Raw genomic sequence first — 144,179 nt, 5'->3', positions numbered from 1 at the left:
CTTCCCTCCTCACCTGCGTGATCCGTTTGTTCCAACACCCTGATGCATGGGGAGAGGAGGAATGCCAAACCCTCAATAAATTATACCCCCCACTCAAATCAAAGGATCGTGTCAGACCTTCCACAGTCTTCCTGCAAAGAAGAAACCATACCGGATGCATACACCGAAACCTTGCAGACACAGAGGGGCGTATAGGGAACCTGACGAGTAAAGTAAGATGTGTTAATTCTACCCGCTTTAGGAATAATTCCCTTTCAATCCCACGAGCTGATCTCTGGTGGTATTGTGGTGGCCTAGAGTTGTATGAAGTATTGCCCTCCAATTGGTCCGGAGCTTGTGGGTTAGTTCAGTTGGCAGTCCCCTTTTCAATTGCATACCATCCAGCAGAGAAGACTGGCCAACCCCGGCAGAAACTATCAGTAACCCCTTTTGATGATCAAATATATATTGACTCCATAGGAGTACCAAGGGGAGTGCCAGATGAGTTCAAAGGAAGAAATCAAATTTCTGCAGGATTTGAATCTACCCTGTTTTGGTGGGTGACCATTAACAAAAATGTAGATTGGTTCATTTACGTTTATTATAATCAACAGAGGTTTATAAACTATACTCGAGATGCTGTAAAAGGATTGGCTGAGCAGCTAGATGCCACCAGCCAAATGGCTTGGGAAAATCGGCGTGTTCTTGATATGATGTTAGCAGAAAAAGGAGGGGTTTGTGTCATGCTAGGTGGACGGTGTTGCACCTTCATCCCTAACAACACTGCCCCAGATGGCACGGTAACAAGGGCTTTGCAGGGTCTCACCGCCTTGTCTGAAGAATTAGCCGAGAATTCAGGGATTAACAACCCCGTGACTGACTGGTTGGAGAGATGGTTTGGAAAATGGAAACACCTAGCAGCCTCAATCCTTATTTCGCTTGTAGTGATGATAGGAGTTTTAGTGTTATTTGGTTGTTGCATTATCCACTGCGCTAGAGGCTTATCCCAGCGGTTAATTGAAACTGCTCTGTCAAAACAGATGCTCTTGCTTTATTGTGCTGATAAAGAAACTCCGTTTTAAATGCTTTAAGACGTGAATAAAGACTTAAAGGAGGGAATTGTTAGAAAAAAAAGGAGACTCCATAACCATTGGCGTCTCAAGTTACGTAAGAGCCCGAGTGGCGGGAAAATATAGGCGGAGCAAAAAGGGAATCATACTGACGCACTCATGACTAACGGCTTGGTAAGCTGATAGTGACTGTTTATTGGATATTAACTTAGTGAGCCGATGTACTAACTGTTTCATTGGTTACTGGTAAGAACAATAGAAGCGATATGATATAAAGGGCTTTTGCACACGTGTCTCGGGGTCCAGACTGCTCTGCACCCGTTTTGCAAAACGTTCAATAAAATAGTGTTGGATCCACTGCTGCCTGCCTGGCATTCTTTTCTTCTAAACCGAAAGCAAGGACTTTTTATCTAACACCCTGGCCGAAAAAAGGCCCTCCAACTCCCAGCATGCCCTGGCTGAAAAAAGGCCCTCCAACTCCTGGCATGCCCCGGCCGAAAAAGGTCCTCCAACTCCCAGCATACCCCAGCCCAAAAAAGGCCCTCCAACTCCCGGCATGCCCCGGCCAGAAAAGGCCCTCCAACTCCCAGCATACCCCAGCCCAAAAAAGGCCCTCCAACTCCCGGCATGCCCCAGCCGAAAAAAGGCCCTCCAACTCCCAGAATTCCCATGCTGCCTGGGGAATCCAGTGAGTTGTAGGACTTTATTATGTTGAAACATGCATAGGATTGCACCCTAACTAATTATATTTACAAACCGCCTTTCTGCCAAAACACTTGGGGTGATTTCTATTTTATAATAATGGCATACAATCTAAGAGACATGATGCAAAAGGGGTGGGATGAATGGGAAAGGTAGAATGAAAAGAATTCAAACGTCCATGTTGTTATACGATGAAGTTACAAAATTACCAGGTGGTCTCTGCAGGAGGCATTTCTGGGACAGGACAGCTGGCGGAGGGGGCCTTGTTGTCTCACCTCTGTCTCTGCTGCAACCAGGTGGAGCAGCTGCTGATGGACACAAGTCTAGGAGGAGAGAAGCCAAATGGCAGTTTGTTGAAGGAGCTCATGTTTATGGGTGGAACGCATGTTTTGCACTCAGAAAGCATCAGGTTCAAGCCTGGATGTCTCCATTTAAAAGAAACTGGTAGCAGCAGGTATGGGAAAGTCTGAAATGTCTGAAACCCTGAGAGCCACTGCAAGTACACAATACTTGGTTAGATAGAGAAACAGTCTGACCCTGTTTAAGGACACTTCCTATGTTCCTATGCAGCTAGATCCATGCCAGACCCCCCACCCCCCACCCCCAATCTCATATACTGAAACAAGTCCTCAGACTCTGTTCCTTTTTGGGGTTGTGCAAATATTTAAGCAAAGTTCTAATTTTAACAAGGGTTGTTTAATCTTGTAAGAAGAACTGATTCATAAGGTCACCTTTTGGCAAGACTTCTTTTTCTTGTCCACTGTACAGCTGTTAAAAGCCAGCAACTGAATGTGGGCTGCAGAAATATATTTTAAACGGCTCATCTGTACTCTTTACTCTAGGGTGTGATTTGAAGGATACAAGCCTAGAGAAAGAGAACTCATTATGTTACACATTGGATGCATCAAAAAGCTCTGCATTTTTTTCACTCACCGTGAAGGGGAAAACCATGTGGGGCTGTTGTGAAGAACAGTTATTCTGTGCTATGAAAATTGTTGTAGAAATCATCAGTAATAACAATACTGAGTGCTAGACATTAAACAGAAGTAGAACTTACCCAGATAATTAATAATGAGATGTTTTACAGTAATATAAAATAAAATGATAGAGAGCAAATGGAACTGTATACTTCCTATAAGGATAGGAAAAAAAACTGCAATTGCATGAAGTGTGATGAAGAAAAATGGATACGCACATCTCACAATTTGAACAGCCTTGATCAGCCATCCCTGACCAGGTGCCCTGCAGATATGTTGGACTACCACTCCCATTATCTTGGTCATTAGTCATTGAAGCTGGTTGGGGATGATGGTAGTTACAAGCCAACACATCTACAGAGCACCAACAGCTTTTCTATGTGAAGCATTTATGGTGCACTCATCATTCCCTAGTCATGGTTGTTTATGGGTTCTTTAGACAATGTCATGTCCCTCCAGTTTTGCTTCTGTTTGTAAACAGCACTTTCTGCGAGCTTTTTTAGAGCAAGGAAAATGGGGTATTATTTCTGATGACGAAAGAAAGTGCAATTTCCTCATTTGAATTTGCACTATTCCGCTATACCACAGTGTCACCTAGAGGTTATGTAGCAGAAAAGCAGGAAAGGAAACGCTTCTCGTGTAGTGCTTGGCTCTCAATTCTGTGATGAAACCGAAAGTAGATGCTGAGGATTAACAGCCTCGTGTACAAAAACCCCAAGTTGGGGCAGGCTGGCATTGGTGTTTGATTCATTGGGCTGCTGCTTACATACCTTTTCACAACTCAGTAGCTGAAGTATGAAAACTTGTTCTCCTTTTGAACAGGATGCAATCAACCTATTAGTATTAAACTAGGCTGATGTCATGTCTTATCAGGCTGTTATCACTCAAACTGAGGTTGTGATCAAGATCACCGTGACGTGAAAGCATGTGGCGTTCACTGCCAGTCATGAAAATGGAGCTCCATAAGTACATGGCTTCCACAGTTAGCAATGGGGAGGCCCCATGTGCTCTTATAGGTCTGCACTGTTACAATGCAGCCCAGGAGTTATTACCATAGTTGTTAGCCTGCCCTAACCTGGTGTCCTTCAGATCTTTTGGACTTCAACTCCCATCAGCCCCAGCCAGCATGGCTAATGGTCAAGAATACTGAGAGCTGTAGTCCAAAACATCTGGAGGGCACCACATTGGGGAAGGCTTCCATATAGGCTAGAGAGATGAAGTAAATGTTAAAAATCAACATTATCCCAAAGGTGCATGTTCAGTGCTAACATGGCTTAAATCAGCCTTCCTCAACCTGGTGCCCTCCAGATGTGTTGGAATGCAACTCCCATAATTTTCAGCTAGCATGGCCATTGGCTTAAATTTACTGGGGAGGAACAGTTTATGGACTGATGATGCTTGAAATGGCAATTACCACTCTTTATGTTCAGATCAAGGACATGGTGAAGCAGAAAGAGGAATAGAAGGCAAATACTAGTGATTCTTCAGGGGTGGGGAGGGGGATATATTTGGAAGCTTGCTTTGTTCTTTAACGTCTTACCAGCTTGTTTAATACCTCTTCACCTTCTCTTCTTACAAATTACTGACAGAATTATTATTTTTTCATTCTGCCCTAGCATTTTGAAATGTGATTCCTCATTATAATTTTCTGGAGAACAAAAGCTCTCTATTAAAGCATCCTTTTGCAACTTTCTGTTCCATTATAGTGGAGGATTGCAAGTTAACTAAAGATAGACATTTGAGTAAAAACTGATAGGTAAAGTCAAGAACATTCATATATACAGCATCACATTTATGAAGTGCAAATGACGTATTTGCACACCTTTATTAACAACTAATTGATTGGGGGATATGACTGCACCTGGGAGTATGTGGATAACTGAAAGAGGACATAGTTACAAGAGCAAGACGGGCAATTTAAACTGATGTGGAGAAACTAGTACTGTTCCGAAAATTTCTCCCACATTTTTTTCGACCATTCTCATTCAGTTTGATAGAAAAGAAATTGCTTTCGAAAAGAAATTCAAAGGAGAAATTTCAAAGAAATTCTAATGGGTTGGGTTTGAGGTTCTTGTGCTCACCTTACTTATGAGGTGGCTGAGGAGTCTGCATGAGTGTCCTGTCTGTCATCGTACAGCAATCTCTGTGGCAGTCTGTAGCCTCCTCAGCTTCCCGCACTTCAGTTAAAGCCACCATGAGGAAGACATCATTCCTCTCATGGGGCTTTTTCAGTTCAGAAAGTGCTGGTGGCCTGGGAGGCTGCAGAGCAATGGAAAGATGTGTAATGGAGAGAGAAAACACACACAGCACCCTTGGCGACCTTGCAGTGATTAGGTAAGCTCAAAAACCAAAATAAATTAAAAATTCTGCCTCAGAAAAGTGGAAGCGTCAACACAATTGATGCTGTTGCCACCTACAGAAGCAGTGCAATAATCCAAAACCTCTTAGGAAAAAAGAAAGAGCCTGTGCTATGACCCCTGCCAATAGTAAGCTCTATCTGTGAGAAACTGTTGGAGAATTTCTCCTCCCCTTGCAGATATTCGGTGAAATTGTCCCCCCCCCCCCCGCAATTTCTCTGCCACAAATAGGACAGAGAATTTTGAGAGGCCATTTGCACACAGTTCTATGATAAACTACCCCTGCTCTGGGATCCCTAGAGTTGGAAGAGGGAACAAGGTACTTTAGGGGCACATATAGGACACTGAAGCACCATCACCTGACTGGGTGAAAAGACCCAGGAACATGATAGCTGGAGTTCTCCTAAACTTTTAAAAGAGCTGGGTGAGCTCAGGCAGTCTTTGTCCACTGGTGTCAGAGAAAGAAGCGGGTCTAAGAAAGGTGTGACTTTGAAGATACAAAGCAACAGAAATGCTTGGTTGTGTTATCAGACTAAGAGCCATTCACTTAGTTTGTATAGGAAAGTTTAGAGAAGGTAGATCCCTCGTCAGTATCAGAGAGTGAACGTGATGACATTCAGAGCCTTTCCAGATTCATGTGAGGTGTGCATTAACTCCCCTGGCCTTGCTGTTATCACTTTTCTTTGAGATACAGATGTGTTTCCAATCCTCTTTAAAAGGCATGCGAAATAAATTGTCTATCCTTCAGAGATAAATGGGTGTTCCAGAAGTGTTCTGTTTTATGTAAACAAGCACGGATGCCAGCAACAAGATGTTCCAAAGGGTGAAGGCAGCTCAAAAGGTGGATTAAGGAAAAACAGCGAAGAGAACGGTAGAGGGAGGGAGAGGGGGAGGGAGAAAGAGAAAACTCAGATTGAAAGAAGGAATTATTGCAAGGCTTTTCAGCTTCAAAGTGGAGGATGGGGAAAAAAGAACAGAGGGGAAAGGATTTTGAGGAAGTATTCTATATACTATAAATAACCAATATCCTTTGTATGCATTCATCTTCCAGGAGGTATTATACATATATATTGCCTTTTTTGAAGGGACACTGAGATCTCATACCATCTCCCATTGCCATTACTCCCCTGGGACTAGTTATAGGCCAACACCTGCCGATGGTTGTTGCCCATGGAGTGTTTTTAAAAACAAACAAATGGTCTCTCTCCAGGGTCTTGTCCGCCAGGCAGTTCCTGTTATGTAGCCAGTATTCGCCCCTGAGATTTGGTACTTAAAATCCAAACCCAAACAAGTTAGAGTGTCCGTTGTTTTTGGAAGGACTGTCAGTGTAGATTGTCTTTCTACACTTCTAATTATAAGTGTGTGGTGTGAATATGTATGCGTGGAAGGCTTCATAGACCTCAGAAACAAAGCAAAAAAGCTGAAGCTGAAGAACACACAATGTAAGGACCTTGCACTTGGAGACTAGCAGGACTTGTTCCATGCAGTGATAAATTATGTTATGGCAGATAGTGTTTTATATCTTTCCCAGAGTATGCCAAGCTCCAGAAACGAAATGCAGCACATCTAGTACTTGTTTTCCAGGTTGGTGATGCTGGGGGTTTGGTTTGGTGTTTGCTTACCTAATAAGGGAAACTTAACCATTCTTACTTCAAAGATCAAAGAGCCAAGCCTCAGATCACTTCCTGTTACTGCAGGGGGCCTCCAGATATTTTGGCCTATAACTTCCATCAGCCCTAGCCAGCATAGCCAATAGTGAGGGGTCATGGGAGTTGTAGGCCAAAAGTTCAGGAAGGCCACAATTTGCCCACCTTAATGGGACAATTTATTTGTGCATGGGACAAGTTAGTGGGAGAATTCATGCATGACTTTAATATGTTGAGTAGCTGTAATATATGCTGTGCAGTACTGTCATAGTCTGTCCTGACCTTCCATTAGGAAAGGCTAAGACTGCATTACTGTTTCAGTTCCACCCCACAGCAAGCTAAGTCCCTGTATTCTCTCCCACAGTCCACCAAATAAATACTAGTGTGTAGAATTTGTCTACATATTCCCATACACTGTATAGATAAGCAGCAACTTACATGAGGTTGTACCTAGCTTCTGCAATCAGCAAGTTCACACAAATCAGAGTAAAATGTACACATGTAGGAGTCTTTTCGGATACCTGCAAAAATAACATGCAAAGTAGCACCCTTTATTTCATTTTGCATCCCACATGAATCATGGGTTATGTGCCAAGTCTAATTTCCCTAGTATTAGAATGGTTCTTATCCTAATCTGCCTTAAAGACTCAGATGCTACAAGGAAGTGGAAGTCATTTTGGAAGTCATCTTGTCTAGACAAGGTCAATCTACAAGTGACGTTAATCATGTGGTTTACGGGACGGTGTAAAAACTGGAACTGAACAGACTGGAACAGCCCCTTTATTAAAAAAAAAACACCATGCCAAACACTATGGCATCTGTTAGAGATATCTGAGAACAATATTTTAGGACAGAAACCCTTAAAAAAAATTATATTAGTAACCCTTTAATGCCCAGAACGCATCTGGAACAGAACAGAATGGCCTGGAATAGAACAGAATGGCCTGGAATAGCCACTTCCAATCCAAATTATTCTTGAAAAATGGCCCAGAATGGCCACTTCCAAGTGAGCCAAATCAACCAAATTCACCAGTCACACATGACTGTATAGGAAGGATGCAATAGGCCACAAAATGCTCACAGAAACCATGTTCAGTTCCAGGTTCTGGGCAATAGTCAACATTCTCAAAAAATGTCCCGGGGCAGCAACTTCCACACGAGCCACTTCAACCAAATTCTCCGGTCACACATAACTACATAGGAGGCATGCAATAAGCCACAAAATATCAACAGAAACCATTTTTTCAGGTTTGGCTGGCACTTGATCTGCCCTTTGAAGCTCTGAGACCTTTACAGCATGGCTAGCTGGGGCATTCTGGGAGTCGCAGGCCTTTTTTTCTGTCTAAACTAGAGATGTGAAGGCCTGGAAAAAAAACAGAGACATTTGGAAACAAATGTGTGTTTTTTTAGTTTTTTTTTTCCTCCTGAGGATTGTTTTCCGAAAAATTGAACAGCTTTGGATTATGAAATATTTCTTTTAGAATTTAAGACAAAGAAGATGCTGATGCTAGGGAAAGTGGAAGGCAAAAGGAAGAGGGGCCGACCAAGGGCAAGGTGGATGGATGATATTCGGTAGTACATGCTCTGGTCTCCTCTCGTTTAGACTACTATAATGCGCTCTACGTGGGGTTACCCTTGAAGACGGTTCGGAAGCTGCAGCTGGTACAGAACGCGGTGGCTCGCCTGATTAAAGGCAGCCGCCGGCGAGATCACATCACTCCAGTGCTGAAGGAGTTGCACTGGTTACCAGTTATTTTCCGGGCCAAATTCAAGGTGTTGGTTTTGACCTTTAAAACCCTATATGGTTCCGGCCCAGCATATCTTAAGGAGCGCCTCCAGCAGCACCAGACAGGCCGCTTAACAAGATCAGCCTCGGATGGCCTTCTCTCTGTCCCATCAGCCAGGACAGCTAGACTGGTGGGGACGAGGGAGAGGGCCTTTTCTGTGGTGGCCCCCACTCTGTGGAACTCCCTCCCTAGGGAACTCCGTCATGCCCCCTCTTTAATGAGCTTCCGTCGTGCATTAAAAACGTGGTTGTTCAGGCAGGCATTTGGGGTGAGTTAGGGTATTTAAAAAAAAAAATTATGGTAGAATTTTATAGTTTTAAATTGTTTTATGGTGTGTTGTACATCGCCCAGAGTGGCTGGGTGACCAGCCAGATGGGCGATTAATACATTTAATAAATAATAATAATAATAATATTCTGGAGGTGACAGGCTCGACCTTGGGGGAGCTGGGGGTGGCGACGGCTGACAGGAAGCTCTGGCATGGGCTGGTCCATGAAGTCACAAAGAGTCGGAAGCAACTGACCAAATAAACAACAACAAATTGATATATTGTTATCCAGTCTTTACACCTCAAAAATGATTTCTAAAAACTGTAATAAGAACACTTTTATAGAAAGACTAGAGATGTAAAATGCCTGAAAATAATGAAGCCGTGGGGAAAATATATATATTTTAAATCCTCTCTGTAAGATTTCCAGCGTAGTTCTTTCATTCCATATTAAAATTATTGATCTAAGGTATATTTTACTGATAGACATTTATGCTCAAGTTTTCCAACACGCGAGCAGAGTCACCATTGTGCATTCTTGACAGCTTCGGTTTTGTTCTATAAAGTCCTGTGTTTCTGATGCTGTAGCAGTCATTTAATGTAGTTCTACTCTATTCAGAAAATAGTTAGAAATTTACTAACTGAATTTCCTTTAAAAGTTTTAAAATATAATTATAATTTTATGAGCAAACTAAGTTATACATAAAATAACTTTAGGAACAAAAAGGCTGCTTTATACAGTCAGGGCCAGAAATATTGGAACAAGGATAATTGTTTTGGCAGTTGGTCTCTGTACACCACCACATTGAAGTTGAAAGGAAACACACCCAGATGGGAGCGAAGTCAGGACCTGCAGCTGTAATTCAAGGGGTTGGACAAAAGTGGGGCACTAACCATTCAGGAAGGACAGCCAGTGGCATACACCTCCCCCATCGTTGGTGGCTCATAAGGAATGGAACAAACCAACATCATTTCAAACTTAAGGATCGCCTTTAATACCTGGATGAAAATCCTTTGCAGCCAATGACTGCCTGAAGTCTGGAACCCATGGGCATGACCCAATGCTGAGTTTCCTCCCTTGAGATGCTTTGCCAGGCCTTGACTGCAGCTGCCTTCAGCTGCTGCTTGTCTGTGGGTCTTCCTGCCTTCAGTCTTGTCTTCAGTAAGTGAAAAGCATGCTCTATTGGGTTGAGATCAGGTGACTGACTTGGCCATTGAAGAACAGCCCACTTCCTTGCCTTCAGAAAGTCTTGGGTAGGTTTTGCTGTATGTTTTGGGTCATGATCCATCTGCAATAGGAAGCAGCGCCCTATCAGTTTGGCAGCATTCGGCTGAATCTGAGCAGAAAGTATAGCCCTATACACTTCAGAATTCATCCTGCTGCCTTTATCAGCAGTCAGGTCATCAGTAAACACCAGTGACCTGGTTCCATTGGCAGCCATACATGCCCATGCCGTAACACTGCCTCCACCATGTTTGACAGATGATGTGGCATGCTTTGGATCATGAGCTGTTCCTTTCCTTCTCCATACTTTTCTCTTCCCATCATTCTGGTACAAGTTAATCTTGGTTTCAGCAGTCCAAAGAATCTTATTCCAGAACTGGGCAGGCTTTTTTAGGTGTTTGCTGGCAAAGACTAATCTGGCCTTTCTGTTCTTAAGCATTACCAGTGGTTTGCACCTTGTTATGAAGCCTCTGTATTTACATTCATAAAGCCGCCTCTTGACTGTAGATGTTGACAATGACATGCCTACCTCTGCAAGAGCGTTCTTGACCTGGCTAGCTGTTGTGAAAGGGTTCCTCTTCACCATGAGCAGAATTCTGCGGTCATCCACTTAAGTTGTCTTCCGTGGTCTTCCAGGCCTTTTGCGGTTGCTAAGCTTGCCAGTTAATTCCTTCTTTTTCAGGACGTTCCAAACGGTTGTATTGGCCACTCCCACTGTTTTTGCTATCTCTCTGGTGGGTTTGTTTCCTCAGCCTAATGAAGGCCTCCTTCACTCGCATGGACACCTCTTTGGACCTCATGTTGGGGGTTCCAGTGAACAGCTACCAAATGCAAATGCAACACTCAGAACCACCTCCAGGCCTTTTATCTGCTTGATTGGCCATGGGGTACCCAGGAAACAGGCCACACCTGGCCATGAAGCTGCTTGTCAGCCATTCGTTCCATTACTTATGAGCCACCAACAATGGGTGTGTGTATGCCACGGGCTGTCCTTCCTGAATGGTTAGTGCCCCACTTTTGTCCAACCCCTTGAATTACAGCTGCAGGTCCTGACTTCGCTCCCATCTGGGTGTGTTTCCTTTCAACTTCAATGTGGTGGTGTACAGAGACCAACTGCCAAAACAGTTATCCTTGTTCCAATATTTCTGGCCCTGACTGTATTCCTAAAGCAGCCCTCCCCAACCTGGTGCCTCCGGATGTTTTGGACTATAGTGCCCAGCATTCCTGACCATTGGCCATGCTGCCTGAGGCTGATGGGAGCTGAATTCCAAAATATCTTGAGGGTACCACATTGGGAAGGACTGCCTTAAAGCAACAAAGTGATATAAGATCTCTAAAGAGCACCAAAAAATAAGTATTGCATATTTTTCCATTTTTCCAAAATTTTCAATTTTTCTGCTCCCGCCCCCCCCCCCGGAAAAAAAACGTTTTTTTCCCATATTCTCAAAATTTCTGGGAATTTTACATCTCTAGTCTAAACACACATAGGATTATAGGATGTACTGTGTTTCTTTTTAAATGATAACAATTATTTCTAAATTTTCTGAAATATGCAAATGTTATGCAAATTGGCACCCTCCTTTTGGTGATGCATTTCCTCTTTTTTGGCCATTCATTTTTTAACCCCCCCTTTTTATCGTGAATTTTAACAAAACAAAACAGAAAACATAACAAAAGCAAAAAATGGCGAAGGTGGCCATTCATAAGTGGCCACCCTAAATTACAGCAGCCATCTTAACAAAACCCCATTAGAAGGTTCTTTCCCCACAATGTGCTATGATGCAGATGGCCATCCTCAAATATTTATTCTCTGTTCCCAATAAACTGTTGCATGCTCTTAGCACACACTGGAAGCAGACTCTGGGGCCTGTCCACATGGATGGTTTTTGGATCTGAGGCAGGGTATGTGGTTTTGCTTTCTGCTGTAGGAGCCTATTTGTCTCAAGTATGCTCTGCTTCTATATTTATAAAAGAAACATTATAAAAGAAATATTGTAAAGGCATCATACATCTTCAGTACTCTCTCATCCAAGGGAAACTAAATCCTGTAAATCTCTAGCTTGCAACTACTTGGGGAAGAGGAGAGTGTACAACATTAGGAAACACAAATGTTTTTATAATGTTCACATAAATGCATTACATGATGATTTCTGTTTATTTTTTCTTTGATACAAAATAGAGCCTGCACACTGATACATGCTAATGGATTGGAGTTGAATTTCACCTGATCTGTCCTTGGATTACACTTTCATAAATTATTGTCTAAGAAATGTTTTGATCGCATCTTTCAGCTTTGACCCTTGGCTAAACTTCAGAATGTGAAGATTATGAAAAACAACTCCTCCTCCTCCTCCTCCTCCTCCTCCTCCTTATAGAATCATAGAATCATAGAATAGTAGGGTTGGAAGGGGCCTACAAGGCCATCGAGTCCAACCCCCTGCTCAATGCAGGAATCCAAGTCAGAGCATCCCTGACAAATGGCTGTCCAGCCTCGTCTTGAAGGCCTCCAGTGTGGGAGAGCCCACCACCTCCCCAGGTAATTGGTTCCATTGCTGTATTGCTCTGACACTCAGGAAGTTTTTCCTGATGTTCAGTCGGAATCTGGCTTCCTGTAACTTGAGCCCATTATTCCGTGTCCTGCACTCTGGGATGATCAAGAAGAGATCCTGGCCTTCTTCTCTGTGACAACCTTTCAAGTACTTGAAGAGCGCTATCATATCTCCCCTCAGTCTTCTCTTCTCAAGGCTAAACATGCCCAGTTCTTTCAGTCTCTCTTCATAGGGCTTTGTTTCCAGTCCCCTGATCATCTTTGTTGCCCTCCTTTGAACCCTCTCCAGCTTGTCTGCATCCTTCTTAAAGTGTGGTGCCCAGAACTGGACACAGTACTCCAGATGAGGCCTAACCAGTGCTGAGTAGAGGGGAACTAGTACTTCCCGGGATTTGGAAGCGATGCTTCTATGAATGCAGCCCAAAATAGCATTTGCCTTTTTTGCAGCCACATCACATTGTTGGCTCATATTCAGCTTGTGATCGACGACAATTCCAAGATCCTTCTCGCTCGTAGTGTGGTTGAGCCACGTATCCCCCATCTTGTAACTGTGCATTTGGTTTCTTTTTCCTAGGTGCAGAACTTGGCATTTGTCCCTATTAAATGCCATTCTGTTGTTTTCTGCCCAGCACTCCAGTCTATCCAGATCACTTTGCATTTTGTTTCTGTCTTCCAAAGTATTAGCTATCCCTCCCAATTTTGTGTCATCTGCAAATTTGATCAGCATTCCCTGCACCTCCTCCTCCAAGTCATTAATAAAAATGTTGAAGAGCACTGGGCCCAGGACTGAGCCCTGCGGTACCCCACTCGTTACCTCTCCCCAGCTTGAGAAGGTCCCATTGATAAGCACTCTTTGAGTCCGATTCTGTAGCCAACTGTGGATCCACATGATCGTTGTTTCATCTAGCCCACTTCGAGCTAGTTTGCTCATCAGGATATCATGGGGCACTTTGTCGAAAGCTTTGCTGAAGTCGAGGTATATGATGTCTACAGCATTCCCACGGTCTACAAGGGAGGTGACTTGATCAAGGAAGGTGACTTGACCTTCTTCTTCTTCTTCTTCTGCTTCTCAGTATTAGTACAAAATTGGCCATGCTGGAATCTCAGAAGTATAAAGCAGGGCTGAAGAAGCTTTTTCTTTTTCTGTCAAAGACCACTGACTCACAGGAAAAAAAACCAAGGGGCACACACAAGTATCTATCAATCAATTGTATTATAGGTTCTTAAGGGAGCAATCCTATGTCCCCTAGACACTGCCTGGGAGGACATAGGATTTTTCAGTTTCCTGGCTCCAAGCTCATAGACAGGGCTCCGAACTGGGAGACAGGAAACCACCCTCCCCTCCTGCTCATAGCCGGCATGGAGGGAACTGCGCCAGCTGCCGCTCTGCACCTGCAAAACAGAGTGCAGAGATGGGGAAAAGGGGTGGGGATGTTCCCAGGGGTGGGGAGGGGAAGAGACTGGGGACGTGGGGCTATGAAATATCCCCAGCCGTCCCCAGCCTCCTTCCCTCCCCGAAGCCTCCACTAGATGAGCAAATTTATCCGTCTACCTAAAATGCAGAGCAGGGGGCACGAGGCACCTCCTGCTCTGCACTGGTTACACGTATGCCTCTGAGTTCGGAAGGTGACGAGTACCCAAGGTGCATCCTTAATTGCGCCCTAACTGTATTATCAATATCATGACTACATGAATAAATAAAAATACTGTAATACATAGGAAAATAGTGCTGGGAGCCTTCTCCTGAAGCTCTGGCTACTCAGGCTATGATCCACTGACTAACAGCATCAATGCAATGATGGATCTGGAGAGGCAGATCAGTACAGCTAGGGGTTGACAAAGCTGTCTATTTCGGTCTCTCTCAGTTTCTCTTTTTCCGAATCTCACATCTGGTTCATCTCAGACTTTGAGAATATTTCCAGTCTTAAGTTTGGTTCCTGTTGGACTCTGAGCATTTTTTTTTTTTTACTTTGCATAAAAATTCATAAGCATTTTTGTGCACATTTCTCCAGATACATGCATTTTTGTATGCATTTTTGCCAAATATATATATATATATATATATATATTTATTTACTTATGTAAAATATTTCTTGCCCACCTTTCAGGGCAGAAGCTCTCCCAAGGTGGCTTACAATAAAATACATAAAAACAGTTAAAATATTAAAAGTGATAAAAACATAGAAACAATAAAAAACAATAAAAACCAACAATAAAACCAGCAACAATGTTAACAGCAGTAACAGCAACTATAGCAGTCATATCAAGAGAAGACCAAGGTAAAATAATATGTTTTCAATGCCTTCTTAAAAGTCTGCAATGACAGCGCATGGCTGACCTCCGAAGGCAGCTTGTTCTAAAGGTGTGGGGCCATTGCAGAGAAGGCCCTCTCATGTGTGATCACCCACCTGACTGCTGTCATGGGTGGGGAAATGAGAAGGGCACATTTACACATTTGTAAATAAGGGCATAATATATACATTTTTGCAAGCTGTTTTCCTAATATAATGCATATTTGAATATTGTTTTATCTAATATACACATTTTTGTACACATTTTTTTAAATTGGAGATCTCTCCATTGCAAAATTTCAAAAATTGCAAAGGATAACTAAGATTCGGTTTGCATCATGGTTCTCAAGTCAAGTGTGAAACGAGGTAAGTTCACATTAAAATGAACTTACATTAAACATTAAAATGTGAACTGAACAAATTTCTCCCCCATCCCTCATGTAAACACACCTGATATTTCCTTCAGGGAAATTTTTTCCAGAACAGGAAAGGCAGGGCCCAACTGGCCATTTTCCTTGCTCTTCCTTCCTGGGAGGGGCAGGGAGGAGGAGCTGCCCGAAAAAGCCCAGGAGGTGGATTAAATCACGTGGGGGCTGCAGCTGTCCCCCTAGGACAGAGGATCCTCAGGCCTGGTATAAAGCCAAGGGGAAAATCAAGGTGATCTTTAAAACATAGCTTTAAAATGGAGTCTCTGTCTGAAAACCCCTTGAAACTGAGCTAGGGGTAAGGTGAGGAAGGCGGTTAATTTTGTAATTGAACTGACTTTAATATGTATGCTGTGAAGTTACCATTACCTAACAGGAGCCATTTGGCTCATTTACTTTTTTTGGTTTTTGACAGAGTTACTAGTTTAATAGATCATTGGAATGCAGTGGACATAGTTTATCTTGATTTCAGCAAAGCATGCAACAAAAGCCCTATGCAGGTATTCAGCCTGCACATGTACAAGTTAAATATATGTTGGGGTAAGAGTGTGCCTGCAAGCCCTGACCCAACATCCCTTTTCTCCAGGGATTTTGATCTTCGTGCACTGAGCACAAAGTTCTGCAGAGGGTTTGTAAGCATGTCCAGAACATGCTTACAAACTTTCCTGCAATCAGGAACCCTGATAAGGCAGGGATCCTGGATATAGGAAAGCTTGTAACTGCATTCAGTTAAATGTGCTTCCAACTCCCCTGTGAACCGTAGTGCTAAACATGCAAAGGCCTTTAGAGGTGCCTGCGTGCCCCGGAATGTGGGGCTGGAGCTTGCATGTGCATCCCCCCACACTTAAGCCTTCACATGTGCAGGCTAAATGCCTGCATGGAATCATGATACCCTTGTTGATAAGCTGATAAAAGGTAGGCTGAATGATGCTATTGTTAGGTGTATCCACAGCTAATTGAACATCTGGACCCTGCAGATGTGTATTCATAGTGATATGTCAACCTGGAGGAAGGTCTCAAGTGGAGTGTTACAGGACTCTCTGTTGCATGATCTTTAAGGTCCCTTCCAACTCTATGATTCTATGATAGTAAACACACACACACATACACACACATTTCACAATCATTACAACTTCTTTCATTGTGCACAAGATCACACTGGAGCATAAGGAGACAAACGGTGATCATCTGTTTTAATCCTATCTTTTTTTAAAAAATGTCTTATATATAGTTAAACACCTGATGTCCATTAATTTCAATGAGCTATTGGGCTTAAATGTGGTTAACGTCGTGATACCATGCTTATATGAGACACGTGTCAATATACATGTCTGAAACGTACTTTTCCATCTTAAGAGACTATGCTCTTCTGAAACACAAAAGGCTGGGAAAATTTAGCTCTAGTGCTAAGGGGGCCACTCCCCTCTGGATCAATACTACCTGTAGGAGAAGTAGGTAGCGGACTGCCCTCATAAAGTACTTCAGTAGGAGCAACAGAGATAAGATCAGAGTTTTTCCAGAAAAGGAGTTTTTATTGAGGAACTAAAGCAAAAGGCAATTCACACGTTTGAGGGGGATAAGAAGTGAGATGGTGGTGAACAAAAGGAGGCTTTCTGGCAATGCTTTGGCATTCAGGGGGAAAGGAGGGGTATTGAAGAGGTGGAAGCTGAGAAGGAGAAAAGTGTGTGTGTATGAGAAAACTCCCTGGAAAAGACCCTGATGCTGGGAAAGACTGAAGGCAAAAGGAGAAGGGGACGGCAGAGGATGAGATGGCTAGATAGCATCACGGATGCAATGAATATGAACTTGAGCACGCTCCGGGAGAGAGCGCAGGACAGGAAGGCCTGGCGTGCTATGGTCCATGGGGTCACGAAGAGTCGGACACGACTGAACGACTGAACAACAAAAATGAGACAGACAGAGTGAGAGACAGAGATTCTTTTTTATGATCTGTCCTAAACATGTCAAAGGGGAGAAAGGAATGAAAGTCTTCAGAATAGTATTAGGGTGGATCCAAACGAGTGACAAAGAAAGCAATGTTGCCCCAGCCAAGCTGCAGAACAGGAAGGAGGGAGTTACTAGAACTCATGCAATTACAACAACACATTCTTCATATTGCACTAACTCCCACACTACCATCTGCTGCTCCAGCAGTGTACCTCTCCAGAAGCAATGAACAATGATTTTCCCTCATTGCTCCTATGCATTCGGTATATAAAAGCATCATGAACCTGGCACCAGCAAAACCAAAAGTTCAGTGTAAAAGTAGGGACAGATGGATCAGTCTAATTGCACTTCATGACACCTTCACAATTCTCAGTATTAAGTCTATTCTGTCCCATTTCTGCAGATTTTTAAACAAAGTGGCACAAAATTCTGTCCTATCATGTGGCATACCACCAGATTGTACAGAAAAAATTATGGCTTCCTCCAAAGATACATGATGGCAGCCATCCTTTTTACTGTACAGCAGGGGTGAGGAACCTCTTTCAGCTTGAAGGCCAAATTCAATTTCAGAGACGTTCACAGGGCCACATTCCAGTTATAGGTGGGGCCAAAGGCAAAAGGGGTGTGGCCAAAATACAAAAACAAAACAAAACACCAGCATATTTTACCTTAAAGCTCTTAGTGTCAGTAACTAAGACTTAGGAGAGGCAATTCGGCATTTTAGAATGGGGGAAAACATGCAAAAGCTGGAAAACCACCAAAAGATCAGTCAGGGGAAAGGGGGTGTGGTGTGGCCATGAAGGCCATAATGTTTGTAAACTGCCCAGAAAGCTTTGGCTATGGAGCAGTATAGAAATGCAACAAATAAATAAGTAACCCCAGAAGGCAGGTTTTGGCCAGCAGGAGGGCCACATATGGCCCGCCCCTGGGTTTGTGGTTCCCCACCTCTGCTGTACAATATCACAGCATGTCATTTCCTCCCGCTATAACCCAGAGGCACTTGTTATTTGCTACAAGCAGCTATTGACTGCTAAAAAAAGAAAAGAAAGAAGATTTAAAAGGCAGCCCTTCGAGTACCTCATATAATTGGTTGGAGTGCAGATTCCTCAGGTGAACTGTGTTCTGATTTGCACATTAATCCGGGAGGTACCGATCAATTGAGTTTGCTTAGGAATTCAGACCCAATGAACTACTTGTCCATCCATAGGAAAAAAATCCTTAAGTAACATTCTTGAAAATATTTTTCCTTATTTCCTCCTACAGCACATTTTGTGCTTCTTTGGTTAAGTAGCTTAATCTTGGAAAGTGCCTTGGACTTATTTATGCCTGAGATGGAAAATGTGTCAAAATGGCTGAACATGGGAGTGGAAATGAGAGCACACGTAATTCCTTTTGGTTTTGTTCATACCAGCGGTCTCATTTTCAACGCGTTGAATGAATATATTTGAAAGTTATAACATATAATAAATATCAACATGGAATGAAACTGCTAAAAGAATTTGAAAACAAATATATTCAAGATCAAGAGCCCTTTAAAAAAGAAAATCCATGTACTTTAAAAGAAAGTGCCCCCAAAGTAAGAATAAATTGTGAATGGCTGTCTCTAGGCATTGGAGTGGATACATTTTAAAATTAAGAAATGGGGATCCACAAATGGGAGTGGTGAATGTAGTGTAATGAGAATATAAGAACATAAGAAGAGTCATGCTGGATCAGACCAAGGGTCCATCTAGTCCAGCATTCTGTGCACACAGTGGCCAGCCAGCTGCCCACGGGCAACCCACAAGCAGGACATGAGTGCAACAGCCCATATTCCCCTGCAACTGGTGTACATAAGAATACTTCATCTGATAGTGGAGGTAGCATATAGCCATCAGGACTAAGTCACTGATAGCCATCTCTTCCATGAATTTGTCTAATCTCCCACTTATTGCCTGCCTCCGCTTTCTTCTAACCTTCATCCACACCTTCTTTCCTTTCTCCTTCCCATTCCTTACCCTGAAACCCACAAACTTCTGCTCTCAGTCACCATCCCTTCCTCTCCTTCCTTCCTTCCTTCCTTCCTTCCTTCCTTCCTGTCAGTCTTGCCCTCAACTTCCTTCCCTCTTTCCTTAGACATGAATGAGCTCTCTGAAGCTAACTGTGGGTTAACTTGGAAATTAACTGAGATCTTCCAAAAAAGAGAGAAAGACTCCAGAAGATATCAGGACATTTTCCCAAGCCAATCTGAGTGTTGGGAAAAACGCCCCACACATTTGCTCCTTCCCTGCCCATATACAAGTGAAAAGAGCAACTTTGCTGCATTCCCTTGCATGGTGGTGGGCTCAGTAGCAGTAAAATCTGAGGGTGGGGAGGGGGCCAGCGCTTGGATTTTGCCTTCACAAGATTCCACCCCCACTGTGCAAGCTATCATAAGAAAGCCACTCTATTAGCTTATATGAGTCAGGGAACAGTCCTTCAGAGAACAATCCCTGCAGTAATTCCTCTCCAACTGTGATTTCAGTCTGAAGAATTTGGTGGCTTTCAAAGCTCACCTTTCCTTCGAGGCAGGCTTTACCAAGCACCTGAGCTTGGCTGGGGAAAACTTTGCTGGCATCTTCTCCTAACCATTTGCTGGACAGCTCTATTGAAATGGTAAGGAAGGAGCCTGGGGGAAGGAGGACCAGCCAGCAGCTGCACCAGGTGGATCCTGAGCCTGCTTCTGCCCCCGTCAACAGGTACTTAAGGCGGGGCTGCCAGAGGCAGCGCCTCGATGTCGTGCCAAGTGCGACGCTAAGTGCGCACTTAGCGTCACACTTGGAGTTGCGTAGAACAGGACCTGAAGACCCACCCACCTGCCTCTCCAGACACCAGTAGCCACAGGCACCAGCAGCAAATAGCAGCAGCAGAGGGGAGCAGCTTTAAAGACGAGGGAGAAAGGGGCAAATGTAGACTTTATCTGCTCCTTCTTAGCTGCTGTTCTCTTTTATCTCTTTTATATTCTTTTATACTGTTGAACATTTTATACCCTAACATTTTAATATGTGCCTGGGAGGACTATTGGGCAACTCAGGGGGTCGGGGAGGTACCACTATAACTGTGGTCATGGGCAGGGGGAGGTATGGCGTTGGGAGATTAACAGGCCAGCTGAAGAGAAGAGGGGCTAGACACCTTACAGCTGTCCCCTCTTCTGGTTCTTCCCCCAACCTGATGGGTCCTGGCAGCCTTACCAGTCTGCCCTCGGGTCTGGTGGTGCTGCTGCTGAATGCCAGGTCGGCCCAAAATAAAATCTCCCTCATCCATGATTTGATTGTGGATGAGGGGGCTGACCTGGTATGTATTACTGAGACCTGGGTGGGGGAACTGGGAGGGGTCACTCTCTCCCAGCTGTGCCCTCCTGGGTACTCGGTGCAGCACCAACACGTCTTGAGGGTCGGAGGGGGGAGGGTTGCCATGGTCTATAGGAATTCAATCTCCCTCTCCAGGCTTCCTTCTCATTCGAGTGCAGACCTTGAGTGTTTGTAACTTGTGTTGGGTACCCGGGACAGATTAGGGATTCTGTTGGTGTACCGCCCACCCCGCTGCCCATCAGACTCCCTGCCTGAGCTGACGGAGGTGGTCTTGGACTTGGTGTTGAGGACCCCTAGGATGATGGTCCTGGGGGATCTCAATTTCCATGCTGAGGCCACTGTATCCGGGGCGGCTCAGGACTTCATGGCCGCCATGACAACCATGGGGCTGTCCCAACATGTTATCGGCCCAACGCATATAAAAGGACACACGCTTGATCTGGTTTTCTCGACTGGGCAGGAGGATGGTGATCTGAAAGTGGAGGAATTAACATCTGTCCCTTTATCATGGACAGATCACTTCCTGCTGAGGTTTAGACTCCTGGCAGCCTTCCCCTCTGCAAGGGTGGGGGACCTATTAAAATGGTCCTCCCCTGGAGATTAATGGATTCTGATGGATTCCAGAGGGCTCTGGGGGATTTTCCTGCTGGTATGGCTGGTGCTCCTGTCAAAGTCCAAGTCGCTCTGTGGAATGCAGAGATGACTCGGGCGGTTGACACGATCGCGCCCAAGCGCCCTCTCCCTCTGAGCAGAGCCCGGCCAGCTCCTTGGTATACACCTGAGCTGAGGGCAATGAAACAAGAGGGGAGACGGCTAGAACTCAGGTAGAGGAAAACTCGTGCTGAGTCTGACCGAACACAGGTAAGAGCCCACTATCAAGCCTACTCTGTGGCGGTGAGGGTGGCAAAGAGACAGTTCTTTTCCACCAGCATTGCATCTTCTCAGTGTTGTCCAGCTGAGATTTTCCAAGTGGTTCGCGGCCTGTTACATTCTGGGCCAGGGAGAGAGACGGTGGAACCCTCGGTGGCACGATGTGACGAGTTTGCACGGCACTTTGAAGATAAAGTCGCTCAGATTCGTCATGAATTGGACACCACCATTAATGCAGTTCCATTGGTAGAGGCGTTCAGAGAACCATCTGGTCCAGTTTTATTGGATGAGTTTCAGTTACTGAAGCCTGAGGATGTGGACAAGGTGCTTGGCCAAGTCCGATCGACCACTTGTGTGCTTGACCCTTGCCCTTCATGGCTTATTAAATCAAACAAGGAAGGGATGTCTGGCTGAGTCCAGGAGGTTGTAAATTCCTCCTTGAGAGAGGGAGTGGTGCCTGCCACTTTAAAAGAGGCAGTAATTAGACCACTCCTGAAAAAGCCTAACCTGGACCCAGAGGATGTTAACAATTATAGGCCAGTGGCCAACATCCCCTTCCTGGGCAAGGTGCTTGAGTGGGTGGTTGCAAGACAGCTCCAGGCACTGTTGAATGAAACAGATTATCTAGATCCATTTCATTCGGGCTTCAGGCCTGGTTTTGGAACGGAAACTGCCTTGGTTGCCCTGTGGGATGACCTCTGCCAGGAGAGGGACAGGGGGAGTGCGACCCTGTTGATTCTCCTGGATCTCTCAGTGGCTTTCGATACCATCGACCATGGTATCCTTCTGGATAGGTTGTCTGGGTTGGGAGTTGGAGGCACTGCACTACAGTGGTTCCGCTCCTACTTGGATGGCCGATTCCAGAAGGTGGTGCTGGGGGATTATTGCTCTATGGCATGGCAATTGTGCCATGGGGTTCCACAGGGCTCTATTTTATCCCCCATGCTGTTTTACATCTACATGAAACCTCTGGGGGAGATTATCCGGAGGGGAGGGCTGAGGTGCCATCAATATGCAGATGACACCCAGCTCTACCTCTCTTTCTCATCAAAACCAAGTGAGGCAGTGGCTGTTCTGAATCAGTGCCTGGGCACGGTAATGGACTGGATGAGGGCCAATAAACTGAAACTCAATCCACACAAGACGGAGGTACTGTTAGTGGGTGGTTCATCTGCCCGGCTAGGTGATATTCAACCTGTTCTGGAGGGGGTTGCACTCCCCCTAAAGGATCAGGTTCGTAGTTTGGGGGTGCTCTTGGATCCAGAACTGTCACTTGAGGCACAGGTGAACTCAGTGGCACGGAGCACTTTTTATCAGCTTAGGCTGGTATACCAACTACGCTCTTATCTGGACGGAGATAGCCTAGCTACAGTTATCCATGCTCTGATAACTTCTCATCTGGATTACTGCAATGTGTTATACGTGAGGCTGCCTTTGAAAACTGTCCGGAAACTTCAGCTGGTCCAAAACAGGGCAGCAGGATTGTTTACAGGGACTGGCCTGCGAGCTCATATTATGCCAGTACTTTTCCAGCTGCACTGGCTGCCAGTCCATTTCCAGGCCCGATTCAAAGTGCTGGTCTTAACATTCAAAGCCCTTAACGGCTTGGGGCCAGGTTACTTGAAGGATCACCTCCTCCCATATGTGCCTGCCTGGACCTTAAGATCATCATCAGCGGCCCTTTTCCGTGAGCCCCTGCCAAAGCGGATGGCTACTAGGAGGAGGGCTTTTTCTGCTGTGGCACCCCGGCTGTGGAATGAGCTCCCTAGTGAGGTTCGCCTGGCACCTACATTGTATTCCTTTCGGCGCCAGGTGAAGACCTTTTTATTTTCCCAGGCATTTTAGCATTTTAGCTTTCTAAATTTTTAGCTTTGCTGTTTTAAATCTGTATTTTAAACTCCTGCACTGCTGCTAGGTTTTATTGTGGTTGTATTGTTATATCGTGGTTTTAGTGTTCTATATATTTTAAATTGTTTTATTGTGTGCTGTTTGGTTTTAATTTTTGTGAACCGCCCAGAGAGCTTCATCTATTGGGCGGTATAGAAATGAAACAAACAAACAAACAAATAAATAAATGGTAGACAAGAAGACTCAGGTAACAGCTGTGCTTCAAGGACTTGAGGTGTGGCACCCACTTGACAAGACTTCACTTGCCCCAGGGCTCCCTGGTGGGCAAATGGATCCAGTAATGACATTTTCTCACATGCCCAAGACAAGTTCTTATGCACAGCTCTCTGGGCAGTTTCTGGAGTTCGGAGGGTTGCTATTTTTCTGCAAACATAGGGGCATCTTCTCTTACCTTGCCCAGTCCTCCAGTTTGCAAATCTCCACATTCACACATGGACATGGAGTCTTGCAAGTTGCAAACAGAAGATGACTGGTGGCATAATCCAGTCAGAGTTAAACACTTCTAATTGCCATTGATTTTTCCACTGAAAGCAACGGGACTAGAAGTGTTTAACTTCATGTGGATTGTACCCTGTGGGGTGTATGGAAAAGGTGCTGAGGGTATCCATCTTGGTCAGGGGATTCTCCTGAGTGTTTCTGCAAGCATGTAATCTTCTTAATTAAGGTACATGAAGATGTCTTAATAGACATCCTCATGTACCTCTCATGAGCTGGTCAACATTTTTTTTTAATTTATTGTTGTAATTCATCATAGTTACCAATAATTTCTATAGCACAGTGTCCTCAGACACTTATCCATAACCATCATTTCAATCATGTGAGCAAAAAGTTGGCAAAAAAACACTTTCAGTCTTCCAAGGTTCAACTAAAACTATACTGCTTTCTGTTTTGTCAGTTATGTTTGCTGCTTTTACAGCAGGCTGGCCAGAGCCTCAGTGATTGGAAGCACTTATTGAGGCTGGTCAGGCAAAGACACCCATGACCCATCTCTATAAATTGGCGAATAAATATGATATACAGGGTTCTAAACAGGAATGGAATAGGGAATTGGATTGCCCCATTCTGCCTAATCAATGGATCGCTGCTTTGGTGTCTATGCCTATCATGTTTATGGATCTTAGGTTGCATCTTATTCAGCAAAAACGTTTGTTTCATGTCTATTGGACACCGCAACATCTCTTTAATAAGGGTTTGTCTAATTTGGCTAATTGCTGCCAGCCAGTGGAGGCTGGTGGCTTCGATGTCAATGGGCAGTGAATCCACTCTGGGTTTCAGTCAGAATGAGTCAAGCTTTGCACCTTTATAGCTCCTTTAGAGTTCTGACTGAAACCCAGAGTGGCTTCACCACCCCACTGAAATCAGAGCCACCAGCCTCCACTGGCTGGCAGTGCTGTGCAACTAATGCTTCTTTAAAGCATATGTTTTGGCAGTGTCCAGTAGTCGCTTCATTTATGGAGGTCATTATATGGATTAAGTTTGTTCTGGAACAGTCTTTAATATTCGCTGATGTGCGTGCTCTTTTAAAGTAAAAAAGGTAAAAGGTAAAGGTGTCCCCAGCCAGTCGTGTCCGACTCTAGGGGGTGGCGCTCATCTCCATTTCTAAGCCGAAGAGCCAGCACTGTCCGAAGACGCTTCCGTGGTCATGTGGCCGGCATGACTGAACACCGAGGTGCACGGAACGCTGTTACCTTTCCCGCCGAAGCGGCACCTATTCATCTACTTGCAATTTCTTGCTTTCGAACTGCTAGGTTGGCAGGAGCTGGGACTGACGATGGGAGCTCACTCCGTCACGCGGCACTCGGGTCTCGAACTGCTGTCCTGCTGAACCTTCCGATCTGCAGTTCAGCATCTTAACCACTAAGCCACCGCTGCCCCTTCCTTTAAAGTATCCACCTGCTTCTTGGAAATTAATGAATGATCAGTGTAAATGGATTCTCTCCAGCCATTTGACAGCCAAAAGACTGACATTACAACATTGGAAGAATAATTGCGCGCCTCCTATAATGCAATAAATCGAGGACCCTTATCACACTTTCAGTATTTGAACGGGTGACATATAGATGCAACCTTCAAATTGATACTGGTCTGCTTTTGTTGAAGCTTATGTACAATTGTTAGAAAGTTGTATTTCCACATGCATTTCATATGTGTTCATTGGTATGTATATAATTCATTTTTATTCTTCTTTCAGTTTTTTCCCTTTTGTTGTAATTCCACAATAAAAAATAGTCTAAAATGCCAGTCCTAAAAATACATGATTACAAGTTATCTATGCAAATTTTAACATGTCATTAAAATCTGGTTTTATATGGTACAAGAACATTAAAATTGTGATTATTGGGTTTTATTTAACAGTGCAAGAAACATTAAGGAATATTACATATAAATAAATGAAGACAGAACTCAAGATTCCAGCATTATGAGGAATGCTGCTACCCCTCCGGAATTTCAATTTTGAGGATTTTAAAATTTTGTTTGAGTGACCCCTAGTGGAGAATAGGTACCGGTACAGATCTGACATTGCTAGACTCTGTCCGGCTCAAAGACCAGTTATATTGAGACCTCTTCAAAACTCGAAGCTCAACGTATGAAACATGCACATGTGAATAATACATGTTTAAAAACGCTCACATTCACAGAACCATAAAGTCCAAGAGGCCTCGTAGATCTTCTAGTCCAACCGACTGCTCAATGAACACTGTCTTATGTGGATAAAAAAATGGGGACTGAAATTACGCATTTGGAACCATTTACTTGTGAACTTAAAAACCAAGGATGGGGAACCTTTTTCAACCCGGGGGCCAAATTGCCTCCAGGCAAACTTGCCTGGTGCCACAAACCATTTCTAATCGTTTTTTTCTCCACCAGGAGCAGGTCTTTTGTAAAGCTAATGGGTTGGGGAGAGCAATCCTATGGCCTCCAGACAGCATCGGGGGGTGGGGGCAGAATAGGATAGTTTGGATTCCTGGATCCGAAGTCAGAGACACAGTTCACACCTCAGGCCCAGGAGTCTGAGCTCCCTCCCCCTCCCAGCCGGCGCAGAGAGAACCGCGTCGGCTCCCTCTCTGAAGTTGCTTTTGCAGTGCAGTTCTCCAATTTTTTTAAAAAAAGTATTCAAACTGTGTATATCTGACTAGTGAAAATTACATGTATGTATCTACGTACGTACATATAAGGAGGGAAGAGGGCAATTGTGGGTGGGGAGAGGAGGGAACTGGAGAGTCCAGCTTGCTAAGAATCCCCCCGCCTCCCCAGCCTCCTTCCCTCCTGCTCTGCAGAGCCGCTGCCTGTCTATCACAAATGCAGAGCAGGAGGATGCGGAGGCAAAGATAATCTCGGCGTTCCCCCTGCTCTGCCCAGGATGCCCATCAGACTCCAAGTTTGGTATCCAGATAGGATTTCAGCCTTAACTGCCCATTCAAGAACGAGCCACCCCAAACTACTTTGCGTTACAACAGGGATGGCTCACTATATAATTCTTGCCGGGGAAATTCATTTCCGCCCAGCCACAGCGCGGATTGCAGCCAAGCGTGAAGGGAACAGGGTCATCTGGATATGCGTGCGTGGCAGATGATGTCAGCGCTCATGCTGATAGCAACCCGCCGGCACTGCCTCCCTGTGAGCTCTGGCTCCACCACACCACTGCTGCTTGGGAAAGGCAAGGGGTGAGCGAAGCCAACTGCGCTGCAGCCCTGAGGGGAGCTGGTTTCACTCTTCCCTTCCCTTGTTGTTGTTGTTGTTCAGTCGTTCAGTCGTGTCCGACTCTTCGTGACCCCATGGACCATAGCACGCCAGGCCTTCCTGTCCTGCGCTCTCTCCCGGAGCGTGCTCAAGTTCATATTCATTGCATCCGTGATGCCATCTAGCCATCTCATCCTCTGCCGTCCCCTTCTCCTTTTGCCTTCAGTCTTTCCCAGCATCAGGGTCTTTTCCAGGGAGTTTTCTCTTCGCATTAGGTGGCCAAAATATTGGAGCTTCAGCTTCATTATCTGTCCTTCCAATGAGCACTCAGGGTTGATTTCCTTTAGGATGGACTGATTTGACCTCCTTGCAGTCCAGGGGACTCGTAAGAGTCTTCTCCAGCACCACAGTTCGAAAGCATCAATTCTTCGGCGCTCAGCCTTCCTTATAGTCCAGCTCTCACAGCCATACATTACTACTGGGAAAACCATAGCTTTGATTAGACGGACCTTTGTCGGCAAGGTGATGTCTCTGCTTCTTACTATGCTGTCTAGGTTGACCATAGCTTTCCTCGCAAGGAGCAAGCGTCTTTTAATTTCATGGCTACAGTCACCGTCTGCGGTGATCTTGGAACCCAAGAAAGTAAAATCTGTCACTGCTTCCATTTCTTCCCCTTCCATATGCCAGGAAGTGATGGGGCCAGATGCCATGATCTTCGTTTTTTTAATGTTGAGTTTCAAACCAGCTTTTGCACTCTCTTCTTTCACCCTCAACAAGAGGCTCTTTAGATCCTCTTCGCTTTCTGCCATTAGGGTGGTATCGTCTGCATATCGGAGGTTGTTGATAATTCTCCCGGCAATCTTAATTCCGACCTCTGATTCATCCAACCCGGCATTTCTCATGATGTACTCTGCATATAAGTTAAATAAGCAGGGTGACAATATGCAGCCTTGTCGTACTCCTTTCCCAATTTTGAACCAATCGGTTGTTCCATGTCTGGTTCTTACTGTTGCTTCTTGACCCTCGTACAGGTTTCTCAGGAGACAGGTAAGGTGGTCTGGTACTCCCATCACTTTAAGAATTTGCCACAGTTTGTTGTGATCCACACAATCAAAGGCTTTAGCGTAGTCAATGAAGCAGAAATAGACGTTTTTCTGGAATTCTCTTGCTTTCTCCATGATGCAGCGAATGTTGGCGATTTGATCTCTAGTTCCTCTGCCTCTTCGAAACCCAGCTTGTACTTCCGGTAATTCTCGGTTCGCATACTGCTGAAGCCTAGCTTGTAGGATTTTGAGCATCACCTTGCTGGCATGTGAAATGAGCGCAATTGTGCGGTAGTTTGAACACTCTTTGGCGTTGCCCTTCTTTGGAATTGGAATGTAAACTGACCTTTTCCAGTCTTGTGGCCACTGTTGAGTGTTCCAGATTTGTTGGCATATTGAATGCAGCACTTTAACAGCATCATCTTTTAGGATTTTAAATAGCTCGGCTGGAATACTGTCATCTCCGCTAGCTTTGTTGTTACTAATGCTTCCTAAGGCCCACTTGACTTCACTCTCTAGGATGTCCGGCTCAAGTTCAATGACCGCACTATCATGGCTATCAGGGACATTCAGCTCTTTCCTGTATAGTTCTTCTGTGTATTCTTGCCACCTCTTCTTAATCTCATCTGCTTCTGTTAGGTCCCTGCCTTCTTTGTCCTTTATCATGCCCGTCTTTGCACAAAACGTTCCCTTGAGATCTCCAATTTTCTTGAAGAGATCTCTAGTCTTTCCCATTCTGTTGTTTTCCTCGATTTCTTTGCATTGTTCATTTAAGAAGGCCTTCTTGTCTCTCCTTGCTATTCTCTGGAACTCTGCATTCAGTTGGGTATATCTTCCCCTTTCTCCCTTGCTTTTCGCTTCCCTTCTTTCGTGAGCTACTTGTAAAGCCTCATCAGACAGCCACTTTGCTTTCTTGCATTTCTTTTTCTTTGGGATGGATTTCGTTGCTGCCTCCTGAACAATGTTACGGACCTCCGTCCATAGTTCCTCAGGCACTCTGTCTATCAGGTCTAATCCCTGAAATCTATTCCTCACCTCCACTGTATATTCATCAGGGATATGATTTAGGTCATACCTGAACGGTTTAGTGGTTTTCCCGACGTTCTTCAATTTAAGCTGAAATTTTGCAAGAAGCAGCTCATGATCTGAGCCACAGTCAGCTCCAGGTCTTGTTTTTACTGACTGTATGGAGCTTCTCCATCTTTGGCTGCAAAGGACATAATCAATCTGATTTCGATATTGACCATCTGGTGATGTCCATGTGTAGAGTCGCCTCTTGTGCTGTTGGAAAAGAGTGTTTGCTATGATCAGCATGTTCTCTTGGCAAAACTCTATTAGCTTTTGTCCTGCTTCATTTTGTACACCAAGGCCATGCTTGCCTGTTATCCCGGTGATTTCTTGACTTCCTACTTTAGCATTCCAATCCCCTATGATGAAGAGGACATCTTTTTTTGGTGTTAGTTCTAGAAGGCGTTGTAGGTCTTCATAGAACCGATCAACCTCAGCTTCTTCGGCCTCAGTGGTTGGGGCATAGACTTGAATTACTGTGATGTTGAATGGTTTGCCTTGGATTCGTACTGAGATCATTCTATCATTTTTAAGATTGTACCCCAGTACTGCTTTTCCCACCCTTTTGTTGACTATGAGTGCTACTCCATTTCTTCTAAGGGATTCTTGCCCACAATAGTAGATATGATAGTCACCTGAATTAAATTCGCCCATGCCTGTCCATTTGAGTTCGCTGATTCCCAAGATGTCGATGTTCAATCTTGCCATCTCATGTTTGACCACCTCCAGCTTACCTTGATTCATTGATCTGACATTCCAGGTTCCTAAACAATATTGTTCTTTACAGCATCGGATTTTCTTTTCACCACCAGACACATCCACAGCTGAGTGTCCTTTCGGGTTTGGCCCAGCCGCTTCACTCTTTCTGGAGCTACTTGGAAATACCCTCTGCTCTTCCCCAGTAGCATATTGGACACCTTCCGACCTGAGGGGCTCATCTTCCGGCGTCATCTCGTTTAGCCTTGTGATACATTCCATGGGGTTTTCTTGGCAGGAATACTGGAGTGGGTTGCCATTTCCTTCTCCAGTGGACCACATTTTGTCAGAACTCTCTGCCATGACCTGTCCGTCTTGGGTGGCCCTTCACGGCATAGCTTATGGCTTCATTGAGTTACGCAAGCCCCTTCGCCACAACAAGGCAGTGATCCATGAAGGGGCCCTTCCCTTACACCAGGGTAAAGAAGAAGCAAGATGTTGGCCTACAGTTGATATTACGAAGCCTCTGGTGGCCAAAATTCAAAATTGCAGATAAATTACCCACCGATTCCCTATCACTCTGAAGATACGCAAGTCTGCAACGGAAGGGCACTAATTTAGAAGCAGTGTGGCTTCTTCTACAGAGCCCCCAGTGGGCTGAACTGCCATCTTAAGTGAAAACAGCTCAGCCAATTGTCACCTTTGCAGGGTGTGTGTGTGTGTATTGCCTTTTAAGCTGGCACTTCAGGGTTATCTTTAGGCTCTGAGGTTCCAGCGATAGTAAAAAGGTAAAGGTGTCCCCAACCAGTCGTGTCCGACTCTAGGGTGCGGTGCTCATCCCCGTTTCTAAGCCGAAGAGCCAGCGCTGTCCGAAGACGCTTCCGTGGCCATGTGGCCGGCATGACTGAACACCGAGGTGCACGGAACGCTGTTACCTTTCCCGCCGAGGCAGTACCTATTTATCTACTTGCAATTTCTTGCTTTTGAACTGCTAGGTTGGCAGAAGCTGGGACTGAAGATACTATCTTCAGTATAGTACTGAAGTACTGAAGGTACTATCCAGTACTGAAGGTACTATCCAGCGATAGTACCAGTGCACTAAAAGAGTGCAAAAAAGAAAAAGATCTCGAAGAGTCTTTTTTGTTGCCTGAAAGGTGCAGCACTCGAACCTGCACTGTTGTTAGGTGCAGGCGTCTTGGACAAACCTCTTAGCTCTCGCCCTCACTGGTTTGCAGCCTGTAAAATGGATGTTGCAGCAGCAAATGTAGGGTGGAAGAAGCGGTTTGTTGCTTTTCAGTGCTCAGACCTTAATCCACCTCTGCCTCATACTGTTAGTGGTTTGGGGCAAGTCACTTGTCTCCTTGTAGGGATGGATAAATCTGTCGATTTTGCGTGTTTTCTCATTTTTTCCAATCTTCACTTCATTTCATCCTATTTCTGCATCAATTTGTGAATGTTGTTAAAGAGTCTGTATGAAAATCCATATTATTCTATGTGCATTTCTCCTAATATATGCATTATTTTCACTAGTACACACATTGCTGTGTGCACTTTCCCCAAATATACACATTTTGAATACATTTTTAATTGGAGAACTGCATTGCAAAAGTTGGAGAAGTATGAATACTGAAGGATAACTACATTTCAGTTTGGTTTAGGAAGTGTGAATTATATAGGTTTGCATTAAAATGTGAACTGACCAAATTTCTCCACCATCCCTATCTCATTGTACCATTTGTGGTTTAAGGCAAGTGACTTGCCCCAAACCCACAGTGGCCTGCCCAAAGCCTCGGGGAAGTTTACAAGCAAAGCATGAGGGCAATAGGTATTGTTTGCTCTGTTCTTTGTCCACAGCAGTTGCTGTCTAGAAAATACATTTAGTTTTCACAGGTGATATGACGGGCTTCCATGGGTGGAGCAGGTTGGAGGAGATATGGGAGGTAGAACTGAACTATAAGAGCCCCCTCCCCACAGAATACCTTTGACTTAATCAGGAGCTCTTTCCAAACTCATACAATTGTTACAAATAGAGTTTGTACGTTTGGAAAGAGTTAACAGGAGTTAATTGGGAGTCAATGTGGGTGTGCTCATTCTGACCAGGTGTGCATTTATGTGAAAGCCCAGATGTAGAAGGGAGAGAGGGAGGTGGCATTTGTCCAGCTGTCATGAGTTGAAAAAAGAAGATTCATGGACAGAGCAGGGGAGGCTTCGATAAGGAGTTTAAGACTGCCATTGTAAATCTGCCTGTTTTGGGGAGAAGAAGGATTGCTGGGCTGTTTTTGCTGAGGAGGGAAGCTGTGCACAACTGGAAGCTGAGAGTAGGTTTCCTTCATGTTGTGATGACTCAATCATTGCAAACTGGGGCCTGGTGGCTACTCCAGTGTTGGAGTCTGGAGGCTTGCCTGTTTTCTTCCAGAGCCAAGACAGAGAGTGACACACACACACACACACACACATCCTGTAGGATTGTTACGAGACCCTGGGTTTGTAACATTGGGATGAATCTGCCTACAGAGACAAGAGGACCTGGGCTATGCCTCATAGTTACGTGTTGCTCTCCTGTAAAGGGCTTATGGGAAGGTGCTTTGATGTCTGTTGGGAATGCAGTATTTGTCTAGAATGTACTAATAAATCCCTGTGTTAACCGATTTGCCCTGGTCTGGGTGTGTTGAGTGAGGCTGATTGCCTGGCGATAAATGCTAAGACTTGGGTTACAATATGTAATTCTGTAAACCAGGGGCACAGAACCTTGTTTAGTCTGAGGGCTGAATTCCATTTTGGAGAAGTGCTTGGGAGCTGCATACCAGTGGTGGGTTGAAGGCAAAAGGGGCAGGGGCAAAAATACTAGTATATTCCAGCTTAAAGCTCTTCCTGCCTGTAACCAAGTCTTAGGAGAGGCATTTCTACCTTTTAGAATGGGGAAAAAAACAGCACTGAAGCCAAAAAACCACCAAATGATCAGTAGTTGGGGGAAATGGAGCAGGACCTGGGCCAGGGGGCAGGGCCTTATGGGGAACCTTGGAGGGCTGGATTTGGCTCCTGGATCGGAGTTCCAGCACCCTGACCTAGTGTGCTCAACTACCCTTACAATTCCTGGTTTGTGTAGGTCAGTCTATGAATCTTGGTTGTGTAAGAAAGAGCTGCACCAATTCCCAATGCATTTTGACACTTGGTCTTGATCAAGGGAAAAACTCTTGGAGACTGATATGGAGGATTTCAAGAGTTTTTCCCTTGATCAAGATCAAGTGTCGAAACACGTGAATATCGGTGCAGCTGTTTCTTTTTTGAGGTTGGTTTCCAGCCTTACAACTGTTTTTTTCTGGACCCTATTGGCACTGTTGCTTGTGTAAGGAAGCCCTGTGTGTCAAATCTCATAAGAATATAAGCCCTGCTGGATCAGACCATCTAGTCCAGCATGCTGTTCACACAGTGGCCAGCCAGCTGTTGACCAGGAACCCACAAGCAGGGCATACGTGCAACAGCACCCTCCTGCCCATGTTCCCCACTAACTGGTGTATGTAGGCTCACTGCCTCTGGTACTGGAGGTAGCACATAGACTACAAGACTGGTAGCCATTGATAGCCTTCTCCTTCAGGAATTTGTCCAACCCCCTTTTAAAGCCATCCAAATTGGTGGCCATCACTACATCCTGTGGTCATGAATTCCATAGTTTAACTATGCGCTGTGTGAAGAAGTCCTTTTATCTGTCCTGAATCTCCCACCAATCAGCTTCATGGGATGACCCCAGGTTCTAGTATTTTGAGAGAGGGAGAAAAAAGTCACCCTATCCATGTTCTCCACACCATGCATAATTTTGTACACCTCTCTCATATCTCTCCTTGCCCTCCTTTTTTCCCATGCTAAACAATCTCAGTTGTTGTAACCTTCCCTTGTAGGGGAGATGCTCCAGTCGCTTGATCACTTTAGTTGCTCTCCTCTGCACTTTTTCCAGCTCTACAATATCCTTTTTTAGGTGTGGTGACCAGAACTGTACAGAGTATTCTTAAGTGTGGTTGCACCATAGATTTGTATAGGGCAATATGATTTTGGCAATTTATTGGCAATTTTATCCTCAGTTCCTTTTCTAATTATGTCTAACATGGAGTCTGCCTTTTTTTCTTTCTTTTTTACAGCAGCCACACACTGGATTGATATTTTCATTGAGTTGTCCACCACAACCCCAAGATCTTTTTTTTTTTTGGTTGGTCACCACTAGCTCAGATCCCATCAGGTTATACTTGAAGCTGGAATGTTTTGCCCCAACGTGCATCACTTTACACTTTTTTACATTGAACTGCATTTGCCATTTAGATGCCCATTCTCCGAGTCTGGAGAGATGCTTTTGGAGCTCCTCACAATCATTTTTTGTTTTAACCACCCTAAACAATTTGGTGTCATCAGCAAATTTGGCCATTTCACTGCTCATTTCTAATTCCAGATGATTTATGAACAGGTTGAAAAGCACTGGTCCTAATACAGATCCCTGTGGGACCTCACTATTTACATTCCTCCATTGGGATAATTTACCATTTATTCCTACTGTCTGCTTTCTGTTCTTTAACCAGTTACTGATCCATAAGAGAATCTCCATTATTCTGGATTAGTTATCTTTAATAAATTTTAATTACATTTCTCACAACTAGTGTGGTAAAAGGTAAGGATTTAAAGATATACTCAGGGTGCAATCCTATGCAAGTTTAGACAGAAAAAAGTCCTACAAAGCATAGCTGGCTGGGGCACGCTGGGAGTTGTAGGCTTTTTTTTCTGTCTAAACTTGCATAGGATTGCACCTTTAACTTAAAATATATTTAAAAATATATTTAGCCTAAGGGAAATATGTGGAGATGCTGAAAACATTATTAAATAATGTTAAGTATTTTTTGAAAGTTTGCTTTTCACTGCTATTGAGTTATTACGGATATAATGGGTTGAAAGACATTAGGAAATAACTTCCTATCCGTTGGAGAGTGGTTGCACAATGCCAGAGGTAATGCAGTGAAATGCTGAATGTCCTTCTTTAGAGGCTTTGAGAAGGCTGATCAGTGCAACCACCCTGAAAACGGCTGGTGAAACCTTAAGAAAAATCCCCCTTTCCATTCTGCTTCAGTGAAAACAGGTGAATAGATCTGATTTCATACAAATATGTGTTGTTGTTGTTAAGAAATCTTCTTGCTCTGCTTCTGAGAGGGGAGGTTGGTGGCTCCAACGGGTCCAGCACTTTGGATAGTTCCTTTGGACTTCTGTCTGGTTGTAACTAAAACCCAGAATGGACGCCCCGCCCCACCGAAATTGGAGCCACCCACCTCCCCTGGCTTCTGTGAAACAAAAATCTACTAGTAGGGTCAGTTTACTAAGAATTGTAATGCATTTAGATGCCATGGCCATCTTTGGAAATTTTCAGATTTCTGCCACAAGAACATATGCGACCTCTGAAGTACATATCGGGACATCATAAGTTGCCAAAGACCTGGAGGCTTAACTGACTTGCTCCCATGTCAGGTTGCTTGTGGGAGTAGACAAGCCTCGAGTGTCAAAACAGCATCCTCTCCAGGGCGGCCTGTCATCAGGGATCAGCCGCTGAAGGCCAACAGGCTCAGGAGATCCCATGCCTGCCACCCTCTTAAGACACTCTGCTCACCACTGCCACCACGCATGCCTTGGAAAGCCGAGTCAGGAGGAGAAAGTGGCTGGTCCATTTCTTCAGAGAGCCGGCCAGATGCGAATGCCTGGCTCTGGTGGGGTCCTTCCTCAGAGCCAGGCATTGTGGAAACCGGAGAGGAGTCCCAGGGGACCACCTGTGCTGTGGGTCGCCTCCCAGGATGCCTCTCCTCCAGAGCTACTGCCCATTCTCTGTTTAGCCAGAGCTAACAGAGAATGGTTGGTTGCTCCGGAAGAGAAGAGTCCCAGGATATCACCCACGCAGGATGAGGAATACTGGGAGTTATAGGACTTTTTTTCTGTCTCAATATGCATAAGCACAGCCAAGCTGGATCAGACCAAGGGTCCATCTAATTCAGCATTCTGTTGTCAATTGGGAAACCACAAGCAAGATTGCACTGTAAATCTGGGGTCTAACATTACCTAGCTGCACTACTGCTAGGAGTGGGGTGGGAAACTGCTGAGGGGTATGTGTGAAAAGGGCTATTGCTTTTTGCCCTGCTTTGGGGCATGGTTAACAAGCAGTGCCAAGGAAGCTATTAGAGAAAAGAAGGCTCCTGTCAGGTAATGGAAGTCTTGCCCAAATGAGGGGAAAAAGGGAGCACAAGCTTACACAAAGGCGATGCAGGCAGACAAGAAGAGACACAAAAAGAGTGTATCACTAACAACATCAAGGCCAACAATGAAGGATTCTTTAAATATATCAGGAGTAGAAAAGCAGCTAGGAAGGCAGTTGGACCATCGGATGACAATGGAGTGAAAGGAATACTAAAGGAGGACAAGGAGATTAAAGAGAAGCTGAATGAATTTTCAATGGTCTTCACTACAGAAGATATGGGACAAATATAGGTGCCTGAACTGATGTTTTTAGGAAGGGAGTCTGAGGAACTGAGGCAAATAGTGGTGGCAAAAGATGAAGTTCTCAACCTTTTTGACAAATTGAAAGTAAATAAATGACTGGGCCCATATGGTATCCATCCTTCAGTTCTTAAAGAACTCAAATATGAAACTGCTGATTGTCTAACCAAAATATGCAACATGTCCCTAAGATCAGCCTCTGTACCAGAGAACTGGAAGATGGCCAATTTAACACCAATTTTTAAAAAATGATCCGGGGGGGGGGGCGATCTGGGAAATTACAGGCTGGTTAGCTTAACATCTCTTCTGGGTAAGTTGGTTGAAAGCATTATTAAAGAAAAGATTAGTAAGCACACAGAAGGACAAACCCTGCTGAATAAGAATCAATATGGCTTCTGTAAAGGTAAGTCCTGTCTCACTAACTTTTTAGAATTATTTGAGCGTGTCAATAAACATATAGACGGGGTGATCTGGTAGACATTCTTTACTTCCAAAAGGCTTTTGATAAAGTCCCTCACCAAAGACTCCTGAGCAAACTTAGCAATCATGGAATAGGAGGAGAGGTCCTCCTATGGATCAGTAACTGGTCAAAGAACAGAAAGCAGAGAGTAGGAATAAATGGTAAATTCTCCCAATGGAGGGATGTAAACAGTGGGGTCCCATAGGGATCTCTATTAGGACCAATGCTGTTCAATTTATTCATAAATAATCGGGAGTTATGATTGAGCAGTGAAGTGGTCAAGTTTACCGATGACACCAAATTATTTAGGGTGGTTAAAACAAAAAGGGAATGTGAGGAGCTCAAAAAGGTTCTCTCCAAACTGGGAGAATGGACATCCAAAATACAGTTCAATGTAAGCAAGTGTAAAGTGATGCACATTGTGGCAAAAAATCCCAACTTCAAGTATAGCCTGATGGGATCTGAGCTAGTGGTGACTGACCAAGAAAGAGATCTGGGGGTTGTGGTGGACAGCTTGATGAAAATGTCGACCCAGTGTGCAGCCGCTGTAAAAAAAAAAAAGGCAAACTCCATGTTCCGCATAATTAGGAAGGGAATTGAGAATAAAACTGCCAATATCGTACTGCCCCTATACAAATCTATGGTGCAACCACACTTGGAATACCTTATACAGTTCTGGTCACCGCACCTAAAAAAAAAGGTTTTGTAGAGTTGGAAAAAGTGCAGAGTAGGGTAACTAAAATGATCAAGGGACTGGAGCAACTACCCTACGAGGGAAGGTTACAGCAGCTGGGATTGTTTAGCTTGGAAAAACAGTGAGTGAGGAGATGATGGAAGTGTACAAAATTATGCATGGTGTGGAGAATGTGGATAGGGAGATTTTTTTCTCCCTCTCTCAAAACACTAGAACCCAGGATCATCCCATGAAGCTGATTGGTGGGAGATTCCAGACAGATAATGGAAGTACTTCTTCACACAGCACATAGTTCAACTACCTAATTCGCTACCACAGGATGTAGTGATGGCCACCAATTTGGATGGCTTTAAAAGTGGGTTAGACAAGTTCATGGAGTGAACTATCAGTGGCTACCAGTCCTGATGGCTGTGCTACCTCCAGTATCAGAGGCAGTGAGCCTATGAGCACCAGGTGCTGGGGAACATGGGTGGGAGGGTGCTGATGCACTCATGTCCTGCTTCTGGGTTCTTGGTTGACAGCGTGTTGGCCACTGTGTGTGCAGAATGCTGTACTAGATGGACCCTTGGTCTGATCCAGCATGGCTCTTTTATGTTCTTATGGAAGCATCTGACTGGTCACTGTCAGATGCAGGAAACTGTACTGAATGGACCTTTTTGGCTTGATCCAGAAGGTCTCTTCGCATCTTCTTTCACCCCGTGGCATAGCCCACCAAGCTCTATGCATGTCCACTTAGAAATAAATCCCATTAAGTTTTAGTAGGATTTACTCCCAGTGAGTGTGGATTGCAGCCTTAATTATATACATCAGGTGCAGGCAGAGTTCAGGCCTGAGGAAGCTTTTTTTTTTTTTTTTTTACAAGAACCCAGAGTTCCACCAGTGGGAGCCACGTGCAAAATAGTAACTTGTTTTGTGCGTACGTGTGGAACCAACCCCCATAAGCTAGTGTGGTGTAGCGCTTGGACTGGGTGACTTTGGGCCAGTCACTGACTCTCAGCGTAACCTACCTCACAGGGTTGTTGTGAGGATAAAATGGTGCGGAGGAGGATTATGTGAGCTGCCCTGGGTTCTCTGCAATAGGAAAAAAAGGCGGGGTATAACTGCAATAAATAAATAAATGAGCATGGGATGACCTGCATATATACAACAAATCTACAGCTGAGTCGAGCAATCTGATTTAGGGCGCAATCCTAGGCGTATTTGGACAGAAAAAAATCCTACAACTCCCAGCACGCTGGGAATTGTAGGGCTTGTTTCTGTCTAGATATGCCTAGGATAGGATTGCGCCCTTAGAAGCGGGTTGTTGGTGGTGGTGGTGGTGAGAAAGCTGCTTTCTTATTGCTAAGACATCCTTGCCTATCTCCTGCAAAACCACGCAGAGACGTCTCGGAGTAGATGCTCATCTCCCACGTCCCCCCAGTCCTTTCTCCGGCTCTTCTCCAAAGCCTGATTGCACCCCCCGCCCCCCCTCCCGACAAAAGAGAGGAGCAGCTATGAGGCTAGAGCGGCAAACCCGGAAACACTGGCCGTCCCCTCTTTCTCCGAGCGCCGGAGCCGTTTTGACGCCGCCGCTTTGCCGCCCGCCGCCAGTGTGTGGCAAGGCGGAGGCGTGCGCGGAGGTACGGAGGGGGCGCGGCGTGTTGCGTGGCAGTAAAAGCCGCGCGCGCTCGCTGAGGGGAAGGGAGCGCGCAGCAGCAGCGCCTTCCCTCGCCGCTCCTCCTCCTTTTCGGCCCCTTGCTCGGCCCACCCTCTCCCCTCCTCTTCCCTTGACGAGCCGGGCTTGCGCGCAACCTAGTTAAGGACCCCCAGCGCCCAGCCGGCGTCTAAGCAAAACACGCGCGCAAAACCGCGTCCTTTCCCCCCTCTCTCCCCGCTCCTCCTCCCGCGCTGTGCCGACTCCTTCTGCCCGGCGCGCCTGCCCTCGGCTTCTCTTCTCTCCCTCCTCCGCGCCCGCCGCAAATGGATGTACCCGCTAGCCAGTGCAAAAAAGTCAAGCTGAGCAACAAAGTGCAGAGTTGGGTAAGTCCGAGCTTAGGGTGGAGGTGGGATTGGGCAGCTGTCGACTGCAATTTTTGCAAATGCAAACATGGCAGAGGGGGAGAGAGAGAGAGAGAGAGAGAGACCTTCCCGGCTTTTCTCGCCTGCCGGCGTGCAGCTTTGCTTCAGGAGCCTTTGCGCGACGGTTTGGGGGCTACTGAGGGGAAAAGCTCAGCTGGGACTCGCTTGCCTCTCTCTCGCACGAGATGTGCAGCCTTGGGAAGGGGCGGTGTCTGCGCGGAGGCGAATGATGCAAGCTGCTTGCGATGCCAGCGCTTGCTCCTTCAGTGGGAGAATTGCATTTCGGTGGCGTCCACTGACGTCTCTGCAGTTTCGCTTTGAAGGGGGAAAGAAAGTGTGCGTGGGAAGGGAATATCCCGAATGTTTCCCCGGCTTGTCTGTCGCGCGTGACTGTGTATGCGAGAGCCTGCCTTTATGAATGGGCTTAAGCACCGCCGCTCTACGTTGCCTCTAGTTGCTGTGGCCTTGATGAACGTTTGCCTTAAAAGTTGTGGGTGGCAGAAAGGCTGCGATGCAGAGGGACTAACGTGCTTACCTCCTCCTCCAGCATCATTTCCCTTCTCTTCTATTGGAGGCAGGAAAGGATGGGAATCTCAAGTGTACAATGTGACCATTCATGAATCTTGGGCAGCTCGAGAGACTGAGGTTCTTTGTGGGCTGCTGGTTGAATGGGAGCAGTGTCAAAGCAGGCATGAACAAACTTGGGGTTGTATTGCGAAGGTGCCGACGGATCAATTTGCAGTATAGGCCAAAGGCTAGGAAACTGCCAGGCACAGCCGTGGAAGTCAGAGGCCTTTGCTAGAAAAGAGCTTTGGTGATATGTAATAGCTGCGATGATCTGGAATCTGGATATTAGAATGTGCTGGTATCTAATATGTTTCTTTTCTAAAAGCCTTATCTTGAAGCAGCTCAAATAAAAGGTATATGGCTTACAGCTGGAAATGAAAGAGTCAATAGTCTGCTCTGAATTGCCCTTCAAGAAGCTTCTGCTTTCTGTTTGGAAAAAGGACAACACTACATGGCCCGACTTTTAGGCCTCACAATGAACATTTAAAACTGCCACAGCACAAGAAGTTAACGTGTCTGGGTCTGGTTACTCCCGGTTACTGTGTGTTTCTTGTCATCACCCTAAGGTAACATTTCCCCCCTTCTCTTTATATTTGGAGTGTGATGTGCGCACGCGCATGTGTACATAGGAACCTGCCTTAAACTGAGTCAGGTTGCTGAACCATCTAGCCTAGTATTGTCAGCACTGATTGGCAATGGCTCTCCAGGGTTTCAGGCAGGATTTTTTTCCAGCCCTACCTGGAGATGGCAGGGATTGAACCCGGGATCTTCTCCATGCAGAGCATGTGTTCTACCACTGAGCCATGCCCTCTTTCCATAATATATATGCACACCCACAGTGGTGGCTGGTCGGGGGGGGGGGGATGACAGGGCAGCTGACAGCAGGTGGAGCCAAGGGTTGGAATAGGTGGAGCCAATAGTAGGCGGAGTAAGGGGGTCACGGTAGATGAAGGTTTGGGAAGAATCTTATCCACATAAACACAGAAAAAGCACTCCTTCGAACCCACATATTTCTGCTCCAGCAGCAACCTGCTGCACACAAAAGGCAAGCGGAGTCCAATAAATAGACTGAGCTCCTGTGTGCAAAATAGAGAGGGGAAGCTATACCACAGAAAAGCACTCCTTTCAGAGTCACAACCTATGCATAGCATTCTTTCCAGCAGCGGTGTTCAACAATAGATATTCAAAGTTGAAAAATGATGCCTGTGTCTAGAAAAACTAAAGAAAATTACAGAAAAGAACAGGAGGTATCTTAAACCTTTCTTCAAAATGCCACACATCTTAATAACACCCATCTGTTTTAAATATCCATTTATACTAAAAGTAAGTGTAGAAAGATTTTTTTGGGAATAATGATAATATCGAACAAAAAAAGACTTTAAAAAACAGTACTAAAACCTGTCAAGGCCTGCCATTTTAGCCATGACTTTTTCACATTTCATAAAGCTCTAGATCAATAAATAAAGGAATGATAACATCATGGAAGTCTCAGATTTAATTAAGCTTCTTCCAGCCTTCACGGTCACTGAAAACATCTTTTTAACTATGCCATTATTAGAACAAAGGTGATGGAGAGAGTGAGTGCAAAAATTCATACATTTTAAGGACCCAGCCTGAATGGTGAAGATCCCCATTGGCCTCAACGTCAATCATGTTTACCTGGAACAAAAAGCCCCAGTGATTTGAACAGGACTTACTGTGAGCTCAGCTAGGAAAGAATGTAAGGATCTGGAGCATGTTTTAGTGTGGGCTGTGGACAAATATGTTCCCTCCCCACATCCTCCCGATGCATCTGTCCAGGAGAGGCAAAAGGAAGGCAAAACTGCAGATGCAAGAGACAAGACAACTTCATCCCCCATTGTGATAGTGTAGCTTTTCCTGTCTGGGCTGATTTGGAAATGGCAGGTTGAGTTGGGGCTCATCACCTGAGGGCTTTCCCCAAAGCAGCTGGATGTGTCATGCACCCTGAGCCAACTTTATTTGTTTATTTATAGCATCTTTATAAGCCAAGAAGGCTTCCAAGAAGAAATAAGATAAGAATAAGACATTCCCTACACACAGGCTTACAGTCTAAAAGATGCGACACAAAAGGAAAGGGGATTAGAAGGGAGGAGGAAAAAAGCTAATTCAGGCACTAGACTCTTAATTACAAAGTTCAGCAGGTCATGAGCACAGTGGAAAGGCTGCTGAATCCTGGTTTCTGCACTATGAGGAAGGGAGCCCAAACTTGCTGTGTGGAAATGCAGCAAGCTCCCTCTTCCCCGCTGCTCAGGAAACAGCTGGGCGGCAGCAAAGAGGAAGCTGCTATGTTAGGAGATCTCACCTCATGGCAGTGGCTCCAATGGCGCAAACTTCCCTCACCTTAACTCTTGGAAAAGGCAAAAGGCGAAAAATGTATTTGGGAACGCACAGCCTCAAAAGCACCAAGTCATCCACAGGACTGTCAGAGACATCCCACTAGCGAACAGCCCTATCCATGGTGGCTCAGGAACCAATGAGGCTGAAACTAAATTCCTCTCTGACACTCTGCCTGGCTTAAAGTTGATGATGGAGAATCTTGAGGGGACAAGTCGAGGGTAACAAGGCAAGCAAGCCACACTGCAGAGGAGGGGAGAGAGCAGCCAGGCATGTGTGTGCAGCAGAGTGGCTACTCAGCTTGCTTCAAACTGAAGGAGAAGCTGTGAAAGAGGCTTGAAGTGCAAGTTACTTGTTTGGGGTGTATGTGTCTGTGGACAGTTCTGGTGGCAGGATACCACCCCCAGCCCTTAATAAGAAATCATCCATGCTTCAACCACTTCATGCAGTGAGTGAAGTGGGTTTCTTGATCCAGTGTCCCCAATCCATTTGTTAGTTTTCAGTGTGCCTTTTTTGTCTTCTTTAATGTTACTTTTGGGCCAGCAAGGCCAATGGTTATGGGAGTTCAACGTCTTGCAGGGCCACAGCTTCTTCACCCCTGCTTTGGGAGACTCAGGTTAATACTGACATAATGCCTGTATAATAATGCAGATGTAAGAGATGACCTGGAGAGGAGACGCTCTTGAGCTCTGCCTACACAGGTCTTTGGTTTGATAAATATTGGTTTATTTTTACTGTGTTTACTGCATTTCTGTGAAAGGATTGAAGATGCGCACATTAACATTCTAGCATATCTTCATGCATGGGTTGATGCTTAAGAATCAGTGATCCTATTCTGCTTTTCAAAAATAACGGGCAAATAAATTCCTAGACATTTAGAGCTCACAGCTGAATGTCTGCAGCCTGTCCTACATCGGAACAATTTATTTTAAAATACAGGTAATGGATTTATCCTTGCTGGTATGTGTCTCACAGAAATAACATAGAGATTCCCTGCTGAGGGTATCTGTTAGAGTTCATTGACACAGGAAAACCTAACAACAACAAAAAAGAAGTTGGGGGAATGCTTGGATTCTGACTTTTCACAGATGCTTATTTCTTTACTTAAAATTGTTGTATTTTACAGGCACACCTAGAGAGCAATCCTATGGTCCCTGGGAGTGTCCCATGGAACATAGGATTGTTCAGAGTCCCCCTCCTGAGGCCATAGACACTGCTACAACCTCGGGAGGGGGACTCCCCCACCCCCTCACAGCTATGGTGGAAGGAACTTCACCAGCTGCTTCTGGAGGTCGCAAATGCAGCCTCGGGGGGAGGGGGGAGGGGAGGCTGGGATAAGCAAAATCCTATGGCCTCTCCAGCCCAGTCCCTAGCAGCGCACCTTCTCTAGAAGCCCTTCTAGAGGAAATTTTTGAGGACAGAGAGACAAAGTTGCTTCCGTCATTTCTTCCACCCTGTCGGCAGCACTTGGGAGGACACTGGAGGCTTCCTTTTAAGGGGAGCTCCTTGTATATGCACCGTTTTCAACCATCATATGCATTTATTCCCAGTATCCATCCATACTGGTCCCTAGTCTCTGCTGCCAGCATTAGGATGCAGCCAGGAGGACTGGCAGGAGTGATGTTGGTGTGACTTTTCTTGTGTCATGCTGATAATGAGGCTGTTTCTCCTGCTGTCATTCTAGTATTTAAAAAAAAACACACCTGTGGGATTTTGGTAAACAGCTTTCCCCAACCTGGTGCCCTCCAGGTGTGGGGCTGTAACTCCCTGAGTCCCCCAGCCAGACATGCACCAGGTTGGGGAACGCTTATAAAGATGTGCCAGAATTTTAACCTTTCCCAGCGCATTTCCAGACTCTGCATAAATGTTACAGCTTCACTTGCTTCATTGATCCTTCCATCTGTAGGGAATTAGTGTGGTTTCAAATGGGTATAATATCGTCCCAGGTGAGGGGCATCTCTTGAAATCAGGGGCAAAATGCCCCTGACTTGTGTGGTATTGCATTGCATCCTGTGTCTGTCTTAATTTCTTTGGAGCAGCAGGGCATTGCTTATGTTAGTTAGGGCACAATCATATGCATGTTTAGACAGAAAAAAGTCTTATACCTCCCAGTTTTCCCCAGCTAGGGCTGTTTTTCTGTCTAAACATCCATAGGATTGTGACCATAGGTTCTTCAGTGTTCATGTCTAGCATTGCTTTGGTCAGCAACTCACAATTTCTCTTTCCATCATGAGTGTTCTATTGTCCTCTGGCAAGAGGCGCCCTAGCCTTCCTCTCCAGTTTTCCAAGCTTCGAATAAGAAATCCTCTGATCTAAGGTCTTGTGTTATGCTCCGGGATGATCAGTACTTTGCCCCTGATTGCTGCAGAGCTTATGGCAAGGCACCCTCATTTTCACCATTTGCTAGTAACACCATCATGGTATAAAAGAGGCAAGTTGCCATCTACATGGTGACATTTTTGATCAAACAGTAGGTGGTCAATTGACGGTCTTTGACCAGGCAATTGACCAGTATGCCAACCTTTCACAAACATGATTATTGATAGGAGGAAACAGCAGACAGGCTTATTTCAGGATATTGGCTGACATTTCTTTGCTAAGCATGTACTATATTCCTGTTTCTCCTGAAACAGGATTGTGCGTGCGTGCGCACGTGTACTCTGCAAATGGTTCTTGTTTAAACTTGAAAAGTGGTGCAGGATAATTGCATGCTCTTACTGGCTCTGAGTGTTTCTCTTATGGAGTCAGTGCCTGCCCATATTTGTAGCCACCTTTAAGAGGCCGACAAAATGTCGGTGTAGTTTTCCACTCTAATGCTTGCCTGGGTGCAATTGTTCTTTACCCCCAGGCAAATGTCTAATTAGAAGTCTGTTTTTATCCTCAATGGAATATGTTATTACATCAATATTTTCCCTACAAGACTTTCTAAGGCTAGAACTACCTGCTAGATGTGTATGCACAACCTTGAAGGCTGCTGCTTGCAGGGGGGAAAAACACTTTTGCAAGGGGATAGTTTCGAGCAGAGAAGCAAATTGCTTTCCCTCCCCAGCCCCTGATTCCGGTCATGTGTTTGTGAGACTAAAAGTGTAGGTTTGCTCTAGGTTGTGCGTTTTGCTTCAGTACGCTCAACTCTTACCCTCACCTTGGATGTCTTCACTTGACGAACTTGTGCTTCTGGTTGTTTATACCTTCTAAACCCTCGGATGTGACTTGAATGTGAATGATTCCAGTTCTCTTTAGTTTCAATAAAACAAGGAGGGGGTGGGGGCTGTCCCAAATTGGCATGAAGTTGGAGCATGGTACAAAAGTTGGCAGTAGCATGGTCCAAATAGAACCTTGTAGTTGCTTAGAGATTTTGATCTCTTCTGCAAATATCTGGATGTGTGTTCTAATGTTTTATGGAAGTTCTGTCTGAACTAGAGATCTGAATGTGTAGGAACAAAGTCATGGTGGTGCTGGGGGAAGATATCCTTTTCCAGTCTTCCTTGAGTAGTTTTGCCCTCAAAATATCAGGACAAAATGCTGAGATTACTAATAGTTGGGGAAATAGGAGATAAGGAGCAGCTATCAGAGAAGGGCACCTACCACCAGTCTGGTTCTGTGTTGGATGCTTCTCTGCTTGTTCCCTTTTTTATTGTGAATAGTTGTCATTTATCTTGCTTTGTCATCACTTCCACCTCCAGACAGTGCTATACAGAGGAATATAAGCATCATGGTGAGATATTTGTGCTGTGTTTGAGAGCTGTAATTAACCACCACATGTTCCTTCTCATTTCAAGGTTTCCGATGCCTTGCATCTAAATTTGGAATGCATATAGGATATATCAGTGATCTCTCTTCAGCAGGATTTTAAAACTGACTCCAAACCTTCTATCATCAGAAAGTTTTAGAGAAACATTAACTGGAGTTTCCTTCAATATGATGTAACGTTTATAAATGTGGGAAGTTTTATTTATAAAAGCAATGGATTGAGAAAGTAGAGGAGAAAATACCAGGAACTTTGTATTTTGAACACTCACCTAAGCTGGCTTGTAGGGAACTGGTAATGTGCACTTGGTGTACATATTTAAAGTTTCTTTTGTGAAACTAAAGGGTGAGATCCTAGTATTGCAGTTAAAACCAACAGTAAAATTAATAATTTTTCCTTCAGTGTTTATTCAATGTTTAAAAATACTTTATGGTTTAACCCTATTGGGCAGACACTTCCTAGATGGAAACCTCTGATCTTGGAAGCTTCTGAGTATCCTATGTTCTGCCAGACTGCTGCCAGCAAGGTGGGAGGAGCGATGGAGGCAATTTTTGACACTCTGTCGTCCTTAAAAAAACAAAACAAAACAAAAAAACTTCTACAGGAGGTAGGCTGGAGGTGGTGGGAATGGGGCAGGGGCTGTAGAGGCCATAGGAATTTTCGTATCCAGGCCTTTCCTCTCCCCTCCCTGTTTTGCCCGCTGGAACATCCCCTTTTCAACCTCTATGAGATCCTCCGAGGCCAGTTTTGGGACATCAGAAAGCAGATGCCACGGTTCTTTCTACTGTGGCTGAAAGGGGGCAGGGGAGGGGCCAAGGGGGAGAGATGGGATTGTGTAGTCCCCCTCCTGAAGTTGTAGCAGTGTATACAGCTTTGGGAGGGGGAATCTGAGATATCCTATAGTCCCTGGGAGACTCGCCAGGGACCACGGGATTGCTCTGCTAATCCGCTAAAAAGCTGCGTCCAAATCTTATTGTGTGTGTGTTTGTGCATATGCATGCACATATATACTTACACACATGTGTGTGCAAGTGTGTGTGTGTGTGTGTGTGTGTATGTGTATATATATATATATATATATATATATTTAGAGAGAGAGGGGTAGGTGTAAAGTAGGTGACTACTCAAAAAACTGCAGTAGGTCACTTATAAAAACTGGTCACTTATAAAAACTGCAGTAAAGTAGGTGACTGGTCACTTATAAAAACTGTAGGTCACTTAAAAACTGCAGATGGCAAGCATCTTAAAAGAGGCATTTCCCCTTGTCTTTCACACAGGAGGAATGCCTCTTAGGCGATGTTTACTATGACCCATTGATACGTAATATAAAAACAGACCACCCTTTCCTATGTGAGCTTGCCCACTTATTAAGATTGTCAGTGGAGACCCATGTTTGGTTGGAGAAAGGAAGAGGGTGTTCTCTGTTGCCACATCTAGACTTGGAATTCCTACCTAGGGAGGTTTGTTTTGCCCACTCCTTGTTGGCCTTGGCATTTAAGAAGCCCTTTGGCCTTTAGAGGCTGCGTTTATTGCTGTTTCACATAATGATATGTAATCCTGGTTGGATTACATATTATATGTATTCCAGGTTTTTTTTTTACTCTGGCTCTTATGTTTCTTGATGCTCTTAACTGCAATTGCTTTTAAACTCTTTTATTGCTGTTGCTGCTTTTGTATATTGCTGTTTTTATTGTGTTGTATTTTACTACTTTCATAAGCCACCTTGAACTACATGAGGAAAGGTGGAGTATAAATATTTTAAATAAAGTATGCTTCTTGCTCCAGAACTATTTTGACCCATATGCAAATATAACTAGTCGGCTAAGATTTCTTTGATTGGATGATGGCCCAAATATTTCTTTTAGACTTCTGAGGCTTTTGATTGCACAGCCTAACCAAGGCGAGAAATGAACCATGGTGTATTTCAGACATCATTGGCTTGGGTATCCAACAGAAATGACATGTGAATGTGATACAGTGGCCTGGTTCACACGATCACCACAGCTTAAAGAAGCCATGGCGGCTTGTTTAAGCTGCAGCGTGTGCCAGCATGTGCTGGGTACTATTTGCCCCATTTCCTGCCTGGGAGTAGCTCGTTGTGTCATCCAGACCTGGGTGGCATGGCTTGTTTATGGGGGAAACAACTCTCAAATAATCCATGGCCTGTTGTTGGCGCCTTGTGGGCGGTAATTAGGTTGTGGGCGGGTAATTAGGCAAATGGTGCTCGGCATATGTTACGACTTAAACCATCCACCGTTGCATGTTCAGGTCATGGTGATTGTGCAGACCGGGTCAATGTGGAAAATAGATAACTTCATCTTGTAACTAGTGATATTTAAATTGGTTGCCTTTCTTAGTAAGTTTCTTGTTTCTGTATGGTTACCTGGGAATAAGTTCTGTTGAACTCAAATAATGAAGCATACTTCTGAGTAGACAACACTAGGATTGCACTATTAAAGCACTTTGGTAAACAGCCATTTGTAATCTGTCAATTTCAAAGAGAGAGAGGGGGAGGGAGAAGGCAACTGAGTGATTAGAATAGAGTTGTTTGTTCTTGCTGCTTGGCATCCAGGTAAATAGTCTCTGAAGTCGGGAGGCAGGCATAGCCAACTGGCTTTCTGGTCTTTCGCCAATTTCTGTATAAATGAACCATTCTGCCTCCTGAATGGTAACATCTTGGCTTGCAGTCATAATGGTTACTTTAGTCTAGGAAAGCTTGAAGATTGCCTGCTGCTCCTCTCGTTGCTGTATAGAACTCATGCTTCTTATGTCAATTAGTGTAGCAGGATTTCAGTTAAAGATGTTTTAATTTACTAAAGACTCCTAATCTGTTAACCTGCTGCTGATGCTTGTGGGTAAGTTTGCCTTCGTAGGTGTGAGGTGTCTGTATGTGAAGCCTGCGACAGCAGGGAACATAGAAGGTATAGCCTTATTTAGACCTGTTTTGCGCATAACAACCCATGGGCCGTCGTGCTCGAGTGGGAGAGAGCAAGCATGCTGCCTCCCATGTGCCCGCCACCTCCACTTCTGGTCAACAATCTGCAATTGGCCCATTCATAGTTTGTTGAGTATGATGTGCAGTCCTGAAGTGCTGGGTTGTTTAGGGGCTAAACAACTCAGTGGTTAACCTGTGGTTTATTCTTGGGTTAATGGCTCAGTTCTTTAGCTCCTAAACAACCCAGCACTCTGGGTTCACACATTATGCTGAACAACCTACAAACTAGCCAATCATAGATTGTTGATTAAAAGTGGAAGTGGGTGGTGTGCTGCTGGCAGTGAACCCACTCTTCCCCAACAACCCATGGGCTGTCATTACATGTGAATTGGATTACACATCATTATGGGAAACAGCAATATACCCAGCCTCTAAAGGCCAAAGGGCTCCTTAAATGGCAAGGCCAACAAGGAACATCTCCCCACCCCCACACACACTGCTTAGGGCAGTGTTGGTTTCCCACATCATAATTGTCAACTGCCCTTTACTAAGACAGGTCAGGCAATGTTGATGGGAGCTTGGAGACATTCTGGTCACCACGCCTCAGGGTTATTGTAGAGTTGGAGAAGGTGCAGAGAAGGGCAACCAAAATCATCGACGGGCTGGAGCAACTTCCCTATGAGGAAACGTTACAATGTTTGGGGCTTTTTAGCTTAGAAAAAAGGCAAGTAATGGGAGGATCACATGATAGAGGTGTATAAAATTATGCATGATGTGAAGAAAGTGGGTAGGAAGAGATTTTTCTCCCTCTCATACTGCTAGAACCCAGGGTCATTCCATGAAGTTGAGTGGTGGGGGATTCAGGACAGATAAAAGGAAGTAATTCTTCGCATAGCACATAGTTCAACTATGGAATTCACTACCATAAGATGTAGTGATGTCTAGGGACGGACAAATATGTCAATTTCAGATTCTCGCAGTTTCTCATTTTCCTAATCTTAAGTCTGTTCTGTCCCATTTCTGCATCAGACGAATGCATCACAAAATTCAGAGAACTGTGAATACTGAATGATAGCTGCATTTCAGTTCATATATCAGTTTGGGAAGTGCAAGTTATATAGCTTCACATTGCCTCCAGTACCTGAGGTGGTTTTGCCTCTCAATATCAGTTGCTAGGGAACCTGAGTGGGAGGATACTGTTGCACTCGTTTTCTTGTGGGCTTCCCAGAGTCATCTGGTTACTCACTGCGGGAACAGAATGCTGCACTGAACCAGTAGGGCTCTTCTTATCCAGATGTTGTGCTGTGAAATTAAGTTAAACTTCACAACCTTGCCTAATTGAAAAAAAAGCCTGGACTCTACAGGTAATTGTTGGTGTAGTAGTTTATGTGTCAGATTTGAACTTGGGAGGCCCAGCTTTAAATGTCTGTTCAGCCAGGAAGCTTGCTGGACGACCTAGCTCTGACTCTGTTAGAGAAGAGTGGGATAAAAATGCAATGAATAGGCTTCTCTTAGAAATTGCTGGGATTTTTCCTTTTACCTGAGAATAGAACACGATTGAACTCTTTGGATTTAGAAAGAGCAGATGAAATATGGGACTTGGATGCAATGTTTTCTACTTGAATTATTTTGAAAGATTTTTTTTATTTTTTAGAATTAATGTTCTAATGGTATTTTACCCTTTGAAACATTAGAAAAATGCAGGCAGACAGAATTTTGGGAGAAATCTTCCCATGAATATTTTTGCCGTTATAGAATTGCTTGGTGGTGGTTGTTGTTCTCATTTGTTGTCAGCAGCCAGAATCGATTCAGGTAGGAAATGCAAAAGTGTTGTGTTACATAATGAATGGTTAGTAACTGAAGGTCAGGAAAATGGCTGCTGTAGGTGGTGGTGGGGAACTACTCACCCATGACTCAGTGTTATGTGGGTGAATTTGCTTGACAGCTTTGTGTATAATGGTAAAGAATGAAGGAAATAACTGGTTTAGCTGTGATGACCTCCCACCTTTCTGCTTTCTTATCTTTAAGCATAGACTAAGGGCACAGTCTCATGAGTTGTGCCCACCATGATCATAAGCCCCTGAACCCGGAAGCTTATGTTCATCCTATACAGGGCGGGAGGAGCAGCAGAGGTGATCTTTGCCTCCCCGTCCTCCCACCCTGCAGTTTTTGCTAGATGGGCTTTTTTGCCTGTCTGGCTGGGGTGCTTCGGAGGGGTAGGGCAAGAGGCTGGAGGAGGCTCAGGATAACTCATATCCTGGCCTCTTCAGTCTCCTCCTCTTCCTGCCCACCAAAATGCCCCCTTCTCCAAGGTCGAGTTCCCAACCTCAGAGAGCTGCTGGCATGGTTCTTTCCACGCCTGCTGCAAGGAGGAGGGGGGATGGTTGGAGCTCTGATTACTCCCTCTGAGGTCGGAGTGCTGATTCTGACCTCAGATCGGGAAATCGGAAATATCCTATGACCCCTCAGATGCTGTCTAGGGGCCATAGGATTGCTCCCTAAAGCATAAGTTCATTTACATTGCTTGATGTTTGTACACTTTTTTTCTGTTGAAATACTGGTAGGATCCCATCAGCAGAAAAATCCTGAATATGTGTTGGGTAAAGCAGATTGTTGCTGTAGCTTTGGCAAGGTTCCTTTGGTAACCTAGGAAAAGAAATGTGGTAGAGGGATGGAGGGGCTTTGTAAAGAAACTAAACTTTTATCTCTAGCTCCTTCATATTTTGTCTTGTGCTTGTGGCTTCTGCCTAAAGCTATATTTCTATTTCAAGGCTCAACTGCTAGTGTGTGGAATATTGTAAACTGCAGCTACTAGTTAAATACCAACATTTTAAAAGCCCGAAACATCCCTTCAAAATAGTCTGATATGGGAACATAATTTAATTTGGGAGTTAAACTATGGATTTATGAGTGTGAAACTGGATAAGAGCCCCAAGACAGTCCAAGAAGGAATCCAGTGTAGCATGGTGGCTAAGCTACGAATCAGGAAGTCCTCTGTTTATATCTCATCTCAGACATGTTCTCACTAGATGGTCTTAGGCAAGCCAGTCTGTTAGCCTCACTTCTTTTATTTATCTGCAATATGGGAATAATAATACTTGCTTATCATACCAGCTTGTTGTAAGGCTTATAATGAGATAATACATGTGGGGTACTTTGAAATGTTATTCAAATGCTCTTTGTTAAACTTGGACTTATGATCTCAGGTTCCAGACTCCTTCCCACTCTGATCTCCTGGTTTCTCTCTGCCAGTTAAAGGGAGCCATGATAGTCCTTTTGTAGGCAGAAGTGTTGATGTTTGATATTCTTCTTGTGGGTGGGTAGAGGGAGGGAGGGAGGGAGGAAGGAAGGAAGGAGTAGTTAATTCTTGATCCTGTTGAGACTCTCCAGTAGGATTTGAGCTACTCATTTTCACTCCTCCTTTTTTACCCAGACAAGACTGTAGTGTGGTTTCCCATGCCTATCTGTTTCAGAAGAGGGGTTGTCTGTGTCCATCTCCCCCTCCCGGTCTAAGAGGTGCTTGTGCTACAAAGAGCTGTGCAAGGCATATATCTTACTGTGATATCAGTCCTACAACTACCGTTCGTTCTCCCTTCTTGAGTCTTAAACAGCTTTGTAAATAACCCCACAAAAGCTACTAACCTGCATACTTCTTTAGCTGCTGTGCTGGGACATGGCAGAGGAAGGATAGAGAGCTGCAAATCTGTCCCTGCTCGCCATCCAGCACAGAGTGTACCATCCCTCCTCCATCAGCCCAATCAATCACTTGAATGGAATTCCATGTACTTGCCTATATGTAGTTTCTGGTTGCCTGTGGCTACCAGGCTAGTGCTTAAATACAAGGCTGGTGTTAATGCATTTATGTCTTTTTTGGAGGCCCTGTTTGAGATGGCGAAGGAGTAATCAGTTTATCGCCAAATGTATAAATGTTGAACTGAGCTTAGAGTGTGTCACTGTCCAGGGCCCTAAACTGTTGCAGTAAGTGCCTTTTAACATTTATTTACAATATTTATATACTGCTCCACATCAGAAGATTTTGAAGTGGTGAATAACAAAGGTAAAAGAATAAAACACCAGGTTAAAACAGTTAAAACATTTTTTAAAAAGACAAATTCCAATAAGGTCGAGTTTAATAAATCTGGTGTTTATTAGTGGGTGAAATCAACAATAAGGACATAGATTGTAACAGAAAGTGCTTGAGTGTTTTGAAAATCCAATAACCTGAAGATAATTATCTTCTAGTTTGCATGTTGCTGTGTTATTTTACATACTTGATGCAAATGAGTTACTGTTGGTTTGTTGTTGTTTTGGGGTTCCATTGACTTTTCTAGCAGAGTGTTCTTTGTTTATGCCAGTTTGTTTCCTTATTTATTTTATATGTGATCAATTTTTGGTAATGGACTTTACCTGTTTATCTTTTTTCAGGGAATGCAGAGAGCTACCAATGTCACCTATCAAGCACACCATGTCAGTAGAAATAAGAGGGGTCAAGTGGTGGGGACCAGAAGTGGCTTTCGGGGCTGCACAGTCTGGCTAACAGGTACAGTATTGTTGCCTACAGGTTTGCTCCATGGAAGAAGCAATCCTGTGGCCTCTAGACAGTGGCTAGACAGCCATAGGATATCATGTTATCCAGGAACCGACCTCGGAGCCCGCGCTCCGAGGTCGGTTCCTGGAGAACCGAACTCCAGCCCTGTCCTCCGTGCTCACAAGAAGAGCGCAGAGCGGCCAAAAAGCATGGCTGGGGGCGTTCCAGGGCAGGGAGGGTGGAAATGTCTGTACAACACATCCTATGTGTCGTACAGCAGCTTCCTTCCCCGCTCCATCCTCCCACGGCTAGTCCGCAATTGGCTGTCTAGGCAAAAATGCAGGGCAGGAGAAATGCCGCAGGAATGATCCCCTCTGTGCTTCTGCTGCCCAGGTTTCTCTCAAATTGGCTCTCTCTCACAGATATTTCTTATTTCTGTCCCTACTGCTCATTTGTTCATGTAATGCTAACACAATCTTTAGAGAAGGCTACCATGCTCGCCTCTTTATTGTCAACTAGGCAAAGACTATGAACATACTGGAAAGAGATAATAAGAGCGGCTGAGGAGTTACTTTAAATGTTATGGCTTGGATCCTTCATTCATCTCACCATCTTGCGCACTATTCCCAGCGGTCACCAGCCCCCACAATCAGATATTCAGAGGGTCCAGGGAGAACTCTGTTCCGTTCCCAGGAAGAAAGTTAGAATCCAAATGCATGCTTTTCCCATATGAACAGCAATTTGGCTCAGGAAAAATGTGAAACTCTTAGCCTGTCATGTATAACTATCGCACTTGCATGGATTTCATTGCAATTCCACACACTGGGAAACTTCAAATTTTAAGCCAGTATAAATGCAGTGAATTACACATTTTCATGTATAGAAGTGCTCTCCTAGTAGGAGATCTGTAATGTTCAAAGCAGCTAATGTTCTTAATGTTATCTTAAAGAGAGGAAGTTATACTGATAAACTTTTAACAGTAAAGAGTCATGTATCCGCTGTATCTAGACTGAAAATGGGAGTGTAAAGAGTTAGGTTTTAGTGGGTCTCAAAGGGATAAATCTTCTGACTTCTAAGAATGCCACACGAATGTTAAATGTAAAACAGTTTTAAAAAAAGAAGTGTAAGCATACAGTAAATCTGCAGAAACTGTGTAGCTAAGCCTACAATCCTAAGCACACTTACTTGGATGTGAATCCCCTTTCTGTGGCTTACTTTGGTGTAAACATGGTTACGATTGTGTTTCCACTTTTCTAAATATGGTAAGCTAAGCAAGCCTTCATGATATTTGAGTGTCACTCCATCAACTGTGTTTATACTTCTGAGTAGTTGTGCACACTTATTTTGTGACATTTTGGTTGACCTAATAAAGCTATTGCACTAATATGGATTTTGTGTTTGCGTGGGCTTTTTAAAAAAAATGAATGTAGGGCTGTCTGGAGCTGGGAAGACCACAGTTAGCATGGCATTGGAGGAGTATCTAGTATGCCATGGAATTCCATGCTATACATTGGATGGTGACAATATCAGACAAGGCCTCAATAAGAATCTAGGCTTCTCACCAGAAGACAGGGAAGAAAATGTCCGCCGGATTGCTGAGGTTGCCAAGTTGTTTGCAGATGCTGGCTTGGTGTGCATCACCAGCTTTATTTCTCCTTATGCCCAGGTGAGCAACTTGTATCCTCATTATATAGTACTGTGTTTATATTGTCCTATTGACAGTTTCAAGTACATGGTCAAATATTTCATCCATTTGCTTAAAATGGCCCATTGTACAGCCTTTTCAATCCAGGCCAGTAGGTTCAGGATGCAGTGAGTGTATTCATACAAAATGGCAAGAATACAGATAATCCTGGTTTATGGTTCATGAACGGTGTGCTTGTGCATGCTGCTTGATTGCTCCTGCTTGGCTCTTCCCACCAGCAGAATGCAAGAACAGAACAGAACAAACAATGCTATGGCTCTTCTAAGGACCTGATATTCAATATTAAAACATAGTTCCAAACAACTTTGGATTATCCAGTGTTACCTTTATTTACTCTAAGGGGAGGCCAGTTCACTGACCAGTTTCAAAAAGAGCAAACTATGTGCAAGAAACTGTGTATCCAAACAGACATGCACACTGATGTTTCTGTGCCTTACTATAAGTAGACACAGAAGCACCTCTCTCTAGACATGGTAACGTTTGTCTCTGTACTGTTAGCTGTTGCTGAAAAACTTGCATTGAAAAGCTACTCAACAAGGTTGGAAAATCCCATTTCTTAAAACTTCTCTTTGCTGTGTAGGAAGAAACAATCTAGTGCTAACTTTCTTGGTGTTACAGACTATGGCCTAGTCTATGCATGCATGGAAAGCAAAAGGGGACATGTTCTCAAAGGTGGCAAAGGGCAACTTGTTTATTTGAGCTTTTGTCTCTGAAATGAGTTAGGCTTAAATAAACAAGTTTCCCTTTGGCACTCTTGAACACATTCCCTTCTTGCTTTCTGTTCATCCCAGGTGCCTCCATTCTGGTTCTTGTTCTCTACACATGCAGCAGAAGGAGATTGTAGAATCCTGAGATGGTAGAATGAACTATACTGCTTTAGGGTGCAAGTGGGAAATGCTGTTTTTAGTGCTGCCCTATGTAAAAAAAAAAATATCTTCTAGTAAAAACAATAGTACATCTAGAAGAAATGTTCAGGCCCCTCCAGCTCCCTGTTGTGCTAGTTTGTAACTTCTGCCCAGAGAACATTGGTTATTGAGCAGATTAACAATATAATACATGCATACATACATACATGCTTGCTTGGAGTTATTCACCTAGGGCAGCATTCTGAAATGGCATTCCACAACCGGGTTGCTGTTGCTGAGAAAAACTTCTCTGTTGTAGCTGAGTGACATAGCTGCAATGGAGGAGGCACACAGACAAGGATCTGAGCCTAAGATCTTAGAGTATGAGCAAATTGGTAGTAGCATTGGGATCCTCTGCCTTCTTCCCTATTCTCTTTTTTCCATTTATGCAACAGAGGTTATTAACCCCCCCCACACACACACACACAACTCTCAGCCTTTTCCATTCCATTTTCCCAGTGGCACTCTCCATAGTCCATGTAGATTAAATCTGAAAAGGAGTGAAGCCCCATCCCACTCACTCTCTACTATGAATGTTGGTTCTGGCAGTGAAGATCTTTAGTTATTTATTTAGAGAGCAATCCTGTGGCCCCTACGATACTGGGATACTGTCTAGGATACTGGGGGATTCCCCCCTCCGAGACTGGAGATAGTGCTCCAAGGTTGGAAGGGGGAGTCTGAGATTCGACCCTCCTCCCCTGCCCCCTTGCGGCCAGTGTGGAAAGAACCATGCCGGCTGCTCTCCGAGGTCACTAAAGCAACCTCAGAGAGGGGGGAAAGGGGGGCATTTCAGTGGGCGGGGAGGGGAGGAGACTGGAGAGGCCAGGATATGAGCTGTTCTGAGGCCTATTCAGTCTCCTTCCCTCCTGCTGCAAAGCGCTGTTGCTAGATGGGCAAAAAAGCCTGTCTAGCAAAAAATACAGGGCAGGAGGACGGGGAGGCGAAGATCACCTCTCCTGCTCCTCCTGCCCTGCATTGGATGATTGTACGCCTCCGAGTTCAATAGGATTGCGCCCTCATATATACATCCCACCTTTCAACTATAAATCGTACTCGAGGTGGATAACAACAGTGAAGTACAACATGAAATTAAAAACTTATAATTAAAACGTAAAAGCCAACCAATTAAAAAATCACACCCACCAGTTAAAACAAGAAGCCGAAAGTCTGTCTGAATAAAGATGTCATTACACAAACAGAACTCTCTTCAGGCACCAATTAAACAAGGAAAGTACACTTTCAAGCATGGTCTCCCATTGTGTACTCTTGCTTGAGACTTTGTGGCTATACTAGAATTCTTAATGGTGCTGCCCAAGCTAGTGCTGTGGTGAGCAACCTGGAATTCTTGAATATTTGTGCGTGAGATTGCAAAAATTGTCATATAGAAGGCCCTAAATTCATGTACTTCTATGACAACCTTCTTCAACTTGGTTCTGTTCCAGATGTGTTGGACTACAACTTCCACCATCCCCAGCCAGCATGGAGTTTGGGAGGGGTGGGGGAATTATTCTAGCAGTTGTGCTGTGATGGAAGCTTCCCCCAAGCTCCTCCAAAGCACAGTGTGGTGATCTCACACCCCTTCCCAGTCTTGAAATGTGAAACAAGGGCTGTTGCTTGTTGGTGCATTGCACTTTGGAGGTGCTGTGCCACAATCACAATTAGTGAATTGTACTGCTATTGGGACCGCGGTGGCTTAGTGGTTAAGACGCTGAACTGCAGACTGGAAGGTCGGCAGGTCAGCAGTTCGAGACCCGAGTGCCACGTGACGGAGTGAGCTCCCGTCTTCAGTCCCAGCTTCTGCCAACCTAGCAGTTCGAAAGCAAGAAATTGCAAGTAGATAAATAGGTACCGCCTCAGCGGGAAAGGTAACAGCGTTCCGTGCACCTTGGTGTTCAGTCATGCCGGCCACATGACCACGGAAGCGTCTTCGGACAGCGCTGGCTCTTCGGCTTAGAAACGGGGATGAGCACCGCACCCTAGAGTCGGACACGACTGGTTGGGGACACCTTTACCTTTTTTACTGCTATTGGACCAAGGCTACAAGGAAGCCTGCTTATATTAAAGTATAGTTTGTATATGTATCTCAGCCATCGTCCTATAGGGTGCATGCCAGAAGATTTTAGTCCTATCATTACTTTTTTCTGTCTACTGTTTCGCAGGACCGCAATAATGCTAGGCAAATTCACGAAGTGGCAAGTCTGCCATTCTTTGAAGTATTTGTGGATGCTCCATTGTACGTTTGTGAGCAGAGAGACGTGAAAGGCCTCTACAAAAAAGCTCGTGCTGGAGAAATTAAAGGTGAGCCTCAGTGTCAAAATTCTTCCATGGTAATGACTTTAATTTATTACATTTACATTTCACCCTTCCCCCAGGGAGCACAAGGTAATGTACATGGTTCTCTCTTCCTATTTTATTGTCACAGCAACTCTGTGAGAGACAGTCACTGATGAGATCACCCAATGAACTTCATGATTGAGTGGGGATTTGAACCCAGGAATAGTCTAGGATTCTAGCCACTACACCACACTAGGTCTTGGTTGCATGGATTACGTGAAGGAAATGGAACTTGTCAACAAAGTTTCCAGTTTAGAGGCTGGAGTACATTTCTTAGTAAAACAGTGGATAACTGTTCTTAGCAGCTTCCTTATTGATATTAACATCTTTATTTCTTACCAGCATTGTTACTTCAGTGTCTATACCAGGGGTGTGCAGAAGGTAGACCTGGACCTACTAGATGATTTGCAGTAGATCAGCAAAGGTTTTTGGCTCCCTATTTTTTTTTTAACAAAAGCAACAACAAAAACGTCTCTCCCCTTTCTAAATTAAGCTATTAGAATCTGAGACCTGAAGTAACTCAAATGTTATTTGTATGTGTGGGTCATCCCAGTATATGGCTTATGAGATACAGTAGGTAACTGAGTCCGCCCTCTGAGCTACCATTTTGCATCTGGCTCTGTTTGTTGGATCTTGGGGTTTTAGTAAAAAGCCAAGTAGATCTCACAAACCTGATTTCTGCCCATACCTGTTCTACAGAGGGCTTGTGCAGTCTCTGTGCCTGCTTCCCTTCCATCAGTTGTATATCCATTCTGCTTAGGTAGGAGTCTTCATCTTGACACTACAAGATCATATGTTATCCTAACCATATATACACTCCTTGTATTGCTGTTCCCTTTGTTCTAACTGGGAGCATCTAGGTATTCCTTACTATACTAATAACAATAATAGTCATAATGTAATCTCATGCAGTCCATCTGCTATCTGTAATGCTAGGATACAAAAGGCTCTGTTTAAAAATGCAAGGCAGTTATTAACTGTGGTGATGGTTCTGATGCTTTGAGGACATTCAGTATTGCAAAGAGCAACTTGCCAATTAATGAGCTAGTGCTGGGATCAGCCCCCCATCTCTTTTAGTGTAATGTTGGGTGGCTTGTGAGACACAGGGTGCTTCCCTTGATGGGGAAGCATAACATATCTATAGAAACATAATGTACGGTGCTGGCTCTCAGGAAGTATTATGTTACAAATCTCTGATATCCTAGAGCCCTGCAGTAGCAGTACTGCTAACAAAGTATGTCTATGTAATAAGAATTGGTTCCCTTTTAATTCTGTACCATTTTCTCTTACTGTCATGAAATAGAACCAGATGTTACTTCAAAACAGACCTTAGGAATTTTAGTTGGAGACCATCAAGAAACTGAGCCATGTTTACAGGTGATGCTTGAATGTTAGGCATTACTGTTGCTCTTTGAATGCTTTGACTTTTATCCTAGCCCAAACCAGCTGGGGAGATTGCATCTCTTAAACCAGAGGTGGGCAACTTCTAGCCCTCCAGCTGTTTTTGCCAACAACTCCCATCAGCCCTCACCATTGACTATGCTGGCTAGGGCTGTTGGGAGTTGTAGGCCAAAATATCTGGAGGGTGACAAGATTTGATCACAATGCCTAACTGCACCAGCTGCCCTGGCTGCTGGTGTGTTTCCAAGCCCAATTCAGAGTGCTGGCTTTGACCTATAAAGCCGTAAACCGTTTGGGACCAAGTTACTTAAAGGACCGCCCTCACCCATATCAGCCAGCCCACACTTTAAGATCAGAAAGAGAGGCCCTTCTTATATGCCCACCCGTGAGAGCAGTGAGGTAGGTGATCACACGTGAGAGGGCCTTCTCTGCAGTGGCCCCACACCTTTAGAACAAGCTGCCATCGGAGGTCTGCCATGCTCTGTCATTGCAGGCTTTGAAGAAGGCCTTGAAAACATATTACTTTGCCTTGGCCTTCTCTTGATATGACTGCTCTTGTTGCTGTTACTGCTGTTAACATTGTTGCTGGTTTTATTGTTGGCTTTTATAGTTTTCATTTTTATGTTTTTATCACTTTTAATATTTTAACTGTTTTTATGTATACTATTGCTGTAAGCTGCCTTGGGAGGGCTTCTGCTCTGAAAGGCGACCAAGAAATATTTTAAATAAAATAATTTGCTGCCCCTGCCTCAAACAATGGTAGGTATAAGTATTCGATCTTTGCAGGCCTAATAGCTGGAGTTAATTTCTACCATGTACATGATGGGAACTGACAACAAAGGTTCGCATAGTTAAAGCAATGGTATTCCCCATAGTAACCTGTGGCTACGAGAGCTGGACCGTAAGGAAGGCTGAGCGAAGGAAGATAGATGCTTTTGAACTGTGGTGCTGGAGGAAAATTCTGAGAGTGCCTTGGACTGCAAGAAGATCAAACCAGTCCATACTCCAGGAAATCAAGCCAGACTGCTCACTTGAGGGAATGATATTAAAGGCGAAACTGAAGTACTTTGGCCACATCATGAGAAGACAGGATACCCTGGAGAAGATGCTGATGCTAGGGAAAGTGGAAGGCCAAAGGAAGAGGGGTCGACCAAGGGCAAGATGGATGGATGATATTCTGGAGGTGACGGACTCGACCTTGGGGGAGCTGGGGGTGGCGACAGCCGACAGGAAGCTCTGGTGTGGGCTGGTCCATGAAGTCACGAAGAGTCGGAAGCGACTGACCGAATAAACAACAACAACATGATGATTTATGCTTTTCCAGCTAGTGCAGAGGATATAATTGTCTTATTAATGCCAGCGCGGAACACTGGGAGTTGGCACCTCTTCTGCAGGCAAGAATGGAGGAAGCTTTTATTATTGTGCTGTCTGGCTTGGCAGCATTATGTCTTGTTGGAGATCTCCTACTGCCTGTAGCGATGTGAGTTTTCCAGAACACTTTGAACTGAAACATTTTCCTGGAAGTTTTCTTAACAAATTTGGTTAATTTGTAGTGAGTAATTTGCACTGGAACATTTTCAGTGTGCATTTGAACACTTTCTGATGTCCTAGAGAGTGATCTAATGTAGCATGTTTATTTTACTTGTATTTAATAAGCAACAAGTCTGATTTTTTTTTTTTGCCCCAATACACCACAAACACATAAACTAAAATATTTGAGGAAGAAAATTAAAGCACACGTAATGTGATTTAAATGCTATATTATGTAGACAATTTTATTGGAATACTTGTAAAAAAAGAAAAGAAAAATATCATGTACTTTCCATAAAATGTTTAAATTCAAGAACCACCCTGCACCTGCAAAAAAAGGTACTGAAAACTGTTGACATACTAATACATTTTAGCAACCCAAAGAACTGTGTATGAAATGCTGACAGTTACTCATCTACACCTTTGAAACTGCCAAGCTTGCCTAACATTGTATTTGAAATTGGCATCCATTCATTGTTACTAATGAACTTGTGAAATGGAAAAAATTTTCCATAGAAAAACAAAGCACAGGAAAGTTTTCCGGAAAATTTTCCACTCTATATCCCTGTCCCCCTGCGTGCAGCCTGAGAGCTGATATATGCTTGCATTTTTGAGTCAGATATCCAGAGGGAGACTAAGGGTGCAGTCCTACGGCTGCTAGGCAGCGGCTAGGCAGCCGTAGGATAGGTCGGTTCCCAGGAACCGACCTTGGAGCCTGCACTCCGAGGTCAGTTCCCTGAGAACCGACCTCCACCCCCTCCCACGCTGCCTTGTAGGTATCGCAGAATGGCTCTGCACTCAGAAGACGAGCGCAGAGCGGCAAAAACGGGGCATTCCTGGGGGTGTGCCGGGGCAGGGAAATCGGAAGTGCTGGTACAACACATCCTATGTGTTGTCTGGCTGCCGCTTCCTGCTCTCCGAGGCCCCACAGTTAGACAGCTGAAATCGGATATCTAGCCGCAAATGCAGGGTGGCTGAAGTGCGGAGGGGACAATCCCCTCCGTGCTTCTCCTGCTCTGCATTGGATAGGCAGTCGCCACCTATCCCCATAGGATTGCGCCCTCCATAGCTCATTTTGCTCACTATCAGAACGAGTCCTAGTCCGATAGCTTAGTATGTTCCCAGCTAGTTGTCTCCATGATTTTATCTTTGTTCTAGACAGCATAACTGTTATGTGTAAGCAAGTGAATCTGAGAAACATTTCTGATAAACATGGGCAACGTGAGGGCTGCATGTGGCCTGCTGTGCCATTTTTGTGGGGGTGGGGGGGCTGTCAGGTGCACTCACAAATTTGCTCCTGTGGTTGCAGCAAAAATGTGGTGATTTTGCCACAAAACAAGATGTGTAGGGAGCGTGTGCCTTGTTTGCAAGTGGGAATCATGCTGTTGTGGCAATTGCTGCAGTATGGGTGAGGAGCACCTCCCCCAGTGGGTGGGGGGGGGGCAGTACAGCCTCTGATCACTGATGTTGCCCACCCCTGGTCTAGAAGTAGGATGGGCTGGAATTATGGAGGTTGTAGTAACTTACTCCTGAGCTCCATTGTGGATGTCTGTAGCTTAGATGTTAGACGCAGACATTTGCTGAGCATGGTGTCACTGAAGCCTTTTTGATAACTGATACCAAACACGCTGGATTAAACAGAATCCACATCCACGTAAACAGAATCAGAAATGGCAGGCCATTGCGAAGCTTCCTAGTATATTTAAAAGTATTAAAGACCTCTTCACCCAAATGATTAACATCTCATCACTTAAAATATTTTATCCGTTTTATCTTTAACAACTTTGCTAATGCTATTAAATACTCAGATTTGGTGAGTGTACATTAAGCACATTAATGGACACTGAGCACATCCAAAGTTTGGCACTTTAAAGCAAAATTTCAGGTTACCTGTTTTTGTGGAAAGAATTGTAATTTAATACTAAATTTTGCTCTAAAGGAGGCATAGTATAAATGAGGCATTGGGTACCGGAAGTACCTGGGCATCTTAATAGCACTTCAAGTAAACATTGTACTTGGAGATTTAGCCTTGCACAGGAACAGAAACTTTTTTTCAGGTACCAGCAGTATGTTTTTAAATTATCATGCCCTCAGGATCGTTCCAGTCTTGTAATTCTGCAAATTCGTTATCCAAAAATGTGTGCATAATCCCACCACAGGAAGATGTTCTGTAAATAAGAGACCAAGATGACTTTCAGTTACAGTGGCATTATTATTCCTGGAAGGGCGAATAAAGGACAGGCATATTAGATGCACCTGCCAAAGCAAGCAAGCATTTAAACTAGTGTCAATCTACATTTTACTTTATGTACCACACAGTTCAGTTTCTTTTTCTTTACTCTAAGGTAAGTGTGCAGGTTCCAAATCAGGACCATAAAGCATGGAGTGCGGGGAGGTTTAATCCTTCCTTCACCAGCTGCTTCCCTCCTGAAATCCCCCTCCCTCTGCACAGAAGTTAAAGAAAGAAACAAAGGCCTCAACTGACACCAATGGAGACTTCCCCCCATTCTTTAGTTGTTGGGTGTGTGCGTGGGGCGGATTTCAGGAGGAAAGTGGCTGGGAAGGATTAGACATCTTTTCCCCATGTATGGTAGTCCCAATCCAGATTGGGGCCCTGCACACTTAGTTTAGAGCAGGGGTGGGCAACTTGGAGGAGTCCAGGGCCATTTTTGCCCCTGAACGCTGCCCACAGGCTGCAGTCTACTGGACGACCTGAAAAAAATATGACAAAATGGTGTCCAGGGCACCACAGAGAGCCAAGAAGGTAAAATGTAGCTTGTTTGCAAGCAAAATTTGACCCCTTTAGCTGCTACAGACTCCTAGAAGGGTCAAATCTAGGTTGCAAGCAATCTAGATTCGACCTTTTTTGGTGCTCTGTAGTGCCTCAGTAATTAGCGTTTAACCCAAAGGAGGTAGAACAAAATTTAAAATTCTGTCAGCCTCCAGCAGGAACATCAAGACCCATCTGAAATGAAGAAAAGTATTTAGTTCTGTCTTTCATGCAGGTTTTACTGGCATTGACTCGGAATATGAGAAGCCTGAAGCCCCTGAGCTGGTACTCAAAACGGATTCCTGTGATGTCAATGACTGCATTCAACAAGTTGTGGAACTTCTGCAAGAGAGGGTATGGAGTCTTGTGGTGTTAACTTCTAAGAATTCTGTAAAGTTGGTGGCTTAATATTGGATGCACAAGTAAATAGCTTATTTTAAAAGCGGGGTGCAGTGTTCAATGAATTAATGTTTTTGTTTGACTAAAGTAAGAAAGTGCCTGTGACTAATTGGACAACAGATTTTAAAAAACAACGGCATAGTTAAATGATCTTTGTTGATGGTTTGTGAACAGTGGGTTGTTCGTGGTTGACAAACAATGGTTTGTTGGTGTGGTTGGGCTCACACGGCACAACAACCCACAGTTCAGTGACAACCCACACTCAACCCATACCTAACCTTGAGTGTGGGTTGTCATGTGAACCCAGTCATTCTCTCTTTCTCAAAGATGCAAATTCTGCTTCTGAGATGGTGCATGCTGTGATGCGTCCAATGTACCTTGTAAAAACAGGTGAAGTATGTTCTTCAGAAGTTTTTTTTTATAATATGCAGATGTAGGCAGATCTAATAAATTAATCAGCTAAAACTGGTACTATTAATCATAGAATCATAGAATAGTAGGGTTGGAAGGGGCCTACAAGGCCATTGAGTCCAACCCCTTGCTCAATGCAGGAATCCAAGTCAGAGCATCCCTGACAGATGGCTGTCCAGCCTTGTCTTGAACGCCTCCAGTGTGGGAGAGCCCACCACCTCCCTAGGAAATTGGTTCCATTGTCGTATTGCTCTAACAGTCAGGACGTTTTTCCTGATGTTCAGCCAGAATCTGGCTTCCTGTAACTTAAGCCCATTATTCCGTGTCCTGCACTCTGGGATGATCAAGAAGAGAACCTGGCCTTCCTCTCTGTGACAACCTTTCAAGTACTTGAAGAGCGCTATCATATCTCCCCTCAGTCTTCTCTTCTCAAGGCTAAACATGCCCAGTGCTTTCAGTCTCTCTTCATAGGGCTTTGTTTCCAGTCCCCTGATCATCTTTGTTGCCCTCCTCTGAACCCTCTCCAGTTTGACTGCATCCTTCTTAAAGTGTGGTGCCCAGAACTGGACACAGTACTCCAGATGAGGCCTAACCAGTGCAGAGTAGAGGGAACTAGTACTTCCTGGGATTTGGAAGCTATGCTTCTATTAATGCAGCCCAAAAGAGCATTTGCCTTTTTTGCAGCCACATCACATTGTTGGCTCATATTCAGCTTGTGATCGACAACAATTCCAAGATCCTTCTCGTTTGTAGTGTTGTTGAGCCACGTATCCCCCATCTTGTACCTGTGCATTTGGTTTCTTTTTCCTAGGTGCAGAACTTGGCATTTTTCCCTATTAAATGTCATTCTGTTGTTTTCTGCCCAGTGCTCCAGCCTATCAAGATCACTTTTAATTTTGTTTCTGTCTTCCAAGGTATTAGCTGTCCCACCCAGTTTTGTGTCATCTGCGAATTTGATCAGCATTCCCTGCACCTCCTCCTCCAAGTCATTAATACAAATGTTGAAGAGCACTGGGCCCAGGACTGAGCCCTGCGGTACCCCAATCGTTACCTCTCCCCTGTTTGAGAAGATTCCATTGATAAGCACTCTTCGAGTCCGATTCTGTAGCCAACTGTGGATCCACCGGATCGTTGTTTCATCTAGCCAACTTTGAGCTAGTTTGCTTATCAGGATATCATGGGGCATTTTGTCGAAAGCTTTGCTGAAGTTGAGGTATATGATGTCTACAGCATTCCCACGGTCGACAAGGGAGGTTACTTGATCAGAAAATGAGATCAGATTCATCTGGCAGGACTTGTTTTTGACAAATGCATGTTGGCTTCGAGTAATCACTGCATTGTTTTCAAGGTACTTACAGATGGATTGCTTTATCATCTGCTCCAGAATTTTCCCAGGGATTGATGTCAGACTGACTGGTCTGTAGTTCCCAGGTTCCTCCTTTTTACCCTTTTTGAAGATAGGAACAACATCAGCCCTCCTCCAGTCATCTGGCACTTCCCCCATCTTCCATGATTTCTCAAAGAGAATAGACAGCGGTTCTGAGAGTTCTTCTGCCAGTTCTTTTATTATTCCAGGATGCAGTTCATCTGGCCCTGGAGATTTGAACTCATTCAAAGGAATTAGGTGTTCCTTGACCGTATGCCTATCGATCTCAAGCTGCAATCCTGCCCCTTCAGCCTGTACTTCACCTTTGCCAGGGGGTTCATAGACCCTCTTTTGGGAGAAGACTGAGCCAAAGTAGGAATTGAGCACCTCTGCCTTTTCTTTGTCATCTGTTATCGTTTTGCCATCCTTATTTAATAGCTGAACCACCATTTCTTTCCTCTGCCTTTATTACGCACGTAGCTGAAGAAAGCCTTTTTGTTTTTAGCATCCCTCACTAACCTCAGCTCGTTCTCAGCTTTAGCCTTCCTGACGCCATCCCTGCAATTCTGTGCTACCTGCCTGTACTCTTCCTTTGTTACTTGGCCTTCTTTCCACTTCCTATATGTGTCCTTTTTTGTTTTCAGGTCATCCCCAAGCTTTTTGTGAAGCCACATTGGCTTCTTCTGTTGTCTTCCACCTTCTTGTTGGAATTGTTTGTAATTGTGCCTTGAGAATTTCCTTTTTTAAAAGCTCCCACCCATCTTGGACTCCTTTTCTCGTTAGCGTCGCTTGCCATGGGACCTTACTGATCATTGTTCTGAGTTTATTAAAATCAGCTTTCCTAAAATCCAGGGTATGCGTTTGACTACATTTGGCTTTTGCTTCCCTTAGAACCAAGAACTCAAGTATAACATGGTCGTTTTCCCCCAGAGTTCCTGTAACGGCTACTTTATCCACTAAGTCATCTCTGTTGGTTAGGATCAAGTCAAGGATAGCTGATCCTCTAGTTCCTTCGTCTACTTTCTGTAGGAGGAAGTTATCCACCACACAAGTCAGGAATTTCCTGGAGGGGCCATGTTTTGCAGAATTTGTCTCCCGACAAATATCGGGGAAATTGAAGTCCCCCATTACTACTACATCATGCTTCCTTAAAACATTGGCTGTTTGCTTTTCAAAAGTTTCATCCTCGTCTTCTCCTTGGTTGGGTGGCCGGTAGTAGACTCTGACCACCAGGTTCCTTTTATACTTTGCTCCATTTATTTTCACCCAGATGCTCTCGATGGGGCTACCAAGCTCATCCTCCTGTATTTCTGTGCAGAGATATGTATTTTTCACACACAGTGCAACCCCACCTCCCTTTCTGTTCCTCCTGTTCTTTTTGAACAAGTTATATCCTTCAATTACTGTATTCCAGTCATGAGAGTCATCCCACCAAGTCTCAGTTATACCTATCAGGTCATAATTTCCCTCTTGTATTAAGAGTTCAAGTTCGTTCTGTTTGTTTCCCATACTCTGGGCATTAGTATATAGACATCAAAGACCATGTGCTTCATAGTCTGGCTTTCTTCCTACATGTGTCTGAAGACTATTATTGGGCGCTATCAGAGCTGTTCTCTCCATTGCAGTGCATGCGTCTATGTCCATTGTTACCCCCAACATTACCTCTCCCTTCCCCGTAGGATTCAGTTTAAAGCCCTCCTGATGAAGTTCTTCATGCTATGGCCAAACACATTCTTCCCATCCTTTGTGAGGTGCAACCCATCTCTTGCCAACAGCCTATCTTCCAGGAAGTATAGCCCGTTGTCCCAGAATCCAAATCTCTCTCATCGGCACCACCTTCGTAGCCAGTCATTCACCCGGGTAGCCAGTCATTCACCCGGATTAATCAAGTAAGAGATCTCTAATGAGGTGATATCTCTATTTAAAAAGCTGTATTTGGGTTTTCTTTTCTCCATGCAATTGACATAGTATATAGAGAGAATGGGACTGTGCATGCTGTCTCTGCTGTTGCGCCCCCATGCTGCCCATGTTTTGGGGCATGTCTGCAGAGGGGAAGTCTGCTGAATGCATCTAGGCCATCCCTGTGAGCTGGAACCCAGTGTTCCAACTCATAGATACCCCCTACATGTGTTCAGTAGGCTTCCCCTCTGCGTACGTTTTTCCAAAGTGTGAATACCATGGGGGTAGAACAGGTAGGGGGCAAAGCCAATGTGCACAGCCCTGCTCTCTCTACATATGATGTTGCTTGTGTGCAGAAAATAATGCCTGAAATGTGAAAGCCCAATATAGTATTTGATTTATTGTTTGATTTGTTCCCCTCCGTTCCACCACAAAATGATGCTCGTGGTACTCTATCTAAGCAACGTAAACGAAGAGATTAGTTTTACAGAGCTTGAGATGTTTCAGTCTTCATTTGAAAATGGATAACTAATAAGATATACTGAGGGCTGTTCTAATATTTCCTGTTAAGAAAAAGCCAGAATTAGGCTGCCACAATAACAAGTGATGACCTTCAGTTTAGGAAGGGATAACTGCAGTTTATGGGTGGTATAACATATGAGCCACAGTTTACTGATTTTATTGTTATTGCACTAACTTTCCATTCTTGAAACTGGATAATTTGAGATTGGGGGATAAGTATATGCATTGAAGTATCTTTAGTACTTTAAAAATTGAGAGCTTCGCAATAGCAAAAGTTGTTCTGTTCCAAAGCCATGATTCCGAAAAGGCATACTGTAAGAGTCTTTAGGTTGGATCCAACCTTCATGCAACAGGATGTCCACTTGCTTCCTCTCCTCTCCAATTCCACCTTCAGCAAATCTGCTTCGGAGGGTCACCCCACCCTCCAGAGCAAATTTGGGGAGGATGTAGGGGGCTGCAGGATGAGGGGAAAATCCCTTCCACCAGCGGGAGGAAACCGCTTCCGGAACAACACCGTCAGATAAAACCCTTTTTGTGGGCTCCTGGACTCCTACCTGTGCATGCTGCAGACATCATAGTAGAATGATTTGCATGTCAGGAAGTGGGGGGTGGGTAGGCGAAGTATGAACAAAGATGATATTCTGTGGAGGTGCTCTTAATTTTGAGAGCCTTTTACATTAGAATGTTGCCTCTCTCAAATAGAAATAAGTTATTTGCTGTTTTGTTATCGTATGAGTAAATGAAGGTGGAAGGTGTGTTGCTGTTTTTTGTTTTGTGTTTGCTGTGTTAATGTGTACTTGTAAAGCAGTGTGTGCTTTGTAAGATATGGAACTCTGAGAGGTTTTTCTGACTCTTCTTTTGGATAGGAGAAAGCAATGTGGGCTTGCTGTGGGTCTAGATTGCTGCCCAGAGCTCAAATGAGAAATCACTTGAAGGCTTCCCAGTGGGGGTTAACAGTACGCCAGATAACTCTGTCAGAAAGAGAAAAGGAAAGAGATAGGTGTTACTACTGTGAAGGCTCTCTTGCCACAAGACTTTTTGGAGCATCACACAGAACTTTTGGAAGAGTTGAAGTCACCAAACCCCTCAAACATTTGGTGTTCCTAGTAGTGTTTATTAGTAACCCAGTTTATTCTGTTGTATATGTGCAGTAGCACTTCCATTAGATGACGCAAAATCAGGCTTCTACTGCCCCCATGGTTCTCACAAAAATCTTTCCTTTGACAGTTATCAACCTGAGAACCAATATATGGTATACAAGGACTCACCTTGTTTCATTGCAGACTGTTTTAAATCAGTTATAACATTCACCTACTTTACCATAATGGTTCTGCCTAGAGGCTGTGCATGTTCCATTCTGTTCCCCGTATCGTAACAGGAAGGAAGATTAAATGTTTTAAAGTCTATGGGACTTTAATTCACACCCAAAGGAAAGAAAATGGTGGATCGTGTATATTCATAGAATCATAAAGTAGGGTTGGAAGGGGCCTACAAGACCATCGAGTCCAACCCCCTGCTCAGTGCAGGAATCCTAGTCAGAGCATCCCTGACAGATGGCTGTCCAGCTTCATCTTGAATGCCTCCAGTGTGGGAGAGCCCACCACCTCCCTAGGTAATTGGTTCCATTGTCATATTGCTCTAACGGTCAGGACGTTTTTCCTGATGTTCAGCCGGAATCTGGCTTCCTGTAACTTGAGCCCATTATTCCATGTTCTGCATTCTGGGATGATCGAGAAGAGATCCTGGCCTTCCTCTCTGTGGCAACTTTTCAAGTACTTGAAGAGCGCTATCATATCTCCTCTTAGTCTTCTCTTCTCAAGGCTAAATATGCCCAGTTCTTTCAGTCTCTCTTCATAGGGCTTTGTTTCCAGTCCCCTGATCATCTTTGTTGCCCTCCTCTGAACCCTCTCCAGCTTGTCTGCATCCTTCTTAAAGTGTGGTGCCCAGAACTGGACACAGTACTTCAGATGAGGCCTAACTAATGCTGAGTAGAGGGGAACTAGTACTTCCCAGGATTTGGAAGCTATGCTTCCAAAATGCAGCCCAAAATAGCATTTGACTTTTTTGCAGCTTATATTCAGCTTGTGATCTACAACAATAGACATTGTCAACTCAGTTATAAACATTGGTTTTCCTTTGTTTGATTACTCAAAATTAATAGCTCAAAATAAAAGTTCATTACTACTGAGTCATCCAAACTCTTAGACTATGTTTTGTAATGTAACTGATACACCTTCTAGGATGTAGCATCCTGGAGCTGGCCATCTTTCAAATAAGCATTGTTCACTTGACTCCCTCCTTTGTAGACCTCTAAGGATTCTTCCCACAGCTCGCCATCCAAAGAAAGGCTTATTCTGAGCTGTGTGCATTCAAATAAAACAGTATGAAACAAAGTTCTTGGTGCTTTTTCAAAAGCCTTAACAAACAAGTCAGCATTTTATTTCAAATGAAGAAATTTAAAGCTCCAAGTTAGCAGAGATAAAACATTGAATTATGGGCAGTTCATTCAAAGAAATCTTATACAGTTCAGAAATGGAAGGTTATAGTTTCATATGGGGGTGTGTGTGTGTGTGTTTGTTTGTGTGTATGTGTGGTCCCTCCCCTTGCACACAGAGGTTAATAATTAATGTTTGTATGTGATGTCTTGAGAAGTTAACCTATTTTTAAAGAATATATACACAAGTGAAAGTCACTTTTTCCTGAAAAATTAACTTATTCAGGATAATTTCTGCCTGAGTTGCATCCTTGGATAGCTACCTGAAAGAGCATTCTCAAGTGGTGAAGGAGTTGTTATGCTTAGACCCTGGGAAGGATATTTTGGAACCCTCAAAGGCTTGCTGTGACATGTTTGCTAGGCACTTTGAGGGGAAAATCACTTCTATCTGTTCTGACCAAGACGCTATTGATACAGTTCCAAAGGAGGTGTCCAGAGCACTGTCTGGTCTAATTTTGTGGGATCATTTTCTGTTGTTGTGACCTCAGAATGTGGACAAGGTGCTTGGAGAGGTTCACCCTACCACTTCAACCCTTGCTCATCTTGGTTTCTTACATCTAGCCAAAGGGACTTGACTGAGTCAAAGAGGTTATTAGTGCCTCATTGGGAGAAGGAGTGGCCCCAGTCACCTTGAAGTGATGCAGTTGTGAGACCACTTCAGAAATCCTTTGCGACACAGAAGGTTGTGACAGCTATTGCGCGGTCACAAATATCCCCTTTTTGGACAAGTTACTCAGGGGGCGGTGGTGGTAGTGATCCAACTAAAAGCATTTTTGATGGAATGGATTATCTAGTCCAATTTCAATCTGGCTTTAGGCTGGAGTTTATCACTGAAACAGCCTTGGTCTTCCAGATGGATGACCTTTTTCAGGAGAGAAACGAGTGTGTGTGTGCAAACCTATTGATTCTCTTTGATCTCTCAGCAAGCTTTGACTATAGTACCTTGCTGGACCAGCTTGATGGGTTCGGTGCCATGGTCATATGGTGGTTTCGCTTATACCTGGAGGGTTGGTTTCAGAAAATACTACAGGGTGGTTTCTCCTTGAACCCATGATATTTGAGCTGCAGGGTCCCACAAGGTCCCATCTTGTCCCCCATGCTTTTTAACATCTATATGAAGCTATTGGATACAGTCATCTGAGGAGTAGGAGTGAGGTGTCATCAGCACACTGATGACAACCAACTCTTATTTCTCTGTATCATCTGAATCAGGTGAGGCTGTGGAGGTGCTGAACCATTGTCTGGACTTGGTAATGAATGGATGAGCGTCTTTAAACTGAACCTGAATCTTGACAAGGTGAAGGCACTTTGTGTAGGTGGGTCCCAGGCCCAGAAAGTGGGTTTGCAACTGGTCCTGTATGGGGTTGCACTCTCCCTGAAGATCCAGTGTTGTTACTAGAGATCCAGGCCGTCTTCTCCCGCATACACCTATTTTTCTGACAATTGGCAGATGTAATCCCCTCTTAAGGGGCTATAGTATCTGCAGATATCCAGTTCTGAGAAAGAGGAAAACAGTTATAGCTGTTGTTTGATTTCTCATGATAGTCAGTGGGTAGCACAGAGCTTGGCTCAGGTTCAGTATGTGTTGAAGTGGACAGGCTCTGATTAGTCTGAGCAGAATTGGGCCATTTTTCTTAAGGGCTGAATCACAGTTCAAGTTGAATCTGGGGGGCGGTGCACGCCTCTGCTTATAAGAACTGGTCCTGAATAGTAGCAACTTGAGTGACACATGTGTCAGTGAATGGAGCATGCACAAGTTCTAGCAAACACCTCCTTGCCTTCCAGTGCTTTCCTGTCATCCTACATGTTTGCTCTTGCTTTGAGTACAAAGTACAGATGCATCAGAGTGCAGCGTGAGTTTTAACTGGAAAGCCTTTCAAGTGCCCCCCACCCCCAGTTTTTGGCAATAAGTTAAGAAACTGGGGCGGTCCACAAAGAACGAACAAACCAGAAAAGTTTTCTCCATTACAACAAAAGTTTAAATATTTCTGCCTTGAGCCCTATATTTGTTCCACTCGTGTGACAAAAAGAACCAGATTATTCTTGCGGTAATCCAACCCAGGCTGAAATCTAGGGGTTTGAAGCATGTCTAACTCTGTTAGATTATGGCCTCTGACTATTTGCACAATTGGGCACACTCTGCCCATGTAGGATGTGCATGGCTGTTCAGGGATAGACATCATCTTTGGTTTGGTAGCAAATCCCTTGTTTGATCGGTTTGACTAAATCTAGGGTTTTGTTCATGTAATCCAGTGCATGTTGCACTGCTCCGTGGAGTTCAGTTTTATTGAATATTCCATTTATGCCTGTAGTTGACTATATTTCATGTTATCTTCCTATGAATGTGTAGTGATGTTCTTGATAAAGGCACAGTTGGACTGTCATTAGGATCTGAATAGCTCTTATAATGCACATGCAGTTGTCCCCCATGTTGACAGGGCTGTGTTCAGTTTTAATATATGCAATAAATATAATTTAGTTCCTAGCTCTGAATACTGAATCAATTAATAGTGACTTAATAGCTCAGTAAAACAAATGAGATTACAGAAGGCATTGTAGCTATGTGAAACTAATAAAAGACTTTCCTTTTTCCTTTGCGAGATGTGTGGTTTTGAGTTTTCAGAACTGACATTAACTAATGATAAATGCATTGGTGTGTTTGACAAGTGCACCGAACTGGGGAGCGATGAAAGTGTTGGATATATCTATTTGTTTTTTAAGTTACTTTAATAATTCCCAAGTGAAAGTATAACCTTCAGGTTGTCACTAGAGGGCCATCTAACATAGCCTTTTCACTGAGCTGTGTGCTGGGACTCAAAAGAGCTGATGTTCTTGCCTCTGTTTTTAATCTAAAGCGATGTTTTAAAAGCTGTCTCTATATGTACCAGTAACACTAGATTTACTAATACTATAAATTACTTTAAAACATTTTATCCTTTTCATGAAATCATGGTTTAATGTTCCGAAATAAATTTTATACTGTGCACAAGTCAAGCTTTCCAGCCCAGTGTTAAAGTTGGGGGGGGGGGAATTAAGGCAAAATGCAGGTATGTATATAGACTGTGCACTGTGTGTTACATATGTGTGCTGCAGCTGAGATAGCAGACTTTGTAATAATTACACAACATGGCTAATTCTCCTGCTTGGAGCAAAGTTGGCTGAAGACAAAATGGGGTTGAAATTGAGAGAAATGCTTCATAATGCGTAAAAGCAGAATGTTTTAATGAATTGCTAAAACACTTCATAAAATGACTTGTCCCTCCACCCTTGCTCTTACATCCCAAGCAGGCATAGAAGAAGGTGTTTTTAATACTCCATACCTTTTAAAAGTTTGAACCATTCTTAGCAGTTTGATTAGAAAAAATTATTTAGCTGCAGACGTTACCTTCTCTTTGAAACAAAGCACCACATATATCAGTCCTGTCCATACGTCTTCTGGTTATCAAATATAAACATAGGTAGAACTCTATTGTTAATAAATAAGAGTAAACTGTTGACATGTGGTTATAATTCTTAACTGGATCTCTATTTCCATGTAAAATTGGCTTTATGCAGATGAAGCCTTTGAATGTAAAAAACACATAAAATGTTTCATTTTCTTCAGTTTTTATTCATGACTACATAGTTCTGCAAATTAACACTTTCAAGATGAGAGATGTTTATGGTAGAGGAAGCTTATTTCTAGGCTCCTTCCACTAGAGGTTAAAGAAAATAGTATTAATTTTAAAATAGATAAGAATCCTTGTGGTAAAACAATGGTACTTTGCCTTTAATGGAAGATGTCATTCATCTGTAAATTTGGTGAATATTTCTTCTCTTGGGCTGATTGACTTCTTCTGTAGGCATGGGAGAAGCAAGATTAATTTGCATCTCTTTGTGCACTGGAAGGGTTGAATGTGAATTATTAATGCATGAATCTTGGCTATGCTTGAATTTACCCATTCTAGAATGTGTGTTTTTATGATGCAGATCTGTCACTGGCTGAGACTTGTGTTAACCTATGTTCATACCTTCTTTTTCCAGATAAGAGTAACAACGTTAAGTGCTCTTCAGGATTATAGCTAAGATTAGCACTTTTGCAGAGGCTGGCCCTAAATAGCATGTGTTTCTGTAAAGCTAGCAAAATCTTGCAGTTCTGTGGTTGCAATTCTGTACACACTTACCCAGGACTAAGCCTGTTAAACTCCATGGGACTTGCTACTCAGTAGACATGCATAGGATTGCAGTGTTAATCACTAAGCCTTTCCTAACCTTGGGTCCCCAAATGCGGTTAGGCTACAACTCCCATCATCCCTGGCCATTGATCAGGCTGGCTAGGGATGATAGGCATTCTAGTCCAACAACATCTGGGGACCCAATGCTGGAAAATGCTATTCTAGGATCGTATCATAACATTTTGGTGCCGTGAATCCTAGGATGCTACTCTAAATCCAGTCACTTTTTTTTTTGCTGGTCTTGCTACCCATGGCAAAAACTGTGATTGCCAAAGACTCCACAGAAGTTCACACCTAGTCTTCCCAGAATTCCCGGTTATGTCCACCCACCAGCAACCAAGCCAGCCCCTGCCAGCCTTTTCTGCTGGAAAAGCAACTGGCTTCACTACTGCTGGCTGGTTGTGCTGGTCTCTCCTGTGGGAAATGCTGAAAGGGTGGGTGGGGGTTGCCAGTTTGGCTGCTCTGAAGCAAGGTGTCCCACTCCAAGCAACCAAAACCCCATTTGCAACAGCCTTCCTCCCAATCTTGACGCTCGAGACAGGACAGAGATCACCATGAAACCAGTGGAACAGTCCACACCCACCTCTGTGGTTTCTGAGTTGGGAGTCAAGCTTGTTGCTCACCAGAGGCACAGTCACTACAGAGAGCATGTCGAAGTGTGGTTACTTGGAATAAGAACTCATGAAATCAGCCATCCTTCTAAATGAGCATTGAGCTGTTAGACTGCCTTTGCCCAAATAAAGTGAAGGATTTGCCATTTTTGAATCCTTTGGATGTTGAAACTGACCTTGGCTGTTGTTTTGTTTCTAAAGCTCCCCCAGCCAATTATGCTCATGTTTAATAGTTCCTTTATATAATAAGAATGGAGTATGCTACTGCCATTGACGACAGCAACAGTCAGTGGTTGCCTTTATGTCTGCCAGTAGGTATAGGGGTGTGTGCATGTTTCTGTGTCTGTCTTTAGAACACCAAATTAAAACTGCCCAGATGTTATGAGCTGAAATCTCTGTTTGCCAGGTGGCAGAGTGTGTGTTTTGTTTCTGAATGTTTTCAGATAATTGCTGCCTATAGACCATCCATCATCTTCATATGACAGCTGTTGCTGTTCCCTTTAATTTTTCCTCATACTAATTTCTCAGTGATGTACCCAATGTATCCTATTAAGCTGTTTACCCAAACAACGCTAATTTGGTTTGGATAGAAGCTTCCCAGCGCATCTCGTTCCTGTACCCTTGACAGATTTCTAGTATTTTGCCAAAGATGTTCTAGCCTGCATGTTACTTGTAGGAATGGAAGAACATAGGAACAGACTTCAATTTTTGTTATGTTTTGTGAATGGCTGCCTTATTTTAAGAAACTGCAGTATATCTTCCAGTTTCAGAATCAAAGGATGATTGACAGTTTTGTTAGGGACACAGAGCTCTTCTTGAGGAGGGGAAAGAGAAAGAAAAGAAGGCTGCTTAGGCACCAAACCTCTAAACTGTTTTTAGTTATGAATAATTTTTAGACACGTCATTGGCGAGAAATTAACTTTGTGGTCTCCATCACGTTCTTTTCCCACTTGAATGTTGTTCTGGTTGTCTGCGTACTTTTCTGTGCAGTTTGGCAAATGCTGTGTTACACTGTTTCTATCCAAAATGCGTTCTCCGAAAAGGCAGAGTGGTTATACCTCCTTATGCCATGCTGTTGGGTCTTTCTTGGCCCTGAGTTTAGTCCACCATACTGTGGAGGAGAAATTAATGATATATGGTTTAGAAAGTGAGGTGGAAGAAACACAAATGACTCATATTTCCTTTGTTGCTACTTTCGGGTCTCTCATAAAGATGGGGTTGGCGGGGAGTGATGCATGGAAGTCTGTTCTCTCCATATATTGAAAGAATGAACATATCCCTTTAGGTATGCACACCTCTCTTCCCGTTCCCTCCCAATTCAGAAGCAGCAACAGACGAAGTGTGACCCATTTATTCTTATGATGTCCAAAGAGGGTATATTAAATGGAACTTGATGAATAGTCGCAAGACATTGCCTTGACTTTAAAGCAGGTTAGAATCATATAGAATAGTAGGGTTGGAGGGGGCCTACAAGGCCATCGAGTCCAACCCCCTGCACAATGCAGGAATCCAAGTCAGAGCACCTGACAGATGGCTGTCCAGCCTCGTCTTGAACGCCTCCAGTGTGGGAGAGCCCACCACCTCCCTAGGTAATTGGTTCCATTGTCGTATTGCTCTAACAGTTAGGACGTTTTTCCTGATGTTCAGCCGGAATCTGGCTTCCTGTAACTTGAGCCCATTATTCCATGTCCTGCACTCTGGGATGATGGAGAATAGATCCTGGCCTTCCTCTGTGATAACCCTTCAAGTACTTGAAGAGCGTTATATCTCTCCTCAGTCTTCTCTTCTCAAGGCTAAAGATGCCTAGTTCTTTCAGTCTCTCTTCATAGGGCTTTGTTTCCAGTCCCCTTATCATCTTTGTTGATCAGGGGACTCATCATCAACAGGTAGGGTAAGCTAGATAAGCTTGCAGTCTCTGGACTGTGTTATTTGGTGTCAAATGGTCCATAGTTGCCTTTTTTGTGGGTCATGTATACCTCTAAAAATATTTTTTATGAAGGAACTGTAAGACGCAGCATAGACCTGGTGTTGCCTTGGTTTGTTTTCTTTAACCATGAATAAGCGGAACGCTTGAATACTCAAACTTTGATTAAGGATTGGCCACAAATCAAGATTTGAACCACAGTTTGAAGTGAGTCCTCAAGTCATGGCTTGCATTGACAATGGCTGAACAGAGCAGCTCTCCTGGGTCTGTGTTGACAATGGCCTAGTTCAGGGGAGAGTTCGAGGTATCACAAACAAGGGTGTGCCTGCGTGTGTTCCAGGATCTATCCCTTCCTATCAACTCTCTGCTGTAGGGCAGGAATCACCTCTTCTCACCAGCAACAGCTTCTGATCAGCTGCTTTTCTTTCAAGATAAAAGTGGCCTTTAAACACAGTGGGTATTTTTTAAGTGTGCTTAACTCAATGTGTATTTGACTCTTAGTTCCAATGTGGCTGCTGTTGATTTTGGTGTTGTTAGAACAGTTACGTAATAGGAGTTGGATTTCTCTGAGGCCAGTTTTGGTGGTTGCTTTGCTTAGATGTGGAAGCATATGGCAGTGCAGCTGCTTCTCAGCTACCCAGGGCTTATGTAATGTCCGGCCCTTTGCTGTGGTTCCTCTGTGCAGTCTTTACCAGGTTAACACGACAAAGAGTCTTGGGACACCTTAAAAGACAAAACACATTTATTTATGGCATAGGCTTTTGTGGACTACAGCCTCTCTCTTTTTGGATGTATTGTGAATGCTTTCCAGTTCTCTCATACTTTCCTTATGCCGGTCTTCCTCAACCTGGTGCCCTCCAAATCTGTTGGATTGCCACACCCATAATTTGCAGCCAGAAAGGGAGCTGCAGTCCAACACATCCGGAGGGATTGGTCTTTAGGGTATCACAAGATTCTGGGGCCGTTCACACAACATGCTAACCCATACTCAGTGGTTGAGTGTGGGTTGTTGAACCATAGATTGTGTGTTGAACTGTGGTTAAGTGTGATGTCAGAACCCAAGACATTTTCCACAAGGTAGCTTGTTAACTGTGCAGTGTGGCTTATTTTTCTAGAACAAACCACCTTGTGAACTCATGGTTTGTCGTTGGGTTGTTCAGGGTGGTTAAAAAGCCACACTGCATGGTTATCAAGCCATCCTGTGAAAAATGCCCTTTGTTCAGACAACATGCTAACCTGCAGTTCAACAAACAACTCACGGTTCAATAACAGCCCACACTCAACCATTGAGTGTGGGTTAGCATGTTGTGTGAACAGCCCCTCCGCAGCAGACTAACATAGCTGCCCCTCTGGAAACTCTACCAGGTTGGAATTCTGTGCTTGCAGCTAATTGCTGCTCTCCCCCCACCCACTCTCTATTTCTGGTTTTGGTTTCCCATCTAGGCTACTGATTACAAGATGACTTAATATGCATCTCACCGGCTCTTTCCTGCCCCTCTTTTGAGAGTAGTGTTTCCCTCTTTTCATGCTATTTTGTGTACTCTCATGGAGAAAGAAGGACACTATGGACTGTGTGCCATTCCTTGATTAAAGAGATCACTTCAGCCACTTATGGCTGTAAGGGAAGACTGAATTAGTTAACTCATTCCTCCAGAATTTTCCAAATGCTGGATTTTCCGGTAATATTAGTCCCAAGTAAATAAATGTTTCTGCAGATCTCAAATGAAAAAGTACTAACACGGTTGCAAGTTAAATCTGATTCTGATTGGGAAAATTAGTTTTTAGTTTTAAAAGACCGCATTCTACTGAACTGCAGCACTGCCATTCCAAAATGTTAGAATTGTTTTATCTGTTAACATTTGCCTTTTTTCCTAGGACATTGTACCAGTGGATGCCTCTTATGAGGTTAAAGAGCTGTATGTGCCTGAAAACAAACTTAAATTGGCTAAAACGGATGCAGAGACTTTACCAGCCCTGGAAATAAATAAGGTATTACAGATTTGCTTGCAAGTACACACAAGTAACTCATCTTCTTGCCCACACATAATCTATGCTAGCCATTAGTACATTGCAAGTTTATATATTAAAATACACCCTCTCCACAAGTAACTTTGAGATTGCAAATTTTTTCTGCTGGGTTGCCTTGGGGGCCCCTCTTGCTCACCTGAGATGATCAGGTGTGTAGCTTTTTACAAGCCTGATGAAGTTGGGTTTGTTGTTGTTGTTGTTCAGTCATTCAGTCGTGTCCGACTCTTCGTGACCCCATGTACCATAGCACGCCAGGCCTTCCTGTCCTGCGTTCTCTCCCGGAGCGTGCTCAAGTCCATATTCATTGCATCCGTGATGCTATCTAGCCATCTCATCCTCTGCCGTCCCCTTCTCCTTTTGCCTTCAGTCTTTCCCAGCATCAGGGTCTTTTCCAGAGAGTTTTCTCTTCGCATTAGGTGGCCAAAATATTTGAGCTTCAGCTTCAGTATCTGTCCTTCCAATGAGCACTCAGGGGTGATTTCCTTTAGGATGGACTGATTTGACCTCCTTGCAGTCCAGGGGACTCGTAAGAGTCTTCTTCAGCACCACAGTTCGAAAGCATCAATTCTTCGGCGCTCAGCCTTCCTTATAGTCCAGCTCTCACAGCCATACGTTACTACTGGGAAAACCATAGCTTTGATTAGACGGACCTTTGTCGGCAAGGTGATGTCTCTGCTTCTTACTATGCTGTCTAGGTTTGCCATCGCTTTCCTCCCAAGGAGCAAGCGTCTTTTGATTTCATGGCTACAGTCACCGTCTGCAGTGATCTTGGAGCCCAAGAAAATAAAATCTGTCACTGCTTCCATTTCTTCCCCTTCCATATGCCAGGAAGTGATGGGGCCAGATGCCATGATCTTAGTTTTTTTAATGTTGAGTTTCAAACCAGCTTTTGCACTCTCCTTTCACCCTCAACAAGAGGCTCTTTAGATCCTCTTTGCTTTCTGCCATCAGGGTGGTATCGTCTGCATATCTGAGGGTGTTGATAATCCTCCCAGCAATCTTAATTCCGACCTGTGATTCAGCCAACCCGGCATTTCTCATGATGTACTTTGCATATAAGTTAAATAAGCAGGGCGACAATATGCAGCCTTGTCGTACTCCTTTCCCAATTTTGAACCAATCGGTTGTTCCATGTCTGGTTCTTACTGTTGCTTCTTGACCCTCGTACAGGTTTCTCAGGAGACAGGTAAGGTGGTCTGGTACTCCTATCTCTTTCAGAATTTGCCACAGTTTGTTGTGATCCACACAATCAAAGGCTTTAGCGTAGTCAATGAAGCAGAAATAGACATTTTTCTGGAATTCTCTTGCTTTCTCCATGATCCAGCGAATGTTGGCGATTTAATCTCTAGTTCCTCTGCCTCTTTGAAACCCAGCTTGTACTTCTGGTAGTTCTCGGTTCACATACTGCTGAAGCCTAGCTTGTAGGATTTTGAGCATCACCTTGCTGGCATGTGAAATGAGCGCAATTGTGCGGTAGTTTGAACACTCTTTGGCATTGCCTTTCTTTGGAATTGGAATGTAAACTGACCTTTTCCAGTCTTGTGGCCACTGTTGAGTGTTCCAAATTTGTTGGCATATTGAGTGCAGCATCATCTTCTAGGATTTTAAATAGCTCAGCTGGAAGACTGTAATCTCCGCTAGCTTTGTTGTTAGTAATGCTTCCTAAGGCCCACTTGACTTCACTCTCGAGGATGTCCGACTCAAGTTCAGTGACCGCACTATCATGGCTACCAGGGACATTAAGATCTTTCCTGTGTAGTTCTTCTGTGTATTCTTTCCACCTCTTCTTAATCTCATCTGCTTCTGTTAGGTCCCTGCCTTCTTTGTCCTTGATCATGCCCGTCTTTGCCCAAAACGTTCCCTTGAGATCTCCTTGAGATCTCTAGTCTTTCCCATTCTATTGTTTTCCTCAATTTCTTTGCATTGTTCATTTAAGAAGGCCTTCTTGTCTCTCCTTGCTATTCTCTGGAACTCTGCATTCAGTTGGATATATCTTCCCCTTTCTCCCTTGCTCTTCGCTTCCCTTCTTTCCTCAGCTACTTGTAAAGCCTCATCAGACAGCCACTTGGCTTTCTTGCATTTCTTTTTCCTTGGGATGGATTGAGTTGCTGCCTCCTGAACAATGTTATGGACCTCTGTCCATAGTTCCTCAGGCACTCTGTCTATCAGGTTATGCTTCTATAATTCAATTTTGAATGATAAATAACAATTCACAGATTATTCCACCTTCCAACCTTACATTTGTTATCACATTTCTCTTTTCCAAAATCCCAGTGATTCTGGAAACTTGCCTTGCTTAAGGAGTTATATTATTGGATTGGCTTATTTTCTCTTCTAATCAGTTTCACACTTGCTCCAGTAACTTTTTTTCTACAGCATTTTTACTGCATGTGGGGAGTTGATACTCTAATTTCATCCTGTTTTTTTCCGACATTCCCTACATTCCCTACATTTTATGCATTTTCCTTTTTCACATTGGTTAGCTTTAGTTCCTGCTGTTTTACAGATTTCTGCCTTTTAGGGTACAGATTTATGCCCGCACTTCACTTGATTAACTTCTCTTTTTATAGGCCTGAATTTAACTAGATCCCCTTGTAGTACTCATGCAACTTAATAACTTCTGCCCCTTATGTTAAGTTCTAATAAGTCCAGTTTTACAAAAACCACGCTAGGGAGAAAATAGTAAAGATCTTGATTTGGATGGTGCCACGGAATTTGGAATTGATTTAACGCTATCCTTTTTTTTTTTTTTTTGCAGGTGGATATGCAATGGGTGCAAGTTCTGGCAGAAGGTTGGGCAACTCCGCTTAATGGCTTTATGAGAGAGAGAGAATACTTGCAGTGCCTTCATTTTGACTGTCTGCTGGATGGTAGGACACTTAAAATTTTAATAGAGTCCACTTCTACTAGTTATGCAGGGAGGCTGTGGATAATCACTCCATTAGTCCTTTGAAAAAACAACAACCAACAGTCCTGTTTGCTTTGTGCCCAGTGAAAGATCAAGGGTCAATCTGGACTCAGACCCTGGACAGTTTAAAAAAATATTCTTGCACTTCCTGCTTTGGTGTTCCTGCTTCACCTCTTCCCTCCTCTGCTGCCCCTACCCTGCACAAATTGGTATTGCTGTTCTTTCCCTTGATTCTGCCTCACACTTCCCTCTGTCACTTGTCTAATAGCCATAGAGTTTTATAACAGCTGCCAGGAATCCATCCTTCCTTCCTCCATCCCTCTCTCCTAGTAGATAGAGGGGAGAGGGAAGGCTGAAGTAGATGTCATTACTGACAAAAAGCTAACAGAAGAGGAACTTGCCAGGTGGCCAGAGGTCATAGTGAGCTTCCCAGAGGAAACAGAGATGTAAGGAAAGATTGATTGATAATGCCTGCATCATCGTTTTCCAGAATGTTTACTCCATAAATATTTTAACCTCGTATACTAAAAAAATGTTTCTTTATTGGAAGCAAATGCAGTTCTAAGAATTCTAGGTAATAGTGTCCTTTAAATACAAGATCAACTGAACTTCAGCAATCACTGAAGCTTGAAATATTAAGTGTATAACCATACTTCATAATGATGTGGGTTTTTAAAACAGACTACATACGTATACTGTAGCAAGCTTTTCGGTGTTAAATTCACAGTGCATAAAAATTCAGCCAAACATTTAACAACTTAACAACAACTTAGGATGGATTTAAGTTGTTCAGCCTGAAAGTAAGTTTTGCCAGCATTAAAGTAATAGATTAACATTTTTCAATAATAGTTGGTGTGCAGTTAACTACTTTGACATTTTGATCATTTGTGGGTAAAACTTCGCTAAATATTTGCTAGATAAGAGAGTATTAACATGGTTGGGTTTCTTGAATACTAGGTTTGTTCCCAATAAAGTTGTAAGTCCCTGTATAACAGGACTGCATTTCTGTGATAGACTTTCACACTTGAGATGTATGAAAAGGTCCTGTTTCTGTCCAAACATGCATAGGATTGCACCCTAAGTATGTTAGTAATGACAGCACTGCAGTTCTGCACATGTTTAGAATTTTTGTGTGAAGAGCGTGTATGTATATAAAAGGATCACCTTCTCCCACACGAACCTGTTTGTATGCCAAATTCATCTTTGGTGGTCCTTTGCTGGTGCCTTTTCCTTCAGAGGTCAGGTGGGTAACTGTCACAAAGGGCATTCACAATTGTGCTTCCCTATCTTTCGAACGCTCTTCTCCAGGGAGTTTTGCTTCTTCTTTTTTTTTGCTAGCCAACATCAGAGTAGCAGTATGGGGATATAAATAGCCTAAATAAAAATAAATACGTGTATTATATATGTACACTTCCCCACCACACACTCTTTTTAGTTCATCTTAATAAGTCAAGAGTTGTTTTAGCTTTTCCACTGCAGTTGTGTATCTCTTCGCTTCCTGTCTTGTGCATCATTAGAAGGAAAGATGTTTTGCCCAAAGCATGATCTATTATGGCTTTTGGCTTGAACCTAATTACTTTTTCCCCAGGCAATTTCAAACCTATATGGTGGGGATGATGTTGGACACAATCCTGGCCTAGTCCAATTATGGACATACTGGAACCTTGCTGAATGCTTCCTATAGTAGTCAGTGGGCATTTTCATATAGTACTTTCTCCTGGGTGCAGTTGTGAATTGATGATGCAGCATCTCCAGAGAACTGGAGGCATTGCCGGAATGAGTATTGACTTGGAAGATTCTTGGGCAGCATGATTGGACTTCCAGCACGGTGTAGTGGATTTCCCACTTGCTGTAATAAAGTCATGGGAGCAATCAACCTGTCCTCTGTGTCTTTACCTAGATGACAGTGCGAAGGAGTGAAAATCTAGAAGCGCTGCAAGAATTGCTGAACCATACCTCCCACTTCTTTTTTAATTAATTTTTTATTGTGAAATTTCAACTTTATATATGTAAAGAAAAGATGGGAAAAAGAGAAATTATATACACACAAAAATTTCTATATATCCGTATCAGTGAATACATATGAAATGCATATACGTATATGAAAATACAACTTTCTCATAATTATACATAAGTTTCAACAAAAGCAGACCAGATATCCAAATAAGTACCCATTTGAATGTGGCATTTGTATGCCACCTGTTCAAATATTGAAAGCATTGTAAGGTTCTCAATCCATTGCATTAACTCAATCCATTGGTTAATCCTTCCAATGTTGTAATATCAATCTTCAGCTGTCAAGAGTATGGAAAATCCATTTATACTGACCATTCGTTAACTTCCAAGAAGCAGGTAGATAATTTAAAAGAGCCTGTACACTTCTTTGCATGCCAAGGAAACAGCAAGCAAGAACTTCTCCTATGCATCATGGAAAGGCATTAGATAGGACCATAGAAGCTGCCTTATACTGTGTCAGACCACTGGTCCATCTAGTCGGGTGTTGTTTACATTGATTGGCAGTGGCTCTCCAGGTATCAGGCAGGAACATTTCCAGCCTTACCTGGAGATGCTGGGGATTGAACCTGGGACCTTCTGCATGGAAAGCAGGTGCTCTGCCGCTGAGCTATGGCCCTTTTCCTAAAGATGCCTGTGGGGAATTTGTGGAAAGGCATACTCTCAAAGCATTACGGTTTAGAACAAATCTTTCTTCAAGACTTCTGAAGGATTTGTCGTCTAAATGGAAAACTGCTACTGTTTTATTTCCTGTTTTGTTCATTCTTTTTAGGGGGAATTATTAACCTATCGGTACCTATAGTTCTGTCAGCTACAAAGGAAGACAAGGAGAGACTAGATGGCTGCACAGCTTTTGCTCTGTTGTATGAAGGACGACGTGTGGCTATTGTCCGCAATCCAGAGTTCTATGAGCACCGAAAAGAAGAGCGTTGTGCTAGACAGTGGGGGACAACTTGCAAGGAGCACCCCTACATTAAGGTAGCTTTTGCAAGCTGCTTCTCCTTGTGTAGCCGTAATGGGGCTCCATAATAGATGAATAATCTATATAAACCAGTCATCTTCACCATTTTTCAAGCAGGAGCCACTTTGGCTCTAGGTATTGCCACAGAGGCCACTTGGGGCTGTGTGGGGGCCCTCTCCTGTTCTCCCTTGTCAAGTGGTGATGCTGTGCACCAGATTCATCAGAGGGCCTTTTGGGGCCTCTCCTCTCCATTCATCATCACGTCGTCCAAGCAAGGCCTCATCATCAGTCAGTCACCAGGCAGGCAGATTCCAGCAGGCTCACTTGGTCCTTGGATTGGGATGGATCTTTTGCTCTTAACTGAGGGTGCCCTACTCAGTGCTGCAGAGTCTCCCAGCACAGGTCCACATTGCTGCCTTTCTTTGTCCCACACGTTCAGTTTCCCCTTTAGCGCCTATGCAGTGCACCACTGCATCTAGACAGTCCCGCGGCCTCTTGGACTCCTCCGACGCCACAGCTCATTGGCTGATTGTTCCTCGGTTCCCTTCCTCTCCCCCACTCCCAGCTACCTTACAGCTGACAAATAGCAGGTCTGCTGACTCTCTACCTGCAGAGCCTGCTCTGCTAACCCAGATCATAGCAGCCAGCCCACCACTAAAGTAAACCAGGCAGTACTAGAGAGCCCCTGCTGAGAGCAAGGAGCTATTGCAAAAAGAGAGTGTGTGAAAGGAAGAGGGCGGAGAGCCACACTGGAGATAATTGGGAACTGCTTGCACCTTGGGCCTTGCAGTGAAGAATGCTGATGTAAACTTTGACCCATGTTTCCATGTTTGTTTGACAATTCTCTCTCCTGCTTTCATACAGCTGATCGATTGTATATGCGTTATGTAGCTGCTCAGAGTGTGGAAGTCTGACTGGAAGGATGTCTGTCTGTCTGTCTCTCTATGTATACAGATATATGACAGAACAGATTTAGCATGAACCCTGTAGACTGCCAGTGAAGATCAGAGAGAAGTTTGTCCTCTCCTGTGGTTTATAAATGTAGCCTTGTGTGCAAGAGACATACAGGAAGTACACCAAAATGAATTGCTCGGCGGTGATGACAGGAAAACAGCTGGCCTCCCTGCCTCAGGGCTTGGCTCAGCCAGATCAGAGTACTGGAGCCCAGCCTTCCGCTTGTCCTTTATTCTGACAAACAATGTTAATACTACATTTAACGTGATCTCTTAACTGTTACTGTGGCCCTAATTCAGGTCATAGTTCAGATTCTTAAAATGTGGTAAGAATTCTGGCTTCTGCTCCTGGCATGCTCAGTCTGCTTAGTTGCTAGATATCAGACCGGCAAAAGTGTATTTCCATCCAGTGGTCAGAAAAGCGGCTTTAGGGAGCTTACTTACACCCTCCCTGCCAGAAAGAGCTTACGGCTCCAACTTCAGTTGCCCTGACAACTGGAGAGCAGAAGGGAAGCTCACGCTGGTCTCTGCTATTGGCCAAAGTAGCTTTTGCCCTCCAGATATTTTAGGTTACAAGTCCCATCAGTCCTGACCATTGGCTATGCTGGCTGTGGCTATTGGGATTGGAGTCCAAAGCATTTGGAGGGCACCAGGTTGAGGAAGGCTGGGCTCTAGTATTTCTGTCCAAACAGGACTACCAATAAGGCCCCCAGCATGGATGTTTCCAACTCACCACTTCATTTCAGAATTCCTTCTCTACTTTTTTCCTCCACTTCCTGTCCCTTTTGTATGTTGTCTCTTTTAGTTCGTAAGCCTCAGGATGGGGTTGTGCCTCTTTTTTTTAAAAAAAAAGTATTGATGTGAGATGCTGTAGGAGCAATATTTGTCTGAAAAGCTGGATAACACTATAAATAAAAATAAGAGTGGGTGTGGGAATAATGACACTAGGTACACATGACAGTTAGATTGCTACCTGGGCAGGGCATATAGAACACACTTTGCCATTCTTAACTGCAGTGATTCCTGGTCAACCTCTGGGCCCAATTCAGAGTGCTGGTTTTATAATATAAACCGAAACGTGCTGGATCAGACCAAAGGTCTATCTAATCCAGCATCCTGTTTCTTATAGTGTGTGGCCAACCAGATGTCTGTAGGAGGCTTTAAAAAGGCTGTTCTGTAAGGATGGTGCCACTACAGAAAAAGCCCTGTCTCTTCTTTCGGCCAGTATGATAGATCTTACTGGTGGGCACATGAGCAATGCCTCCATAGCTGATCTTTGGGCATGGGCATGTTCATACAGGCTGTCTTCCAGATAACCTGGTCCAAAGCCATTTAAGGCTATAAATGTAATTACCAGCACATTTCGGGCTTTAAATGTAATCACCCCCAAGCAACCGGGTGTCTGCAGTTTGCACCAGCTGAGAATTTTGAACCATCCATCCACATCAGCAAGTTTCTCCACCCACAGTACCTCTGCCTTATCTGGAGGAAGCCTCTGCTTCTTTGCCCTCATCTGTCCCAAAACTGCCTCCAGGCACCCGTTCTGGGTTTCCACAGACTCCCTGGGGACCAGTTGGAGGCAACGAGAGGTAAGAGCTGTGTGTCATCTGCGTATTTATGAGACTTTAGGTCAAACCTCTGAATGACTTCTCCAAGTAGCTTTATGTAGATATTGAACAGTGGCCATGGGGTGGAACAGGAATCCCTCAGCACCACCTTCTGGGAAGTACTGCCACCATAACACCATCCCCCTGCTCCTACCCTGATTAGGCGACCCAGAATGATAACATGATTAATGGTATTGAAGACCACTGAGAAGTCCGAGAGAATGAACAGTATTGCACTCTCCCTGGCATATGTCATTCAACATGCTGACCATGGTTGTTTCTGTCTCAAAATTGGACCAAAAACCAGATTGGAATGGATCCAAATAATCAGTATCATTCCAAACCACCTGGAGTCACCACCTTTTCCAGTATCTTACCCAAGAACGGTCCATTGGATACTGTGTGATAATTATCCAGAATCAAGGGATACAAATTGGGGTTGGGGTGGGTTTTTTTTTTTTTATAACAAGTGTTTAACCACTGCCTCCTTAAGTGCAGTAGCAGCCACATTCTCCCTCAGAGAGGCAATAACCTTTTGGAGCTGTTCTTGTGTTTATCATCCTGAATAATCTGGCAACATCAGCAGACCTGGCCACCTCACTGCTCACCCCTAACTCCAGATTAATTTTGAACAAGTTAAAAAACACAAGTCCCAATTCAGATCCTTGGGGTGGAGGACTCTACTTCTTACATCCCTTCATTATGAGAATTGTCATATTTATGCCTACTATCTGCTTCCCATTTTTTATCCAGTTAGCAATCCACAAGAGGAGTTTCAAAGCCTTAAACATTTTAAACTTTAAAGCCCTAAACAGTGGGCTGAGGATAACTAAAAGATCCATATGAACCTGCCCAGTGCTAAGATCCTCACAGGGATATCAGTAATTCAGTTCAAAGTGCTGATTACTACCTATAAAGCCCTATTGGAAGACAGAAACAAAATTCAGAGTGATCTTGATAGGCTGGAGCACTGGGCAGAAAACAGAATGAAATTTAAGAGGGATAAATGCCAAGTCCTGCACCTAGGAAAAAGAAACCAAAAGCACATTTACAAGATGGGGGATACTTGGCTCAACAATACTACAAGCAAGAAGGATCTTGGAATTGTTGTCGATTACAAGCTGAATATGAGCCAACAATATGATGTGGCTGCAAAAAAGGCAAATGCTCTTTTGGGCTGCATTAATAGAAGCATAGCTTCCAAACCCCGTGAAGTACTAGTTCTGCTCTACTCAGCACTGGTTAAGCCTCATCTGGATTACTGTGTCCAGTTCTGGGCACCACACTTTAAGAAAGATGCAGAGAAACTGGAGAGGGCAATGAAGATGATCAGGGGACTGGAAACAAAGCCCTACGAGGAGGGACTAAAAGAACTGGGCAAGTTTAGCCCTGAGAAGACTGAGGGGAGATAGGATAGCGCTGATCAAGTACTTGAAAGGTTGTCCCAGAGAGGACGGCCAGGATCTTTTCTCGATCATCCCAGAGTGCAGGACACGGAATAATGGGCTCAAGTTACAGGAAGCCAGATTCCGGCTGAACATTAGGAAAAACTTCCTGACTGCTAGAGCAATACGACAATGGAACCAATTACCTAGGGAGGTGGTGGGCTCTCCCACGCTGGAGGCATTTAAGATGAGGCTGGACAGCCATCTGTCAGGGATGCTCTGACTTGGATTCCTGGATTGAGCAGCGGGTTGGACTTGATGGTCTTATAGGCCCCTTCCAACCCTACTATTCTGTGATTCTATATGTCTTAAGACCAGCTACCTGAAAGACCACCTTCTCCCATATGAAACTGCCCAGGTATTAAGATCTTTGGAGGAGGCCCTTATGATGAGACTGTCACCATTGGAGGCATGTTTGGTTGGGGGCATGAGAGGGGCCTTCTTGGTCGCTGCTGCCAGGCTCTGGAACTCCCTGCCGAGGGTGGCCAGGTTGACTCCCCTGTTGTATTTGCCTGCTGGCAGAAATACATTTTTATTGAGGCAGGCCTATGGCATATAAGCTGGTCTGCTGCTGAAGTGGTTTTTAAACTGGCTGCTGCTTATTTCTTTGATTTGTTATGTTTTGATTGTGTTTTTAATTTATTTAAATTAGATTAAAATTCAATTTAAATTTGTGATTATGTTATGTTTTAATTAAGATTGTGTTTTAATTTGGTTTTTATTCTTAGTTGTCTTGAGTGCAGTAATTTCACAGAAAAGCGGGATATAAATGAATTAATAATTCGGTCACATATCAATGGCTTGAAATGTGAACTCCTTTTAGATTCCAGTATGTGTGTGTGTCTGGCAAACTAACTCAAGACCTTTTGGAAGGCAATAATTTAGTCAGTTGCTTTTCAGATGTTCAAAGCAACTGACCCTCTCTGTGTATTGCCGAACTGTGCCTCCCTCTCCCCTCTTCCATCCTATCGAAACAAGTTGCTTCCTTAAATTTCCTAGATGGTCATGGAACAAGGAGATTGGCTAGTGGGTGGCGATCTGCAAGTCCTTGATCGTATTTATTGGAATGATGGCCTTGATCAGTACCGTCTCACCCCTGCTGAGCTAAAACAGAAGTTCAAAGACATGAATGCTGGTGAGTTCTTTGAATGAAGGTGGGTGGTATGAATGAGAAATCCCTCTCCTGCTGTCTGGAAGCTAACTGTCCTTGCCTCTTCCAAAGAAGAACAGCACACTACCAGTGGAATTCAATTTTTGTTTTGAACAAAACCACAATTTCTAAGGCTGCAATCCTAAAAAGCAGTAGTGCTGGTGGGGGAGAAGTACGAGCAGAGTAGTTCTGAAAGTTTCTGCTGCTGACGAACACCCTTTCATACAAGCAAGCTTGGCTGTTTCAAAGGGTGAACAGCAGCAGTAATAATTTTCAAGTACCTCTCTGGCTGTGTATGCACGTCATTCTTGCCCTGCTGTGGCTGTCAGGGATTGTGGCCCATGGCAACTTAAGCCTGCCAGATAGGTCTTGACGTATTGTGTATTGTATTGTCTGGCATCTCTCAGTGCTTCAGCCTTTTCCTTTTTTCCTGTGAACTGTCCTGAACTTCCTTTAAAAAAAAACACCCAAGAACTTATTGCGAGGGAACAAAGCTTGTGAGACTTTAGGAATTTCTAGTGCGATGAAAGGTATCTCAGTGTTTTTTTAAAATAGCTGTGGGAATAGTTTTTCTAGCTACACAGTATGTGTGTGTGTTTGTTTGTTTCCATGTTAGTGTTTTGCTTTAGGAAAATAAGTAACAGACCAAGTAGCAGTAGTCTGGCAGCTTACTTATTCTATGCTGTTCTAGTTGGAGGAGCAAGATGTGGGGGCTGAAAATGGAGCTGAACACTATATATAAGATGCTGCTCTAAATATCAAAATGGAATAAGTAGGGCTACAAGCGTCAGTCAGTTACAGCTTTAGCTGGTGAAGTGGTGGGTGCACATCTCAGTTGGTAGGGTTGAGATTGAAGGGCGCACCTTTGTTTTCTTTGAATTAATTTTGTCACCTGTAACAGAGTGAAAAAGCTGGGAGAAGGGAAAGACATTTCCTTTCAATAATGAGCAGTAGATTTTGTTCAAATTCTCAAAAATAAATAGTCTCTAGAAGGTATCAGAACTGAAGATGTACTAATAGAGAATGTACTTCAATAGATCAGCTAATTCAATTGGCTAGGTGCCAGATGTTTAATCAATGAAAACCCTTTCATTGCCTAATAAAGAATGTCTTGACTCTTGCAAATCTTTAATAGCTTGTGGGAAAATCAAATATAAAATGAGAAGTGAGCTGCTGCACTTCTCTGTAGTAAAAATGAGCAATAGTTGGCAAACAACTGTGGATATAAACAGGCTTACAATTTTGTTGAAGACTATGGCCCTAGTCCAGTGTTTAGCAATCCATTTGTGGAAAGAGATTTCTGTGCATAGTTGTGCTCCCAGTCCAGCATAATGGCCAGCTGTAGGGGGTGGGAAGCTGGGTTTTGCCTTCACCATGTATTTTACTCACTCGCACACATGCTTTCTCTCCCTGTTATGAAAGGGAAGCAGCATCTTTTTCTCTCCTTCCTGTGCCTCATCCTCGGTAGTGGGTGATTTATTCTATGACACTGCTAAGTTTGATAACTCCTAAAGCAGGTTTGGAGGTATGGCTGGGCGGCAGGGAAGGTGGTGGTGATGGTGGGGAAGGTCCTGCCGCCACTGCTGCTGTAACCAGAGGTCTTCAGTTCTGTGTTTAATGCCTGCAAAAAGTCCTTTGGGAAAAAAAATGCATTGATTGGACAAGCATTTTGCACACACGTAGTGTTAGTTAGTTTGTTACTTTTCTTTTATAGCCTTTTCCTAATTCAGACCTATTTAAACATTCCTGTCACAGCTATATTAGCAGGCAGTATTAAGGCATTACATAATCGGTGATGAGAAATGGCAGCCCTACACTGCTGGACTGCAGTTTGAAGGGACCGTGGCACCAAAAGCAGGGGATATAGCCTTGGCAAATGTCCTCTTTGGAGAAGATGCCAGCCAGCCAGTCTTTGATGGAGACATTACATATTCCCAGTGGAGGTACAGCCCAATGTGGCAGAGTTCACTGCATTAAGTTTATACTCTGATCTCTCAATCAAATGTTTGGCATAGTCATGCAGGCAATCCATTGACATATCTCTCTGCAGGTATCTGAACTCTCCCGCCCCCGCTTCCCCCACAACTTTCTCAGCTGCATTGGGAGAAGAGCATTTCTACAAACGATGGTCCATGCAGTGACTGAAAAAGGGGTGTATAGAATATTTCAGGCTGTTTGTCATTGGCTGCTTCTGCCTAAATTAATAATCCTAAACCATGTTGAAATCTCTCTCTTTTGTTTAGATGCTGTCTTTGCTTTCCAGTTGCGCAACCCTGTGCACAATGGTCATGCCCTGCTAATGCAAGATACTCATAAGAAGCTTTTGGGTCGAGGTTACAGGCGCCCAGTTCTGCTCTTGCATCCCCTGGGAGGTTGGACGAAGGATGATGATGTTCCTCTGATGTGGCGAATGAAGCAACATGCAGCAGTGCTAGAGGACGGAATATTGGATCCAGAGACAACCGTTGTGGCCATATTTCCCTCTCCCATGATGTATGCTGGGCCAACTGAGGTATGGCAAGTTGTCACATAACACAGCTTGCTCATTTCTTTTATCCTTTTGTTCTGGACTTAGTTTGCCTCAACTAATTTCCTGAAGTTCATTGATAATATGGTCTCCTTTGGAAACAACTGTTTCTCTACAAAACCCTTGCGCAGGTCATGGACGGTTAGGGCTCTTCTGCAGTGTTGATAGAATTTGGTTTAGAGCCCTTAAAGGAGGGGTCCTTTAGTGCTGAACTTCAGAAACTGTTTACATTTGAAGTGTCTTGTGGTGCCATCTCTTCCCCTCCCCTTCATTTCAACTGAGTTATAAGTGCTGTTAACATATTGAACCATGGACAAAACTGAAGAGTTGGGATCTCTCTGCCCCACCCCTCTCAGTCTTTATTCCAGTGTTTTTCTTCTGATCTACATGGAGTTGAGACAAGCCTGAGCAAACAACTGAAAAGAAAACATGCTTTTGGCAGACCCCTTGGCTGAGCAAATGTCATGAAAGCATGACATACAGTGCTGTAAACTGGCTCTCTTTTAATATTTGATTTGGAACTTTTGAGTTGCTTAACGGTGGGATTTAGCTTTTATACCACATTGCCATATATTCTCCCTCCCTCCCTCCCTCCCTCCCTCTTGTGTGTGTTTGTGTGTGTTTGTGTGTGTTTGTGTGTGTTTGTGTGTGTTTGTGTGTGTTTGTGTGTGTTTGTGTGTGTTTGTGTGTGTTTGTGTGTGTTTGTGTGTGTTTGTGTGTGTGTGTTTGTGTGTGTGTGTTTGTGTGTGTTTGTGTGTGTGTGTTTGTGTGTGCTTGTGTGTTCATTTCATAGTGCTGATGTCATTTCATTTCATGTCCTCCTCTGGCTTGCGTGCGTAAAGTCCACTTGCCTTCAAGCTATTTATCTTGCTGGGTATGGGGTGGAGATGGCGGGGTAAAATACACACAGAACACAAGCCAGTCTTAATCCAAGGATTGAAGTGGAAGGTGTAGCATGGGGTGAAGATTGTTCATAGGACAATCCTTAATGTGTGACTATCTTTGATCTCTCTTCTCAAGATTAAGCAACATGTTGATTACTTACTGTGTAGCTGCTTTCTTCCTCAAGAGTAGGTCATGTAGCGCTGATTCAGATCGGGACCAGCATACACCAGAAGAGAAAGATTAAATCTCACTACCCTGCCATTTGCTTCCTGAAATCCCCCCTCTTGGCACACAGAGATAAAAAAAAAGAAGGAAAAGCCTCCATTAAAAAAAGGGTTTTTTTGCCTGGTCTGAAAAGGCAACGAAGTAGGCTTCAGGCAGACCTCTTTAGGGAGGGCTTTCCATTTGGCGCTGCCGCAAAAAAAGGCCCACTCACGAGTAGCCTGCCACTGAATCTCAGTGTGTGTGGGCTTTCAGAGCAGGGCCTCAGATGATGATCTCAGGGCTTGGGCAGGAACATATAGGAATAGGCAGTCCTTTAGATACTGTGGCCCCAAGCCATAAAGGGCTTTGTGAGTTAATGCCGGAACATAATGTATGTTCAACTTAAATTATGGGCAGGCAACTTGTTTCCCTCCAGAAGTTTTAGCCTACAACTTCCATCATCCCTCACCTTTGGGTATGCTGGATTGGAATGATGGCTGCTGTAGGCAACTTTGTGCTTTTTATCTTGCATGTGACCTTGAAGAGCTTGCACCTTTAAAGGCGGCCTAGAAATAATGTTAGATCTATAGGCCAAGTTGCCTACCCCTGCTATAAATCAACCCTTCCAGTTGGCACAAGCTGTCTTTCCTGTAGGACTATCCTGATATGGAAATCTGAGTGCCCACTTTGTAGAGAGATCATTATTTATAGCTGAGGCATATTAGCCAAACAGTGTGAGAAAACTGGTGTAGCTGCCTGTGACTGGAAGCTTTGCAGATATGCACAGGAATGGAATAAGACCTCCAAAAGGGGGATCTTGCAACTCCCAGAGAATCCTTAGAATATCAGCTTTTACATTAAACCAAAAGAGATTCCTTCTCAAAGGACTGCTGAGAGAGTTTGCAAAAATGCAAAGTGAAAGCTTTCATCTTTATTCTAATATTTAGGTGAGAAAGGTCTCTCAGTCCTATTCATTCTCCTCTCAGTGATTACTGTCATGTGAGGGGAAGAGTGGGGCTGTGCTCACTTGCCCGTTGCTCACTGCTGCCCCCCACCCTCCATGCATTGGAGAAGGTCTGACGGTGGGGAGCCTGGAAGCCTGGCCCATCGGTTAGCCAGAGAAGGAGCAGGTGCAGGGAACTCGCTTCTCCCCTTCCTGTCAGAAAGAGTGCTCAGCTTCTTTTGCAGAAGAAAGAGGAAGAATGCTCTGGCCCACCCATTTGCTTGAAGGAACAAGAGCCACCGACGGCTATTCAAGGAAGAATACCAGCAAGGGAAGACCAGCCTGGCCTGAATCATATTTAAAGGCCTACTTATCGCTCACCACCTTGTTCTGGCCTTGAAAAACCAGCCTCCCTCTTCTTCCTTTCCCCCCCACTCTCCTTCCCTTGCGTGTCTTGTCTTTTTAGGTTGTGAGCCTGATAGTAGCAGGGCCTGTCTGTCCTTTTTTACTGATGTGAGCCACTTTGGAAGGCAATAATTGTCTGAAAAGCAGGATGAAAAATGCAATACATAAACAGATAGAGGTTCCCCACATGACTTAGGATCCTAATCATGCAGGGATCTCAGTCACATGGGGACCAGACTTGCCTAGAAAAGGCTCCCTGCTTTAGATCTCCAGCCCCAACCTGTGGATGGTGGGGTGTGGGGTCAGCAGGGGATGCCTGGACAGTGAGCACCTTACGGTAACTGCATGAAGGGAGAACAAGTAAATAGCGCGTAAAACTTCCCTTAATCCAGTCTCCATAATGCATCCCTCAAATGGTGGTATTCTTTCAAAGAGCACTGCTAATGCACATTTTGAGTACTTCACACTTTTGGCTGCAAATGTGGCCGGATTACATCCCATTTATTTCAGTGGAAACAAATCATGTGCCAGATTGCATCCTTTGGCTATTTGCCACATTTCTTGTGGTTTCTGAAAACTGTGCATGAGTGAATGAAGTCGCGTATGTGGACATGTTTTCCCTTATGAAGTTGGGATTTGTATTTGGAGAACATGGCGGCAAGGAGTTGAACAAAACTTGTACCCGCAGTCCTCAGTCATGCATACAAATAAAGTAAGAAACATTCCTTAATTTATGCCGCGTTTTCCAATGACCTCAGAAAACCACTTGCCAATAGTGCGTTTTCGCCGACTAATAAAAGACAACTCTTCCTTTAATCATTTTCTGTAGGTCATTTAGAAGACATTGGTACCAGATTTGTTTCTGTAGCACAAATGACTTTCAGAACAACAGACAGCTGCTAAGCCAGTATGGTTATCAACTGTCTGAACATGGTTTTTCAGTCAGTAAAGATTTAATGGTCATGTTTTGTAAATCCCAATCTAAACATATTTTTCGGAAACGTTAAAAAATGTTTTTTATGGGTTGTTGTCAACTAAACTAGGAAGCTGTGTTTACAGCCTATATGTTGTTACCTGTATGATAGCAAACGATATATTTAAAAAGAACAGATACTTTTTTTGGTGGAGATGCTTTTTGCGGGGGGTGGTGGTGGTGGTCCTGATTGCTAAAATCAGTGGGGAAGATGAATGTGTAACTCGCTTATGTCTAGCTCTGCTCTACCATTCTCAAGCTTTTTGAAACTGTTCTTTCTTACACACATTCTTAATTTTTAATAACTTGCAGGATGAAATGCTTTCTTGCTTGCTTTGCCTTACGGCAACCTGGAACATATAATTATCCAAATCTACCCCAAATACCCAGAGATGAAGTGGCACAGCTGTGTATCCTTGTATAAATGGGTTATACCAGTGTAATGCAAACTCCTAAAAGACTGCATAACAAGGAGAAAACCACATGTTTTTGCAACACACCTCGCTCCATCAGCAGCATAATCTGGTGCATGTCACTCCTCTCTGTGGTCAAGGTGAAAATGTTTACCACTTGTTCACTCTGGCAATGGCTCAGTTTGCTCCTAGCTGTAATATATATATGCTGGTGTGCAGAGGATTTGTGCTTAAACTTCTTTTATAGTACTTTGTGCATTTTAACTTCCTATTTTAAAAGTTGTCTGTGTGGTGGTCTTGTCTGAAGCCCAGTGTCTGATTTGTAATGCAGTGTAAATAAACAAAACAGGACAAGACTGCATCTGCAGTGACATTTATATTGATCTGCAGGCATTGCATTCAGGGTACCATACTAGGTATGGGTGTCTAAAGCGTTGCTGTCCACTTGCTTGTAGTGATTGTCTTTTCTGCCATTGTTTATATGCAAAATGCTGCAGTAGCTGCCTGTTGCAAAGTTTCCAAAACCTACACTAGGCAGAAACATGCAGAAACAAAATAGGGGGAAGACAATACTCTTTGTGGCTTGAGGAAGCTTTGGTGAGAATTTCTCTGGCTTTCACACCAGAAATAGGCATCTCTTCATGCTCTGTTTTATGATCTGGGTCAAATACCCCGGTGTACAATACAAGAATATTGTATTTACCAACTGTCAAGTGTGATGAGAGAGGAGGTGCTTTGGCTATGGGGCGGTATAGAAATGTAATAAATGAATAAATAAAAGAATATGCCATCAGTTGTGAAGGCTATATAGATATAGAATTTACTGGGTTTTTTCTCCTTTTCCGCCTCTTCCCTGATTTGGCATTTCTTATGCTGCCCTTTTGCTTAACACTGGGTTCATATCCCCCTACCCCTCTTGGGCAGGGGCATCCCCACCCCCCACTAATGTTACATGTACAGGACCTTCTCCTTTGCCGCCCCTCAGTTGTGGAATGACCTGCCAGTAGAAATGTGCCTGCTGACCTCTTTGAAGGTTTTTAAGCAGGCATTAAAAATTCTATTATTCCGGCAGGCCTTCCGTTTGAGAACTCTTGCTGCTTTTGCTGACTTTTGTCTGTGTTGTTTTATTGTTGAATTAAAAAAAAAGGTTTTAGTTCAAAGTTGTTTATAGATATATGTTGTCTGTTTATATTGTCCGTATGCTTTTATGTAAACAGTTTTTAAACTTGGTATACTATATTTTAATGTTTTAACTTTTGTAAACTGTGCAGAGAGCTTTGGCTATGGGGCACTATATATATGTAATGAACAATAAAATAATAATAATGTGCACCAATATTAAAATAAACGACAATTTTGCAAATCTTCTTCTAACCTTGGTTGTAAAGTAGTTTCTTGTATTTTGAAGTAGCAAAAGTGGCAGAAACATTTCATTCTTTCAGAAATAGAATTCACCAGTACTGCTGTTAATTTCACAGAGTTTCAGGGATACAAAGGTCTAATTCCTCAACAGCCCCGTTAGACATGTTTACTGTTGCACCCATTTTTTTACAGATAGTGACTTGTCTCATGAAGGCTGTACTAAACATACATGTACACTACTGATGTCTTGGCATGACTTACAGTTGAATGTGTGAGTAGTTCCCTTTTAAAGTATTATGTTTGAAGTGAAGAAATATGAAAGCTGTGTCTGAAGTTGTGGTTGGTGATGGCTGTTGGTTATATACAAGTTGTCATATGATGTTTCCGGTATTCAGACGACTATGTGCGCATGACTTCAGTTTAAGGCGGTTACTTCTTCTGCTGTCTTGTCCTAGACATACTAGTTTTAGAGTTTTCAATGTAGGGGAGCATTCAAACATGTGACGTCTGGCCTGGTCTTCTTAAGTGGTATAGTCCTGGAAGGCTAAATTGGACCATTGATCTGTGTAGCTCAGTCTTATTGACACTGAATGGCGGCAGCTTTTGAGGGTTTCGGACGGGGCTTTCTGCGCTAGCTGGAGATGGGAGGATTGAACCTGGCAAAGCATGTGCCCTGCTATTGAGCTACACCCCCCCCCCCAAAAAAAAAGCCTTCCCTGACAGATGTTTGAAATGGCTTCTGTTGACTATGGAATGCAAAGGACTGCATGCCCAAGCTACTTTTTAGCAGTCACTGGGGAAAACCCTGGCTCCATTTATGGTGTACTCTTGCTCCGTTAGAGCCATTAGCCCACAATTTAAAATGGACTTGATTAGACTTGTCAGATGTTACTCCAGCCAAACCTTGACTGTGGCTTCTGGCCCATGACTTCATAGTGGTCAACACATCAGAGTCACACACTGTTGGGATAAAATCGCATTATCCAGTCAGCTTCGGAGGAAAACAGAATGCACCCTTGGGGAGATGCTAGATGAAAGAATGTTTGGGCTGACAGACATGCTGATTTAGCATACTGTCACCCAGAAGCCACAAGAGCTCTGTAACAGCCTCTTTGGTAGTCCATGTGGCAGAGAGCACGGAATTAGTGCTAATCATTGTGTGTCTCACAGTCCAGCTTGCTGAGGGATAGTTGCACAAAACTCCACACATCTTTACTGCTTTGTGGACACCGTTTCCAGTTCTCTTTTAGTGCTCTTCCTGTTTAAACTAAACCAAGTAGCAGACAGTGTCAGAAGCTACCACCTGGATATGGAGTGATAAGGTGCCAGATGAGATCAGAGCCATTCTAGGGGGGAAGGGCGAGAATCTAATGGTAGGTATTCAGCATGTTATGGAAGACATACAAGTCAGGAAGCTAGACAGGGAGCTCTCTCCAACAAAATCAGAACAACAATAGGAAACCCTGACTCCACCCAGTTATTATTATTCAGATGTATATACTGCTTTCCACCAAAGTATCAAAGCAGTAAACACAAAGTACAATGGCATAAAAATAACCATAAATATAACAGTAAAAACAAAACGATACAATTAATCAGCAGTAAAATTGCACACTCTGCTGTGTGCTACGAACTACAGCTGGCTGGGTCACACTTCAGGGAAACCCTCTGTAAAGAGATGACTTTTAAGAAGACATCAGAACTGTGGGGGCCTGTCTAGTATCAATTGGTAAAGCATTTCAAAGGGTAGGTGCTGCAACATTAAGTACTTCGGAGGTAACCCTCCAGAGCATGTGACACCCTCAGAAGTGCTCCCTCTAACAATCACAGAAATAAGACAGGGACATAGGGAGTGAGATGGTCCCTAAGATGAAACTAAATCCAGTGCAGCCTAGGGACTAAACTATATAATGACACTGTCCAGACACAGCACCTAATTAAAATACCCCCTCTCTTCTGAATATTGTGTCTTGGCTTTTTGTTTTTGCTTTGGGCTTTCATTTGGAGGAGGAAATTCCATGATTTTGAATAGTGCAGAGGTGCTTGCAACCAAATGGGCAAGGGACAAAGAGGAGTGAGTCCTATAAATCTTTTCTGATATTGTTGTATTTGTATCTATTTTATAGATCTTCCAGGCAACCAGCTTAAAATAAAGAGTTTCTTGTTTTAAGTTATTTTTTTATTAGTAAAACAAATCACTATGTTAAAAAGACATGAATTTTGAAATCTGTTGGCTAGAATGAACATGGCAATTTTTCTTGGGCAGAGGTTCTGGAAAAAATTAGGAGGGTCTCAGTTTACTCCTTTTCTCTGTGGTAGTAGGGAAACCTTAGAAACTAGGAGATGAATAAAAGATCTTGAATATTGTTCATTTGTTAATCTCATGATTCATGATGCAAAGTTTAATTGATAGGTTAGATTAATCAAAATGGCCTGTTGCTTGATGACCTCACCATGTCCTCACCATAGTGGGGAAGGCTGTGACCAGGTGACCTGTGTGTCTGTTCAGTCTGCTGTCTAGGTGCTAACTGTTGATGGGCAACTTCAAGGCCCCTGCGCTTGCATTTTACGCATGTTTAAGCTTGACTTGGACTGGCTATTTTCTCTAAAGTAGGATACACGGGCACCCTAGTTGCTTGACTCTAGTTGCTGTATTGTGTAGGAACATATCTTCATGTTCATGAGACCAAAGGAGGGCTCATTAACACAGGTTTGTAGCCTCCCTCAGGAGTGATAGTCTATTCCGACTGTTGGCAAAAATTATCTGATTATTAGGTGATATCCTGCTCTTTGGGAAGCTGCTCTATACACACCGCTATGCAATATCTTTTTTGCAACTGTATTTGTATCCAGGCCCTGTCGATCTGTTTCATATATTTATCGTACACACATGCACACACACACATGCGTGCACGCGCATAATAAAGTTCACCACAGTAACTCCGTTTTTGGTGAGTATATGACCCTGTAGCTTAGTTTAGAGATAGAACAATATTTTTCATTTCATTTGTCTAGCACTAACCATCTTCTGCTTTTCTTGTTGCTCCTTTCTTGTTGCTTCTTCTAACGTTCCCTCTCAATTCTTGTTCTAGGTTCAGTGGCATTGCAGGTCGAGGATGGTAGCTGGAGCAAACTTTTACATTGTGGGCCGAGATCCTGCCGGCATGCCTCACCCTGAGACTGGAAAAGATCTCTATGATCCAACCCATGGTGCCAAAGTGCTGACGATGGCGCCAGGCCTGATAACGCTGGAAATTGTACCCTTCAGAGTGGCAGCATATAACAAGAAAAAGAAATGCATGGATTACTATGACTCGGAGCAGTAAGTTATTTTTCGGTTTTAAAAATTAATGAATGTCCCACAAAATACTTCAGGGATGGTGTTTGGGGTTTGGTTTTGCATGCCAGCATGTTCTAGCATATATTACTTTGCTTCCAAGTAAATTCTTGTTTCTCGGGGCCTAGGTTCAGTTCATTTTTGTCTGATTCAGGAACCACACTCCCCAGTCTCACCATTAGTAGTTTTTAGTTTTTGTATCTTCTGACCTCTGTGTAAAAAACAACAATAACTTGAATCTCCACTGCTCTGAAGTTGCTTTGCCACACTGGGTGGCCTTGGAATGGAGCCAAAGTGTGTTCCCACATCTATAATAAAAAAATATTACTTGTCATTATACTGTAGATCATGTTGCAATTTTCATTTTAAACATCTTCATTTGGGAGTTTAGTTTCAGGCTACATTTGATACTGTTGTATAACTTGACAAGTTTCTAGATGCGTGTTTACATTTTAGTATGTTTATAATTACAGAAATTTATCCATCTGTGATAAGTATATACTTGTCTAAAGCCTTTCTGCATAAATCTTTAATCCTACATTTTATCTATCCACACTTTGGTGCTGTTTTTATGCCGAGTGCTGAATAAAAATTGTATGTTTCTGTGCATAAGCTCTGTAAGTAGAGAACAGTTTTCCTTGATTCTGGGGGAGGGTATGTGGTAACACTTCTGAGTTTGGTGCACCTGCTGCCTTTTAATGCAGTACAGCACAGCTTCACACCTGGAAAAGAGGACAGTTTACATATGTTGCTTTTTATGTATGCTCTGGAGGAAGATGCACTCTCTAGTAGTTAAAGTCACTGTGTCCTGGAGCATAATCTTGAAAGCACATGATATAGTTAGACTAAAGTGAAGCAAAATCAATCTGGTTAGTGCCTGGATTGGTGCGTATACATACACACACACACACACACACACACACACCACTTTGAGGTCCATGGAAGACAATTACAGTGTAAATGTAAAAATAAATGTGGCACCCCATGACAAATTCCGTGTTTTGACATATTCAAAATATGTCATTTAAAAAATATACATCATCAGCGGCCCTTCTCCGTGAGCCCCTGCCAAAGGAAGTGAGGCGGGTGGCTACTAGGAGGAGGGCTTTTTCTGTTGTGGCACCCCGGCTCTGGAATGAGCTCCCTAGTGAGGTTCGCCTGGCGCCTACATTGTACTCTTTTCGGCGCCAGGTGAAGACCTTTTTATTTTCCCAGGCATTTTAGCTTTCTAAATTTTTATCTTTGTTGTTTTAAATCTGTATTTTAAACTCCTGTACTGCTGCTAGGTTTTATTGTGGTTGTATTGTTATATTGTGGTTTTAATGTTCTATATATTTTAAATTGTTTTATTGTGTGTTGTTTGGTTTTAGTTTTTGTGAACCGCCCAGAGAGCTTCGGCTATTGGGCGGTATAGAAATGAAATAAATAAATAAATAAATAAATAATTTTAGACAAATGATCATCCCAGTCTGTTCTTGGTACTTAGCAGGTACTGTCACAAGACTGCTCTTATGGGTTTTGCCCATAACACAAATCAGCACAATGTCTCAACTGAGTAGTTGGTCTAATAAAGGATGTATTGCTGTCACAAAGTCAGGTGACTACAAAATCAGAGAGGGAGAGAGAGACCTGGGTAGAGGCTTACTTAAGCCAGTTGAGTAATCCATTTTTTTCCTTCAGGTTTTCATTTTCCAATTCAGATCCAGATGCAAACATTGAGTATAAGCCTCCTGTAAAAGTTAGTTTTAAATTATGATTGTTGCTGATTTTAAATTCTTCTAAATTCCTTTTGTTATATATTTTAGGCTTTATTATATTTGTTTATATTATGTATGTCACTTTGAGAGCTTTGGCTATAGGGTGACATAAATCAAATGAATAAATAGATTTAAGAATGACTTAACAGTTTAGGCAGTTTCTGAGAGGTAGGTGGAGTTTTGCAAACATCTAGGTAGAATTTTAGCACATTTATTTTTAAAGAAAGCAATAATGAGAGAATTGCCGTTTGGCCGGTCTAGTACTATTTTTTAATTTTGTTGCATCAGTACAGGATAGAAGTAGAAGAGAAATCAAATACACATTCTCCCCAGTGCAGGCTTTTCTTTCATATTGCAGGCTGATTTTAAGGGAGTCTATTTAAGCGTTAGATGTAAAAAGAAAGCACAGTAAATAAAGAGAATGTAAGAGCAAGAAGCGTAAATACGCGGTTGATACCTAGTTTGCTCAAATGGTTCATTGGCAAGCTAGGACATTATACCTAGTGCAGAATCAGGACAGATCTTGTGTCTTCCTCTGCATGGACAGCAGCGTTACCAACTAGTGAGCCAGAATGGACCCCAGTAAAAAGCAGGGAGGGCTGTGGGATGCATTCTTGGTAGAAGCACTCAAGCGGTCCAGGCCAGCGCCTGGGGACTGTGTGCTTCTAAAGCAGGGATAAGGGATGTGAGACCCTCTAGATATTGCTGGACTGCATCAGCCCTAGCCAGCATAGCCATTGGTGAGGGATGATGGGAGCTGCAGTCCACAAAGTTTTTTTTTTTTTAAAAAGTCAGGACAAAAATTAAAGTTTACTCAAAAATATCCTCATAATGATATAATTTATAAACAGAATAATAACATTGCAGTATATACAAATTCACAACAAAGTACAATCCAGACATTTTTCAATTGCCCAACAGCAATAAAACAACTTCTAAACTCCATAGTTGCATACGGTGGGTTTTGAAAGACAGAGAAAACAACCTATTCTAAATGACCAACACTTTAGGTTCCCAAGAAGATGAACGCTATCAATAGCCAGACACATTTCGACTATGTAGTCTTCAGCGCTACATCTGAGAATTTAAATAAACTGCTTCAGAATGAATCCAGAAGACTCAGCATCCAGGCTTATTTATATATTTTTGTTACGAAGAAAATTAGACACTTTGTGACATACAAATTTCTCATATCTGTAATCCTTGAATGTGCAATTTTTCTCTTCTTGTTTATACCTGTAGTCATCCTGACAAATGTCTTTGGGTCTTGTTGTTTTGCAATGGCCTATGGCTAAAAGCAATAAGGAAAAAGAAAAGGAAAGGTTCCTCCTGTGCAAGCACCGAGTTATTACTGACTCCTAGAGGGACGCCGCTTTCGCTGGCGTTTTCATGGCAGACTGTAGCGGGGTGGTTTGCCATGGCCTTCCCCAGTCATGACTACCTTTCCCCCAGCAAGCTGGGTACTCATTTTACCGACCTCGGAAGGATGGAGGGCTGAGTCTACTTGAGCTGGCTACCTGGGACCCAGCTTCCACTGGGATCAAACTCAGGCCGTGGGGAGAGTTTCGGTTGCAATACTGCTGCCTACCACTCTGCGCCACACGAGGCTCTTCAAAAGCAATAAACGTGTATAAATTCTTGAAAATCAGTTTAGTAGTAAATGGTTTACAAGTAACCATTGTAAAGGTTACGTGACATTGCTATTTGTAGGGAAATGGAGCTGCTGGAATGCGTTTGGGAATAATGTTACAAAAGCACACATGACCACTTTCGGTGCTTAGCCTCTAGAATGTGTGGCTCACTTTCCTGAAAGAGAGAGAAAGGTCTTTTGAGTTTCAGTTCTCAAACCTTTTTACATTCCGCTTTTCAAATGGAATAAAAAATCACTTAGGATAAGATGAAGAGTGGATTAGGGCTTTGTGGTTAGCAAGCCAGGACTTCGTATTAAAGAAGCACAGTTGCTAATTAAGTGCATATGAAAATTGTGAAACGTTTGAGTAACAGAAATCATGCTGGGAAGTTTGTGAATAATCACTGATTTTTATCGTTTCATATTTGACAAATTAAGTACTCCCACAGGCAAAGATTAAAGTAGCGCTAAATACTTTTGAAATGGGCTGATTGACTTGCTGAAGGTACATTTGATAAAAAACAGCATTTGATCCCTGGGTGGCTTGTATGCTTCATGCAGAAGAAGGAGAAAGCAAAAGGATCTTTCTAATACTGAAACAATACATTGTTTAATAGTCCTGCAAGCTCTCAACAGTTAGGGGCCTCTTCTTCTTTTAGATAAAGTGTTGTTTAGAACAAAAAAATGAGATGCTTAAGTGTGAAAAAAAAATCTCCGTCTTATTTTAATTCTTTCTCTAAAGAAGCAGCCGTCCTGTAAAGTCTAGAACTTTGAAAAACCACTAAACTTTGACTTGGCTTAATAAAAATTACGTATCACTTACAAAACTTAATATTTACTAAGTGTTGAACAGAGATTAAAGAACAACGCAGGCCTGGAACGCAAGCTTACAATCCAGTAGACATGATGCAAATGGAAAAAAGAATGAGGAGGGAAGAGGAAAGAAAGTGAATTTGGGTACTAATTTTTAAAGTTACAGAACCGATCTTCTACTGACCAAGAGAAATGGCCACTGAGGAGACAGTTCTCGGAAAGGAGGAGCTAAATGGCAATTTGTCCCAGCTGACCAGATGGAGGGGGCTTTGCTGTCTTGTCCTTTCTCTCTGTCAAATATGAATATTGAGTAATAAATAATTATTAAGAATAAATAGGATTAGATGGAGTTTGTTGTAATCAAAATGATCTGATTGTGGAGCAAGGGACATTATATCTGCAGTTTCTCAGATCATGAATGAGGGACATTTCTTAACATCTTATTTATACTTGAGTACAATACCAGAGTAGACTTCCGGTCGGAGTCAGTGCCGTCCTGGTGGCGTTCTGCAGAGGTTCTGCGGGATGTTATCTCAAACAGCTTTTAAAAGGTATGCTGTATTGTGGAGGGGATTAAGAGGAGAAAAACAAAGACTTCTTGCAATGTCACTTCATGTATGAGAGACAAAAGGAACTGGCCATGTTTAGTTTGGAGAAACAAGCTGAAGATGTGATGGGAGACATTATAGGCACAGTTCTCAAAAATATAAAAGGAAAAATGTGCTAGGCACTCAAGGAAAGGACATGAAGCTGTCAGGAAGCAGCACAATATGGTTTGGTGGTGAAGAAAGACTACTTTTCTGTCAAAACAAACAGTTGAGCAGTAGACTTAAGTTATAGTAGCTATAGAATTACTTAGCCCACTGCGTTACAGTTATGGTCAGGGCTTTGCATATGCCAGGATTCTGTGGAAGTGCAGCATATTTTATTGGACACAGAATTTACTTTTTTAGTTCTTATGGTCGAGATAGTATTTGGAAGTATGTGTGCAATAGTAGTTACATTCTCTGCCATCTGTTAAGGTGCTGTCAAGGGCTCCTTGGAGGCCTCTCTCAGTCTAATCCAGTAGCCAAGTCCAGACACAGACAAAGGGATTCCTTTCAAAGCTCTATTCTTCTTTTACAACTTAACAACTATACCGTTTGCAACTAGATCTGAGCAGCACAGTACCTATGCCCTACGTTGGAACAGTTGGTCCCCGTTTGAAAGGGAATTACTGGCAGACCCCTGAACTTAAGGACTGGGGAGAGTCCCTCCCCTTTTCCCTTGGAGCCTCTGGGCGCAGCCGTTGTTTGCGCGCCAACCGGGCACTACGCCTCCTTTCCGCGCCCTCCATCTGGCGCTGCTCTCTGCGTCGCGCGTCCACCAAGTCTGCTATCCGTGCTGCATTACTCCCTGGACTGCTATCTAAGCTAGGAATGTTGGTGGGAGGAATCTCCGTCAGCTGTTGGCCCTGGGAAAGAGGAGCGCACTCCTCTCCCAGGAGCGACTGCTCTTCCTCAGAATCAGAACTACTCTGGGATTCTATGGGCTCAGTGTCCACCCTGACAGGTAGCAGGTAGCATTAGATCTAACTGTTAGATAGCTGGGCCAGTAAACATGCTGTCCTTTCTGGAGAGGAGCCCCTTCCCAGTTTCTGTTAGTGCCCAGTCAGGAAGTGCCGCAGGAAATTGATGTTGCTGTTCTGGGGTCACCCATATCTATCTTGCTGCTTGTGTGTACAGTTGCATTGTTTGGCACATGGATTAGCACCCTGAATGTCTGGATAGTGGATATCCTACAACTCTCAGCATTCCCCAGCCAGCTATGCTGGCTGGGGAATGCTGGGAGTTGTAGGACTGTTTTCTGTGTAAATGTGCATAGGATTTTGCCTTTAGGCATATCACAGGGTTTGTACTTCCTCACAGCAAGGTTTTATCTTAAAATGAATGGAATGCCAAACAGATTTCAAAAGCAAAAACAACCAATAGTCTTAAAGACGTATTTATCATGGCATACATTTTCTTGGGCAATCAGATGCATGAGGTGTTATCCTGAGTTACAGGTTCACACATTGCTACAGGTTCACACATGTATGGGGTGGATGGGATTGTAAACAGTGAGGTCAGAGGGAGTTGACCTTCCCTCTCACAATTCCCCCTCCCACAGCTATGTGCATGTGTCTATATATACTTGGAACTTGGGATAATCCTTCATGCATCTGATGAAATGGGCTGTGGTCCACAAAAGTACATGCATTCTTTAAGGTGCCACAAGACACTTCATTGGTTTTTGCAACAGCAGACTAACATGGCTACCCCTCTGGAAATTATTTCAAAAGCATTTTGCCATGAAGCACAGGCAGCTGCTTTGGAAAGAGAGCACTGTAATTTCTGTTCGCATAAAGGGCATGTGTGCTCTGGCCTTTTCCATCCATGAGGCATCGTGGTGGGAAAGCATATTTTTGAGCACAGTCTTCCAAGTGGTTCTTAATTAATTAGGCTGTAGATGTGTTTACTGTAGCTGGATTGGAAGGAAGATGGCTGGCAACATGTGAAAGCAGAATGCTCGTTTTGTGTGGTGTCTGTAGCATGCAGCACAGATGTAGGGTGAAATGTTCTTAGAAAAAGGTGCCGAGGGAGCTGCGCTTTAAATCCCCCTTCAAAGGGAAGGCATGCCAGCCGCCCAGGCTTCACACACAGAACTTGGCGCTCTGGGGGAATGTACGACTTTAATTGGTCTGCTTTTTTTCTTTTAATCAAAATGTCAGAACAGAACAAACTCGTAGGCTCTGTTTGTTCCGCTTTCCCTTGCCAGATAGCAGGTCATGCTCAGATTTTCTCCATAAATATGGATATCATCACTTGAGGAATTTTTGAATAAATGAAGTACAACTTGAAAAGTTTATTGCCTGTAGAGACAAGAGATATTAGCCCTGTTCAGGCAGGGTGACAGGGATGAAACAGAGGGAGGAAGGGGACATGAGTTAATCTCCGCTCCTACTGCACTATATGAATTGATCTTCCTTTCTTAGAAACATAGGAAGCTGCCGTATACTGAATCAGACAATTGGCCCACTACTGTTAACACTGACTGGCAGTGGCTCTCCAGGGCTTCATGCAGGAGTTTTGCCATCCTTACCTGGAGATGCCAGGGATCAAACCTGGGACCTTCTGTGTACAAAGCATGCTCTACCACAGAGCTTCACCCCCTCCCCTGCCCAGCAGCTTTATATCTGAATCTGAAAGACTTCATAAAAATCCTGGCAGACCCCAACATTTTTCTTAGGCCCATTGCAAAGAATGAGTGCATAGAGATACCCCAAATTATGGAATGATCTCCCCGACGAGGCCCGCCTGGCACAACGTTGTTATCCTTTCGGCGCCAGGTTAAGGCCTTTCTCTTCTCCCAGGCATTTGGCAGCATATGATAAGTATTAATTGATCCTGGAATGGCTTATGGTTATGGTTGTTGCGTTGAGATTGCTTGTTTGAAGTTGTTTTAGATATGTTATTTTGTGTATATTGTCTGTTCATGTGTTTTTATGTAATTGGCTTTTAAAATCTGTATGCTGTATTTTTAATGTTTTTAATCGTTGTAGCTTTGGCTTTTGGGCGGCCTAAAATAAATACAAATTATTTATTTTAAATGTATTTATTTTAAATAAACAAACAAACCTGGAAATTTGAAAATGGGTATGATATTCTCCCCCAACCCCCTTGGTCCTGGAATGCCATTTAAACCATTGGCTAGCCCATTCCTAGATTCTGTATGTGGTATTTTATCAAGTGTTCTAGGCAAATAATCTAGACTATTGAACTTTATTTTAAAACATATAGTGAGAGTTCTGTAGAAGTATTGATAATATTAAATGTAATGAAAATCTACCACACACAGAACTTGTGTGTGTGTGTGTGTGTGTGTGTGTGTAAAACACACACAGAGAACTTGGCCACTCATCACAGTGGTTAATGATGAAAGACCATCTGTTACACTTGGCTTTTAAAAAAAATTTGTATGTGGCTGTGCAGGGTGTTTACAAGGCAAAGGTTTGGCAAGTCAACCATATTGTTTTGATGGTGTACAGATTCATAAGTTTTTATTTGGAAGACTACTGTAAAATTTAGCCACAGGGTGCTGCTGTGAATGAACATTGTTAAGAATGGAGAAGTTTTGACTGAATATTTGATGTCTGTCCCTTAGTGAGTACAGCTGTGTCTCACATGCATGTGGAGTATAACTAGAGGTGTGCACTGACTGCAAGTTTTTAGTTGGACCCTGGTTCGCTTTGGAAAATGGCCAGATTCTGCTTGGACCAATTGAGAGACCATCTGTTTCAACTCGGGTGAACCCAAGTTGAGATTCGGAAATCCAAAATTTTGTGCCTCCCATTGATTAGCATGGTAGACAAAAAACTGGCTCTAACTTTTTTCAGTTTGTCAGAAGTGGATGACATTTTCAGGCATAGTAGCTCCTTAGGAGGGGATTATGCCTACCAAATTTCAGAAACAGGTGCAGTTGGTTTTGTGCTATGCACCTTCATATTTTGATATTCTTTTAAGGGAAGTGCCAATAACTTTTTTACTTCTTGGCAGCATTGGATTAAATTCTAGTAACCTGTTCCGAGGGAGTCGAGACTGCCGAATTTCACAGCAATAGCAGCAGGGGTTTTAAATGTGGAGGACATCCAAAAAGAATGTGCTTATCCCCCTATGTTCCTTGGGAACCATTGTTTTGAAAATGACAGACAGCATAGAGCTGACCCTGAATAAGGAAACTGCAGAGTTTCAGAAGGAGAGGCACAGCAGTTTATATGGAAGTCCTCAAATTCGTGTGTGTGTGGTGAGTGATTCACTTCCCCTTCTCTCTCCCTGTGCCTTTTTTGGGCAGTTTTTATGAAAATGGCACAGAGGTGATGCCAAGCAAGAAATATGTAAACTTTCCAAAGGATACTAGGCTAGGGAATAATGATGCTTGAAAGCCAGTTTAAGGCTTTTTTCATAGTGAAGCCTGGTAGCATTGAAATAATGGCCATCTCATGGTCTTATCCCTGCCCTCCCCCAAAGCACGGTGTGAAGGTCTGAGGCCTGCAGAGGCAAGGTAAAATGATCAAGCCTAGAGGCCTGGTGGGGTTTGTTGGGGGGGCAGTATCCCTGAGAGGAGTAGTTTTCATTTCCCCGTTTAAGTTTCATTTCTTCAGGTTTAAAGTAGTGCTTTCAGTTCTGAGGGAGGAGGATATGTAAAGAGAGTGAGAGTGCCAGTAAGAGCAGAGTCAGAGAGACCAGAGCCTCAAGAGAGAGCAGGAAGAAGCAGCCTGAAGAAGTCTGAATGCAGCTAGAGTAAAAGTACTTATGCTTTTTTCAACTTTTATTTTCTCTTAAGCTCCTTTGTATCTCTCAGCTCTATTGTGTATATACCTTTAGGTGTAATTTGCTTGCTTTAATTTACCAGTAAACATAGTTAAACCTTGTGTCTAGAGTGTCAATTAGGGATGGTGCAGGAGTCCAAGGAGGGGCTGGAGTCCAACAGACTCCCCTCCATCCAGCCTCCTGGATCCCACTCGCTGAGCTGTGGGGTGCTGACAGACCTGGCTGCTGAGTGCCCAGGAGCTTGGCAAGAGGCTGGGTATGGCGCTGAGGACTTGTCCTCCCTCTGCTGTCTGTCAAGAAAGCCCTTGACAGCTGGCATGGGCAGGAGGGGCCCCAGGGCTCTACCACTGTCCTCCTCCTGAGAAGGACAGGGATAGAGCGCTTGGGGGGTGCACCACACCGAGGACTCTGACAGTCAAGCCCTTGGCGCAGAGAGGAGGGGCGGTTCGCACGGCTTTCTGTGTGTGCAGGGTGAGCAGGGAGGCTTGGCGAGTGGGTGCAGCTGCACAAGGGGGGCAGTTCATCGAGCTCCCCTGTGCCCTGGATGAAGATGAGCCCATCCATCCCTAGTGTCAATCACCCCACACTTACAGCCTAAACCCCACGTTATTAGATAAAGGAAAACAGAAGAAGGAAAGTAGAATTCTTAAGGGGGCCCGAGATCCTTAAGGAGTTGTCCAAGAAGTCTAAGTCATAAGGGGGGCCTTGGCACATGGTGATTGGAGAGCCCTAGTAAAACATGCCCTATGATTAGAAGGTGGACCTGTCATTTGCTTAATAGTCTGACCTGATATAAGTCAGCTTCCTATGTTCTAATGACAAATGGTGATTGCTTGTGTGAATTGGCTATCACAGTTCAAACACCACAGCCAAGAACCTTTATGTCATCTCACACATTACTCCTTGATGAAGGCAGTTCACATGTTCAACTGCAAGCCCTTAAGCGACAAACACATGTGCAAGTCATCTGAAAGAAATTACCAACTGGAGTTGATCCAATAAATTGTATTAAGTGTTTAGGTTCTTGGGTTCCACAGAACTGTTCACAAGCAGGATGAAAAACTATCTCATCCTCCAGCTGTGTATGGGCCAAATGTAATTACAAATACAAATACTTTAGTCCACTCTGGATAGTGATCTAATCCCCAAAACATTAAGCATACCATACCATTGATTAGTACAAAGACAGGGTATTGAAATGCCCCAAGAATCAAAGGACTCCATTTAATCAATTAAGATTTTATATTTAAAAATGTCAATATTGCAGTTATCAGTTGGGACTTCTAAAAATTGCAGTTTTCCTTCAGACTTTTACTTCTGTGGTGAAATGACAATAAAAATATCCATCACAGTGATCTCCACTGAATTATGACAGCCTGTTTATGACTTGTTTCTTTATACTGAAGTTACACGTACCTGGTTTGCCATTTGGGAGGCTCTAAAAATGGTCTGTACTTGTGCTGTAATCTGGGAAATTGATCATCCTCAGATACTCTAATGATATAAATTAGCCATAGCTGCTGGCCAGTAGATAGTTGTCTGAGTTTCATAGACAGGTTTAATAAAAGCCATATTAACAGTATGTTGTGCCGCTTGATTCATTCTTACTTTGGTGGGGGACACACATCATTGGCTTCATTTCATTTATTTCATTTCTATACCATTCAATAGCAGAAGCTCTCTGGGCGGTTCACAACAATACACGGATAAAAGCAGCATAAAATAATTAAAATATACAAAAATTAAAACAATTTAAACAGCTAAAAACAATTACAGCAGACTACTAGACATGTTCAGAGAGCAGGCATGGATACCCATCATATGCCATTTAATACCTGGGAGTAGAGAACAGTCTTAACCTGGCGTCGAAAAGATGACTTGCACTATTTAATCCTGGTTCAGATCTTCCTTTAAGCTTCCTTTTTGTATTTCCTAGTATAGCCTACCCCCCAAATTAAGTTACTTTTTGAATGGCAGGCCAAGTGGAAAATAAACTGTTCATTATTAATATGCATTACTAGACATCCTCTTGGCCGTTTCTGAAAGGCTGCAGCAATATTTATTCCGCAGGGATCTGCATTCAAACACAATTGACAGCCATTTTTAAAAGCTGACTGTAGTGAAACTTGGCTCAAACCAAACTCTGTATTTTTTAAAATTTGCAAATGTAACAATAAAAAAAAAGAAAGGGCGGGATGGGGGAAAGCCATGAAAGAAAGGGGGGGAAAAAGACAAACGTAACGTAGAACATATCCCTACACGACAATAATTTACATTGCCATTAATAAAGAAAGAAAAGAAGGGGGGAGGGGGGGGAAAAGGATTGGGCCATTTTATTTCAAATATATACATTACTATAACCAGTTCATATATCTAAATAAGCATCCAAACAAAATTGACGACTGCGGGAGATACAGTCAAATGTAGTAAGAGCAGATCTTCGGACCATTGATCGGTAGTGGTATTTATGTTTCCAAGTTTGAAGTATGTGTCGCTTTGCAACTGTAATGGATCTTAACAAGCCTCTCTGCTGTCCAAACTGAGCTATGTATAATTCTGTCTCACAGCAGCTTACTTGCTTTTCCAGAACTGGGTGCAGAAATGAACAGGTAGCACAGAAGTTTCAAAACAGCTGAAATATGAGCAGGTCAACCTGAACCTGTTAACAGTTGAGCAGCAGCATAGTCTGTGCTGCCTGAAGTTTCTTCAAGGGCACCACTGCACAGTTCTGTTGGATAGGGGCAAACCTACAACCAAAGGATTATTTATTTATTTCATTTCTATACCGCCCAGTAGCCGAAGCTCTCTGGGCGGTTCACAAACTTGGATTATTATAGTAATCCAAGCTAGAATTGTATACAAGATAACGATACTGGACATTGCAACTTCATACCCAGGTAATTGAGTGGAGGGGTATATTGCTAATTTGTTGCATATACTGTGAGAGACTATCATCCCTTATTATCCCTACATGCATTTGGCTTCCATTGTGCCCCCCCCCCCCGCCATATCCAGCTGAGTTCAGCATTTGGCTTATATTTCAAACAAATCAGCAGAGGATGAGTAAGAAATAGATGTTGCAAATTGAATTAATGGAGTCAGTAAAAACGTTTAATTTTATTGTTAGACTAATCGCTAGTTCTTCAGAGTACTTAGATGTTCTTGTCTCTTTGAACCCTTGCTCTTGGAGATAACATCTTTTTGATTTTCTTTAATAATATCCAATCTAACTACATTGGGCAGTATCTGCCTCTGCTGATTGAGTTGAGCTCACTGGAATGATTGCTCATGCAACAGTGCTTTTGTGCTTCTAAAAGTAACCCGAGAAATGAGCAGAAACACACTGGATCATGACAGGTTAGCGGAGCTCCCTTCTGTGAGCTCCGCTGACCTGCCTCATTCCGGAAACGAGCGGAAACACATTTCAGGTTATTTTTAGAAGGGCAAAAGTCCTGTTGCATGAGTGGTTGCTCCCCCGAGTACACGGCCACAATAGGATGTAACCCAGTGATTTATCTCATGGATTTCTGATTTTGTCCCACATGTACAAATGAAAACGTTTTCCCTTCTAGGAAAGAAAAATGCTTTTACAGTATCTATTTTTATTTTATTTATTTATTGCATTTATACCCCGCCTTTCTCCCTCTCGCAAGGAACTCAAGGCGGCTTACATTATCCTCCTCCTCACCGTTGTATCCTCACAACAACAACCCTGTGAGGTAGGTTGGGCTGAGAGTCTGTGACTGGCCCAAAGTCACCCAGTGAGCTTCCATGGCCAAGTGGGGACTAGAACCCGGATCTCCCGGCTCCCAGTCCGTCACTCTCACCACTACACTACATTGGCTCTAATCCAGTACTGTCTCCCACAGTGGCTAGCCAGATGCCCCTGAGAAGTTCACAAGCCAGGCATGATGTCCACCCTTGTTTAGCTTGGAAAAAAGGAGGGTAAGGGGAGACATGATAGAGGTGTACAAAACTATGCATGGTGTGGAGAATGTAGATAGGGAGACACTTTTCTCCCTCTCTCATAATACTATAATCCAATGGGGGTCATCCCATGAAGCTGATTGGTGTGGGATTCAGGACAGATAAAAGGAAGCCGCCGCCACCACCTCCACCACCAGGCCTTCCCTGTAGACTTCTGCCTGGCAGACCGCCAGTCCCTGCAGGACCAGGCACCCAGGTACCCAGCCAGCTGTGCTGCTCCACCTGCCCCTCCCTGGAGGGGCTACATAAGCTGGCTGGCTGAGGTGGCCTGGGAGAGCCAGGGCCTGCAGGAGAAGCCACCACCACCGGGGAAGAGGCGTGCCTGCTGCCGCTGCCGCCACCACCACCACCAAGCCTTCCCTGTGGACTCCTGCCTGGCTTTTTAATGGTTTTTGTTGTTTTTGTTGTTGTTGTTTGTTTTGTTTTTTTTTCTGGGGGATTTTGTTGTGTTTTTAGGGGTGGGTAGCCTGCCTGATAGGCGGGAGCGAGGGGGCATGTGTCCACCTGATGGAGGCAGTGGGGGGAGTGTTGGGGGCCAGAACATACTGAGGCTGGGCGGCAGGTGCTGGCGGAGCACTAGGGGCAGGCCACGCCAGGAAAGGGGAACAAGGGAGAGATGTGTAGTATCTGTCCCCTGCTCCGGGCCTGTCCAGAGCCAAAGGATGGCTGGGGGAGGCATGACCCCATCTTCTGGCCTTTGTTTGCTGCTCTGCAATGCCAGGTCTGTTACCCAGAAAACCTCCCTCATTCATGACATGATCCTGGATGAGGGCGCAGACCTGGCATGTATTACGGAGACCTGGCTGGCCGAGACTGCTGCTCCAAACCTTGCAGCCATGTGTCCAGCTGGATTTTCGTATGCACAGCAGCCGAGGGCTGGGGATCGGGGAGGGGGAGTGGCTGTTATCTACCGAGAGTCCTTGGTCTTCACCAGACCCCCTCACCGGGAGACCAAGGTTGCTGAGTGCATGTACTAGAGGTTGGGCCCAAAGGGCAGTCTGGGGATTCTGCTTGTTGCAGAACCCAGAGTCAGAGAGACCACGGAGTGAAGGAAAAAGAGATTCTTTATTTAACGCGCGGGCTTAAGGCTGGAATCGTTTCCAAAGAGCCAGAAGCCCCGATTTACATTAGCACATTGGTTTTATAGACATTGTGACACATATGAAACGGCTCCTCCTCCCCCTCCCGCATGGGGTTGCAATCCTCAACATTTCTTCTCTTAGCACTATTGTTTATAATACAAGAACTGGGTTATAGGGTAGCCATGATAAGGAGAGAACAGAAGAGAACAGCAGAGAACAAGATATACAACTGTATGACCTTTGACAAGATAAGGAATTCCTGTGTCTCGTCAGCTTACAACAATATATTCAAGGGAGAAAGAGCTCAGCAATGAGCTGAGCATGAGACTGCAAGAGGCTACTTAGTCTGACCCCCGATATGGCTGCTACATTCCCCCCTTAAATGCATAATTTCATTACAATTATAGCATTACTGATAACTATACAAAGCTTTTTGTGACATACATATTACTTAGCCTCTTGTTGGGCTATTAGAGCGTAGAGGGCAGCAGTTTTATTAGCTGAGACATAAAACAGATTGGTTAAACAGCACATAAGACAAGGAACGCAGAGACATAACAGTATCTCTATGAACAACACTGGTAGAATTAGGATGAACAATGCTTTCAAGCCAGCTAAGACCTGGAAGCCAAGGGGTTAACTAATTGTTTTGTCTTATTGTTTTGTTAGCTACTATATTGTGCAGCTTGTTGATCTGTTCATCTACAGCATTGCCATTATCAGTTAAGTTAAAACAACAGAGCTTTTGGTGTGTCTCACAACTTAAATGATGAAGAAGGAAGAGGTAATTTATACCAGCTCTGTTTTCTAGAACTGCACCTTTTAGATCACGCAGCTTTTTATTTAACAATGACAATGCTCGTGAGGTGGCATTTATGCATTTGGCTAAGCTGCAAGCTAACCGGTTGATTTCCAGACCATCAGCCACGGCTAAACTTGGAACCCCAACTAGTGACATTGCTAAGGCCAATTTTTCTGAGTCAGAATATAACTGCACATGACTATTACAATTTTTAGTTAGTTGGAGTGCTCGAGGCTGCCGTTGACGGATTTTCTCGGGCTACAGGGGAAGAATTGGCACCAGTTCAATTGGCGGCTGAGGCAACATGGGTGGTTATCAGACAAGTTGGCAGGAATGAATGACCAAGTGCGGGAATTACATGTCTAAAACCATCCATGAGGCAAAAGTATGTGGGCATCATTAAAAGATATGTTTTGAATTTTATTACAGTGGAAGGGGGCCAGGGATAGCTTTATATTTTCTGGAAAATTTTTTGACAATTAAGCATTTGTGCACACGTAGCATTTGTTTCAGCAATGATGGGGGTGCGTAGAGTGAACTCTGTAGGGGGTAGGATCTTTGCAACCATGCCCCAATTAGCATTTTGGGAATAAGTTAAACTTACACCGTAAACTTTTAACATGGTATCTTTTTGAATTTTCTCAGGATGTCTACAGACAGGTATTAGGCAAGAGCTAATAAGCCTGTTTGCAGGTATACCTCTTGGCAAACAAAAATGTTTTACTCTCGTGATGTTAGCCAGGTGAAGCCAGTAATTATCAGCAAATCACTGGGACAAACTTCTCCTTCCAGGGGCAGACCCCCCTTTTTGCACCTTATTAAGGAAACACAATGCAGCACTACTAACACTACAACACGCATGTTTGATCTTCTTTGGGATCTGACCGTACGCTGGGCAGCTATTCACCTGGCAAGCTGCAGTAGGGTCTAGTCCCCTTCTTCAATTCTTCAGTTGCAGGTCTGACCGTACGCAGGGGGACAGTTTCCCGGTGTGTCCACAGTAAGGTCTAGCCTGAGTCTTCTTACTGCTTTTTCAGAATGATTTTTAAAGGATTTTCAGGATTTCTGTTTACAGTCTACTCTCCCCCTCTCGCTCTCTTGACTCGTGTTCAGTGTATCCAGGGTTTAACTCCAGCTACTTTCATAGCTGTGGGGGTGGAAAGTATGACAGTTTTCAGTCTTCTCTATCTGGGAGTCAAAGGGTTATTTTTCCCTCTTTAACTCATACTTTAACTCTTAATTGGAAAGGATGAACTTCTGTGATGGGAATGGCTTATTTTCTAAGACAAAGCTACGCTGGGCTTGAAGAACTTTGTTTAGTGTTTGGACTTCTTGTTTAAGGCTAACCTTTGCTTGCTTTTGATGCTGCTCCAGTGTCAATTATGAAGTCAATGTCACGGCCCCTCACAGTCAATGTCACGGCCCCTCTCAAGCTGTCTCCCTCTTCGCCCATTCTGGCCCCTTTGGTTTTCTCCTTTGTGTATTTGATTTATTTTATTTGGGCATTCATGCCACTAATGTCCATCTTGTCCACACTGGGCACACTAGTTCTTTTTTAAGAATCTTCTGCCTCTGCCGGGTCTTCTTTTTTTTTCTTTCGTCCACGTCTTTTTGGGCCTCTGGGCTGAGGGAGGGGGGTATACTGGCGATAGGCATTTGAAAGACGCTCCAAGTACGCTCTGGGGCCTCGGTGGCACCTTGCAGCACTTTAGACACTTTGGTCATATTAATTGACTTCTTCATACCTGCTTTCATGGCTTCTAACAGCAGGGTTTGATACTGGGTGAGGCGCTCTAGCCCCACTTGTGTTTTGGGATTCCAGCGGGGGGGGGGGTACTTACAAGGAGGCTTTATTGGGTAACTTACAGCACACAGGCGTACTTAATGGTTGGATCAGACAGCTTCTCTGAACCACGAGCTATTGTGCTAAATGGGTTTTATACCATACATGTTGCCCATAACACTAGCAAGCATTTTCAGCATAGGCTAGAAGTGTTTGGTTCTCAGGCACAGCTTCCTGTAAACAACTTCGCTTCCCAAAGTGCTTGATAACACTTTTTATTTATTAGTATGGGAAGACAAATTTTTTCTCTTTCTTTTGCTTTCTTTTTCTTTGCTGATCTGCCTGTATTGCAGATCATGTTTCAAACTTTTTATATAAAACTTTCTGCTCCATGCACCAGCCTTGTCTCTTTATTTGTCTTTTTCAAGTTAAACTTACTTAAACTTTTCTGCCTTACACTAGTCCCACTGACACACATTTGGGATAGGCTCTTCTTCTCCTTCTAGTTACATTTTCTTCATTTTAAAGCACTATTACATTATTGTGGCTACTTTACCCCAGGTAATAAGCTCCAGGCACAATCAGCTGCTTTTAATTTACCCTGGGGGCAACTATGGCCACGCTTCTTTTTTTACAATTTTTTTCTTTGCCTCTTGCCTTTTCTTTCTTCTTTTTTCTATCTGTCTTCTACTTTCTCTATTCCTTCTTTTCTACTTGCTTTTGTCTTTTCTCTTCGTCATCCATTGGGAACCACACTTAGTATCATTTGGAGTTGCAACTAACACTAATCTGCAAATATCACATATACTTTATGATATTTAAGAAATCATAAAATATACACAACAAACTTTTTCTGCAATTTAACACAATGAATGGAAAACACTTCTTGCATGGTAAGGCATGATGGAGCAGATCCAGCAATTATACTGGTCTTCTGGCTGAAAGCTCAGGGCTCATCAAAATCAAGGGACGGGCATACCCACACACGCAGAGTTCTAGGTCACCATTTTTGCATCGGCAACTCTATGCTGCATGAATTCTGGCAAAAGGAAATCTAAAAGTCACAGATCAAACTTAGCCTGCTGTACACTGAGCTGACTACAAACACAGACACATGGTCCACAGCGATGAGAGTTCAAGTTTATCAAAAGCTTCACAGCACTGTCTATGGCAAGTCTTTGACAATTTAAAATTTTAGTTCATGTGCAGAGTGTCTCTAAAAAGCCCAGACATTGATGGAAGCAAACAGAGACGGCTCTGGGCAATGAAGATGCGATGTTTCCAGCAAAGGCTCTCTACTTTTGCATCAGTTTAAAAAGGGAAAGTGTGGCCCTACACCCCTTTTGACAGACAAGGGCCTTTAACTTTTTAGCAAGGCCTCTGTCTAAACAGAGCGGCACAGCTCAGCTCTCTAGCCGTGACACTTTAACCTGGGCAACTCCTTTGTAAATTTTATTTTACTTCTGTCAGGTTCTCTCACAGACATTTTAAAAACTTACTCTTTTTTTTTTCTCTTCTAACCTGGTACACGAAAGCACTGAAACACTGAGTGCCGAAACTCAGGACGCTGGGGGGTGATGGGCATTGCCTTATACTTGCATTTTTCAGGCAGCCATTAATCTTCGGGGAGGCGGTGGGGTGATTTGCAGGACTTCAAAGGCAAGCTTCTCAGTTTGTTTGTATTTGTAAATCCCAAGCTCAAAACAGGACACGATGAGGTACAGGGCCACCAAATTCTTGCTTTGGCACGGGCAACAAATAACTCGGGTTAGCTTTCTTCACTGGGGTCTCAAACAGGAAAACAGTCTTAATTTAAAGTTGTAACATCACTGACAGTGTCAGCCAGCCAGCTACACAGATCTCATTGTTTTTTAAGACAGTTGCTCCAATATCTTCTTTTCTTCTCAATCAGGTTGGGTCTCCCAGCTTACACAGTTTATTGCAGCTTTCAGGAGCATGGCAGTAGCGTGATTTTGGCTTGGCCAGGAACATGCTGTCTGGTTTCTCGGTCTCTTTAGCACACACACTTAGGCAGTGTAACACTGGACACTCAAATCAGTGAGATTTCTTCATTGCAGGGAATCCCACGGCAAAAGCTTAATGGTTACGCTCTTCAGAAATCATATAGCTGATGGTCAGTAGCTACAGGCTCTATGCAATTTTAACACAGTTCAAAGCTAAACACGGTTACCTTGACAGAGATCTTTAACGTGGTCTTTCCGCTTCATTCTGCTTTGGGACAGTCTTATGGCACACTTTTCACTCGAAGAGGGGTCTAGCCTGTGCTCTGGGGGCTGATTCTTCACCTTTATTTTCTATTTTGCCTTCATCTTCTGGGTCTTCATTTTCAGTTTCCATTTCTTAGGGATTTCATCTCAATTAGGCGAGGTGATGATGTTGCACAACTCAGAACGTTGTGGGCAATTTTCCTGCCCCCCCTCTCTCGGCGCGCTAGGCTAACAGCTACGTCTTCGGCCTTACACTCTCACGCTCCCACGCTTTGTTAAAAGCCAGACTGTCCTGCAACATTTTTTTAACAAACAGCCTCAGATCTTGTTTTTTTTTTTCCTCTCAGCTCGACCTTGAGCTTTTTGCTGTTTTCTCTTTCTATTCTGAATCTTTAAAAAAACACCTTTTTCTTTCTTTGTTTGACATACATCTCAAGGGGGTGCAAGGTTTGCTTCCCCCACCACCCATAGCCTCCCTCTTAAATTGAAGACAGACACAATTAGGGAATGGGAATTGGTCAGTGAGTAAGGGGTCTCACTGGCCGACACAAGAGGATTTTTCACACCACGCACTTTGCTACTGGCCTGGGCACCCGGACGGTCAACGGTATGCGTCAGAAACCGCAGTAGCCACTCACACAATCATCAATCTCTCCACTACATCCATATGTCCCTGCCACCCACTTTTCCCACTTTTTACCAGAGCGGAAAACGGCTTCCCCAGCTTCCTCAGCTTCCTACTGAGTACTGGCGTGCTGGGTACTGGCGCCCACTCGGGGGTGTGATCAGGCCCCCCTTCTACCCGCAAGGAGTAGGTTCTTTTGTATACGTATACCACCAACACTGACCTTCTTCATAAGGCGGGGCCCTCTTTTTTTCTGCCCAGTGGCCTTTCTCCCTAAAGGCGGGGCCCTCTTTTTCCCATATACTTGCCTTTCTCCTGAAGGCTTCCAATGTGGGTTTCAACTCAATTGCAGCTGCGATACAGGCAGGGCTCAAGTTCCTTCCTCCGCTTCCCAAGGTTCTCTTGCTGCTCGCTGCCGTTTGGGCGATCCCGGTGCAGGCTTTCTCCCATTCACTCGACAAAAAGGTCGGTGGCGCCAAGAAAGGGAGGCATGCGCCGAGCTCGTCTTCCCGGTGCGGCGATCAAGAGCAGGCAACTGCCACCTGTCTGGCTCAGAGCCTGCCACATCCGAGTCACGGCACCATTTATGTTGCAGAACCCAGAGTCAGAGAGACCACGGAGTGAAGGAAAAAGAGATTCTTTATTTAACGCGCGGGCTTAAGGCTGGAATCGTTTCCAAAGAGCCAGAAGCCCCGATTTACATTAGCACATTGGTTTTATAGACATTGTGACACATATGAAACGGCTCCTCCTCCCCCTCCCGCATGGGGTTGCAATCCTCAACATTTCTTCTCTTAGCACTATTGTTTATAATACAAGAACTGGGTTATAGGGTAGCCATGATAAGGAGAGAACAGAAGAGAACAGCAGAGAACAAGATATACAACTGTATGACCTTTGACAAGATAAGGAATTCCTGTGTCTCGTCAGCTTACAACAATATATTCAAGGGAGAAAGAGCTCAGCAATGAGCTGAGCATGAGACTGCAAGAGGCTACTTAGTCTGACCCCCGATATGGCTGCTACATGCTCGTGTACCGTCCACCCCGCTGCACGACTGACTCCCTGGCCGAGGTGCTTGAGGTGGTCTCTGATGTGCGTATACAGTCCCCTAACTTATTGGTGTTGGGGGACTTCAACATACATTCGGAGGCCATCCTCACAGGATCACCTCGGGACTTCATGGAGACCATGGCCTCCTGGGAGCTGCACCATATTCTAACTGGGCCCACCCATGTAGCTGGTCATGCACTAGACCTTGTGTTTGTTTCTGGAGAAGCGGGGAGTGATCTGGAAGTCGGGGATATATCCACCACCCCCTTGTCATGGTCAGATCACTATCTGGTGACGTTGGACTTCTCGGTTCCACAACCCCTCCGCAGGGGTGGAGGACCCATTAAAATGGTCCGCCCCAGGCGTCTTGTGGATTTGAATGGTGATTCTTTGGAGCATGCAAACAGCCACTCATTTAAGGCCATGGTGGGTGGCTGGAATGCTGCAATCCCTGGGGCAGTAGATCGGGTGGCTCCGAAACGTCCTCTCCCCTTGAACAGGGTTTGAACTGCACCATGGTTTAATCCATGGTTATGAGCTCTGAAACAGGAGGTGAGACGGCTAGAGCACCAGTGGCGGAAGTCTCGCTTCGAAGACCATCAGACATGGGTTAGAGCTGTATCTTCAGCCTATCACGTGGCAGTGAAGGCAGCAAAAAAGGAATATTATGCTGCCTCTATCGCGTCTGCAGAGTGCTGTCCCAGGAGGTTGTTCCAAGTGGTCCGGAGCCTGGTTGGTCCTGTGGCTCCGGAACCACTGGAGCATTCTAAGGCCTCCTGTGAGGCCTTGGCAAGGCACTTTGCAGATAAAATTGATCAGAATTGGTGTGTTACTCTGCACGCTGTGGATACAGTTAGTGAGCAAGAGGCGGCCTGTGGCAAACCGGTTTTGTGGGATCGGTTCCAGCTTCTTCCTCCTGATGAAGTGGACAAGGTGCTTTCATCTGTATGGCTGACCACCTGCTTACTTGATCCTTGCCCATCTTGGCTCATTATGGGCTGCAGAGAGAGACTGGGTGAGGGGATCAGGGCGGTGGTGAACGCCTCCCTTGAGGAGGGAGTGATGCCATCAGCCCTCAAGGAGGCAGTGATAAGACCGCTCTTAAAGAAGCCCTCCTTGGATCCTCAAGTTCTGAACAACTTTTGCCCAGTCTCAAATCTGCCATTTTTGGGCAAGGTGATTGAGCGGGTGGTGGCGATGCAGTTGAAGGCACACTTGGAAGAAACTGATTATCTAGACCCATTTCAGTCGGGCTTCAGGCTTGGGCATGGGACAGAAACGGCCTTGGTCGCCTTGGTAGATGATATGAGGAGGGCTCTGGATAAGGGTGAATGCTCCTTCCTTGTTCTCCTCGACCTCTCAGCGGCTTTTGATACCGTTGACCACGGTATCCTCCTGGACCGCCTGGAGGGGTTGGGCACTGGAGACACCGTATTGCGATGGTTCCGGTCCTTCCTCTCCAGCAGGTACCAGAGGATAGCACTGGGAGTGGAGGTTTCGGACCCGTGGCCACTCACTTGTGGGGTGCCACAGGGTTCCATCCTCTCCCCGATGCTATTTAACATCTATGTGAAGCCTCTGGGGGCTACCATCAGGAGGTTTGGGGTGCAGTGTCATCAATATGCAGATGACACGCAGCTCTACCTCTCATTCAAATCTTCACCAAGTTTGGCCGTAGAATCCCTGTCCAACTGTCTGGAGACGGTGAGTGGCTGGATGGGGAGGAATAAGGTGAAGCTGAACCCTGACAAGACGGAGGTACTTTTGGTGGGAGACAAGAGGAGGCTAGGGGATGTTGACCTGGTGTTGAATGGGGTACGGCTACCCTTGAAAGACCAGGTCCACAGCCTAGGGGTCATTTTGGACTCCCAGCTGTCCATGGAGGCTCAGGTGTCAGCTGTGAGCCGGACAGCGCTGTATCAACTCCATCTGATACGGCGGCTGCGCCCCTTCCTTCCTGACCATCTGCTCCCATCGGTAGTACATGCCCTGGTCTCCTCTTGTTTAGACTACTGTAATGCGCTCTATGTGGGGTTACCCTTGAAGACGGTTCGGAAGCTGAAGCTGGTACAGAACGCGGTGGCTCGCCTGATTAAAGGCAGCCGCCGGCGAGATCACATCACTCCAGTGCTGAAGGAGTTGCACTGGTTACCAGTGGTTTTCCGGGCCAAATTCAAGGTGTTGGTTTTGACCTTTAAAACCCTATATGGTTCCGGCCCAGCCTATCTTAAGGAGCACCTCCAGCAGCACCAGACAGGCCGCTTAACAAGATCAGCCTCGGATGGCCTTCTCTCTGTCCCATCAGCCAGGACAGCTAGACTGGTGGGGACGAGGGAGAGGGCCTTTTCTGTGGTGGCCCCCACTCTGTGGAACTCCCTCCCTAGGGAACTCCGTCATGCCCCCTCTTTAATGAGCTTCCGTCATGCATTAAAAACGTGGTTGTTCAGGCAGGCATTTGGGGTGGGTTAGGGTATTTTAGAAAATGTTTTAATTGTAGAATTTTATTGTTTTAAACTGTTTTATTGTATGTTGTACATCGCCCAGAGTGGCTGGGTGACCAGCCAGATGGGCGATTAATAAATTTAATAATAATAACTAACTAACTAAGTAACTAACTAAATAATAAATAAATAAGTACTTCACGCAGTGCATAGTTAAACTATGGAATTCGCTACCAAAACATGTAGTGATGACCACCAATTTGGATGGCTTTATTTATTTATTATTGCATTTATACCCCACCTTTTTTCCTCTTGCAAGGAACCCAAGGCGGCTTACATTATCCTCCTCCTCTCTATTTCATCCTCACAACAACAACCCTGTGAGGTGGGTTGGGCTGAGAGTCTGTGACTGGCCCAAAGTCACCCAGTGAGCTTCCATGGCCGAGTGGGGACTAGAACTCGGATCTCCCAGCTCCCAGTCCAACACTCTTGCCACTACACCACACTGGCTCTCAAAAGGGGATTAGATTAATTCCTGGAGGAGAAGGCTATCAATGGCTTCTAGTCCTGATGGCTATGTGCTACCTCCAGTATCAGATGCAGTAAGCCTATGTACACCAGTTGCTGGGGAACATGGGCGAGAGGATGCTGTTGCACTCGTGTCCTACTTGTAGTTTCCTGGTCGATAGCTGGTTGGCTACTGTGTGAACAGAATGCTAGACCAGATGGACCCTTGGTCTGATCCAGCATGGCTGTTCTTATGTTCTTTATTGATCCCAAGCACTGATAATCAGAGGGTACTGACTTTGAGAATCAAATTCTCATTTTCAATGATCAGAGGCATTGACAGTCCCTAAATTTCTCTGATTTTTCTAAGATGTCACTAGCTTGCATGGGTATTGTAGCAATGAGCTCCATATTATATTAGCATATCCTGTTAGTATGTAGGACGCCAAGTATGGTTAAACTTGACAACCTGTATACTAACGGGGAAAGGGCCAAAGCTCAGTAGGAGAGCACATGCTTTTTATTCAGAAGGCCCCAGGTTCTATCCCCGGCATCTCCAGATAGGGCTAGGAAAGAATCCTGTCTGAAATCCTGGGAGCCATTGCTGCCAGTCAGTGTCAGTAAAACTGGGCTAGATGGACCAATGGTCTGCCTCAGTATAAGGCATCTTCCTATGTTCCTGTGTAACAGAATATGCTAAGAATATATACTAATACACTCCATTCTCTGACCCATATGGTAGCTGAAATGGCTCCATAAGCATACAAGAGGGGAGGTAGCATCAGGGTCAGGGGGAACTCCAAGATTTTCAGAAGTACTTTTTTTTTTTAGGAACCCCCCCCCCCCAAGGAAGCAATCCCCCCTCCCCCACCTTCCCAAAACTAGCCCAGTGAAGACTAAGTGCTCTCACTGGCAGTCTGGAGTGCCGTCTGTCTGTTGGAGGTGGAGAAAACAGGAAACCGGGAGGTGGGGATGAAATGGAGTATCCTGGAAAAGGCATGGCTGGCCAGCTGGAACCCTGAACAGAAGCACTTCATGCTGCAACATTTTGTTGCATATCCCACTGTGTGTGATTTTTCAACTTGTGTGTCATGTGCATAGCAAATCCCACAGCGTCTGTACCTCTCAGCAGGAGCACTTGCGGAGCAGAGTGTTCTATTTTTATGTACAAATAAAGTTTCACCAAAACTGTTAAATCATCATCCTAAAATGCCTTTCTTTTCCTTTTCTTTCAGCTCTGAAGATTTTGAATTTATTTCAGGAACTCGCATGCGCAGGCTGGCTCGAGAAGGGCAGAATCCTCCTGAAGGTTTCATGGCTCCTAAAGCATGGACTGTGCTGACGGAATATTACAAATCCTTGGAAAAAGCTTAGGCTGCTTATTAATTGCAGATCAACCTTTGACGCTTGATTTATTAACAAGAAGGGGGACCACACAGTCACCGTTTGGCACTGCTTTGTGTAGTGTCTGTCAGGAAGTTTTCCCCTAAGAAACAGATCTTTTCTCCTTAACTTAGCATCATTCTCTGCTTGTCTTATGGGTTCTATTACATATTGGCCCTAACAAACTGCTAGTTTTAATGTCTTCTTTGTTATTATGGTTAATATTCTTGTGGTAAGATTTTTAAATCTTGTCTTCTTTAAAAATATTATTTTTATGCTTCTGTGCCCTGCAGTTCTCCGTGTTGCTGCAACTTTTTTTTCTTACTTTCACATGATTTAATGTAGCTCAGATTTATTTTTTGTTTTTGTTATTTTTGCTTTTCATAGTTTGCAGGATAAATATGGCAGTCTTGATTATATGAGCTAGAAATAGGTGCTAAATTTAATCAAAATGAAATAGATTTTTTTAAAGATACTACACTTGTACTTTTCTGTCAGTGGTCTTTGAAATTCTTGTATGGAATCTCCAAAACAGACTTCAGTGTATTGCAAATTAAACTTTCTTTATGGAATCTGTGTTTCATTTGTCTAGTCTCTTTGTAATAGTGTAAAGAGTACTGGAAAATAAATCAAAGCAGTAATTTTGAGGTTACTGATCCTCAAATCCTCTTCCCCCTGTTTGTGGTAGGTGTAATGCCATTGTTATTTTTAAAAGTGGTGCAGGTTTTGTTTTTTTCCATTGCTTGACAGTGTGTTAACACTTTTCAGTTGCTGAGACTAAGTTGTCACTTCTATTGGCTGGATCTGACTTAGGCTGCAATCCTGCATTCACTTACCTGGGAGTAAGCCCCATTGAACTCAATGGCACTTACTTTTGAGTAGACATGTATAGGATTGTACCATCAATCACATTTCTGCATTGGGAGAAAGCTATGGCAAATACATACTGCCTGCTTCACTGGTGCCTCCTTGAACCTATCTCATTTTAACATTCAAAATATGATGGAAGCAAGTTTCAATGATTAACATAGCAGGACCTGATGGTATTCTTTAACATCTCCTTGACATCATCAGAAATGTAGTTAGGAATGTTGAGTTCTTGCTAGTTATTAGCTCCCCCTCCACTTAGCTGCAAACTTTGTGTCCTCAGAGTATGCTACGGTTATATGTATGCAGTTCAGGTAGTAGTTTTAACTCATGCTGAAAGATGAGCATAGGTCAGTAGCAGAGTACATGCTTTTGCATACCAAAGGTCCCAGGTTCAGTTCCTGGCATTTCCAGGTAGGGCTGGGAAAACTCATGTCTGAAGAGAGTCGGTGTAGACTACACTGAGTTAGATCGACAGCTTGCTATGTTCCTCCCAAGTCCCGATGAATTCTAATTCAGCAGCACAGCATATTGCAGTTGTAGGTGCGTAGCAATGCTGATCTAAACCACTCAATATAAATACCAAAGAAAGAGAGAATAGGCCACAAGAAGTTTTCTCCATGCATTTCGTCTGAAGCAGAATTTCTTTTGAATAGTTCCTAATGCTGTTCAATATATAACAATCTATCCAAAGGCCCTCTCTAGGATCATGCTAAATCTTTTCAAGTAACAGTTTTGGGTTGCTAACTTCAAATTTAGATACAAAATTCACAGTAGTGATTTTTTAAACCAGCCTGTGGTCCTTATTGATGTGCTGAAATCTCCCCTTCTTAATCTTATGCAGAAGGACCATATGTCTCTTCTTATCCCACTGTAACCTTGGAACTTTTCTTTGTCCCTATCAGAAATCATTCTGACACATGGAGCATGATTGTTTCAGGCGGTGGGTGGAAAGTAATAAAAGAATCTCCTGCTGGTTGTGAAGAACCCTAAAATCAATGAAGCAAGGGCAGGGGCACTCTTTTTCCTTCCTCCAAAACTGAAGTTAATGAGGTGGATGGAGTTTACTAAATCTTGGGGTGAGGAGTTGAATAAGTGCTATAAAACCATTACAGTTCATCAATGACATATCTATTCCAGATGATGCTTTCTTCTCTAACCTACTTTAAGTGACGTCAATTATTCCTCGGGGGTCAACAAAAAAGCAAAAGGCTAGGTATATGCCATTTTGCAAGATGGAGGCTCTAAGCTGTTTATTTTTAAAGCTATATAAATTCACATTCAGAAACTGAGGTCCTGAACTTTGATGGAGAAGTTGCTCTCTTAATGAAGATTAAGGATGCTGGCTTAGATCTAGGATGCTCAGTTAGAGATCTTAAACCCTGGATTGCTCAGTAAGTACTACCAGACGTGGAACTGTTGCATAAAGCTATTAAAGCCAAATCCTGGAGCCAGTCCAAAGGTCTAGGTTGCAAATAATACTATCAATAAAAATTGGTAAGGAGAAACCGCAATGGATGTCTTTGTGGGTTTCAGTTTTGTCATCTTTGATTGTCATAGGAGACTTGCATGCAAAGCATTAAAATCAGTCCCACTGACTTTTTTTTTAAGGTCACAAAGTGTATGTTATAAAGACCCTGGTAAGCAAATGTTTTCATAGGAAGAAAGCTCAAAAGAATACTGTGTTTTGATACTTTGCTGGCAAAATGGTGTAATTCCTTTTGGGTGTGAGCCTGAAGGCAGACTTGGCCAGGTAAAAGTGGTGTGTATCTGGGAGACTTGCATCTTAGGGCTATATGTTGTGAAGTAACCAGCACAATGCTAAACTGAAGGAGCAAAACCAACACGCTCCCTGTGTTGATCCAAGCATCCTTGGACTACCTATTTCTCATCACATTTTTAGACTAGTCCAGATGTAATGCTGCTCCAGGGAGCCAGAACAGTTGGGGGCTTGCTGTGAACAACTTGCTTCATTCTTTGCAGATAAAATTGATCAGATTTGCCTTGACTTGGATGCCAATTTTAGGGCAGATCAGAGTGATGTAACTCAGCAACTGCTTGTCTGATTTTTTTGAATTATTTTCAACTTGTGGATCTCAAGGATGTGAACAGGATGTCTAGAGCAGTGAAGGACCTGCATCCTCAACCCTTGCTCTTCTTGGCTGATTAAATTGGCCAAGGTGAGACTGATGCTGTGCCTAAGGGAAATGATGAATGCCTCATTGTGGGAGGGGTTGTTCCCTCTTGCTTAAAAGAGGCACTAATAAGATCTTTATTAAACCTCTTCATGACCCAGGAGTTGTCTAACTATAGGCCAGTTTCAAATGTGCCATTAATAAGCTGATCGAGACGTGATGTTGCAACTCCAGATGTATCTGGATGAAACTGATTATCTGGACCCATTTCAATAGGGCTTTGGCTGGGATGTGGGACTGAGATGGCTTTGGTTGACTTGGTGGAAGACCTGTAACAGGGATTGGATGTGGGGGTTGCAACCCTATTCTCTTAGACCTCTCGGTGGCCTTCAGTACCATCAAACATGATATCCTGGACCACCTGGCAGGGCTGGGCCTTATGGTGGTGTTTGGCAATGGTTCTGCTACTTTATGTCAGGCCGTGTCCAGAAAGTGGTGCCAGGGGATTACTGTTCGACTCCACCACCTTTAGCCTGTTGTGTCTCATAGGGTTCTATCTTGTCCCCCATGCTGGGGGTATTTGGAAACTCTGAGTAAGAAACCACACAAGTTAAGCTCCTGTCTTCAAGTATGTAATTTTATTTTCTTAGATACCATCATACCATTCTTCCAGCCATCCTATGATCCCAGAGCTGTTTAGTAGCAAGAACTCAATTCATCTTTAAATTATGATGCCATGCCTTATCACTGTATGCAGGCCTCATTTGGAAGTAGAAAATCACTTGATTTCCACTTCCAGGTGAAGCCTGTATACAATGCAATGACATTCATGGCATGGTATCAGAATTTTGTTAGATGTATTCAGGATTTTTTTGAAGTAAGAAATGTTCAGCTTCAAATATGCAGTTAAATTTACACTTAGTCCACTTCAAGTGAATGCAATCAGTAGTTCTGATGTATTTTCTATTGGGCGTAATTCTCTAGGTTGCGCCCCCATTAGATGGAAGCCTCTGTTCCTCGAGGCTTTCACGTATCCATTGCCCTGCTAGACTGCTGCCAACGGGGTGGGAGGTGAGATGGAGCCCTCCTTTTTGTACATGTTCCTCTAGAGGGGCCTATGAGCCCATCTAGAGTAGTCACATTGATGGGGGCAGGGCTGGGACTGAAAAGGCCATAGGATTTCTCATATCCCAGCATCTCTTCCCTCCCCTCAAACCACAACACGCCCTTCCAGTCCTCTCTGAGATCCTCTGAGGATGCTTTGGCAACCTCAGAATGCAGCCGTCATGGTTCTTTCCACAGCAGCTGTAAGGGAGTGGCTGAGATGGCAGGGGAAAGTTTCAGATTCTGGAGTTCCCCTTCCAGGCTTGTAGGATTAACCACAGGATTGGTCTCTTAATATATTTCTTAACTGTCTTTCAAGACCATGGTCTTCCTAAGGCAGCTTACACTATATTACTATTGATCAAGATACTGTCAGCTCAAGGATTGCATTGTTAGTGTACAAAAGGGAACTGGTTGCTGCCCAGAAAGATCAGCATCGAAGTTAAAGAGATAGAAGAGGGTAAGGGCTGACAGATGATTAGTAGGGATGTGTAGTGGAGAATCCAACAGAATTTAAAAGGCCGCTAAGGTCCCTTAGTGGCAGTGAAAGCAAGAAGGGTAGTAATAAGACTAGGGTAATAGAAAAGTGTGAAGACGATGCCAGTTCACACATACACAAACACAACTTTATTTCTCATCAGTTTATTTACTCAGGACGACTTGCAGCTGAATGTGTGAACTTGCAGCTGAATGTGTGAACAGATGCTGCAATCAGTCCAACTGTGAACCAGGCCCAGCAGGTGTTCATTAGTGAGAATGAAACAATAGCCAGTGTGAAATAATGGGTAATGACACAGATACTGTGATTAGGGATGGCAGAGAATTCTGCCGCGGACCCAAATGAAGCCGGGTTCTTTGGAATCCAGCCTCCAGAATCCGCAGCGGAATGGCTCACTTACCTCCTCCTGAGGATTTCCAGCAGAATGGCACGCCGGCTCCGTATCGCCAGTGATATGGAGCTGGTGTGCGGCTCCATGGAATACTCCTGGCATGGAGCCGCTCTGGAGGATTCCAGGATGGGGGAGGAACGGATCGCCTCCCCCCTGGGCAGATTCCCCCATGGACCGGAAGATAGGGAATCCGCCCATCCCTAACTGTGACGCTGCAGTCCTAATCACAATTTCAAGAGGGTTAAGCCCCATTGGACTTACTTCTGAGTAAACATGCATGGGATTGTGCTGTCAGCTATTTTTTGTCAAAAGATAAAAGGGGATAACTACAGGACTCTGTACTATTTTCACAATATGGTTTATCTTATCAGTCGTGCATTTGTAAAGAAGAATAAAAATTAAAACAGGTTTTGTGTCTGAGTGTGTGTCAGAGACAGAGAGAATGAGAGAAAGAGCAGGGCAACGAAAATGATTAAGGGGCTGGAGCGAGGAAAGGTTACAACAGCTGGGATTGCTTAGCTTAGAAACGAGGTGAGTAGGGGGAGACATGATAGAGGTGTACAAAATTATGCAGGGTGTGGAAAAAGTAGATATAATACTAGAACCCGAGTTCATTCTATGAAGCTGAATGGTGGGAGGTTCAGGACATATAAAAGGAAATACTTCTTCACACAGCACATAGCTGGAATTCACTACCTCAAGATGTAGCAATGACTTGGGTAACTTTAAAAGGGGATTAGACAAATTCGTGGTGGATAATGCTATCAGTGGCAACTAGTTATGGTGATATGCTACCTCCAGTATCAGAGGCAATATGCCCCTGTATACCAGTTGCTGGGGAACATGTGTCAAGGATCAGCTTCAGTATTGTAGTGGGCCTTGTAGGCTATAGCCAGGATTTGATTAGAAGCAGCCTGGAGGGGCCTGGGCCTATTCAGCCTCTGGAATGTCAGAATCTGTGTGAGCTTATCTTGGGCAGTGTTCCCAGAGCAGAGCCAGAGTGGAGTCACCCAACTCCCTCTCCACCTGCTAGTCTGGCCTTGGCAGGCAGGGAAGCTGAAAGCTGTCCGTGAGAACCGGACAGAGATGGGGTGGGGTTTGCAGAAGGGTCGCACAGGCTGAAGTGTCAATGCAGGAGGGCTGAGCAGTGACGCTCTGTTTAGACAGGGGCCTTGCTGAGAGGTTAAATGCCCTTGTCTGTCAAGGGATCCAGAGGGGGTGTTTTATAGTCACGCCTTCCCCTTTTAAGCTGATGCAAAGGCGAAGAGCCTTTGCTAGGAACATCTCATCTTCATTGCCCGAAGCCTTCTCTGTTTGGATCCATCATCTTCTGGGCTTTTGGAGGCGCTCTGCACATGGTCTTTCCTTCTAAGTGGAACTTTGGATTGCTAAAGATTTGCCGTGAAAAGTACTGTGAGGCTTTTCATTGACTTGAACTCCCGTGTGCTGTGGATTGTGTGTCTTTGTTGTTGGCTCAGTGTACCGGCAGACTGAGTTTGATCTACGACTTTTGGACTTTCCTCTGCCTGGACTCATGCGGTGTGGAGTTACCAATGCAAATGTGGTGGCACGGAACTCCTTGCGTGTATGGGTTTACCCTTCCCTTGGTCTTGATAGGCCTCGAACATGTAGCCTGGAGTTATCTACAAAAGATTCAAAGTTGAACTAACTCTCTGTGGGTGTAGTTTTGTTCAGGCCTTTCAAGAATTTACCCCTTGATTGCCTGAGGGATCATTCCAGGAATCGTTCCCATTCCTTGTTCAGGAAATACAAGGGGTTCCAAACCCCTTGTATGGCTTGCCTGTGTTAGATATGCCAGGAATCCCGAGTCCCTTCCCTGTGATCAGAGCCATGGAGATGGCAACGGGGAAACCATGTTGATGAGGATCTCAGTCACGGTGGTAGTGTTTAGCTTTGGACTGTTTTGGAATTACATAGTGCCTATAGCTACTGACCATCAGCTATATGATTTCTGAAGAGTGTAACAATTAAGCTTTTGCTATGGGATTTCTTCCAATAAAGAAATCTCACTGATTTAGGTGTCTGGTATCAAAATGCCTGAGCGTGTGTGTTGGGGGGGGGGGGATAGGGAAACCTGACAAAGTGAGTGGGAAGGAGCTATTGCACTCATGTCCTACTTGTGGGCTTCCCACATGCACTCTACTAGATGGGCTCTTGGTCAGATGCAGCATGGCTCTTCTTATGTTCTTATGGTTTTATGAGATGAGCAACTGGAGATCCATGGGAAAAATCTGTCTCCATCCTGGAGGCAAAAGAGACTCATGAAAGAATGGCATTGGAGGCAGTAGGCTGAAGTCTATTGGAGTGAATCCTTGTCCTACAACCTCCACTCCCTTTTCAAAGAGGCCCTTTGGCTTAAGTAGTTGCTGACCAGAGGAGGAGAGACTCCAGCTGGAAGTTCCTATAGCTTTCCATGGAAAACGCTGCTCTTCCCCATCTCCTTGTTATTGCAGTGGCCAGGGTGGAGAGGGAAGGAAGAGGAGAGAAGGTGGAAGGTGAGCCAAATTCATTCCTGTAATGTCACAATTGATTGTCCTGCAAACTCCACATTTATACTGCTTAAAGTCTGCAGTGAAGTGGTGGGAGAGAAGCAGTTCCCCTGCAAACTATCATCATGCTTTAAAGTCACATCTGCAACTCCTAAAAGACAATAAATGTCTCCAAGTCTAAATCACCGAGTTCACCCCATCCCCATAAAATTCAATGAGGCTTGGATGCAATCAAAGCAACCTTTCTCCAAACTCCAAATTCCTTATGCGCAGGACCATTGTGGTGAACTAACTATACACAATACGCCTTACCCTACGTAAGTAAATAAATCCCAATGGGGGTTAAAGAAGTACTTGAGCCTTGAGCAGAATCTCTTCATTAGGGAGAATTTCACCCTCAATACCCGTTTTATATAGCCATTAAAGAGCAGCTACTCTTTAATGACTCTTTAGAGTCATTTGAAACTCTATCCTTCCATTTTTCCATTTTCCCACCGTCTGGTAGGTTGAGAACGCGGTGTCTTGAACAGTGTCTTTCCCAGATGGTTATTTGGACCATCCCCGTTTTCCAGTTCCCTTGATTATTGCTGTTAAAGTGTAATCAAGAGAAATGGTGGCTTCAAATGAAATTAAAATTAATCAGAAAGGCTCTGATGTGCTTGTTTGCAATTTAATAATCCAGATGGAGATTCCAGGACCTGAGATAGTGAGAGATACCCTTGGCAATTTAATCAAGGGATCTGTTTGAATTGACCTCCAGAAAAATACTGAAGGGGGGGTGAATTACGTTACTCCCTCTCTCCTGCACTCCTGATGTTCAGTGTAGAACTGACATGAGAGAGATGTGCAATGTACATGGCAAGACAGGCAGTACTATCACATGAAAACTACTATAGGTGTATTAATTAGATAAGTCCTACACATTTTTAAAACAGGATTTTAAGTGATTACTGTTCGCGTTTTCCATTCTAAGAAACCATTACTTTCAGAAATGCAATTATTTATTTTGCTAGAAGTAAGCTTTATCTTCCTGTTTTTGCGAGGACTTCCAACAACTCTTCTCTGGTTGCGCTTACTTTCTGTGGCAAACCTTATAAAACTTTTGGTATATGGAGATCAAATGCGTACAACATGTGTTACATGTGCAGAAAAATGTAATGATAGCTTAACTTCCAGAAGAAAAGGTAATGGCCAGAGAGGATGCTTGATTAAGGGCACAATCCTATGCATGTTCAGAGAGAAAAGTCCTACAGCTCCCAGCATGCCTGGCTGGGGCATGCTGGGAGTTGTAGGGCTTTTCTTTCTCTGAACATGCATAGGATTGCACCCTTAAATCTCTTAAAGGGGTCATTGGTTAGGCTGGCTTGATCTTGTAATGGGTGGCTGCCTCCTGTTGTATAAGGGGAACTGTTAAAGGTTGTTCCTGTCACCCTGTTAAAGGTTGTTCCTGTCAATGCTTAATTCCTTAGCAAGATGTTTTGCCTTTTGAATTGGATAAGGTATGTCAAAAGAAAGAAGCAGAAGGTGTAAGTGGCCTGGATGTAGTGCTAAACCCTGGCTGAGTGTATTGGGGACAAGTGGCAATGAGCCTAAGGCTTGTGCACTCTTCTCTCTCTCTTTGCATGTGAAGGAGATGGGTAGCTTCACATTTTCAGTGTGAATAAGCCACAGTTTCCCATTATATCCAAACTGGGGAAACAATGGTTTACTCCAGGGGTAGGCAGTTTTGAGGGGCCTGGGGGCCATTTTTCACTCCCCGAAACACCCCTTCCCAGGGAGGGGCACTCCTGCTGCTGCTATGCTGCTGAAATTTGACGGTGTGGTGGTGGTGGGGAAATCGATGAGCCTTTGTTGTGGCTTGCCACTGAAATTTGGCACCAAACTGTCTATTTTTGCCGCTGTCACACTGCTAAATTTGGTGGCACTTCAGTGGGGGCAGGGTTGCAATAGAGGCCAGGAGAGCACTAGAGACCACCTGGTTTATCTGTTAGCTAACAAATGAGGATATGAAACTATGGTTAAAATAAACCATAGTTTCCAGGGTTTGAATGTGGTTTATTCAAAACTGAAAGCTGACGGTATTAATCTCTTTTCTTCTCATGTGGAGAAGTTGGGGGGGGGGGTGAGCCCAAGGGTTGGCATTATTTGTTTTTGTAAGCAGCTGTTCTCCTTGACAGTAGAAGTTATGAAACTTTACACTGGATCCTCCCATAGAGTTCCTGCAACTAAATTATTCCTATTTTTATCACAGGAGTGTCTCAATCTTTGCTGCTTTCATAACAAAATAGTTCATATCTGCTGAAATCTGCACTTTTGTTCGTTCATCTGTTACTAGAAGATCCCAAGGAAACTATAATTTGATCAGACTTTTACCATCTGCAGAAGGATATCGTTTTAAGGAACAGTTCTCCTAATATTAGCTTCACCTGTCAGTGAAATGGTATGCCAAAAATGGCTTAGTTGAAACCTTTTTAAAGTGCTGCTTGTTTTTTTTATGTTTAAAGATGGATTTTAAAATCATACTTTTCCATATTGTAGCTGTTTTTATATCTCTTTTAAAAATATGTTGAAGTATTGTTGCTTTTAAATTTAATGTGTTTTATCATTGGTTTTATTGTATTTGTTTCTATTACGTATGTTGCCATCAGAGCTTTGGCTGTAGAGTGACTCATACACTGAACGAACGAACAAACAAATAAATAAATAAATGTTGGGCAACAATAGACATGTGCCCCTAGTGATATCAGTTTAGTTAAGGGTCATTAGTACCATTTTATATTTTGTGATACACATCTTTCAAAAGAGTTCTGTATACTGCCTCAATTTAACGATATCCTTTTAAGAATCTCTATCCAAGCCTTCCTGTTTGACCCCAATTCCAGCACAAACTGCTTGTTTGTACTTTCAAATTCCTCAGTGGCTTTGTTCCCCTGCCTGTTTCCCCCAATGTATCCCTGCCTGGGACCATTGCTCCTCCAGCTCTGCTATCTTCTACCATCTAAAGATCTTCTGCTCTCTTAAACAGTCCCATCATTTCCCTCTTCCTGTCTCTCATGTATAGAACTCCAGCACACAGAGCAACTATGTTAGGTGTGCACACTCTCTCTCACTCTGTCCCTCCTCAAAAACCCACCTCTTTTGTGAAGCTTTTGGATTAACCCATTAGTCCCCAACTGGACCAAAATGAAAGTATGTGTAATGGAGGGAGCAATCCTATGTCCTCTAGACAGTGTTGGGGGGCATAGGATTCTGGGCTCTGAGGTCAGAACCAGGGCTCCAAACTTGGATCCCACAATCCACATTCCCAGTTCACTCCCCCAGCCCCTCATAGCTGGTGCAATTGTCTCTGCACTCAGAAATGGGAAGAAGTGGGCAGTCCCAGGGGCCGAGAGGGGAGGAGACGGTGGAAGCTGCATTAAACACCACTTCCTATGAGCTGCGCAGCCTCCCTACCTTCTACTCTGAAGCTCCCTGGCTGTCTAGCCAAATCATCTGTCTAGCCAAAAATGCAGGGTAGCTGAAGCACGGATGTGAGGACCGCCTCCATGCTCCAACCACCCTGCATTGGATAGTCATCACCCTCCGATTTCAGAGGCTGATGACTATCTCCATAGGATTATGCCCTAAGAATATGGGGGACCTCCTCTGCATCCCACCAGTATGAGACATACACTATGGTGGGACGTGGGAGAGGGCCTTCTCTGTTGCAGCCCCCTGGTTGTGGAATGATCAGGCCTTGGAGGCCTGATTGGTGCAGACACTGGTCTTGTTTTGGCACCAAGTAAAAACATGGGTTTTTACCGAAGTCTTTGAGGGCTAAATGCATTCACACATTGTTTTAACTGTTTTTTTTATATTTTAACTGGTTTTAGCTTGTTTAATAGTTTAATACATTTCAGGTGTTTAAATTATTTATCGTTTTATACTGTTTAAATTTATTTTATCTGTATGCTGCCCTAAGATCTTAATGATATAGGGCGGGATAGAAATGTTTTAAATAAATACATAAATGTTTATATTCTCCTGTTACCCTTTTCTCCATCGTACTCCCATTGCTCTGTTAACCTCTCCATGTGGAATATTAGATTGTAAGTAGTGCTGGGCTTACTATCTGTTTTGTGAACTTTTGGCCTAATATTTTTTTTGGGGGGGGGGATTTGCATGTCATAAGGAGTAAATCTACTTCTCCTGTTTTGCATTTTGGAGTCCAAAAGGTGAATTTCAAGGATACAGAGAAACTCATTGGTGTTCACCATAGCTTCTTGCTGCTGCCGCCACCTGCCATTTTGGTTTCCCCAGAACACTTAGTGTCATTCCAGGATTTTTCTGGAGGAACCAAAATGATGCCCATCAGCAACAAGGAGCCAGGAGGAAAGCTAGTGAGTTTCCACTTCTGCCCTGAAAATTAGCTGAAATGGACTTCCCCACTTTCATGGCCTACATATGCAGCCATAAAAATGAGGAGGCAATTTTCTCTCAACCCTAATTCTAAACTTTTTGGGAAAGGGAACCTGTGTCTTTATTCTTTTTCTGTGAAGTGCCGTGCACATTGATAGGGAATTATTTTTGTGAGGGAGCAACAATTCCTTAAAGGCTACTTGAAACAAATTTTAATGAAAGAAAAATTAATAAAAATTGCTGAACAAGCAATGATGGATTTCAGTGACAGTTTTGCATGTATCCGACCCCTTGGCTTGCGGCTCTTTGCTTTTTCCTGCCACTAATGTCAGAACTTTGTTTTTCTAAGACTGTTCAGCCTTAAGTTAAACTCTCACAGCATTCAGGGTGTATTCCCACCCCCCTTCAGTCAACATCATTTTTCAATTATGAGAAGAATGGGGGCTGCAGAGAAAGCATGTGATTTGGGAAAGCTCCTAATGGTTTTTCCATTAAAATGATAATATAACTTAAAAATAGCAAAGTCTCATGTTTGCGCACGCACAATACACGCAGCGCCACCCCCACCCCACCTGTAAATAAAACTGATATTTTGGTGGAGACTTTTAACACCAAACATTGTTTTACATTTTGTGAATTTTTAATCCCTTCAATTTTGCAGCTACTCTTGTTAAAAGAGGATGAATCCATCAGTGATTGGTTGGAAAGTAGGGAGAGGTCCAGATGGCAGGATGCTTCCCACCACCATCACCAGTACTTGTACATTAACCTGGAAATGTGTGAAGACAGTGAAGTGGTTAACTTGCAAAATCAGTTACAGGTGCCAAGTTTTTATAGGACTTAAATTCCAGCAGGAAAGATCTCAGTTGAACATGAGGAGAAACATCTTGATGGTATGAACAGTTCAACATTTACCCAGGGGGGTTGGGCTCTCCTCCGTCTCTGGAGGTCTTCAAGCAGACAGGCTGGCCCAGACATTTTGCTGCCTGAGGCAAAGAACACGATGGTGCCCCCTCCCAATCCATGTACAAAAACTGACTGGATTGGCAGTTGAATCTTCTTCAAGACTGGCAATAGTACAGCTTCTTCCCCCACACCTAAAGGCAGGAGGCTAGTATAGGGGGCACTGGGAAGGCCACTTGGCCCACAGCTCTCTCTTCTAACACCTTGCTGCTGCCTCCCAGCATCTTCTGCCTGAAGCAACTGCCTCACTCTGCCTAATGTTAGGGCTGGCCCTGGGCTGGACAGCCATCTGTTGGGGATCATCTAGCTCCAGATTTCCTGCATCGAGCATGGGGTTCTGCTAGATGGCCTGCAAGATCCCCTCCAACTCTATGATTCTATGACTTCTGCACCTTGATCTAGCCTGAAATATCCACTCAGGGCCAAAACAAACATTACTTTAAAGATGTAGGTAGCAGCTGCAACTTTTTTTTTTTCATTGTTACCCTGGAGTGGGTGCAGGGGCCCTGGTCTGGGTTAGGATACTAGCATGAGGGCTTTAACCCTTCTCACCTTCTATGGATTCAATCTAGATTGGGGCTCCAGTGCCTGCAATTTCTATTGCAAAATAGTGATCCATAAAGAAAAGGGCTCACTGTTTTACAATAGAAATTGCAGGTCCTGGCCCCTCCAGAACTGGATCACATCCATAGCAGGAGGGGGAAAGCTTCCCCACACACACTAAGGTCCCAATTTGGACTCAGCCCCTTGCACCTACTCTAGAGTAAAAATGGAAACAAGATGTAGCTGTTACTAGCTGCATCTTTAAAGGAATGTCTGTTTTGACCCACATTGAAGCAGGCTTCCTTGAACAGATCATTTGTCTGGGTTGAGTCCCATGTGCTCAAAAGCATGCTCTGCATTTGGTTCCCACTGCTAGATTCCTGCATCCAACATACGTTTGTGTCCTCTTGCAGTGGAGGCTGGTGGCTGTGATGTCAGTGGGGCAGTATATCCTCTCTGGGTTTCAGTCAGAACCTTTCAGAAAGAGTTATCCAAGTTGTGGAGTACTGCCTTTGGCACTACTGAGGCATGGCTTTTCCACAGTCAGCAGGAAGTGGCATTAAAATGGGAGTTCCACACAACACTTAATATGGGACTGTTTTATCTAGCAGTGCCTACCCTGTTTTTATGTTGTACTTAAAAAATGAAAAGAAAAAACAATACTGAAAGGAAATCAATAATTAACTCTCCCAGGCAAGAAAAGGAACCAGGTAATTAAAGTACAATTAAGAGGTTATTCAACAAAAAGTAATAAATGGAGCACAAACTGCTAACAGGCTGCTACTAATGAGAGGTACAATAGCTCTGAAAAAAGGCAACAATAGATTGCCAGTGCTTTGTTGCATTATAATCCAATGCATTTTTTTTTTTCTATACGTGTATCTTGTTTGCTTCATAAAAGGTAACCAGCTGCTGTTGTGAATCATCCTGTGGGAACATGAAAGCCTTAGGCAACCATTAGAATGCTCCTACCTGAAACTATGAAAACACTGATGCTGTTTCTTAGGATATGTGAGTATGTAACAAGCTGTCAGAGGGCAAATAATAATAGCTCTGATGTCAGTGGGGTGGTGAATCCCCTCTGGGTTTCAGTCAGAACCAGTCAGAACTCTAACGGAACTATCCAGGGTGCTTTGCACCTTGGATAGCTTTGATCTTGAATAGCTCCTTTAGAGTTCTGACTGGTTCTAACTGCAACCTGGAGAGGATTCATCACCCCACTGACGTCGGAGCCACCAGCCTCCACTGTCCTCTTGCAGGACTGAGATCACAGACTCTGTGGTGAACAAATAGTCGCTGATCAGGAGGCAAATGAATCCAGCACCCTCCTCCTCCTCAACACCTGAACAGGTGATTGAGCTTGTCAAAGCTGAAAACGGGAGTATAGACTGAGCTACAAAAATTTAAAAGGGCTCTGGGCAATAGCAAGAGAATTGGACTTCCTATTTCTGAAAAATCTAAACAAAGATCAGTGGGATCCCCTCGGAAGGAAGGGGGTGCTCCTAGGCTCTGGAACACCCTGTGCGGGAACCTAGGTTGGCCCCCACCTCTGTTGTCCTTCCGCCAGCAGGCAAAGATGTTTTTATTCAGGCAGGCTTTTGCCATATAAACTGATCTGTTACTGGAGGGGTTTTTAATTGCTTGGTGCAGTTTATTGCTTTTGTTGTTGTGTTTTAATGTATTTGATTTTATGCTGTGTTTTAAATAAGATTATTTAAATCTTATTTAATAATGCTGTGTTATGCTAATCTGGATTTTATTGGTAGCTACCTGGGGTACCATTTTGGGCGGGGGGAGGGCAGCAAGGTAGGATAGATACAATAAATAAATACATCCCTATCACTTCAATTAGCCCAAAGCTCTAAGTTTATTTTAAAAACAAACACAGCAATGTCAGTACTTTATAATTTAAGTAGCCATCTCCAAGCAAATTGTCGATAATTCCCATCCTGCAATGTGTGGAAGTTAAAGCATTATTCTAGTAGAACATAAATCTATAAAATATCAAAATGGGGCAATTCCTGACCACCCCAGTCGACCCCACTAGCACTTATGAAAGTCTTAGCATCCTGTATCATGACATGAAGATGTGAAATAAATATACCTGGCTGCATAAATTTTTAATTCATTGGACACACATTTAATTTCTATAAAAATATTAAATGCAAGTCATCATATGGTTTTAAACGCGTGGTGTTTTATTTATTTGTAGCCTTTTTTTCCTGCCCTTTAGTCAGAAAGGCTAACAAGGTGGCTTACAAAGATAAGGAATAACTAAGGCCCTGCCTGGAGGCTTATGATCTAAAAGACATGACACACAAAGAAAGAGGGTTGGGAGGAAGGAGGAAAAAAAGCAAATTCAGGCACTACATTCTTAGTTGCAAAGTTCAGCCAGTCATGGGCACAGTGGAAAGGCTGCTGCTTTCTCTCCCTCTGATGGCCTCAACAGCAACAGTTGGTAGCAGGAGGGGGGTTCTTCTCAGCTGGAGCTGTATCGAGGCATGATGGGGTACACCTGACGACTAAACTACACATGACACTAAACTCATCACTGCAAGCAGCATGCTTCAAGAGTGACAAACAATGGAAATAGTGGGTGTGGTAAGGGGATGGTGCGTAACAAGTGGGAAAATGGCGCATGGGGAGGGTGTTAACCCTTTCCTCCCCTGCTGCAGTCCTACCACCACCACCACCACCCCACCACCCACACACTATTAGTTGTGGGAGGGACACTGACATTGACACACAGATTTCCATCCAGTTGCATGGATTTCAGCTGAATTACGTGGTATGACTTGATTTCTACATTATCACATTTGTTATGATGTTTAAGTAGTTGTCCTCTGTTCCTTTTATTCCTGATAATGGACCATGTGGTATTTCAGAGTTCAGCACTTGACCTCTGTCTGGCTTTTAACTGATCAGTGGATGACTAATGCTAAGATATTTGCTAAAAATGACACATCTTGCAATTTTTTAAAGTGCATTCATCCTATACATTTCTACTCAGAAATAAGTTCCATTGAGTTCAGTGGTGTTACTCCCAGGTAAAT

The 144,179-nt window shown here is 43.8% G+C and overlaps 1 protein-coding gene and 1 long non-coding RNA gene across 3 annotated transcripts; one reads left to right on the top strand and one right to left on the bottom strand.

Moving 5' to 3' along the window:
- The first annotated feature begins 39,150 nt into the window (after positions 1-39,150).
- On the top strand, positions 39,151-129,167 carry PAPSS1 (3'-phosphoadenosine 5'-phosphosulfate synthase 1). 2 transcript variants are annotated; one of them, XM_084855831.1, is made up of 12 exons: positions 39,151-39,506; positions 53,576-53,690; positions 55,109-55,344; positions 58,448-58,586; positions 64,559-64,677; positions 80,039-80,152; positions 82,950-83,061; positions 85,885-86,090; positions 91,078-91,213; positions 93,472-93,740; positions 102,033-102,262; positions 127,569-129,167. In XM_084855831.1, exons 1-12 carry the CDS (start codon positions 39,447-39,449, stop codon positions 127,705-127,707), a joined length of 1,875 nt encoding a protein of 624 aa, XP_084711957.1. In that variant the 5' UTR covers positions 39,151-39,446; the 3' UTR covers positions 127,708-129,167. The 2 variants fall into 2 exon arrangements, with proteins under 2 accessions (XP_084711957.1, XP_084711958.1); XM_084855832.1 differs by lacking the exons at positions 102,033-102,262; positions 127,569-129,167 and adding an exon at positions 97,478-98,949.
- On the bottom strand, positions 117,339-121,986 carry LOC146343786 (uncharacterized). Its single transcript, XR_014792026.1, has 2 exons — positions 120,979-121,986; positions 117,339-118,843 (listed from the first exon to the last, which is right to left on the bottom strand). It is a non-coding gene; the product is annotated as an uncharacterized LOC146343786 (long non-coding RNA).
- Positions 129,168-144,179: the final 15,012 nt, after the last annotated feature.

Source organism: Heloderma suspectum, chromosome 5 (assembly GCF_057233095.1).
Source record: "Heloderma suspectum isolate Gila_16-S chromosome 5, 16-S_ref, whole genome shotgun sequence".
NCBI lineage: Eukaryota > Metazoa > Chordata > Lepidosauria > Squamata > Helodermatidae > Heloderma > Heloderma suspectum.
Note: the sequence above shows the minus strand (reverse complement) of the source record. Positions and strands in the feature narration are given on the sequence as shown.

Coding starts and splice junctions, on each gene's coding strand:
- PAPSS1 (XM_084855831.1), top strand. CDS start 39,447: ATGGATGTACCCGCTAGCCAGTGCAAAAAAGTCAAGCTGAGCAACAAA. Junction 58,587..64,558: donor TCGTGCTGGAGAAATTAAAG/GTGAGCCTCAGT, acceptor TCTTTCATGCAG/GTTTTACTGGCATTGACTCG. Junction 86,091..91,077: donor AGGAGCACCCCTACATTAAG/GTAGCTTTTGCA, acceptor TAAATTTCCTAG/ATGGTCATGGAACAAGGAGA.